Source organism: Myripristis murdjan, chromosome 3, assembly GCF_902150065.1.
Source record: "Myripristis murdjan chromosome 3, fMyrMur1.1, whole genome shotgun sequence".
In the NCBI taxonomy this organism is placed as follows: Eukaryota; Metazoa; Chordata; class Actinopteri; order Holocentriformes; family Holocentridae; genus Myripristis; species Myripristis murdjan.
In genome coordinates, this window is record NC_043982.1 from 22,718,539 (window position 1) to 22,862,717 (window position 144,179).

At 40.8% G+C, this 144,179-nt stretch overlaps 2 protein-coding genes across 5 annotated transcripts; one reads left to right on the forward strand and one right to left on the reverse strand.

Moving 5' to 3' along the window:
• Positions 1 to 195: 195 nt before the first annotated feature.
• On the reverse strand, positions 196 to 8,429 carry ubl7b (ubiquitin-like 7b (bone marrow stromal cell-derived)). 2 transcript variants are annotated; one of them, XM_030080847.1, is made up of 11 exons: positions 8,288 to 8,429; positions 7,663 to 7,843; positions 6,758 to 6,877; positions 6,567 to 6,652; positions 5,009 to 5,093; positions 2,930 to 2,987; positions 2,430 to 2,563; positions 1,998 to 2,047; positions 1,731 to 1,907; positions 1,299 to 1,412; positions 196 to 666 (listed from the first exon to the last, which is right to left on the reverse strand). In XM_030080847.1, exons 1-11 carry the CDS (start codon positions 8,288 to 8,290, stop codon positions 526 to 528), a joined length of 1,149 nt encoding a protein of 382 aa, XP_029936707.1. In that variant the 5' UTR covers positions 8,291 to 8,429; the 3' UTR covers positions 196 to 525. The 2 variants fall into 2 exon arrangements, with proteins under 2 accessions (XP_029936707.1, XP_029936715.1); XM_030080855.1 differs by lacking the exon at positions 8,288 to 8,429 and adding an exon at positions 7,992 to 8,138.
• Positions 8,430 to 15,104: 6,675 nt separating this feature from the next.
• cd276 (CD276 molecule) lies at positions 15,105 to 99,286 on the forward strand. Of its 3 annotated transcripts, XM_030048639.1 has the most exons (9): positions 15,105 to 15,369; positions 22,629 to 22,724; positions 39,771 to 40,121; positions 42,213 to 42,509; positions 67,995 to 68,132; positions 79,442 to 79,483; positions 84,513 to 84,542; positions 93,677 to 93,684; positions 98,405 to 99,286. In XM_030048639.1, the coding sequence occupies exons 2-7, from the start codon at positions 22,679 to 22,681 to the stop codon at positions 84,533 to 84,535; spliced, it is 897 nt and encodes a 298-aa protein (XP_029904499.1). In that variant the 5' UTR covers positions 15,105 to 15,369; positions 22,629 to 22,678; the 3' UTR covers positions 84,536 to 84,542; positions 93,677 to 93,684; positions 98,405 to 99,286. The 3 variants fall into 3 exon arrangements, with proteins under 3 accessions (XP_029904499.1, XP_029904498.1, XP_029904496.1); XM_030048638.1 differs by lacking the exon at positions 93,677 to 93,684 and having other exon boundaries at positions 84,513 to 84,556; positions 98,408 to 99,286; XM_030048636.1 differs by lacking the exons at positions 79,442 to 79,483; positions 84,513 to 84,542; positions 93,677 to 93,684; positions 98,405 to 99,286 and adding an exon at positions 71,721 to 72,282.
• The last annotated feature ends 44,893 nt before the right edge of the window (positions 99,287 to 144,179 follow it).

Consider the following 144,179-nt stretch of genomic DNA (forward strand, 5'->3'; position numbering starts at 1 on the left):
AACTAATGAGAAAAAAAAAAGAGCAATTACTGACAATTACTATAACTTATTGAACAATAAAAAGGAAAAATTACACATTTTCTACATTATGTAATGATGGCACATATGCTGTATATTTCACAGGCTTCATCTTGATAAAAGCAATGTAGCAGAGATTTTGGTGTGTTAATAAATGTCACAGCATGTGGAGACAGCAAAATTTTACTTTTTTTATTTAAATAAATCAAAACTGAAAAACTTAACATTCCTCAAGAAATTAGTTCACAATAATGAGCCATTGCCATCTATCAAACACATTGGTAGATATCCTGAAGTACTGATAACGTTGGTATGGTCACTGTGATAGAGCTTTTAAAATTGTATATGTACAGGTATGTGAGGCGATAATGACAGGTCTTCATGTGTCTAAAGCCATAATTTACATATACAGTAAGCACTGGGCAGCAGAATGACCAAACTTCCACTGAGCCAAAGGGCTTCTCTTGCTCTCTTCTCTGCAAAAGCCTGTGTCCCTGGACCGTGGGCTCAGAGGCCTGGGCCTCCAGCAAATATGAGCTCCAGGGCAGCCTGGATGTCACCATCTGTGGCCTGCAGCGCCCTCAGCATCAGCTCCTCATCCTGGATCCCCATGTCCCTGAGCTGCTGCATTTGGGATTGCCAGCGGCCCTGGTAAAACAAAAACAGTCAAAGCAGACCTTTTAATCCAAATGGCTCTAAACTTCACCAGAGTCTCAATTTAGAAACCTTAACTGTCAGACCAGCTGAACTCCAGCTCTGCCATAAACAAACAACTTTACAGTTACATATACATACAGTTACATGTATACATGACACTGACAATTCACATAATGTCCAGTACAGCTGTTTTCAAAGTGAGGTCAGGAGACAGCCATATAATTCAAATTGTTAGAGACTGCTATGACACACAATATTATTATTATTTTAACATTGTTCCAATCTCACCACTTGGAATCTATTTGTCAGTGTTCATGTATGGCATCTAAATGATTTAATACTTAATGCAAACCAAAATAGCATTTCATATCAGGGTCCCTACAGCAAAATAACCTGAAAAGGGTCTGCGGCTTAATGAAGGTCAACTTGAGAGTTTGGAACATGAAAATGATTGAGAACCCCTGTTCTGTTATACTATGTATTCTTGTCCTTTATTGTCCTAGTTGGACAATAAACAAGGCAAAAAAAAAAAAAAAACATAGAGAGGCCTATACCCTGCATCAGTTGGGTAAGTGGGTGAGTCAAGTCAAGTTATTTCTAACCAGGTCAGATCATAGCCTCACCTGTAGAGCAGACATGTTGGTAGCTTGCAGAGCTTGCTGGAGTGCCTGGCTGAAGAGGTCGTTACTGACTGGGGTCCCAGCTGGCATGGGGGCTACACCAGTGGAGGGGTCCGCCTAAATGAAATACAAATACTACAGAATGACTGAAGAAAACGGGAAGGAAAAAAAAAACTTTGCATTCGTATGTGTCAGGCAGTGGGGTAGAGATGATAATTTCTATATCCTTTAATTTTTTTTCAAATCCTATTGAACCTGTTTAATATTTGTGTACATATTAATTTGATTCAGTGGAAAGTGCCCAATGCAAAATTAAGGGATGAAGGGATGAGCCATGTCTGTGGGGTTCCCCCTTCATTGCAGTTTTACATATTACACCTTCAAAATATGTGTGCTTATGTCCTTGAGTCTTCTGAAGAAGTGAATAGACCTCACCTGACTTGCTGTTGTAGGAGTGACAGCACTGCTGTCAGGGGTGCTGGCGAGAGCCAAGGCAGTGGCCAGCTCACTCTGTGTTATTGGCCGAGGACCTGTGGCTCCACTGTGGCTCAGAGACACTGGACGTGCTCCTGCCGAGGCCCCTGCTCTATTGGAGGGGCCTGCTTGGCTCCCCTGTCACACACAAATTAGAAACACAAATTTGACAACAGCAAATAGCTTTGTCAAGTTTCAGTGTCTGATGCTTCAAGCAGATTGACTCACAGACTGGAACTCCTCCTCATCATCAGACATGCCCTCAAACATGAACCCTCCTGTAGGAATAAAAGAAAAATAAGCTTTATTTGTTGAGCTCTTCCAAAAACAAATTTATAAAGTGCAACAATACATAAAAAAGCAACTAAGGTAAATCCTGAAATTCCAGGTATCCATTTAAATCTATCTTAGACAGATAAAACAGATACAAGCAACAGCAACAATAATGCAGATCTAACTATTTAAGTAAAAGCGTGTCTGTGAAAACTAATTTTAAGTCAAAGAAAGATAAAATGCTGACATTTGGAGCATAACAGTGGTACATGTGCAGTGTCAGGACTACATTAGAAACAGAAGTAATTGAGTCCAGTCAATAACTGACACAATTAGGAAGCCTCCCTAGCCTGCCATCCTTTTTACAGCACCATCTTCATTGCTCACCTGGCATATCGCTGTAGGAACTGGAAGAGACATTGCGAGAGGAGCTGGTGCTGGACTGAGCCGGCATACTACCAGCCACAGAGTGCAGAACCAGGATGATGGCATTGACCAGCGCTGGGTGAGAACTAATCAAACTATGAGGTTGGAAAAACAGAATAGTACAGATAAAGAGTTAATGCATCATGACAATGTGTATGCGTTAAAATAAATACAGGAAATAGAGCTAACTCAGTCATGCTGGTAGCGGTTTCTCTTTATGCCTGGGACAAAGTTTTTCATTCTTACCATTTTGCAGTCTCCTCATAAGTGGGAGACTTTACTATGTGAAAGCCAATATGGTTTATGACAGTGTAAAAATATGTGAGCAGGGTGACAATCCACAAGTAGGGGGCAAGTGTATTCACCCCAAAAGTAATTTTCTGTTTATGCTTGTCTTTATTGTACTCATTTATGATGTGGTGTATGTGAGCCAAAAACCACCAAGGCAACGCCACACTCACACATCCAGCATGTTGGGATCCGTGAACTGCACAAAGAGATCTTTGTCTTGGAGCACCCCTGCACAGAATGGAACGGTATTATTAGGCAAGGCAAGGCAAGGCAAGGCAAGTTTATTTATATAGCACAATTCAACACAAGGTAATTCAAAGTGCTTTACAGAAACATTAAAAGCAACAAGACACAATTTAAAACAATAAAAACAGTCAATAAAAAAGGGAAATAGAAATTTAGAAATTTAGAATGATAGCGATAATAAAATACAGTAACATAAAATAACAACAGGCTCAGTACACTGCCTGAGCTAGACGGCCAAGGGCCCAGGGCGTGATAGGCCTTATCACCCCTGCAGCTCCTTGCCACCAAAAAGTGAACTAGACAAAATTTGAGTTTAAATTCAAACCGGCTCTGTCAGAGATTTCAGCTAGGATCTCTTGTCCCTGGCTCTGAACCATCTTGAATTTGGTTGGTTGGGTCTGTTTTTTATTTTTTATTTTTTTTGTATAGGACGTCACCCTTAATAATACACCCAATGCGTGCACACTATTTGCTCTTGAGTCCTTCACTCAGAGTCTTACAGTCCCGCCGGACACAGGTTCCACACACTGGTCTTATTCAGATCATAATGAACTCTCAAGATCCATCACAGGACATCTCCCTTCTAGATCTGAAGTCACAGCCTGCTCCCCAGTGTCGAGTCACAGCAGTAGCTGACTCAGACTTCCTGGCCACCCCCCGCAGGGATGCCGACAGCCCAACCTCTTAATTCCTTAGACTCTGAAACCTCTCCTATTGGAGATTTCAGCCCGGTCTCAGTCCTTAGCCCTGGAATCTCTGACATTTGCAGCCGATTTAACAATAAACCCAAATAGAGCGGGCAGTAGGGATGGGCGATATGTTATCGTTTGCGATATATCGTCAAAAAAATTCCCCACGGTAAGAATGTCATCTCGCGATAATAACGATAAACTCCTGTTGATGACGTAATTACGTGCGCAACGCACTCGCCGCTGGCAGCCGGCAGCTCACACGTGTAGCACAATAACAAGCATGGCGGAAGGCGGGGCTGATAGCGAAGAGCTCGTTGCTAAACGAGGCTCCAGCTCGATTATCTGGAACTGGTTTGGCTACAGTAAGTCTGACGTGGAGCAAACATCTGTCATATGCAAAGTTTGCAAAAAAGCGGTGATTACAAAGGATGCAGTACAGGTGTACTACTTAAACTTAATTGGTATAGTTTAGTAGCGTATTTGACTACAGTAAGTATTATTTTTGAGCAGTATTTGTGGGGTTCTCAAGACTGAATGCGGTGATAGATTTGTAGTCAAAAAGATGGAGTTGAATTGTTTTATATTTTTTATCGTCACTTTTATCGTTATCGCAATAAATGCCAGAAATTGTCGTGATAAAATTTTTAGTCCATATCGCCCCTCACTAGCGGTCAGGATAAAAAATAAAAGGCATAAATCAAGAGTGTGTAGTTTAGAAGTATGGGAGTCCTTGGAGTGCGGAGGAGGCATAAATCAACAGTGTGTAGGTAAAAGTACAGGCAATACAACAGGCAAGTATTTAATCTAACAGTACGCCTCGGTGAACAAAAGTGTTTTTAGCCCTGATTTAAAGGAGCTGACAGTTTGAGCAGACCTCAGATCTACAGGAAGTTTGTTCCACAGGTGAGGAGCATAATAACTGAAGGCTGCCTCACCTTGCTTGGTTCTTGTTCTTGGAACACACAACAAACCAGTTCCAGATGACCTAAGGGGTCTAGATGCATCGTAGGGAATCAGTAGATCAAGGATGTATTTTGGTCCAAGACCATTCAGGGCTTTGTAGACCAGCAGTAGGATTTTAAAATCTATCCTTTGACTCACAGGAAGCCAGTGTAGCAATTTAATGACCGGTGTAATGTGGTCCAGTTTCCTGGTGTTTGTAAGGACTCTGGCGGCAGCGTTCTGAATCAGCTGCAGCTGTCTGATTGATTTTTTGTTAATGTAGTTATTAGATTAAATGTAAATAATTTCATGGCACAGAGGATGTCATGGGTGAATTTATCAAACTAAGGAAGAAGGATCAGGTCTTACCTAGTGCCACTGGGTCTGACCTGAGCCCTGGTGTAGCCACAATGATCTGATCCAGAGACTCCTTATTTGTCAGCATTTTATACACCTAGATAGACCAGACAGAGAGTGATATTTGTAGTAGTCACAGTAGTGGCAATCATAGCAGTTCTTTGATGCCACAGTGGAGGGACATGTAAGCTAATTCTCAGAAAACTTCCATTTTCCCATCTTGGGGCCTTGGACAGTGTGGTGCAACAAGTGCCAGCATTGATTTGTGCACTGTAATATGGACAGGTGTTTGAATCGCTTTGCCCTGCCCACTCAGTGGAGAAAATAATCAGCTGGCTGCTCAAAATGTAACCAAAATCAAAACATGCTGCTTGTCTGATTAATTTATCAGTGCAATTTCTGAATTATGTTTTTTTTTTCTTTTTTCTTTTTTTTTTTTTTTTTAGAAAACTGTTTTTACAAGTAATACAAGCAATAGTCTGGAAATTCCAATATTTGTTTCCATACTTTTCCATACTCTCTTTTCTCTGTACTTACCCACACCTAGAAATGATCAACATCATATTCCATACTTTTCCAGACAGTGTAGTAACCCTGCATGGAGGGTTTGGTGTACATGTGGATGGGACACAAGGCTACTGTGATAGCTAATGTGACTTCTTGACATTTCAGAAGAGCCTTGCTAACCCTTTGGCTAACCTTCAACCATCACAGTCAATATATCATTCCTTAAATTAGTAATTCAGTATTACGCTAGTGGGGAAATGATTGCAATTTCCTTGATACAGTGACACTGAAATTCTGTAAAATCAATGAGACTCGTCAGTCTAGTGTAACACTGGACAGCTGACGTTAAAACTTGTGCATAATCCACCATGGTCACATTGTAAAACTGATTTCTGTGGTTGTTGTGCCGCAGAAAAGTCTCAGCCAATAATAGCTGATCTCATCCACATAGAGAATAATCCTAGCTGTTTACATATTTGAAATGCACAGTAAGTCTTGTGGGGAAGGGAAATCATGATCAAGGAAGGTAGAAAGAAGAAATTTTCAAAAACATCACATTTGAGTTCAAGGTTACACCCCAAGACCTTGACACAAGGCATGAAACCAAAACTGGCCTCAACAACTACAACACTTGGTAGTGAATAAACACTCTTTTGATGCAGGCCACTGACAGAGTGGTACTGTCAAGGTGGGACGGACCACACAACACAGTAGGAGCAAAAAGCCAAGATAGACCAAGGGGTTTCAATCATGGTGGAGTAGTGTATGAGAGGCCAAACACCAAAAATAAAAACAAAAACAAACAAACAAATAAATAAAACATTACTTTAGAAATTAAAGAAGTAAATTTAGTTTATAAGATGATCAAGGTGAATATTATTACAACTTGGAAAAATGCTACTTTCTCAAAATAAGTCAGCGGGTGTTATTAAATATAATCTAAATAGATCATACAGAGCAGAATAATTTACGCTCCTTGGAAGAGTTTGCAGGGAGGATACATTTTGTGGGGGTTGCCTCTTTGGCCAGTGCTCTGCCAAGCTATGTGATATTCTCTACTCACTGAGTCTCTGTAGGCGGAGTTGAGAGAGTGAAGTGCAGCATGAAACACCCTGAACTCCCTCGCTGCAGTTGCTCTGTTCACAGGCTCTGAAGGAGAAAGGGATAAAGATATTATACATCATATGTCCATGTTCAGGATCAGAGAGCACTTACAGTTTGAACAAGCTTTCAGGGCTGAAATGCAACACACACCTGGACTGATCTCCGGTTCTGGCCACGTTTTTTTGAGGATGTGCAAAGTGGATCCAGGCTGAATCCCACAGGCGTCCAGCGTTAGGTCATCCTTCAGTTTCCGCCCACAGTGGACCAGCTCTGAAAACAACAACAATAATAATAATATTAACACATTAACGTACAAAAAAATTCTTTTACAAAGAAAAATCGCTACCATACACAGTAATGATGTTGGTGAGGGTAATATACACATTTACTGCTGAATGTGCCTCACAGTTCGCAAAAGTTCTTCATAAGGCAATCTAAAGAAATAATTTATTGTGCCAGCGACAAAACTTACAACAATTTTACTATACACAAACTTAACAAATTTGCCTTAAGAAAAGTTTGTTTACTTTCTCACTGGTAAATAACATGCAGATTTACCAGTAAGAAAGTACATAACATTTACCATATTTACCGTTTCCTCAAATTTACAGCATCCTAACAACTAGAAAAAAGTAATCACCTTCCTGACTTTTTGCACATTTTCTTCTGCAAGAAAATGAGTTCAAAACACATATTCTGAATTTGTGCTCCACCATTATTTCTCAAAAGTAGCAAAAAATCTAATAAAACATTGATTATATATTCACATCATTTACACAATTACGCCAAAGTTTCAATTGCAAAAACAATTCATAATATGAATGAATTGATATTTTCTTGTGAATGCTGCTCAACAATTATCAATATTTACCTCTCTTGGTAAAAGGTTCATTCAGTGCACAAGAAAATGTGCAAAAGATTAAAGGGGGTGAATATTTTTTGCAGCCATTGTCTTAAGAGTAGAATGGAAGAGAACAGAGAGTCAGGAGTGCACAACAGCAGACACAACTCTCTGGGCGCTCATTCATCAAATGAATCAAATAACAGGGTCAGACCTATGAGCTCGGGGTCTGGGATGGAGTCTGGGAGCTGTGCTGCCACCAGCTGCTTCAGGGTGGCGACCCTGTATCCTCCAGGTGGCACATCGCCTGGCATCATCTCTGGGAAGTGGAAGATGGATTTGGGCTGATCCACCAGCTTCAGAGACAGGTGCCAGTCTGAAGAAGCCATCTCTGCCTTTTTTGCACAAACAAGACACGAAGTCACCTCAGAGAAATGTCAAGTGCTCACCAAACCAAGACAGTCTCTAGTTAGGAAGATAATGGACAGTGTAGTTGTTGCGCTGTACAATAGCAGGCGATACTATTCTTTCTTTCAGATATACCTTTTAGGATAGGACACCGAAAGACGAAAACAAGAATGAAAACGCAGAAAAATCTCTCTGCAGAGCTTTTCCACTTATGTTACAAACTTTGGTGACACAAAGAAAGGATTACTATCCTGCCAACATGCTGGTGTTAATGGTAGCTGCTTCGCGATAACAGAGAAATGTTAATTTGATCAACGTCGGCTGCCTTTGTAACATGAACAGCCTTGTAGCAACAGCTTTATGACTTCAACCTAAAAGCCATTCAGAAAAGCCGTGATAACTGCACATTAGGAGGAATCTCGCACACTCACCATCGCTTTGTTGACACTACCTTCCCTTCCTGGTTGGAGTCACGTGCTTTGCAATACGTAAAGACGTCAGCAACGTTTCACCAACGACAAAACCTCACACTGTATACCATTCGTGCATCAGTGTTGTTTTAACCAGTGTAATTTTCAATGCAACGTAAGGCTAAAACAAACAAACAAACAAACAAACAAATAAAGACTACTGGGATGTTGGACGAACATTACTCTCTCTCGCTCTCATTAATGCGTGCTCACACACATGTACACGCACACACAAATCGAAAAAAAATCCGTGGGCACCCCTGCTAGAAAAACCAGCATAGACCAGCAAGGCTGGTCACCAGCAAAACCAGCATGGGGTATGCTGGTTATACCAGCAAAACCAGCATATGTTGTGTTTTGGTGCTGGTGACCAGCATCCCATGCTGGTTATGCTGGTCACCAGCATTCCATGCTGGTTATGCTGGTCCAGCATCCCATGCTGGTGACCAGCATAACCAGCATGGAATGCAGGTCCCCTGAGAATTTGCTCATTGGCAAAATGTTGGCCCCTCAGTGCTGGTCCCACATGGGCAGTCCTCATTAACCCCTAAGGAAGCCTGCACTGGCCCACTTAGGGCTGGCGAGAGGGCGCCCTCGCTAGGCCCACACTGATTTTGCAGTTAAATCCCCCTAATAATCTAAAACAATAAATCAGTTCCACACATAAATGTATTTCAGCTAGTAGTGTAGTTTCTTTTGGGAGTTCCATACATCTGAAATGGATGTGGTCATTGATGTATGCATTGTCAAAAATGTACAATAGTCAAAAGGATTCCAATCAATTCATTTATTAAATACAAACACATTACACTGAATGAAAAATGCTCTACTCTGCACATTGCAGCCTTATTCATTTAAGACAGGGTTGTCAAACTGGTGCCATGGAGGGCCAAGAGGCTGCAGGTTTTCATTCCAACCGAAACCTCCACCAGGTGATTTCACTGATTGGTTCCTCCTTTCTGATACAAGGTGAGGTAATCAGTGAAATCACCTGGTGATCTATTGATATCTATTGTTCGTGACCCCCTAGCTCTTCCTACTAAACATGGTCAACGGAACATGAGAGGAACTGCAGTCAAAATTCAAATATGAATGATTCAAATTCAGTTACTAGTGACACATTTTTCAGCCCATACTTCAAACAAAGAAAAAGCAAAAACTGCAAAAACTCTGACCTCTGATGCTGAAAATATATTCTTGTGTGCTGCTAACATGTCCATACTTCAATTGAGGTGATGTATTGATTGGCAAAGCTCACTCTTCCCCCAAAGTCTCTTGCTAGCGCTCCATTCGTCCACCCGCTGTCTCTTGAATTCCGTAGCCACACCTTAATCTCATCCTCAACTTCAGACTCCTGAGGACTTGGCTGGAGGGAGCATTTTCTTACAGCCTCTGAAACATAAAAGTAAAGGGGCCTATATAAAATAATGTGTAGTGAGCAGTATCTATATGCTATTTCTAATACCAGTGTTACCAAACAGTCATTTATTTTTGGCGGGCCGCCACAATATCAACACTGTCCTCCACATATTAATTTTCTATTTCCAGAGTTGCGCACCATGTTCAATCACTTAGACAGCGTAGCAGTGAATATCATGTTAAATATGCTGACAGAGTGGATGTATTCCTTCTTTGTGTGTGTGTGCTTGAGTGAGAGAGAGATATACCTTAATCTCTCTACTCTGTGTCACAAACCAGGAAGTCAAGATCAACTCCTCTTCTGTCTGTACTTCTTGGTTTTCTGTCTCTGTTCTGGAAGAGAGAGTAGGGTGGGAACAAAGAGGGAGAGAAACAGAGGGATGGAGTGAGAGAGAAGGAGAGTAGAGAAAGAAGGCCAAGACGTGGGTAATTTTCCTTGTGAAAGACAATAAAAGCACGTTACAGTATCTGTTTATTCTAGAATTCACATTGTTTGTGTGAAGATAACATTTGACATTATGAGCATATTTGGGTGTGTCATTTGTTGTCATTTGTTGTACAGGGCTCCAGACTGCGACCAAATGGTCGCTTTTTGCAGCGACCCTTGAGACAGCGCAAGCATATTTGGCAACCACTTGCACGTGTGCAACTTGTAAATTTGCCGACATTTTTTTTATGTCTAAAAATGTCCAGGAACTAGCGGTTATGAAGGGAAGGAGTTTTAGGGAGGTGTCGTTCGGACCTGATCACATCTGGATCAGCTGTCAGTCAGTTCAATAGCTGTTTGTGTCTGAGCACATCAGTGCTGTAATATTAGGCTCACAGCCATCTGAGTTTCTCTCTCTGTACTGTTACCTGATCAACAAACATCTGCACTGAATAAAAACCTGCATGCAGTATTTAAACTGTGCACTGTGTCAGGCAGAGGCACACAAATAAGTTTTACTGAAAAGAAACGTTCATATTTTTGATTATTAGTATTGTCTGTTTTCACTGATGTCCTGATTTTAAAGTCACGGTTTAATAACCCATAATTTTATAAAAGTGTCTTTTGTTCATCACACTTTATTGAGGCTAAATGCTTCAGGAAATTTTTTCTTTTATCACTTTTATCAGCGCTCAATGGTCAGCCTGAGAAGTGTTTTTTTTCCCCCTAGCAAACAGACTCATCTACTCTCTCTGACTTAAGTCCATAAAAATAATCCAAATCCATAACAGTTCACATGGGAAGTAGCTACTGATGAAAAGAAAACTATTTCTGATTAATGCAGTCATTTAAAAACTGACTGGTAGTTCTGGAAAAAAAACAGCTGCTTGGTAATATTATCTCTGCTAATACTGACCACAATGCTGCCCATTACAAGTCACTTACACGCATCAGACACCGGCCTCCAAGTATCACTTCATTTTTAGCCAGAAAAAAAGCTGTGTACGTTAAGCCCTGACTTCTAATAGTCTATTTTAACGTACAGTAGCCTTTAACGTACAGTAGCCTACTTGGTACACAATACATTTCTCTCGCTGAGTTTCTCCACTGTGCTTGCCTCCTCACTCTTACACGTACTGAACTCCGTTTTACACTGTGGACCCTCCACGACTAGCATGAGTAAACCGTGAAGTGCCGTGAGGATGCGCAAACCGGCGCAAACAAAGTGGACTTGAGTAAGTAGAGGATGTAAGGCCATGTTTAACAAATGCCCCCTGTCTCCTATCCGCAGAAACATAGTACATACGGAGAGACTGTGACGTTAGCTGAAAAAGGCACAGACCCACACCGAGGAGTGTAGGTGGTGTGACCCACGCAGCTGACAAATCATTCCCGGACCCTCAGCCTTCCTCACGCACACACTCAGACAGGTGAACTCTCTCCCCCTCAACATGGATTATTAAAATTATAGTAAAAGAAAAACGTCGGCAAATTCCACGCACAACGACGCGCGTGCTTTGCGAGAGAAGCTGTGAAAATATTGGCGCTGTCTCAAAAACGGCAAAATGCCACGATCTGGTCGCAGTTTGGAGCCCCGACTGTTGTCAGAAAATTAAATACTCTCGCAGGCCACTGTGGTAATCGGACATGAGGAATATGAGAAACAGGATGATAGGGACCACTAGCCCAACCTTATATTTATTTTTCGCTGAGTGAAGCTTAAGCTAAGCCAACCGTCAACGTCAAGGTTTGCTAGCTGACAAAGATAGCTAACATTCGTCAACGTTCGAAAAAATGGCTAATGGTCTGAATTAACGAAAACCATACTCAAATACAATCCCAGGAGAACACACACTATGACAATATTTGCTGTAACATTAAACTTTAAGATGAAACATTACAATTAAAACTCACCTCGGCAAAATACCACCTTCAGCCAGAAGAAGTAACGGTCGCGTTCTGTTCCGGTGGGGATGTGAAGAGGCTCAAGTGCGTAGTGATATATGGCACCTCTTCAGCAGAAAATAGTTCCAAGCACGGACGTAATTTGGGGAGGGGGCAGGGAGGACATGTCCCCTCCACTTTTTCAAAAGGCAGTTTTGGTCCCCTGCAGTTTTTACTGTCCAAAAACAATGTTACGCTATATTAAATGGAGACAGGTCAAGCACTGGGACCCAGCGGAAAACGGCCGCTCAAGCTGAAGCCTGTTTCCCTTGAGACCGCCCACAAGCTCTTCGATTGGCTCTGCCGTTTCTTGCTAATGTGTGATTAGCCGTTCCCGCTGCCACTCACTGGTTGTAAACAGCGCCTGGACTTGCTCTCCGGTGAAAAAAGGGGAAAAAAGCGATGCGCATCACCGGTGTTTAGCTCGTTAGCCAGGAGTCCGTCTTCATCTGCCACTGTAAGTCCAATGATCGACGACACTATGTGTTTGGAAGCTTTGGCTAAATTGATTATGTTAAATGTTAATAGTTAACTATTCTGTGGTCTTTGAGTCAAACTGACCCGTGTTCACTTTTCTTTTATATTTAAAATTATATTTTCTTCCATATAACTGCCTGAAAATGGCAGATGGTTCTCTGTTACACTCACTTCAAATAAAATTGATGATCACTACTTGCATTGAATTATGGATATATATATATATAATTTATTTATATATATTTTTTTTTCAGTTTCTCCCCTCCTGTGATATTCCCTGGTCAATTTGATCTGCCCATCACTGGGTGGTGCTGGGTGGTGGTCCAAACACTTGAAATGATTTCATTTCATTTTCACATATACCAGTCTGCGATAATCCATCCATTTATATGCCTGAGTTTAACTATTGTCAAAATAATTCAGAATTTCTGCTTTTTTTTTTTTTTTTTTTTTACTAAAAAATGAGGTATAATTTTATGTAAATGAGGTCTATTGACCAAAAAAATGGTAAACTGTTAATTTTGAACCCTGCTAAACCTTTTAAAACATCTATTATCTATTATATTATCTATTAAAAATTATAGGCTTTTCTTGTTAAAAACAAAAAATAATATTTGTTGATGAGTTTTTAAGTGATCATGTGTAGACACAATCCAATTCAAATAATGGATTTTTTATGCATTCTGTGCAGAGGCTATAAATGCAGTCTCTCTCTGAATTTCAAATTGCATTTAAAAAAAAAAAAAAAAAAAGCCGCCAAAGCGTGGGAAATGACTTTGGGCTGCCTGCACAAAACCAGCATGGGCCCAAAGGTACAAAACTTGCTCTGGACCCAAATGGGCTGGCCCACACTGGGCCAACATGGGCTTTCTGTGGGCAATCCACTATTATGGGCTGCTTACGGAGAGCCCGTGGTGAACTCAGAGCTCTGGGCCTTGCCTGGGCAAGCCAGCACTGGGCCGGTGTAGGTTTGGTCTGGGCTGGCCCTAGCCCACAGTGCCCACAAAAAGCCTGCGTGGGCCCCACTGGGGCATGTTTGCTGGGGGATGCTGGTCACCAGCATGGGATGCTGGTCCAACAACATCCCATGCTGGTCCAACAACATCCCATGCTGGTCACCAGCATGGGATGCTGGTCCAACAACATCCCATGCTGGTCCACCAGCATCCACCAGCATTTCCATGCTGGTCCACCAGCTACACCAGCATCAGACCAGCACTAACCAGCATTAACCAGCATAGACCAGCAAAGAATCCATGCTGGTCTATGCTGGTTTTTTTAGCAGGGACAAAATAGAAATTATTATTATTATTATTATTATTATTATTAGAAGTAGTAGTAGTAGTAGTAGTAGTAGTAGTAGTATTGTTGTTGTTGATAATTTATTTTTGTCAGTTAAACCTGGTACTACCAAAATAGAGGGAACAGTTAAGAGTAAAACCTCTTTTTCCGGCAGCTGGCACACGGCAGCTCACACCCGAAGAGGAGGGCAGGAAACTTGCACGGTCTAAAATAGCCAGATTGATTTTCCTGCTGCATGCGTTGGTCCAGGATATTCCAGCGCAGCTGCATCACGTCTGGGAAGAGAAGCTGCTGCTGATCCCAGACTGCGGTTTCTCAGCTCCTGGACATCGCGCTCTCACTGCATGCCCTCAAATCCATGTTCAAACTTTGATATCACAGCCCTATTTATATTGCTCCAGGCCTTTGGCTACAGTCATCATCATCATCATCATCATCATCATCATCATCATCATCATCATCACAACAACAACAACAACAACAACAACAACAACAACAACAACAACAACAACAACAACAACAACACCAACAACAAGTATTCCGTTCTAATAAATAACAAAATGAACAGCACATGAATTTATCTATAAATGGAAAAAGGTGTGTGTTTAGGGATGGGGTGCTTTCACGTTTTGAATGCCTTTACAGAAATGAAAATGGACAAAAAGGAGAATATATTAACCCGACCCTAGTTTCAATGCCACACAATTATCACATGAAAACTATTCACGATGTAATAAGTTACATTAAGTACCTCATACTGTAGGCCTATGCACCATATATTGCTATAGGACTATTATGAGGGCTATTATGAGATAAAAGAGGACCACAAAGTAGGCTCTGACAAGTTCATTACGCACTGAGGCGCCGCCGCAGGTCCCTACAGGTTATTTATGACTATCATAGTATATCATAGGAGATTAACAAAGACTGTAGCCCATATAAAATACATGCGATAATATGGCTGTTATCACTGCTGAGTTGTACAGACATAGTAAAAGTCCCTGTGAAAACATCAGTGGATTATAAAGGATGTTTCTAGCAAACTTCTGGCACAAACAACAATAACAACAACAACAACCATGCCACAGGATAATTAGAGTATACACTGAATAGGGTTTGCTCAGGAAATGGTTAATTCTAGGGGGTCGGGACTTCTCCGGAGACGCTCTCCCTCCTCTGTATGACATCACGACTGGACAAAGCAGCAAGGAGTGGTTTCTGTGCAGGGAAGCGTCCCAAATCAATGGAGCATAAGCGCACACTCTGAAAAAAAAAAACAAAACAAAACAAAAACAAATCAGCTATCCTGTCGATTCATCTCACATCTAAACAAGCGGTTAAGCGCGTCGGTCCAAGTAGTTATGACAGGAATGAACATTTGGCTGTAACGACAGTAAGATCGCCTGGTGTACTGAGAAAAAGACTCACCGCCGCTGGATGGTTGGTGATTTATAAGTTTCTTTCTCCTAACATGGTAAGCCCTTAGACATTTGTTTGGAAAGTAACACTGAGTTAAATGGCAGAATATCATAGTACTGGATTAAATAGCCATATAAGGGTGTTTTCAAAGACAAGCAACAGCTGGGGAACAGAGGAACCCCATGAACTAACGGGGGAAACTGTGTGGCAGAGTTTGCTCACCACTTTAACTGGTTCAGGATCGTGTCTGTGGCAGCTGCTGGTTTAGTTTCAAAGCAAATTATAGGCTTAATAAGAGTATATTTTTCATTAGTTTTATTCTCACCGATGGAGCTGCGTGTAACAGTTATGAATGAAGTGGAGTGCGCCCCCCCTTGACAAAAGTGAGCACACCACTTTGTCTATGTGTAACTTTGATAATTCTCAAAATGGTGATGAAAAAGTACCCAGAAAGTCCACGTTTACTCTTGGCAAATGTTCCATCCTCAGTGTTTCTTTTGGGTCATTTGATAACCACCCTGTCAGGTTAGTGAAGAGTTTACCATATCTTCTCATCCAACATTACCTTCATTTTGTTATATTGAGGATATAATGCTTTGATTATGGATTTGTTATTTGCTTATTCTTTGTGCTCTGTGTTGCAGTGAGGATTTGGGGGAATACTGACCCCATTTTGCCCCCATCACATGATAGTGTGTGTAGCTGCAGGTACAGCTTCCTGTAGGATGCAATAGTTTCTCAAATAGTGCCTGAGAGGAAATGATAACAGATTAGTAAAGACAAGTAGTAAAGACAAATGGGTTATTTTACATGGATTTTTACAGATATTTGACTCGATTATTCTTTAGTTAATGCTCACAGGTGTGATACAAGACAATTTATGTTTTTAATTTCTGTCAACTGCTGCTGCCACTGTCGATATGTCTTCTGTAGTCTTAAGTATTAATGTTGCAAGACCTTTCGAGGGGGGTTGAAATGTTTTATCTTGCTCTGCAATGAGAGTTTGTGGCAATATCTCCCATACTGGATTTGTTACTGCTGATCTATAGTACTGCTAGGCATGAAAGAGACATCTGCCTTAGAGCTCTCACCCCCACTAATTCACTTGCTGATTTAAAAAAAAAAAAAAAAAAAAGTAAATGCCCATGCTGAAACCTTTCCAATACTGATATTATGTTATTTCTTACTGTAGTGAATGTGATCCAGTACACTTGTGAAATACAAATTTGATTTTCAGTGCTGTCAAAGAAAGTTGAATAATAAAATTGTTATGAGACTTCTTAGTCAAGGAGTTTAAGCCATAGACTTAAAAAAAAAAAAAAAAAAAAAAAAAAGAAAAGTTTAACCTAACCTAATATGTCTCAGCTGACCAAAATAATGGAAACTCCAGCACCACGTCCCATTTCAGTGGCTCTGGTGAATCCGTACTAATGTGGGCCACATTTCCTGTATGGAAATAATCAGGGGATGACTGGAATAAATCCAGTCATCCCTAAGAAGGCTAGGTAAATTGTAATCACCGCTGCCATAATGACTCTAAATGCTCGCTTTCATCCCATGATGTGCCACTTCCTTGATGGGACTGGTGTCTTCCAGGATGGAAATGTCCCCATCATTAAGGCATGAGTGGCCACCCAGTGGTTCGAGGAGCTTTACAGTGATGTTAGCCATATGCCAATGAGAGTTTTAGGGCCCAGTGCGGATCAGTCAAACTCATTATGTTAATAGTGATCCACAGTGACCTTCTCCTCCAGCAAATGAGTGAACTAAAGCACAGTGGTGTTTGATAAATGACACCCTGTCATTACAGAGCCATTGTCACTAAGGCAAAGCTTCATGATTGGTGCTGCAAATTGCCACACCTTTTCTAAAAGAATAGTGTGATAGTCTGATGACCATGGTAAAACTAAAAATGTTAATGTACTGTGAGCCACTTCTCCAGTGTCTTGCTTATCACCTTTTTTTTCCATTTTACTTCTGTAAGAAAAAACTCAATAATCCTTAGCAAAATCAAAAAGTCAAAATTTTAAATGAATTCCATTAGTGATTATGGCTTAGAAACTAAGGAGCAATCACCAAATGAAATTCAAGACCATTCAGATTGTCGAAACAGTAGCTGAGTAAACTTTTTTTTCCATTTTATAATGGCTTTCATTTTAGAGAACTGCATTATTAATTACATGAGCAGTCTTGAAATCTGAATGATGAGATCACAGTTAGTTTGCATCATGACTTTTGTCTTGTGTGGGGCTGAAAACTGAACCCATTGTCTTTGCGTTCAGTCCACTGAAATATGTAGTCTTGTAGTCATATATTTTTTAGATTGCAGCTGTGCTCAGCTTGTGTTGACTTTTGACAATGAGCTGAATAATAAAATGTCAGTAAATGAAAGGGGAAAAGGGGATTTACTTACTGGCATGGGGTTGGGAAAGTACTTTGAGTCATTCAATGAAAAGCCTTTGATGGCTTCCTGGTGTCTGGACAAGAGCGTCAGACAGTGGTTTAGTATGGGCATGTTGGCTTACCTCAGTTCATGCTATTCTGAGGACAACAGTGCAAACCAAGAATTTACAAATATATTCAAGATAATATTGTCCTCCTGAAGATGACTGTTGTATCATGTGTCAAAGGTTTCCAGCTGCCTTCCTACTGTATGTCTCTGCTTCACTTAATCTTTATTCAGCTTTTTTGATAAACTGTACAGTGTGTAGTGAATGGCCAGTAATCTGTTGATAGCACGGCAGATTCGGAAAGTGTCCCAAGCATGCTGAATTGGTCTCTGGCAGGCTAATGCCTTCTGAAAGACATACAGAGAGCAAGTGGTGAGCAGCGCTGTTATGGAGGCTTTGTGATGAAGTTGCATGACTGCCCACTTCCCCTCTGCTGAGCCCATAAATGGAGTCTCATGAAAAGACCTTTGGTAAAGTGAAGAGCAGAGGTAGAGCTCAAGGTTAGACCAACATTGTACTGACTCAGTTAATGCCAAAAGCGCAAATAGTTGGCAAAGGAATCTGTTTGATGCTCTCTCTAGCTTAAAAGAGCATTTAACCCTTTAGGGCCCTTACAGATTGGCAGTCAGCAGCTGATATGTTTGTTATAGATACATCTTGTGCTGCATGAGAACATAACACTGGTATGGGGAAAAAAATGTGGCACATTAAGATGCAGTCATTACAGTTGGACAACAGGAAATCTAATGCACACTGACATTATGTTTCAAGAGTGGCATGCAGAACATGTGCCAGAATGTGAAGCAATACCTTTAATACATTGCTTTACATTTCACTTCATCTGTATCCCAAAAAACATTGAGTGGGGATTTGCTTTTAAAAGAACAAAATGTCTTGTTATATCTTGTTTTAGTGAAAAACTTTTCTTGTTGTAATGACAACTTTTTCTTGCTGTAACAAGATATTTTCATACCAAAACTTTTTTGTCTTTATTATGACACAAGTCATCTTGTCTCTCATTATAACAGCAACATGTTATAGCACGTTTTAATGAGAAACAAGTCTTGTATTTAATTTTTATCATTAACGTATCTTGTTTTACCATGAAACATTTCTCATTACAATGAAATCAGCTGTCTCATCCTAACATTAAACATCTCTTGTTATAATGAGAAAACATCTTGTTTTAAGAAGAAACTCATGTTTATACAAGAAAAATGTTTCATAGCCTAATGAGATATAACAGAAGGAGAAATAATGAATTGAGAATTTGGCTTTTTCACTATTTGATCTAGTTTTATTTCATGCCTGGGTTGAGACATAGTAAGAATCTGCTGTTATTGAGCATAAATACGACAGCGTCCTTCTGCCATCCATGGTTTGGGCCGTGGTGTTGCCTCGCTCCTTTCTGAAATGCTGAGTGCCAGCTCATGGGGAATCCATCAGTGACTAAGACTTATCTTATTATAATTAGAAACATGTTGGCCCCATAACCTCAGCCACACCCCTAATTCGGTCAAAAACTGTGACTGGACAGTGATTACACAGCATCTTGCCTTGACTATGTCATTGATTTGATTGAGAGGCAGGGAAGAATCCCATGTCATTTAGAGAAATATAATGATATGCTGAGCATTTTGTTGTGTCACAAGCATCACACAGTGGAAAGAAATATAGTCTAGAAGAATGCATTTCAAGGTAGCTTGAATTAATTACTGACACAATTTAAGGATTTGATAAACCTTTAAAAGCAAATTGCCACTTGGTGTTCCTCAGGACAGAGATGAAGCAATACAATGTAGGCCAATAGTTCTGTTTCTCATTTTGGCATGATTTCCGCACATCACCGATGAAAGTAATGCTGTGTGTGCACTGCATTTCCCATTGTTCTGCTCTAATGGTTGCATTCCAATGTTGCACAAATTCCTCCATATAATTGGTGATATGATCTGGGATCACTTGGTGTTTCGGGTCATTCAACATCAGACACCTACACACTGTAAAGGCCCAGCACATTCTTGCTTGCGTGCAAGCATGTGTAGTCCACAAAACACACCACTAGATCCATGGCAACCTTGAGAATCACTGTGCAGCCTCTTGGCTGATTTTGTTAGCACCCCTTCCAGAAAATATGGTAGCAGGTGCAATTGTTGCTTGTACTTTCTGAAATGTGCCGTTACATCTTTCATGCCAGCATTAGCAATGCCTGCTGTCTACCTGTCATCCGTTTTTGTCCTCCCTGGGTATTTTGTTTACAGCTAGCTGATCCCATTCTGCCATAGTGACCCCTGTCAGGGATTACCCATAATAGTCCTTATCCAGCTCTCACAGACTCACAGACATTTGCCTCCAGGGTATGCCTGGGAAGGAAGGAATAGAGAGTCAAACAGAAGGACATGGATAACTCCTCAGACAGAAATTAGTGTACAATAACTGAGAGGAAACAGACCTCCACGGGCTTTCCTTTTTGTGTTAACGTTAACAATGTAAATCTTTCATTGCTGTGAAAGCAAATGGTGAGATCATTGGTTACAGATTGTTGCTCCTCTCTTGCAGTGTAAGAAAGGATGTGCCTCTTTTCAAAAACATCTCTTTCAAACCCAACACAGAACACTGAACAGAAACACTACCCAATTTATTGCAGTGCAGCACCCTGAAAGACAATGTAACACACCACAACTCAGTACATCACAATGCAGAGCAGTGCTACACATGGCGATGCTACATGATTAACTGAAACAGCACATGCGACACAACACAGTACATAGCGAACTGACACAAAAGAATACAATGCAAACATCACAATGCAACCCAAAACAGTGTTGGAAATGACACATCCAATAAGTGTGGCTCAGTTTAGAACTGTCCCTTCTGTTTTTATGGATCTTGAGTTTTGAGATTAAGTTCAAAATTTTATGTCATCAAATTCCATTGCTTTATTTGATGGTTATGCCTTTCTTTTCTTTCCCCTCCCTTCTTCATCTTCCTTCACTCAGTTTTCTTCTTTTCTCTTCTTTTAAATTGGTCCAGTCTAGTATGAAAAATTTCCTAAAGTTATCTCTCTCAGACAAGACAATATGATGATGTTATAGGCCTGCATTTTCCTTGACCTTTGGGTTGCTTAACTCAAAACATGGAAAAAAAAGTATTGGGAAAATGTGTTTTCATATGAGCTGCACCAGTGGTAGTCAAACCTCCAGCTCCTACCTTTTAAAAACAGTAAAAATATCAAGTAGAAACATAAAGAAAACAAATCAGCAAATAAATACAACCATCAGCACATGGTGTCTGTGTCACTAAAGTACTGTTTAGACATTTTCTAACTTCATGTATATGATGCCCTTTAGACTGGTTCCCCTAAAAGCAGCTTGACCATGTGATGTGATCACACTTGTTCTATTTTTATGTTTATTCCCAAAATTCTGAGCCCACAAAATGCTGAATATGTTAGTTCTATAATAAAATCCTGACCTCAGCCTCTCTCTCTTGCTCTCTCTCTCTTTCTCTCTCTCTCCCTCTCTCTCTCACTCGCTCGCTGTCTATATCAATGAAATTATTTAGTTATGGTAGCTGGCAGAGGGTTTTGTCTGGCTGTAGTCACTCCAAATGTTAGATGTCTTCACTGGTAAGGCGACAGTAAAGGCCACAGGAAGAATGACTCGGCTGTCTCCTGTCCTCCTTGGAAATCCCCCCTTAGTCATCTTAGCTCTACTCTTTCTAAAAAAAAAAAAAAAAAAAAAATGTACGATGCTGTACAATACTGAAGTAGTCAGCCCAAAAATCCACAATGTCACATAAGATTTTAGTCACAAAAAAAATTGTACTTGACATTCAAATCTTTCCATTGCATTGTCTTATGTGGCAAACCACACCCACCTGGGATGTCTAGCAGGTTGAAATAAAGGGGAAAAAAATGGTTGCTCACTTAACTCTCCCTGTCTGTGGTTATATGTATCTTATCTGATACTGCCACCTCAGGTTTCTGCATCGGCAAGGAAAATGTGAGTGGGGAAAGTGAACAAGAAACATTCTCCTCTCTTTTGAGCAAGGCACTAAACCTTGAGTTGCTCCAGTGGCGCTGCTCAGGGGCCAGCAGTAGGAGACTGTGGTTGGGCGGCTCTATGAGTGTGTGGAAGTTTATGACTTAGAAACAGGGTGTTGCAGCAAAAAAACATGCTTACTTGGTATTCTTTTCCTCGATAAACTGGCGTAAAAATGTCTTAAAGGAACAAGCAAGATATTTTACCTTTTACTGCAGGCTTTCCACCCAAATACTAGTTTCTGGGTGATTTGGTGAGGTTTCCAGTTTGCTGTAGTTTTCCCTGCCTACTGATACTCCAGCACAATGGGGCAGGATGGGTATTATTTTGCTGTACATCTGAAAAACTCACCACCTCTTTTCAAAAACAATGGCACCTATACCTGACATAGCCTGTATCCCTCAGCCTTATTTATTTTATTTTTTTTTTTTTTTTTTGGAAAAGGCTGTTGCTGTTTGTCACAGGTAAATTTTTGAAAGTTTTAGTACTGGGGTGCTGGAAGACGGGGGTCATCACAGCAAACTGGGATCCTTGCCAAATCTCACAGAAATTATCTGGACGGAGAAATTTGTTCTAGCTTGAATCAACCTTTTTATTTACTGATCAGAATTGAGCTATATTTTATGGGTTCAAACATATGGAAATTTGTTTTGACACCAATGGTCCAGTAATTTATGACATACATAACAAAGATACACATAACAAACACTATTTACTGTGCTGTCTTTTAACCTTCCTACAACTTTATGTTACAGTACTCTTGTATCTTTGATCATACCGGTCTGTGTTGAGTCTCCTCAGATGTCTGTGTTTTGTCCCTGCAGTGCTGTGTCTGAAGAGGTCAACCCACGCTTTGAATCCCCCCTGGAAGACCATGCTGTCCCTCCTGCTGCCCGCAGTGCTGGTTGTCCAAGCTTTAGGTGGGTGTTGTCCCTGCCCAGGCCCTGCCATTATCCCTAGATCACAGTCATCGCTGTGGGAAATGCCACCACCGGTTTAACAATACGCCCTGCAGGGTCTATTAGTCTTCCCCCTTCAAAGGCTTCACTGGGCAAAACAACGGTTCAAATGAGGCTACTCCCAAAAGTAATATGCCAAGAGTTGGAAGGCTATAAACCCTCCATGTTTAAACTCTTATTTATTCAGACTGGTTGACGAAGAACACATTCTTATTTATACAAACGGCCTGCCTTGGGGAGCAAAAACACATTTTTCTAAGTAATTCCAGTGAGTTTGATTTTTAGAGGGTCGTGACTCTATGATACAGCAGTATGTTTTTTTTCTGTTATTCTTATTATTCAGCTTGTAAAGCAGAATAGCTTTGCCCTTCTCCAGACAGGTGAAGAGTAGTGCCTGGGGCTAGGATAAGGCCTTGACAAAAATTTGCTAGAGGTGCACTTTTTTCTGCTGTGACTCAGAAAATGTGGTGTGGGAGTCCTCCTCTCATATTTATAACACAGGGAAGCAGGGTGTTGGCTGATGTTGCAATTGAGGATACATAACTCATGCTCAAAGTTTCACTTCAGTAGGAAACGCGCTCGAGGCAAAATCTGTGTCATCATAAAAAAGAAACAAATGGCCAGCACTTGCTCAATATCGTCTCACGACACGGTAAATAAAAGAAGGGAATTGGGTATGTCAAGGAAAGGATCAACACTGCATATATTTTAGCACTATATTTCCACCAGTCTCTGTGAGGCTGACTCAAAGATTAAATTCAAATTCCATTGTGGGTGATATTCCTTTATATGAGTTTATAGCCTGAGACACTATACACTCTATACATGCACCTGGAGACCCACCTGGAGACCCACCTGGAGACCCACCTGGAGACCCACCTGGAGACCCACCTGGAGACACACCTGGAGACCCACCTGGTCACCAGGGATGGAGAAGGAGAAATTCATTTCTGATGGGTTTCTATTACAACCAAAATAATAAATTTTCTAACAAAAGGCTAAACCTGTGGTGTTCCTTAAATAGATAACTGTCTGTTCTATGATTAACGTTGCCCCATAAATTTAAAACTAAAAACATTATAGCTTGCTGCTGAGCCATAAAAGTAACTGGTGACCTGGTTTGCTAACGACAATGTCTTTTTCTTTGATCTGTTATCTGATAGGAGGACAAGAGGGGGAAGAATCACAAGAATCGCTATAATTCCAGATGTGTGTCACAGATGATCATGTGCGGCTAGCCTCTTAAAAATTAAAATGGTTAAAATGTGTGAAAAGTGTTTTTCATTCAGACAAACGTCCATTATTTTGAAGGAATAAGGAAAATAACATAGATTTCTTCCGTACACAATCTATTTCCCCTCCTGCTGCACTGTGCAAATTGTGGTCACACACTCATGGACCACCTGCAAGAGATGTTTAGTTGGTTGCATGTGCAGTGTGAGTCCAGGCTGCAGCCTGTTAAGGTTGACGCTGCCTGTGTACAACAAGGAAATGCCAAAGCAACACTCATCAAAGTTGTAGTGTAGTTGATAATCTCTCCATGTAAAAATAAATAAATAAATAAATGAATAATCAGGTAATCTTTTAGTTACACCACTACTGTTCATGTGAAGTGGCCATTCTGAGTTGGTTTTCTTTATTCTTGGGAAGTAAGGGATGCATGCAGGTGTGCCATCGGTCTGGATGGTTTGGTGCTTGTTTGATCCCAAAGTCAAACAAATGACAACATGACAACATGCCTCTAGTCACACATTTCAGTCTTGACTCAGTGGACTTAAGTACCTTCAGCAGGTGATTAGAGTTGTATTCTGTTTCAGTTCTAATGGGAGTCCGGCCTGCTCATTACTGCCTATGTGGCATCCACTGCCTTTACAGGGGCGAGGGGGGGGTTACTGATGGAGCCACTTAATTTGCTGGTAGTGGGCTATTGTAGCTCACGCAATGATCTCCTTTCTCTCTCCCAACTGGAGCACCAAGTGAATTAGTTAGAGTCATTTGCTATTATGCCTGGACATGTAACATTACTGTGGGAAAAAAAAATCGCTCTTTGCATTGTGAAGCTGCCAGTGTTATATTATATACATAGCTATATACAGTACATAACGTGTGAGTAATTATAACTATATGGATTTCACATTTTATGAAGAGTCCTTATTGTAATCCTACTTTTTTTATTCTGTGTTTAATAATTTATTTTGAGCACAGCTATAGCATGCAGTTGTAGCATTTTTCAGCAGTATAATTATTGTCTGGGAAATGAGTTCAGAGTCAAGTTGGTTGCTTTTGATTTATAAACAAACTTCTTGGGCTGGCGTTGGCCATAAAAACAGATAAACACATACATGCATAGGAGGATTTATATGAGTAAGTGGGTGTGTCCTTGTGTATCTCTCTCTCTCTCTCTCTCTCTCTGTGTGTGTGTGTGTGTGTGTGTGTGTGAGTGTGTGTGTGGGTGTGTGTGGGTGTGTGTGTTGATGTGATCCAGGGTCTCCTGGGCCTCTGGTCTCCAGGTCTCCGGTTAGGATTACTGGCTGTAATCTTCCTTGTCTTCAGCAGTGTCACTGCTCTGTAACACCAGCCAATGCCCATATCTGCAGACAAGATTACATTCTGGGGTTTCTGCCGCAGACTTCCCCTCGTGAGAGCCCTATTTGTGGAGGAAAAACACAAGCAGAATACATGCCAACGCTGTCATTCCAGTGCAATAGCATTGTGTCTGTAGCTCCCAGCTCTCTCCTGACTCAGAGGAGTCAGATGATGGATCATTCCTGGTGAAACCACTCCCTGATGTTGCTCATACAGCATAGCACAGCTGTTGTGTCAATGCAGCCATGGAGAGGGCTGTCTGTAATGAGTATTTTATTAATTAATTAATTTATTGCATATTTTGATAACACGCTATGGGAGAGTGTTAAGTGCATTCTTACTGGAAAAAATTTCTCTATTATAGCCTACAGGAATATTGGTTGTCTGAGGTACTTTTTAGGACTGGGCAATTTATTGATGTTATATTGATATCATGATTTGACAGTAGATGTTGTGTGGGATTTTGGATGTTGTTATATCGTGGTCAATATAGCCTGGTTGGTCAGTATATTTTACATTATTAATGATGTTTATCAAGATTCTTTTATGTAGTATGAAAGCACGAACAGTCATCCAGACAATAATGTCACCTTATTGATACTGGGGTATTTGGTTAAACATATCATGATATGTGATTTTGTCCAAATGACCCCCTGCCCTTGGCAATGTGGCTTTGACCCTTGACCTTACGGATTGCTTATAATATTGGTTACCAGGCAGTTAAAGATTATATTTCTCTTGCACTCACTGAGAGTCATTCCAGACACCAGTGTCAGCGAAATGCGTAAAATGTCAGTGTACAGTAATGGCTGAACAACAACACCAGCACAGTACAGTAACACCCTTGGCTGGCTCCAACACTGCACACAGCAGTGTCAGCCAGTGGCAGAGCTAACAGGAGGCTGTCTAGCTAATTGCTTGTTGTTGTCATGCTCTCTGTTCAGTTAGCACAGCCACCAGGCTGCCAGAGCTCACCGTGTGCAGCTCTTAGCACCCAAACAATGAAAGCAAAACTGTATTCATGCAAATGCAGAAATGGCAAGCTGACCTGATTTCACTCTCAATGATGGGAGTAGTGAGGTAATTCAAATTAATTAGCATAATTGGATAGATTGCATCTAGTGGGGCAGTCGGTGGGTAGACATTATGGCAGGGCCCTGGAGCGTGAAAATAGCCCGCTCGTGCCCGCATCTCTGGTGTACTTTTTAAAGGTCTGCTAACTGTGAATGCCCTCTTCCTGTCCTCCTTTTCTCTTCACAGCAATTGATTCTGCAGAGAGGGGACGCTTTAGCCTGTGCAGAAATTCAATTTAGGGTTATTACCCCGTATCAGTGATGTTCTTGCTAATTTGATTGCGTCCAGTGAAGTATCCTTTTAAAAACAATCGAGGACAGGCTAGACAAAGATTGCTTTCGCCGCAATGCATACATAATGACCAGTCTCTGTTGGCTTGCTTCTGCTGCTCCCCCCCCTTCCCCACTGCTTTCCAGCTCTTCTTTCCTCACAGTACGCTCATTGAAACAGAGTGCATTACCCAACAAGCACCTCATGATTATTTCAACAAGTCCTAAAAATGCTGCCTTGTGGGATCGCTTAAAAATTGATATGGGTAATACGTTGAGATTGCAGTTCTGGAGGGGAAGAGGGGCCTGGAGCCATATGTGGGTCTGCTACGTGTCTAGTGAGCTGTGATGTACGGGATGAATGGATGCTGATCTGTGCTTGGAAAGCATCAGTGTTAGTGACTTGCTGAGGTTGCAGCCTGGCAGCTGACACAGGGAGACACTTACCTCCAGGGTGATGCTTTGGTGACGTGGCGGTGCTGATATCAGTCACGGTGCCCATAACCTGACCCCTCCTGATGGCGACATCACTCCTCATGCATAAAACAGTGAATCAGCAGGGGATTGGGGAGGAGCTAAACAATTTACAGCAGGCTTTGGCCTCCCTGACTCATCACTGGTTCTTACAGAATTAAAAACAAACAGTTTGCCATCTCATGAGAACATCAGCTTTGACTCCTGTGTATTTTATAGGGACCAGACATAACCTCTCATCATTTGAAATTAGCTGCTCTCAACTCAAACCTGACCCCACAACCCTCCCGCCTCCTGTCCACCACACCGCCTCCTGCTCATCACAGCTTCTCTGTCTCTGGTTAGTGAGCCAGAGGCTTGCCCTTATCTGACCACTCTGCTTCAACTTGCCCTTTTATCTGGCTGCTGGAGCCCATTAACAGGTTACGGACAAGATATGAGACTAGCGCACATCTGTGGAGCAAGGAAGATGGAGGAAGTGTGAGAAAGAGAGCAGGAAAGAAAAGAGCACAGAAGTGAGTCCCATCTTGATTTATGATGCTGCTGAAAATAAGCAAGTCAAAGTCCTTGTCTTCTCTGCCTGCTATCACCTGTATCTCTCCCAGAGCGAGGGTATTCTTGCTTCATGATGACTCCCTGGAGTAAGGATGGGATGGGAAGAGATTATGTTCAGAGCTGAATGTTGAAAGTGACCCCTTTACACTGCAGCAGGCTTTAAGAGGGACTTAATCTCATCCACATTGTGCCTTCTTCACTAATAGGCCATTTGAAAACCACTGCTAAGGAAACGGGCCTCTTTTCCACAGTGCTAATTCTGAACCATATCATGCATACGCTGCACACACGGCCATTATTGCCCTTAATGTTTTCCAGATGCGTATGTTTTATGTGTTAAGATGGGAGTACTATGGACATCTACATCTGCTCTGGATAGCATAAAATCAAAAGCTAGCTTTTCCCTTCAGACTTTCATATGAATTGGTTACATCATAAGAATAACCAGTATGAAAGGGCTCCCAGATCCTTTGAGTGAAACCCTTTGATATTCAGATGGTGCAAAATGTCCACAATCAAAATCTGTTGTGCTGTAGTTACATTCAGCATCAGATGGGGGCAGTATTGTAAAAGCATTTTTCACCAGCCAGATTCAGACCTCCATTGCAGCCTTTGAGTACTGCACCTGTTTCCTTGCTGTGTTAGTATTACCCCTGCAATTTGCCTTCCAGTGTTGTTGCTTGATTTTCCTTGTGCTTGGACTCTTATTAACGCAGTTCCCCTATGCCATATGTTCCTCCAGGGAGGTCTTTAAATATACCCTTTAAACATGTGTACCTATATGTTTAATGAATGACTCCAGTGACTGTGTAAGCAGTTCTACCCACTATTATTGAGCAGTGTCCATTATTACATCTGTGAAGGTGAGAGCAGGAGATGCTAATCTTTGTGTGGTTGAATGGTATTGAGCTGAGGCAATTTGAAGTGGAGTGATATTGTGTTTGTTCATTGATTAAGCTGATATGAGGCACAGCGTTATTGAGCGAGAAGCCCCTGGGTTGGTATTGAATCACATGTTAAAGTCTGTGTGTACTAGACGCTGAACAGAATACAAACTGAATCTGAAGATTGTGGATATTATCCCACGTCATTGCAGATAACTGTAGAAAATATCAAGTTGCACAATGAAGTTGTGCCTGCTTGTTTGTGGTGCATGCATGTGTGTTTGTATGTGCGGCATCAGTACACCCTGTGTACATGTGTGTGTTTGTGTGTGTGGCACTCAGGTCATTGCTGACGGGAACCTCGCTGCTCCAGAGCGGCTGTGTAACAGCATCTACATTGTAGTGTCAGAATACCTTGTGTCCAATTCCTCAGACAGTAGTGTTGCTGTGGATCTGTCAAAAGCCAGACGGGAGTGGAATTTCAATGTTACCTATGGCCGGTATTTGTGTGTGTCTGTATGAAATTGTGCTTGTGTGTGTGTGTGTGTGTGTGCGTGCGTGCGTGCGTGCGTGCGTGGTGTGTGGTGGTGTTCCATTAAGACATTTATCAGTATGGATACCATTATCCACCAGTACTCAACGAATACAATTACTTAACTGATACTTATTGATATTCAATATTTGGTTCCACTGATGTAATGGAATTTGACTGTAAGGTAGCATTGCTATAAAATGCTTTTTTTGGTACTGTGATTAGAAGACGGTGAGCTAGTAATTTGAGGATTTGTACACACTGCAGGTACTTTGTTCAAGTAGTCAAAAGCTAAATTGCATCTTTTATAAAGCTGACCCACATTATTGATGTTTACCTCTCAGTCACTATATCACTGCAAGGGCTTGTTAGAAAGTAGCAGATTAACATGAACCAATTAATTTGTCCAAGACATCATAGCTGTTTCAGTTCTGACCAATCAGGATCTGCTACCTAATCTAGCATCACTTCTTGATACTCCACCCTTGTTGCATGTACATATGTGTCTGGCTTTGTATGAAACTGTGTATGCATGCACATGCCTGGACGGGCCATCTGGCTATTCTGGCTAAATCCAGATGGGCTGACTCACTTTTGAGCCACAGGACCAGGTGTTTTAAAAATTAAATAAAATGAAAAAAGGCCACAATGCTGTATCTTTTTGTGTTGGCCGCTCTGCTGTGCATTTGTGCTGTGCTTGTTTGGGTGTGTCAGTAAACACATTACAGGACAAGAATGAGAGAGGGGGTTGTTTCAAATAAATATTCTACCCATGACTGTTATTTTCCAAAACCTTAGTGATCATCATATTGCATGAATTGCCCGCAACTACATCATTTTTGGCTTATTATTTTGTGTGTGGCTTGATCTATAAGTGTGCTGATTGTTTGGATGCTGGCCTCTGTGTAGCTTATTTATTGATTATTTTGGAAAAGGCTGTGAGTGTGCTTTTGAAAAGTTTTCCTGCATAGTCAATTTATTACCTGATCATGTTTTTTTCTGGTAGCCTGTAAAACAACCCTTGCTAATGTCTGCTGTAGGCTGTAACTTGGAAGCAATTCTTGGAAATATTTAGACTTTAAACCATATCTTTCTCAGTTAAAGCCCAAATTGCATTCCCCTGCATTGTAAGTTTTTCTACATAGTACAGTAGCTTGTAAAATCATCCATTAAAATTGTCTATATTTTGCTTTCTTTATTTGTAAAACAGACAAAGACATGCTCAATTTTATTTTGGATATTCACATTAGAAGTTCAGTTGTACTGTGATGAACACACTGTTCTGTGTACTGGCCTCATGAATGGCAAAAATAAAGCCTATACATATGTCTATGCTACAAAGGGTCAGGTTTGTTGAACAAATGGTTCAGTATCAAAGGAAACAGAAGGCTCCTGTACACTGTCATAGTTACAAGATTTTTATTTATTTTTAATTAGTAAACCTTTAGCCTAATGAAGGTCTAAGAACCAAGATAGGTTAGAATCTGTTTTTAACTTGATGAAGGTCAAATGACTGAAACAGCGTTTTCTAATGAAAAAAAAAAAAAAAAAAAATCCTTGTAAGTAAGACAACAGTGTGCGGGAGCCTTCTGTTTCCTTGTAGATGCTTTATGCCCATTGCCTATCTGGGGTCAAAGGAATACGTCATTACATTGATAGATGGATGGACTAAAATTTGTTCCCAGTCCACTCCTGTACTGTTTTTTGAGTGCACGTGATTCTGTACACATACCTCAGAGTGTATTTGTGTGTGTATGTGCACTCACCTGTCTTTATCTGCTAGGGTGAGGTGAGTGCCGCTGTTGGTGTGGCACAGGAATTTATTTACCAACAACCACGCATTGCACCCTGTCAGCGCCCTGCCAATGAAGGCTGTGATCCTCCTACCCACTGTCTGCCTGCCTGCCACATTGTCTCTCAGTTTCGCACTCAGCCCCCAAACTCACCTCATAATGCCTAACTAGAATCCCCATATGAGAAACACTTGGTGGAAGCAACTCCAGTGACATGCATGCCTGGTAAACTTGAGGGAGGGATGATGAAGGAGGTGTAGACGGGCAACAGGATGACAGGGAGTCTTGAAAGTAGAGTAGAAAGTAATATGAGTATCACTCACAGCCTTTGCTAGCCGGCCCTGTGTGGTGCTGCTCAGTGGGGCCCATTGCCAGCACTCGCGAGGGCTGTAATGAGTTTATTTCATGTCGGCTGTGAAAGTGCCCGGCTCTGTCTTGCAAGCACTCAAACAGAGCCAAGGCCCATAAACACAAAGTGCAGTGTGTAAATCCCCGCAGCCTGCTGTCTCACAGCATATCCTCTATGGGTTCTGAGCATCTTCCTATTGGGAGGCTCCCTGGCTCCCAGGGTCCTGTGAGGAGACACCAAGGGCCTGGCTAGAGACCACTGTCCAGCCACCTGAACAAAAAAAAAAATGCTGCTTCTGAACCTGTAGGCCGTACACTCTATAAAACTTACAGAATGTTTTTTTTTATGCAGAGCCCAAGCCTGAAAAAGGCTGATCAAACAGTCAGCTACTGTACAGAATACTCTGTTTGGTCTAAACATCGGCAGATCAAAAACAAGCCCAAGCTAAGTGCATAGTGATTCGCTTTGGCTCCTGGTATTTTCAGTTCTTACAAATAGGACATCAGATGTGCCACTTCCGTGACGTCAACTAGCTTGCCAAGCATCCCCGCCTCTCCTATCCCCTCCCCTTTGAAGCGATGCAAAATGCTCTCACTGTGTTCTCTCTCCAAGCGTAGGTCGGTGTGTTAATGCACGGTTCCTGTATAGTGCTGCATCCTCCAAGGGCCTTGGAGCTCATGGTAGGTCACTGGTTAAAGAAGCAGTGAGACAGAGAGAGAGGAGGAGGAGCAAGGCGGAAATGTTGACAGAGAGAAGGGAGTATCTATCTCTTTCTCCTCTTTGACATGGCTTTGGTCCGTGTTGAGGGATTAGTTTGTGAGGCTCCACCACCATCCCACCCCCTCCCCTGGCTTGTTTCCAGATATTATCTTTAAGTGTGAGCTCAAACCTCGTGGCTCTCTCTCTCACTCTCTCTCTTGCTCTCTCTCCTTCTCTCTCTCCCTCTCTCACTCCTCCCTTGCTGTATGAACTCAGTGGTGTGAGTCATCCCAGGATGCTCAGGGAGTGATTTAATTGCTCTCTCTCCTCCTTCTTCCACATGCATGTCTCGGAGAGGGCTGTCAGTGACACTCTACTCCTACAAAAACACCAGCTACCTATTCATTACTGCATAGGCTGGGCCACCTCCAAAGACAGCAAAAATACACACTCCAGAAATCTGCGTTGTTATCCCCATTGATGGCGGCACAATACTGCCTGCTCCTGCCATGCTTTGCCCTGATAACTCTGCTGTATTGTTTGCTGTGCTCTAGTCCCACTGAGTAAGTGTGGGCACAGTATGGGGTGATAGAAAACCCCCACAGCACTAGAAGAGCTTTTGTAATCACAGTAAAGGGGGGAAAAAAAAAGCTGCTCTGCCATTTTCTCCATGGGGGTCAGAGAATTGTTGTGTCACCCACAATGGAACTTTGTTGAGGCTGGTATTTGCAGAGGCTTGTTCTTTGGTCTGCCCCAGGTCGGCCTTGTGTAGTGCAGCGTTTTCATCTCCTGACCCATTCAAAATGCAGCAATGCCAACTCATGACGTGAGACAGCTATGTAAGAACGGGCAGTTTTATTTAACCTTTTTCAAGGCATTACATTTTGTAGGATGTTGGACAAAGTTTAGGATTAAACAATTATTTCATTAGATAAAAAAGTGTATTATAAAAATTATATAATATTTCTCATAATCACCTCAGAACCCCTTTATGCAACAAACATAATCAATCCATCATTCTCACTCTCTTTCTCTCTCTCCCCCCAAACCCAGTATCATCTCACAACTTCCTTAGGGGCCTTCCTTGACACCCAGGTTGAGAACCACAAACGCAGTGCATGAGAGATTTGTTTGCTCTGCTTTTCCAACTTGCCTGCACTTGTGATGTTAGGCAATAGGTGGCAGTGTTCCTACAGATGGGTAAGCGGGTAGGGATGTGATGCGGACAGAGTAACTTGCAGGGATTGGCTATGCAAGTCTACAAAAATAGCTCTGCCTTGACTTAGCAATACCAGTCCATATATTAATCCTCAGATGAAAGATTTGTTTGTTGTTCATAGAGGAAGCAATTATTGCACCTCTGCAGCAGTCAAATCTACTTCACACCAGTGTTACACTGATGTTTGCTGTTCTGCATGATAGACATGCATCAATAAGGTTTGAGGAGGGTAAAATGGCACTGTGATTAGAACACTTACAAAGGCTGAGTAGAGTGTATTGCTCTAGAGGATGGCTGGCTTTTTTTCTCCACTGTGATGCTGATGAGTGTCTCAAAGTTGTATAAGAGCAGACAGGGATCAATGGAGAATGCTGACTCTTGAGAATACTATACTGTAGGTGTACTCTGGACTGCCTGAGATGGCTATTCAGCCAGAATGATAATGCAGTCCAGCTACTATGTGCTCTTTGCCTAGCCCAGACAAGCAGTACAGACACACATACACACCAATGAATCAAAAAACATCAATACACAGGATATGATGTTACTATCCCTTGTGCCATATTCCAAGATGAGCCTTCCTGTAGAGGCCCATTTCAGAGTTTCAGATAATGCTGAACTACCATGAATACAAGACCCATAGAAAATATCAGGCTATGCCATTATAAATCTACTGGGCCATAAGACAGACATTCACCACCTACGTGCTCTATCTTCTGTTGAATCGGGCCCACAACACATCAAGAAAGCTTCATAGTATAATTCAGCGTCTTAGAAACACGCCCCTCTCTTTGCCCAGTCTCATCAAACCCAAGCCCAAAACACTGCTGTTTCTTCCCAGACAGCTCACATAGGTTACATCGGCTCAGCGCTTGCCTGCTAAGTCTGAAATGGGCATTCTGTCTATTCTGTCATCATCTATAAACTTTTACTAGGGAGGCCCAACTTTAAAACAGTTTCCAGACCACATCTGAACGACATAGAGAACTCATCAAAAAGGGATACACTTCCACAGGTTGTACTTTCACATTATCAAGTTGCACATTAGATCTGAACTCTATCCTTGCCCAAGCAGAGAGCAGATAACTTGGCCAACACAACAGTCATATCCATCATATCCATTACCATCATTTATTTGCAAGACTACTACTAAACTAATATACAAACAAAAAATGTATGAGGATGCTGAAAGGGTAATGCTAACACCAGGCTATTCCCAAAATGTGAATGTTAAAGCATGCCATCAACCTAAAGCTAAGGCTAATTCCACAGAAACTGAATTGAGTACATGGAAGTATGGTGGCAGATCCAACATGCAGAGGTAGTGCCAACTGGTACATCTTGGTTAGCTGTCCTTTTTAACAGTCATTTGAAGAAGCTCAAGTGAAACAGGGTGAATTTATAGCAGATGTGCATATTTTTGTATGAGAGGTTTAATTCCAATATTTATCACATCTAAACACTGCTGCACAGGACTGTGTAAGTTATATTAACTCTCCCATGAATCGTCTGTCCAGTTCATTGATGAGGGTATCCAGCACAGGGATACAGGTGCTGCTGAAATCCAGGTGTCTCACTCTGTGACATTTGTGTGCCAATTTCATCAGTTCTCTTTGGCCCAAAGTTGGTGGTTGTTGGCTGTTGCTGGCTGGTAAGCTCAGGAGGCTCTTGTGTAATTGTTGTTGAAGCTTTACTTGAAACTGGGTGTTTTAGAAATCGCCTAATGCTCATTACATGACAGAGAGCTAGCTAGCTGAATCACTGAATGCACAAAGGAATTCACATCCAACATTGCACCCTACTTACTTCACCATGGCAAATAACTGTAATCACCATTTTGTTCCGTGCAAATTGAATGACCATGGCAAACAGTACAATGACTGTGAAGGTCTGCAGCTAAAAGACTTTCCTTCCTCATCATTCACAACCACTCACAAGCTTCCGTGGTTGCTTCAGACATGGCCTAAACTATCTGTTTTAAGCTCCATCGACAAATGCCTAATTCACCTAACAGAGCTAATAAGGACGTGCATACAAATCCTCTGCATGCGCCTACTTGCACAGGAAGAGAACAGGCTTGGCCTTAATTTTGAGCTCACTATTTCCCCAGGAATTACCAACTGCTTTCCTAAATCTTCTGCCATACTGGTTGTGCTCTGCCCTATGATTTGCCTCCTTAAACTTCCTTCCCCCCTGCATCTTTTGTCCCTCACCTATAAACTTAATCATAATTGTAATTGTGATCTCCATAGCCCTCTGATTTTTTTTCCCTCTCTATATTTCTCATTTCATCAACTGGCCCTGCTGAGACACTCCCTCAGCACACCTTGCTGCCTTCTTGTGTCAATGTATTTCATCCAAATTATATTTTCTTTGCTGATGAAGCAGCTTCACTCCATAGACATTGTTCTACTTTAAGTCCCTGTACTTCTTGCTGCATACTGTTGAACAATACACCTGTTGAACTGCAACTCTTGGGTTCCACTTCCACCCTGTTTATACAGTAGGAGTTGCATCCTGACTCTGAATTGTTAGATATGGTCAGTGTTGGGACTAGTTACTCAAAAAAGTAATACATTACATATTACATATTACTCTCAAAAATAGTAATGCCTTACTTTACTTTATTACTCCCTGGAGAAAGTAACTAGTTATATTACTAGTTACATTTTTTTCTTAATTACTCTATAATTGCCTGAGATGCATAAGATGGAGGGAGAACAGACAAAGGAGGAGTGTTCTTTAGAGTCTTTATTACGCCAACAACAGACTGGCCTTGCCAATACTGGATAGGTATGCATGCAACAAGTGTACCTGTGCAATCAAGTACAAACAAATATTTAATTCCTTTTTGATGTTGTTGTTTGATTTTGATGTTGGTGGTAGTACCTTATGTTCAAATGAAAGTTTTTGCTGCTTGCGGGGCTGCTCGTCCAAGTCACTTCGTCGCTTCGCAACGAGCTGTGTGTGTCCGTGCTGTCGCTCCAGGTGCTTCTTTAAGTTGGAGGTAGAGTTACAAGCGGTGGAGAGCAGCTTCCTCCCCGGGCAAAGTGTGCACTTCACCGTCAAGTTATTTTCTTTCCGTTGAACATATTCAAAATAATGACTGAATTTCCACCCGTCGAAACTGGCTTTCTGCTGCTGGGAAGCTATTTCTGAAAAAGTGCTTGCCGTAGCATGTTCTTGTGTTGCTAACGCTTCCGTTTTTTTCCCATTTGATTTGCGGGTGCCGCTCTGCCGCCGGCTGCCGGGTGTCGACCAATCGGTGATGGTAAATGATACCTCGTGCCAAACCCAGACCAATCACTGTTCACGCCCTCCTCCCCCTCCCTTCTGTTCTGTGTGTTGTGTGTGTTGTGTGTGATGAAGGATGTGTATGACTGGCAAATGTAACGCAAGTAACGCAAGTAACTAGCTCGGGAAAACTGTAATAATATTACCATTTTCAGACGAGTAATGCCTTACACTACTACTAGTTACTGAAAAAAGTAATATTATTACAGTAACGCGTTACTTTGTAACGCGTTACACCCAACACTGGATATGGTTACATACAAAGCTACAACACTAAGATATTGTGGGACTCCAAGCCCCTTCCTGACATATAAACTAATCAACCTGTCCACTTTTGATAGTGCATTGTGTCTCATATACTGCCAAGGGCCACATTAGCCGAGGTGGCAGGTCAAACTGCCAACACAACAACTTTAGCTTGTCCGGTAACTGTGGTCTCACTACATCCTTTGCACTGCTAACTAGCTGCTGACTTCTTCTTCTCCTGAACCTTCTCCTTCCTCTTAGGCTTTACAGACATCTCTACTACTGATGTTGCCTCCTTTTGCCTATCTGTCTAGAACAACCTCAAAAACTGATATGCCCATTGTTTTAATAGGTTTACCTTTCATGCTCGCCCAGTTGAGATTATCATTTGATGTATTCAACAACACCTTTGTACAAAGACTGTTGGTAGTCATATCATTTTATGTATGTTCTAACGGGGCAGTGGGGCCACAGCCCTTCCTGCTGCTTCCCTCTCCTACTTTGAAGCCCTAATGATTACCTCGTTCTAAGAACTGGTATTCTCTTTTTGCGCCGTTGTCTTAGTTGGTCTCTTCTTTTCCAAGTAATTTGTCAGCCTCTGTGCAGTCCCAGTAAAGAAAATTGTCCCTTCTACATAAGGAGTCAAATAGGTCAAAACTGATTTATATGTGTAGAATTCCTCTCTTTTGGAACTGTAATCCCTCTTACTCCATCTGCCATGATTTAGGAATAAATCGCTACTTGCACACTGTCTTTATTAGCTTCCATAGAAATATCAATACATGCAGTGTACTTTTATATACTCAAAAGGTACATCATTAAGCCTTAGGGTTGATGAAACCCACAGATTACTACATTTTGCACCTCACTCCACTGTTGGGTGAGATATCTGAGGGCAGCTTTAACTCCCTACTCCTCTCTCTATCTGTGTGTACTTTTTTTAAGGTATCTTTTCAACTCCTGCCTTGTTGCTTTCAGCTTGGTGAATAGGGCCTGAACAAATTTATATGGATCTTTTTTATACTATCCTAGATTATTATTTCTTCATTTTTTTCCCAAGTCTTTCTGCTTCCCTTGAATGTACTAACTGATTCCTCAGTAACAACGCCCTTTTTCTCGATATGTCTAGCCCTCCTCACCGCCCCCTATAAGCTGCCGCCTTTCTTGGATAAGTATATTAATTTCCTTTATGTCACCTACACTTGACAGGGCCTGAAACTACTTTATTCTTCTCACAAATACAAAACCGTTCTACCCTGTAATCATAAATATCCCCCATGGTTCTCTAGCTTCCTTCTGTAATCAACGAGTTCTTTTGAGCCATATCAAAAAGTGTAAAAATCAGTGTCACCCTAAAAGCTGCTGTAGGCGAGTTTGGTGAACATTTAGGTGAGATTTTAGACAGCAACAAATACCTCCTTCTGGAAATGTAATATGTGTACATATATGGCCCTATATCAAGATGGATTTGTCATATATGTTACATGTGATACATTATTGTCATATACATACATCCTCTGGATATATGAAGATATAGGTTTATAACACATGAAATAACCACAGTAAAATTTATATATTTAACATATATGAAAAATACCCATGGGATGATTTGTTATATGGTATTCTATGTTGACACCATATATGTTAAAACAGCATATTTACAAAATTATATATGCTTATTTGTTTCCAATTAATTCTGAACATAAATATGTATATTTTATATGAACATTTATAATAACTTGCTAATAGCCAAGCAGTCGACACTGAATGAGCAGCCTAGCCCAGCGGGGAGCAGCTCAGAGCGCTCATCATGTGTGAAGCAGTGTTTTCCTGCTGGTCCCAGACCTGAGAACAGCCTACCGCTCATCATTACATCTTCCCCTTCAATTTACATCTTTAAGTCCTGTTTTAACACTAGTTTTACATATTTGTGTAATTTATATCCTATAACAATGCAAAAGATGTCATCCGCTCTCTGTCTCTCTCCTTCTCCTCCACCTGTCCTGTCTCTCTCTACTCTTACTGTCAAATAAAGCAAAAGTGCCAAAAAAGAATATATAGCACATATAGATTTAATAATATAGGTTACATGCATAAATAATCATATGTGTGATGTATATGAAGTGTTTTGTTTATTTATTTATTTATATTTGGTCCTTTTTGGAATGGTGGAACAAGGAATTCCTCACTGTTTAATGGCCTTTTTTTTTTTTTTTTTTTTTTTTTTTTTTTAATACCTTACATTTACTTTATGAAAGAAAATGTATTGAAAGAAACATGCCTACAGCTTTAATTCCCAGATAAACACAAACTTGGGTTTTGTTGCAGTTGTTTCTTCTCCACCAGATTTAACTAAAGCTATACAGATGATGTTGCCTCCGTTGTTCAGTGTCAGTACACAGAGCCATCGGAAGGAGGCAAAGCCTATATCAACGCAAACAAAGTCTTAATGCTTACCTGAAGATCCCTCCTGTGGTTTTCTCTCACCTTCATCCTATCTTACCTTCTCTCTACTACGACAGTACACAAGCAAAGTGGATGTTTTTTTTGGTTACAACCAGAGCCAACACTTCAAAATCCTGCATTGATTTTTTGATTGATTGATTGATTGATTCATTTATTTTTACATATCAAAGAAATTCAAATACAAATAGGTGTCAGTCTGTCTTATTTGAACACAACATGCTGAATTAATGCTTTAACTGTGATTCAGTATTTCCCTATATTGCTTATAGTTTATTTTAGACTGCATACACAAAACACTTTCTGCATACCAAATGTATAAAGATAACACAATCAGGGCCATTAATTTGGCATTTTCAAAGGAAAGCTTTGGCAAGTTAGTTGAATTTACTCTTCTGAGACTGCTTACGTGACACTCTAAAATACAGAAAACCACAGCCTTGTAATACTCTTACTCTTACTTAGATTAAAATAAATGCTTACAATTATAAATTTTGTTTTTATTCCATTTTTATTTTATATTGCTGTATTGATTTACACTTCCTATGTGCTCTGTCTCCTCTCATGCAGCTGTGATGGAAGTGCATGTCCCTGAGCTTCCAGTGGTGGCACTGCATGGTAGTGATGCAACACTCAACTGCTCCTTCAGTTTTACCAGCCCCTTCGACCTGTCTGAGCTGAGTGTCTTCTGGCAGCTGACGGATACCAAACGCAGTGTGCATGAATATTGGAATGGCCGTGACCAACTGGCCGACCAGGCAGAGAAGTTTGCCAACCGTACCAGCCTGTTCCCCACCCAGCTGGGCATGGGCAACGCCTCACTCCTGCTGCACCAGGTGAAGGTGACTGATGAAGGCAGTTATACCTGCTTCGTCAGGGTGCAGAACTACAGCAGTGCTGCCCTGCTTCTGCAGGTGGCTGGTAAGTTATAAGCTGCAACTCCCTGACACATTGGTAGTCCAACAGATGATCATGTACATGAATGACAGACATACATTAGGTGCACACATACATAAACACCACATATGGGTTTGCGATTTGATGATAATACAAGGGGCATATATGCCACAACAGCTTGTTGCACAGGTGTCATCTCTCTGAGTGCATTTATAGTTTATTCCTGTAGGGAAATTACTTTTTTTGAGTGTCCTCCCTCAACACAGCAACAATTAGATTGAAGGTTTATCTGCTTCAGAGCTGCTCCCCTGGCACAGATTGGTGTCTGGTTCGAGTCCTGTCCCATCCATTACCCTGCCTGAAACTGAAAACATATTTTCTTTACTTAATAGACTGTCAAATATGATAATAATTAATATATACTTTATTATTAGCCAATATGTGAATAGTAGTTTCACTTTACACTTTGAATTGATTGTTTTGAAAAGGATTTAGCCCTAACACTGATACACATACACACAGCCACATACATACACACACATACACACCAGTATGCAATTCAATGTGTTGATTGCACTCTTACCTGTGTAGTACATGACTCTGGATAATTAATTCACACAATAAACTGGTGATAAAACAGTTTCATCATGGTCACCCAGCACTGTTGATCAATATACCCTGATTGTGGTCATGGTCAATATCTGCTGACTTTAATTATTAGCTGTAGTTACGGTCAATCAAACATCGGTAGCATGTTTTCTGTTGTGTGACTACAACAACAGAGACAAGAAGAACACACACCTGAATTGGTGTGCTGGCTTACTGGGAAGCCACTCACCCATTCATTCATAACTGGAATGCAACATTGTTTATTAGCTGACAGTCAACGTTACGGCATATATCACCTTCTTCAAGATAGAAGCATCTCATCAGCTCAGTGACATATACTGTATGTGAATGTTGATGAGATGCTTTTATCCTGAAGAAAGCAAAATGTGCCGAAACAAGTGTGTGACTTTGCTCCCAACTTGACTGCTTCTCATGTGACTACAACACACATCTTCACAACTGATATTCTTTTTATTTATTTTTAATGATGCTGAATGGCTTTATACACTTTATAAAACATGAACTAGTCCTTTCTTTCTCACATTTCCATATCTGTCGTTAGATTGCTCCTGTACTCTCAAAGGATGGATGTGCATTATGGAATGTTAATGAATAACATTTTTTCCTCTTGGCTGGGGAATGGCAAAGCAATGTCTCCAACAGTGACAAATTGTTTCCATTTTATGTATTAGATTTATAGATGTTCTATTTTTAGCCAGCATTTACAGTTAACATTGTAGACTTCCTTCCTTCTGTGCTCAGAGAAAATGAAAGGTGGCCTCAATGGAAATCTGCCTGTCAGTCAAATGGATAGATGGGGAAGTTAGTGTGTACCACACTAAATCTGTCTTTGTGTTGAGAGTCCACTTTTCAAAAGGCAGCTCAGACAAACTTATTTCATCTCCCCCTCCGCCCCACCTCATTGTTTGCTGTGCTATGATTGGGTCTGGGAATACAGCAGCCTCTCTCTCCACCATCTCTCCTCTCGTGTTCTAACTCAAGGGATTGGAGAACTATGATTCCAATTGAGGCTGACGATTTACCCCTCACCTCCACCCCTCTCAGCTCTCTTTCATGCCAAAGGCTGAGTCGTCCCAAATTTCTGAGACTGCCAATTTCCACCCAGGCCCGCCCACCTCCACCCTCTTGGAATAGACCATATTTCCTCCTCGGGGGTGGCTCAGTGCTGTGGCTCTCTTGGGGGAGCAGGGTAAGATTGCAGGGAAACAGCATCAGGATGTGCCACAGACCCTGTCTGTGGGATCTTAAGCTCGAGTTAATGCTAAGCTCACTAAATATAATTAAGAATTTAATGGGAATCATGTCACATAGGTCCCAGCGTGTCTCTCACTGCTGAGAATCTAAGTAAACTCTGTGTGTGTCTACTGCTCCCTCTTCCTCTGCTCATCCTCACCCACCCCTTGCCTCTTGTGCTCCTCCCTCCTTGCTTAATCCCCATCCCCATCTTATTCTCAACTCATCATTTACACCTCGTCATGCCCTCAGCTCCCTATTCAAAGCCTGTGGTGACTCTGGAGCCAGATACCAACCTGCGGCCAGGTGATGAGGTGGCCCTGACTTGTGTGGCCTACGGTGGCTACCCAGAGGCTGATGTACTGTGGCAGGACGGGGCTGGGCGCAACCTGACTCAAAATATCAGCAATTCCCTGGTGGCCAATGAGAAAGGGCTGTTCAGTATGACGAGTGTACTGACAGTTGTCCTGGAACCCAACAGCACCTACAGCTGCCGAGTGACCAACCAGCTATTGGCTGTAGAGGGCCTTGCCTCTGTCACCATCTCAGGTGGGTGTGTCTTGATAGCTGTCTTTCTCACTGTCTGAATAGGTTTCAGGTGTGACAGTCAGTGCTTCCACCTCCATCCTGTTGCAGTGTAAACAAGCTGATATTCACAGGCTTCCTGCAGTGTTTCAATGTTACTTGCTCAGACTAATCTTGTTTTCAGTCACGGAGACGCAGAGTCTCTTATTAAAGTCTTGTATGCTTTCGTAAATCAATCTGTCAGTCAAATTTCATGCTGTGAAGACTCAATTTTTTTTTTCTTTTCTCTTTTAATTTGTGCTCCCTCTCACTGAGAGCAACAGTTCAGCTCCACAGAAACGAATGGGAAATAATGAAATGTCCAATTATGGTCCAATAAGCATAACCCATCAGTTCTTGCGCATCGTTAAATTAGATCAGTGGGTGATTATTTCCCCGATGAGACTCAAATAGCTATTCATCACATATTTGAAAATGCAATACAGTAATAACAGATTGCACTAGATGGAATGATTGGTCTCTCAGCCTCTCAGTTGGCTTCACACTCAGAGGCAGTGTTTGCTAACCAGGAAGTAGATTGATATGTATAACTTACTCTGATTGGGTGATGTATTTTTGGATTGTGTGTGTGACTGTTATCTATGTGATGGGCCCAAGGGTCTAACAAGTTGACCCTTCGTCCCTCAACATATCTCCACTTGCCCTGCTGGTGTACACAGTGTTAAGTGCTGTGTATGGCAGGCCAAAGCTGGGTCTCTAATGGGTGCAGAACTGTGTGAAATGGCTCATAAATAAGTAGAAGTGGTCCAAAACTGGGTTTGAGTTAGAGCTGAATCTGGACTTGAGGAGGGGGGTCGAGGTCAGGGATTGCTGCTCCACTGGGCTGGGAAATGACTCCACTGTATGGAAACAGGATGACCAATTGGCAGAGCAGTATGGTTGCAAAGCTGAGAGGAGTGGCCTTTCAAACAGTTTAGTTTCAAAACAACACACATCACTAGTGAGATGGGCCACTGGGATTTGTGTAAGGGTATTAAACACATGGTGAGAATGTATATACGTATAGTATGGAGACAATACAGAAAGGCAACAGTAACAAAACAGTCTGCAGCTCATGTTACCCTTCTCTATCTGCTAGAGCGATTCACTATTTCATGTCCTGTTGAAATAAATACAATCATTTTATTGCCTCTTCTCTATCTCCCTCCTGCAAATGACATACTGGGTGCTCTCTCCTTGAAACAATCTGTTTATAGAGAGCGTGATCTGGATCATGATTTTATTTGGATAGTCGTATTTTTGCCTTGACAGGGGAGGTTGGTCCACAGAGCACAGGGTGAATAATCGTCCCCATTTTTTTTTTTTTTTTTTTTTTTTTTTTACTTTGTTTTATTTCTTATTTTTTTTAAGTGTGTTAATATTGAGCACTGCAGACTTTATAGTCATATATTTTTAGATGTACCTCTCCTGCCCTTCTCAGTTTTTTTAGACACTAGCCTCCACTGTTTGTGGAGGATTGTGTTTATGACAACACACATACAAACATGTTGGTGCTCTCATGGTAGAAATCCTGACATTTCCAGATTGGTAGATGATTGACAGTGGCCTGATCAGATTAAGCATATTAGAATGTTTTTTTTTTTGTTTTTTGTTTTTTTTTAATTTGGCTTTGATTCTTATTTCCTTTTGTCAGAGTGTCAAGGTTCCCTTGTTTCCCAAACTCAAAAAAAAGAAAAGAAAAAAAAATCTCCATAGCAAGACATTGTAGAGTCAATGCAAAGAATGTTCTCATGATGAAAGGTGATCCATTCAGCACAGTGGAAATAAAGGAGTCACTCTGAAACCAGCCGTTTTAAGAAAGGAGCTAGGAGCAAAACAGACATCCTTTGAAAAAGAGGTTTCCAGCCAAAATCTAAAGCAATAGAGCTATAGAGGTGTGCAGAGGAAAAGGTTGTTAGAGGGGCAGCAAAAATAGCACAGACACAGGCGAAGCGGGGAAAGCCCTTAATTAAAACCAGCGTGGTCATGATTCTCTGTGCTTGAATGTACACAGATAAAATTAATTTCTCTTTAGAAGCACCAGCACAGCTTGACGATGGCCCAAGTTGTTAGTAAACACGCTGCAGATTTACAGTATTTTGTGTGCTGTGATACAAGGAGGCTTGTTTGAAATGAAAATGTTCTTGCATTTGTTTACAACAGCTGGTGTGTGCTTAACAGCTTCTGTAATTAATTTTGACCTAGCAGAACTCTTCTGCTAAAGTAGCAGAGTGTGGAGTGTGGAGAACTTGAGTTGATATAGTGAATACACTGTTGTATACACTTACAAACAGAGCACACTGCACAGCACACTCAGGCAGCGGAGAATCCTATTATAAGAAGGGGTGAAATCTGCTTAAAATTCTAAATGGACTGTGAGAGCAAAAAAAAAGAAAAAAATGAGAGAGAGAGAGAGAGAGAGAGAGAGCAAAAGAATGGCAGTGAGAATAAGAGAGAGAGAGAGAGAGAGAGAGAGAGAGAGAGAGAGAGAGAGAGGAAGGGGGGTAGAGAGTGAACAGCACGTTAAAATTTCACACTCTCCCCAATCTCTGATTGAAAAATTACAATAGTAATACAAATCTCCCCCCAGGCAGAAAAGGAGTTTGACAAGGTTAATTTTGAGAAAATGAACCCTTTACCCACACTGAGCTGAACACCATGTGGGCTGGCATGAGCTACACACTGAGAGTCTGTGTTAAGTCATCCATGTTAATCTTACCTCTTTTGTAGTCACCACCAATTTTAATATCTCACTATACACACTCTATCTGTTAGCCACAAATGCACATGGCACAGACGCAGCACCATCAAGCATCTCACACACTGATATCAATGTGAACACACCCAGTGAAGTGTTGGAAGATTCCCTGAAATAGGCAATTTTTTGCGTTGCTGGGATATTGGCAGATTTTGCAGGATATGGCAATCTTCAGCTGCTGGAAGACCCAAAGGAATGACTGGTATTACTGAACAGTCCAATGATGAGAAACAGCAGCTTCGGTCCTCAAATGAACCCTGGCCTGCCTGCCTACCCAGCCAGCCTCTCTACCCACCCCATTGCCTCCCCCCTCCTCCTGCTCTTCTCTTGACCGCCTGGCATAAAGCAGCTGTTTAAACTACCCAGACAGACTAAATTACACCTCTTGCACTGTCCCACTCTCCCAGCCTATTCTAACCACTTTGTTCCCCTCAAAAAGAATAATGCCTTTGGAGTTTTTCAGGATCAAGAGTCTATATCCTATCATTTTTTTTTTTTTACCAATCCTTTTCTGAATGCGGAGCTTTAGATATGTATCCCATCTGTTGGGGCTATGTGATGGCTGCAGTGTGTTGTGTAATGGCTCGGCTTTAGGGCCTGTCACTGAGCCTCTCCTTGCGCCCGCTCTCTCAATAAGCATGGCACCATCTCCCTGGCATTGCTATGCTGGCACAGTGTTTACAGTGAGCAGTGTCTGGATTAGAGATGGATAGAGAGGGGAAAGAAAGGAGCTAGAGCGATGGAGGCAGGGAGATAGAGAGAGGGAGCTCGCGAGAGGCAAGCAGACAGAGGGAAGCGGGGTCGAGGGAGGTGGGAAGTTGATGTCAGAGAACAAGATGGAGATGAGAGTGTTTGCTGAGCTCTGACCCATGGAACTGTGCCCTAACAGGAAGGGGAGGGACTCACTGATGGAGAGGGAGATACAGGCACATCACCCTTCTAGATCAAGAAGACATTCCACTTAATTATGCCATTTTATGGCACACTGGATTTCACTGGGCAGCTTAGTGGTCAAAACTGTTGCTATGTTGAGTTTATATGCTCTCCCCTTTTTTGCATGGGTTTCTTTCCATGACGTGGTATGGCAAGCTAATGCTAGCTCCATACAAAAAGCACAGTACAAACAAAATACAGGTAATATGAGTACATTATCATGTAACCACAATAAGTCAAATTTAGAGACTAAAACCAGTAAATAACTAAGGAACTAACAAACGTATTCAAGTGGCTTTGCCAAAGTAGAAATGTGATGACCAATGATAAAGACAATGATAAAATGAAATGCTAAAATATTCTGAGTTGACATTTGAAGGCACTTAGAAGTGAGAGGTTAGACTCCAACACCAGTGTGTTTTGTGTGTTATTCCTTTGTTTGCTCCTTTACTTTTTGAGGGGTTCTGAGAACATTAAAACATGATTTCTAAATCCTTCAATATGCAACAGGCACTCCAAAGGGAGACACGGACAAAAACTTAAACAGTTGTAATCTTGTCAGCTATGAAAATCAATAACCTTCACAGCATGGAGAATTGACAAAACATTTTTCCAAGGTGTTGGAGTATATGCTTATGTAGATCAGCTCATTGCAATCCTTCATTACAAAACGTTACACTCAGCAAGATGTACACTTGGTTGACTCTCTCTGGGGGACTGACCAGCTCAATCAGCTTCATGAAAGGTCCATGTACTTGGACATGACTGGTCCCTTCGAATTACACTGTGCTCCCACTCTCTTGCTCCCACTTTCTGCTTCTATGTGTCCCCCTCCTTATGTTTTCTGACATTTCCCTTGTTATCTCTCAGATTCCCATTGGGCCTCATTCACTACCATGTGCACGGAAATGTTTTTACTTTGTGTGCAGAATAATTGCACATGCAAGCCAGATTCATAGCATGTGTGTACCAGCCAATTTTGTTCTTACACCCATGTATATTTTAGTGAATCAGGAGCATTCTAAATTTAGAGGCATGTGCTGCAAACTGTAATTACGACTACTAACAATTACTAATTACTAATTACTATACTACCACTCTGGTTGTAGCATCTCTACAACCACAGACAGAGGGTCGATGTGAGGATGTTCCAAGGACTTGTTTTGACAAAATATAATGGTATATGGGTACAGGAAATCAATCACAAACCAAAATTACTACTGCTACTGTTAAATTACTACTTAATACTGTTGGTTTGAAACCATGTACACATGTGAAAAATGTGTTGTGTATGATCAATCCAAGAACTAGCACACTTCCGTGAAGGGATATTGCCATTACATATTGCAACAGTACATTTAGGAAGACCAGACACTCTACCACTGTGGTGAGCTTGGTGAAGTAGTGAATGAAACCCACTTACTTGTGTACTGCCCATTTTATTATGATTTAAGACAAAATCTTTTTCACAAGGTTTGCATGTCCTATTAGGCCTGAGATAGTCATGTAATTAAATTGCTGTTTGATCACCATACATTCGCAATATCCAACAAGGAAACAAGTAACTTATGAACAGTAACGAAAAGGAATCTCTCTCTCTCTCTCTCTCTCTCTCTCTCTCTTATAATAAGATAAACCGGGGAATGGTTTATCTTATTATTATTATTATTATTATTATTATTATTATTATTATTATTATTATTATATACTTTTTTAAACTTACAAATCTATGTTATTATTGTTATTGTTTGTGTCTTTTTTCATATTTTGTGTGTCAGTTTGTTGGTACCATGATTTGATTTGAATTTTAATTTTATTGATACAAATTCAAACGCACATATATGTTGGAATAATACTGTAAGGGACAGGCCAAGTGAAGGCTCGTCAGACACAAACACACCAAAGACACAAGGACATGAAAATAAACAGTCATTCATTCATTCAACACATCTCATTTCTCAATATAATCTCTTATAGAGAGGTGCAGCAGTGGAGAAAGCAGTCTACTCACTCAAAAAAGTATAGAGACATGTCCCGTGAAGGTCAAAAGTAGATAAACACTGACTAATGCTAGAATCCAAACAATAGTTTTAGAAGTAGAAGCTAGAAAAGGCATATTTTCTGTATATCTAGTAAATATACTTTTGCCATTGTGAATCCCGTGTATAGCCTGAAGATCTATTAGCAGGTAGGGTTTCCCATTAATGTATTAGCAACATCCTCTGCCACAATCACATGTTGCTGAGAAAAAAAAAAAAATATACTGGTATTATTGGTATTATTGGCTAAATATTGGTTGACATAGATCTGTGTCAGGTGCACAAAATGCTACCTTCTCTGTCTGAACTAATTGTGGTTCTATTATAGTGTTCAGATTGGGTAAAGTTTGATTATATCTTTCTCTAAGACTCTGAAACTATGATGATTTGTACGTACACATGGTCTCAGGCAGTTCTAAATTTGTTCGAGGAGTAACGCCATATTGATGAATCACAGAATTTTGCTTGAAACGTTTGTATGAATGGTTTAAACCTGAACTGTGTGCCCTTGAGCAAGGCAGCTGTTCAAACAAAGGTGCTGAGTGGCCTGAAATAGAGACTGTATGGTTGTACTGTACTGGCCATTTCCTGAATGCAAATGTATGTAAATGTATGAATGCAAAGCAGTTTATTGAAAAAGCACATGCATGTTTAAACAACCTTCAGTCTATAAATAAAGGATTAAAAAAAACACCATCTCCCAAGTAGTGTACTTCCTATAGACGTTAATCTTTATTGTCAAGATAGAGTCTAACAGAGGTGCTAATAGGTGGTCTGTGCCAGAGCATTTGGGACTGCATAACACTTAGCAGTGTTTTTTTTTTTTTTTTCTTCATTAGATGTCTGCCAGCTCGCTTCTTCCCTTTTTCCCTGACCGTATTATTATCTTTTCCAGAGTTCGATCCTGATATCACGCTGCCATCTAAATTGGTACCTGCCAGTGCTTGCCAAGCTGACTCAAGCTGTAAAGCCCCGATTCTCTATTGTTTTCGAGAAGTCCCTCAATGAGTGTTTTCTCTGATTACTGCCCTTAAATTTGATTGATATTTTTATATACGTTTTTTTTTTTTGAATCTCTGAAAATATTGTGCAGCATTCTCTGTGTGAAATAGGGCTAAAGGCATTGCCATGCAAGCGCTACCAAAAATCATTAAGCAGATAGTTTAGACACAACGATCTAATGTTTCAGGGGTGTTTTCCTTAGACTATTTATTCTATTAAAATTGCAGTCATTTGTGACATTTTTACAGGGGTGTTTGGTATTTTCTCTAGTAGGATCAAAAGCTCCAACAATCAACTTTGCATATTTCCCAGATCCATGCTTCTGCTTCCCAGGTCAATAAACAAAGCACTGTGCTGGTCCTTGTTCTTACTGAACCCTTTTACAGGCCTAATTTAAATGCAATTAACAGAGCCTTTGGAGAAGTAGAAAACAGCAGTATAAATGACTCCGTTGTCAGCAGAGCAGCAAGCAGGCAACTTCCCCGATGGAGCACTGTATTAATTAGTGTCCAATGCACAAACAGGCCTTCTTCTTCTCACAGAATGCATGCTCTGTCTTATCAGGACCCCAGCCAGGGAAAACAACCAAATAGAGAGATTAAGTAATGTGGGCAATCTAAAATAAATTCAGGTAGGCAGCAATAGCAGCGCTGTAAGCACATTATTTCCTATCAGGATTATTAACTCAGGCCACTTGCTGCTGTCACTGCTCTAAGATGTTTGAATGTACTCCTCTGGGCCTTCAGTATGGGAAATTTTATCCCTGTATTATGGCCCAGGCAATATTATTTGTCATGCTCTCAGTCTTACCCTTAGCAGCTCTGAGGGATTTTTGGGTTGAAGGAAGGATTAAGTCATGGCCAGTTTCTGCTCGATGCATTGCTCTTTTAGAATGGTACAATCAGAGAGATAAAATGAGCTCCTCTCTTTTGTATTGGGATTTACTTCCCTCTTATTCTAGCCACCCTCTGCCATCTTGACTTTTTTTTTTTTCTTTTGGCATTAAAGGTTTTTTGCACTGGTTCTGTGTCAAAATATCTTTTGTGCCACAGTGTAAAGCAGCATTACCAAAGTATTTTTTTTCTACCTGTACCATGAATATCCATCTTTCTGTCTAGCATTTGTTACATAAGGGAGAGAAAGTGCATGTGTGAGGGTGGCTGAAGGTGTGGGTGTGGGTGTGTGTGTGTGTAGAGTGATGTACATAGACATTCATATGTGTATGTGTGAATATATGTTTGTATTTTTGTGTTTGTATCGATATTTATGGGATTTGTGCTTTTCCCATTTACTGCATGTTCACTGGTTGAAACTTATCTAAGTCAAGACCTATGGCTGAACCCCTAGTGCTGCAGACCACCGTGACTGGGCACCGATGTCTGGCTCACCCCTTGTCCCCATCTCCACATCCAGCAGTTTGACATCTTTATGCCTGTCCCTGGCCTGGTGGGATCCTGTCTCTTTCTGTCCTCCCGTGCTTTCCTTTTGAGGACACTGTATTTATGATGGCAGTAAAAACACAAAAGCCCTCTTTTGTTATTGATCGTGTTCATTTTGATTTGGACTCACAGCAAGGACTACCATCGGGCCAAAGGGGGCCTGCAGTGTACATTTCACACAGCTCCCGCTAAATCCTGTAAGAGGGATTGGTTTCGGAGGGTCTGGTGTCAGTCTTGGCTCTATGATATGAAATCATATTAGTTGCAGCCTTTCAGAGTCATTGGGAGAATAGCCACCAACAAATGGCTGGGCATACCTTCAAAGCCTGGTTAATTAATTATTCATATCTGTTTTTTTGATGTTTAAACTCTGCACCTGATAAGACCATGAATTGTTCTCCCACAAGGAGTGGTTTCAGCCTCTGCACATGGCTTTGTTCTGGCTGTCAAAACAGTCTAAAACAATGGCTCACTATACATAAAGAGCATTATCTAGCCATATAATGCCTTTTCAATTAGGAGGCACTAAGAGATTTAGCTTGTTCTTGGGATAGGTAGTGCTTTCTTCAATAGCTCTGGAGACCAGTAATTGATTACCAAGTGTGAAATGGAAGTTCAGTATGGACTTTGTGTGGCTATGTCCCAAAGGAGAGGAGTTCCAAGCAGGCCTGCTGCTCCACTCCCTTCCCGTTTTCTGTAGTGGCCAATGATTACTCGCCCACTGACTCACCACATGATAAGCAATGTAACTATTACAGAGCCCTTTATTTTGACCTCTGTGTCAAATATCACAGGGCTAAATGTGATGGCTGTGATTAAGCGGTGCTGTGGCCGTGCTCCTTATGTGGCCAGTTTGACAGCAGCTTGTGATGACTCACATCTCCTTCAGGTTGCATTAATTCCTTCTTGCTGGCTTGGACTCTTTAGCCACGCCTGTCTCCTGAAAGCCTGACACCCTGCAGCTCATTACAGGCAAACTGCCCATGAGGAAATACACTCACCCCTCTCACCTTATTAATTTTGTCAACTGCATTTAATTTCATCAGCTGCCCTCCTCGTGTGTGTTGCCACAGTAAGTGTAACTCTCTGTCAACTGCAGAGACAGCTTGGTGACCCGCACTTAAAGATCCTGTCATATCTATAATGTATCTGTCTCGATGCTTTCAGCCGCTTACTCCACAGTATGAAGAGCGATGCCATTTGTAATGCTGCATTGTTTTCCTGATGTGGCTGTTAGTGGAGCTGAGCCATCCAAACAAGGTACTGCTGCTAAAAGAGGGTTTCAGAATACCACATTGTATTTTAAAAACCCAAGGAATTCAGTTCTGCTAAGCTGAAAAGTGATGCTTGCAAAGGGAGTGGAAAGTGAACAAATTTGCAGATTCGGTGATAAACTAAATATGATTTAACAGCCAGATTCAGAGAAACATCAAACAAATCTTGGAGAGTCTGAATTTTGGTGTTTGTTGAAAGACGATGTTATCTTGTTTAAGCTTCAAAAGAATCTTGTCATGGAAAAGGGAGGCTGATGTAAGAAATAGTGACGCGGTGTTCACGAATTACACACATCTATACACAGTGTACTCCAAAACTACACATATGGATTTGTTGAGGGTCTCAGTCCAGACTATTGTATACATTTAGACTCAGTGGCCACTCTATTAGGTCCACCTGCACACTTTAATACAATCCAATACAACTGTTCTGCCATACAGTTTACTTTTATGATGCCTATAATGCTCAGGTTTTCTTTTTGTCACAGTAATAGAGGTGTTCATTCAATTTCAGTTTGGCATTGAGCTCATAGTGCTGCTGTTGTACTGGACTGCATTTTATTAAGAGCTGTTTCTAATATTCTGGCCCCTCATGTATATAAATAGGGAGGACAAAAAGATAGAAACACATCTCAGTATAATGTCGTCCAATACAAGACCTCTGAAAACTACAACCTCAGCAATAAACATATAATTCAATTCAATTCAATTTCATTAAATTTCTCCACAGCGCCAACAAAAATGAACACTGTAAACATTCTTAAAAGGCACTGAACTTCTTTATACTGTACAGGTGAACCTGATAAAGTGGCCACTGAGTGTGTGTGTGTGTGTGTGTATTTATATATACATACACCTTCTAACTGGTTTATGCTCTAGGGAGGGGGACGATTGATGCCCATGGCGCTCTATATTTTATCGCATGACAATGATGCCACAAAATACAATGTGATGCCATTTTGGTCCTGGTGACTGGCTATGAGGTTGAAATATGTTCTGCTTCAGGAGACTGATGACTTACACCCAGAAATGAAAGTAAGCTTGTACTGTCTCGTATTATGTACCACCAAAAGAATTAGTGCCGGTACACTATACCAAGAAAAGAAACTCTCAAGGTTACAGAGTAAAATAGGATTCAAGTTGTAATCCTGTACATTGTAAATCTGCCATTGATTCAAAGGGAATGTCTTGATTTTTTTTTTTTTTTTCCTCCAGTATTTCCCTGTTATTTATCATATATTTTGCGGCAGACAACTTCAAAGGCAGCAGTAGTGTACAAAATGGTAGTGTCAAAAAGTAAAATAAATATGATAAAAAGGGAGAAAAAGAGGACAAACATCTTTGCATTTCCTTCACAGCCTCCTAATCACTTTGATGTACTGGAGGCTGTGTGGGTCTATTGTGTAACCTAAAAAAGAAAACAACAACAACAACCACGTCAGGAACTAATTGCTGGGGGAGTTGGACCCCTGTAGTTCAAAGTCTCTGTGCCTGAAGCACCTTAAATTGCATTTTTAGAAGCAATTCACATATTCTGAAGTATTAGCTGTCAGGTAGTCGGTTGTGATTGATTCATCACTGCACAGTGGTTTGGATAATGACGTTGGTAGTATTCTGTGTAGTCTGTGTTATACTGATAATGTTGATGAAGTCTCTGTATGTAGCTTATGAAAATTTGTTGATTTTTCTGTAACTATAATTAAACTCTTTATCCGTGTTAAAGGATAATTCTAATTATTATAAACCTGGGCTTATGGTACACATTCTGTTTGATTATTAGTGACTTTGGATTCAGGGGGATTTTGTGATGCCCTCTGAAGGCATGCATGCTATGTCCTTCTGTATGGTAGTGAAATATTGCATAGAGCACTGAACCAGTTCAGTAGATGGAAAGCATTAAAAAGTTCACCTGGAGGTTGATGTTGACAGCACATGAACATAAAAGCACATTTTATTACATTTTTTTAACACAGTTTTTTAACACAGTTCCCCTAACTCTTTGGGGAGGAGAGGGCATTGTTAATTCTCTCTTGCAGCACAGATTTTCCCTGATAGTCTGGCAAATCAAACTGTGACCCTCGCCTGCATCTCTTTGGCTGCTCAATAGCTCTAGAAAGGTTTAGACCTGCAACTCCATGCTGATTGTTTTCTGCCATGTCCACACATTAGAAGAAGACTCCAAACTGCTCTTATTGCACAGAACTTAGAGGCCTAAGTTTCAGAAGCATGTGGCAGACTCAAACATCTCAACAATCTCTTACTCCCCTCTTCTCTTGACTGATGTGTGAGAAACATTTCAGAAGACTAGAACGCATGCGTGAGAGATTCAGAGCCATTCATACATCTGTTTATGTTTAAGCAATTTGTGCATTTATATGTCTGTCTCCTACACTCTTCCCTCCATCTTGTTTTCTCTGTTTATGTATTGCCTGCTTGGAGCCATTAGAGTGTTAGTGGAATTAGATGAGTTCTATATATCAAGTAAAACCACTTAAGGAGATTTAGAGGTGTATTACTTGATTTGTCTGTATATGTGATGACATCATCATTATCATAAAAAGATATTTATCACGGTTGATACCTTTCCTGTGAAGTTTGCCAAAACCTTACTATGCCCGTGTGGACCCAAGCCATCAGTATGGACATGTAGTGTTAAAGATTGAGATCAGTGTATTTAATATGAATAAATGAATGTGTGAGCTAGCTCTGTTTAAAATGCAGTGTATAGGTTTTCTGGAAAATGCCATCTCTGTGGGACACTGATACAGGGATATTTTTTTCTGATATTGTTGCCAGCCACCAACTGAGCATCTTTCGCCTAAATAAATTAGCTTCAGACAAGTTGTTAGGCGATGATTAACTATATTCCACTGAGAGAGAGATTTGCAAGGCATTTTTTCAGTGTGTCCAAGAGATCATCTTTTAAAAGTGCTGGAGGGAGCAAAAGTGTACTTAAGCAATAAACCACAAGAGGTTGCCTTTCAGAGTGATTTTAGAACAGCTTAGAGCCGATTGTGAAGCACTCCTCTAAAATCACTGTAAAGCACAGCCATAAGTGGCTTATTGCTTTTACGAAGCAACTATAATAAGAAGGCAAATCTGCAGCAAATTTTATTTCAATCAATAACAATTAAATGATAATAATTAAATGTTTACTCCTTCACCAAGCAGTATAGTTGTAGTATTATTATGAAGGGTGATTTTCAGTTTCATGTTATTTTACAGCAGCTTCTAACTTAGACTAACAACTGAGGACAGACATTATCTTTTTAAAAAGAATTTTGTACAGTATTGTGTTTGTACTTTGTACTCGATCATGACTGGATTTTCTTAGATAAGCTTCATTTATTTGGCATGGTGGACATGTAAGGGATTTTTTCAGTGCTTATAATCTTTAGGTATTTGAAATGTCCAATGTTAATAATTGCCAATAGCAAGGGATGGACACATTATGAGCATATTAGCAGAAATAAAGGACTAGGTTGTAAACCCAGCACCAGCTTCAAAACTACAAACTTCAGCTAAACGAATATGGAATGAAATTTTACCTGTGGTCTACATGTGAGATGTCCAATGTCTAGTCATGGCAAATATAAAACTTTGCAAGGCCAATTAAAAGCAAAAAAAAAAAAAAAAAGAGACCTGAGGATGTTATTACTATGGTTCTCTAAATAGGACAGTATGGCATGAACCATAGTCGTGATTTGTTTTAGACTCATTACTGTAACAATGCATCCATAAGCATACCATATTCTAAATAGTGCACTCAAAATCGATTGAAACTTTGTTGGGCAGCAGTGTGATGTAGTGAATAGGGAGACTGCCCTTCACCTCACCCAGAGGATCCTAGTTAAAAGCCTCCTTTCAGCATGCATCCACCCTGCTGAAGTGTCCTTGAGCAAGACACTGCATCTGGTTCTATAACTGACCCTGACTTGTGGAGAAGCAAAGATAATTTACCTACAGGGATCACCCACATAATGCTACTTTTATCATCATCAAACCTGAATTTCTAATTTGTGTTATCCATGAACTTTGTAGGATTAACAATGTTCCTATTTACCTGCATCCCCGCTGAGAACATGCATGGCTGTGCAATGAAGTGTGGAAGGTTGTTTTTGTTCGTGAGATGAGCAGCAAACAGGTATGAGCTGACCTGCTCCAAAGTCAAAGGCAGGCCGAGCTCTTGAGTGCTTTACGAATTTTCATCTGTCTCTCCAGTAACCACCAAAGACTGCAGCACAGGAAAATGAGAAATGCTGTTTCATAATGAAAGCCCTAGGCAAAGACATACAGAGGCATGTCTTTTAAAGAAATTCTGTCATTATATATTCTCGTAGTAATACTGCAGTGGGAGAGGCATACTAAGAACTTACACTCTCAGCCTTGGCTTTGGAGGGATCCAAGCACTTCTTTCATGTTTTGGATAGAACTTGTAAGGCTTTATGATATAGGGTTAAGCTTACAACCTCCTTTTTGTGTTCACAGATATTATCATATAAGTGGCTGAGTGCAACTGTTGCTGTGCTTTGGAGCATTGGCCTTTTCTCTTGATAAACAAACACTGTCACAATGTGAATGTGTTTTCAAATAAGTGGATTAATTTCAAAGAATACACAAGAGACATTGGGCAGATTTGCTGATGACTGCACTAAGTTTGGATTTTCTTATTCTTTGTCAAAAGGCAATATGAAAAGTGTTTTTACAGCATACTAGAAACAAGGAGGGACAAGGATTCGCTGTAGCTGCTTTGTAACTTTGTCCTACAGGATAGTATTAATCTAAAGATACAAACAACAAGCTGGGAAAGACTATCAAAAAAGCCAGAGCATCTATTGGGTGCAGTCTTGAATCACTGAGCAGACGGTTCAATAAGTGTCATGTCTAAAGTTAATATCCTCACTCACTTCACAACATTGCTCACTCACTTCACAGTATACTGATGCAACTCAGGAGTTGTTTCAGCAATAGGTGTATTCTCCCCAGAATGTCTGCAGAGACTTCTAAGCAATCGTTTGTTCCTCGTGCAATGAAGCATCAGAATGAACACAGTGGAGATGCCCCATTTAGTGTTGCTTTCCAGTAGTATAGAAACTGATTGTTATTAACTGTATTTTTCTGTTTGTCAGTGATGTATTCTCTCCTGTCTGTGTGGGCTGAATCCTGATTGTGCTTTGATCGGCACAGTTTATTTCTTACAAAAAGGAATTTCCCACTGTGGCATAAATGACATAATATTTCTGCTTCTCCTTTTAACATCAATACTACGGCCAGTACAACTACTTAAAGGAACATGCCACTTTTTTTTTTTTTTTTTTTTTTCAGAGATTAGCCTTTTGTCTGTTGTGTGCACAGTAAGATGAGCAGAAGTCATCCAGTCCAGAGTCCAGTATGGGGAAAGCTACGGGTTGCCTGCTAACCATGCGAATACAGTGAATGGCTGTGGGTAGAAACAGCTTGTCTAGACCCTGTGAAATCTGCAAAAAAACACTTTCTGTTGTCACCAAAACATTTATACATTTGCATATGTATGACAACCAAAAATAAAGAAACAAGAAAATAACCCAACGTTTGGAATTACTGTATGTTGTGACTTTGTTTACAAGAGTAACTTATTCCATCAACCACCTGCTATTGGGTTTAGCAGGTTGGACAGGTTTTTTCCAGTTGATTTTTGGAAAATGGAAAAATGTCCCCACCACTTAAGGAGTGATCAGCTCTTCCTTGAATGTGCATTGTCTTCGTACATTGCCCTCTGCGATGGACATATTGAGGCTCTGCATCAATGGCAATGTAGAATCCCATTCAGTGCATCAGAAACACTGAATTGTCACTTGGTATCAGCTGGCATTAGCGTGTTAGTTCTGGCTCTCACTTTGAACTCAGTTTGACTGATTGGCTCAGCTGATTCTCTCGTTGTCCGTTCAGCGTCCAGTAACAGAAGTTCCCCATCCGTGCATTCATGCTCACACAAATACAGCTCCGGATCTGTGTCTGTAATGTCTGTGACACTAGAGAGACTTTTTTTTTGCAGATTTCACAGGGTCTAGGCCAGCTGTTTCCATCTGCTGCCATTCATTTTGTTAGCATGGTTAGCATGCAGTCCATAGTTTTCTGCATCCTGGATGCACAGGGATAAGTTAAGTATTGTTCTACTGACTGCAGTGTGTTTCTTTTATATATTCATAGTAAAAACAATGCTAAAAGCCAAGCAAGCTACTTCTATTACCAGACGATGAGGAAACATTTACCCATAACATAACATTTACATTTATGGCTCAGGTGGAGAAGCATGTTTGGATTTGTTTGTCAGGATCCATGCATCTTGTCTATACCACATAGCTTTTTAGTGTCTTCCCAGCAATTTAGCCTTGTCACTATGCTCTCAGGTTCTCCACTCAGCATCAGCTCAATCAGCCAGTCAGATAGTGTACTTTGGTGCTGATAGCTGTCACTAGCGATTCACTCCAACACACGCCCTGAACATCTCACAGCTCTTGTTTTAAAGCTAATTAAAAATTTAGAGAACACAACTTTTTAAGCTGATTACTGCTCCCAAATTTTGCTTGAGTTCTTACATCAGACAGAAAAAAAAAAAAAAAATCAATAGTCCACTCTGTCTCTAACATCTTAATGCCACTCTCAGTAGAGCGAGGTGTGTGGAAGTGATGGAGTCTGTCAGTTATCAGACATCAGAGGAGTTTTTAATTGAGACCCCAGTGGGGCTGGGAGGGACCTGGAGCTGGTGCTGGTGAGAGAGAGCAAGTGTGGCTATTGCTAGATGAGGTCGGCAGACAGGGGGTGTAAGTCGCGGCCTCAGCATTCTCAACTACATTCATTACCCCCTGGCCAGTGTGTATACTGCACCATACAGCCACTACTGCATGCTCACATCCCTCTATCTGCAACGTGGTGCTTGCTTTGCTAACAAGGCTGCCATGTGGTTTGCTTTGAACTGTATGCTCAGTTAATTAGCCAGCCTACTGGGTATGGGATTACCTTCAACTGTAAAGATGAGAAAATTCACTCTAACCTTGCCCCTGGCATGTCTGAATAAGACTTGAAATCATCCTTTTGAATGTACCTGTGGGTTAGATTCCATGTGTCTCCCTCTCAGACAAAATATCGCAGACACAGTGTCTACCTTTTTCAGTCTCTGGTGCTTCTCCAAGATATGCTCATAGTGTGTGTAGGTGCGTGTGTGTGTACTCGTCTTTGTTAGCCCTGTGAAAGCTTAGCAACCCAGTCCAGGATGTTTTTCTTCTGCCCAATGCATGCTGGGATAGGATTCAAAATATCTTCATTGTCTTATCTGTAACCTGTAAAACAGGGTTGGGCAATCAATCAAATTTTCATTTCAGTTACGATTTTGGCTTTGGCTGATTATAAAAACAAGATAATTGAGATACAGCGATTATTGTGGCACATCCCATTTTGCAATGACGCTCTCTTTTTGTCATATGTTGTAAATCTGGCGCACCCATTTCTTCTACTGCACCCAAACTCATTCTCCAGGCTGCAGTGTGTTTAGTTCAGCTCAGGCCAAGATGACAGAAAGAGGCTGACAAGGCTGTGGCTGACATGAAAGATAAAACCAATTCAGCTTTTTGGAAACCCTTTGGTTTCAAGGAGTCCGACAGAGAACAGCAGGAATTACTAGGCAAGATTTGTAGTGTTGGGGAATAGCGATGCCACAGGTGCAGCTACAGTTTTCAGTAGCCTTACCGTAACTTCGCTACTTTAAAGACAATAAAGTTCTGTGTGCAGCAAGCTTCTTTTTCCACCAAGTAGTGGTGTAGAGCGACCACACGCTGCATTTGTCAGAGCCTGAGGATGATGGAATCTGACAAGGAAGACACAACTCCTGACTCATGAACTCATACTTCTTTGCTTTGTTGCTTTCTGCAACCACGTGTTAGTCTCAGTGTCTATTAATGGTCCATTATTTATTGGAATAAATATGTGTGTCTTTCCAAAGCACAGGACAACCAAGTGGCCCAGAAGAGTATTGTAGGCTCATAATATGCTGAGGGAAACCCTGGAAATTGAGAGTGGAGCCAACACTGAGTGATCTGAAATCACTGGGGCTTGCCCAGCCTGTTTTATGGTAGGAGAAACACTGGCTCATATGGCTGAGAGCAAAAATGAGGTTGTTCTGAGTATATACTACAACCCAGCTGTAGTGGGTGGTAGAATGTTCATTACTAGCGTTCATTGATTTTTTTTTTTTTTTTTTTTTAGGTTTAAGAAATGTGTGCATACAAATAATGCACATAAAAGTAGATTATATAAATAATGGGTTACTCAGCATGCATGGATGTCTTAAACAAAACTTGCATGCTCTTTACAAAACAGAATTTAGATTCCATAATGTTTCTCAACTACAGAGTATTGCATTAACTGAAATGGAGAATAACTTGGGAAATATCACCATGTGGAAGGAGGAAAAGCAATGAATGAGCCTGTAAAGACAGTGCAGGTACTCTTCCTGATTTAACCTGACCTTCATTTGTTTTATTGCTATAAAGCTCATTATGTTTCCAACAGACACGCTGTGTGAGCTTGTACAAGCAAACTACCTAAGTCCAAATCTGGCGCAGGTCTTCCAAACTCAACCTCGGTCCCTCAGTGAAGCCTCTCTCAGCAGTACGTGACTATTGGGCTGCAGGGAGTATTCACCTCAGGATCAATCAGATTAGTCTAACCCATTTTATAGAGGAGATAAACTCACCATACCAACACAACATCCCAAATCCATAGCCCTGCACTGTAGGGAGAGCACACTCTGGTCCCTGTGCCAACTTTCCACAGGAGAAAGGTCACTAGCAGCTTGACATGTCTGAGAGACAGCTTAGGACTTGAAAGAAGGCTAATACCAGAAAACGTAGTTCTGATTCCAGCCCAGTCGCACATTCACAGTCGCCGGCTCAACGCTCACTTACTTGCTGACCCACACACTTGTTCATCCACTTGATTTTTCACCTACTCAGGTCACTTGATTGCTCACTCACTCACTCCATCCCACCAACCCTCACTTAATCACTAACTCATCTAACTCATTCACTGTATCCACCACCTCTCCACCCGCCTCCACCAGATGGCCTTTATATTTCCCCCGCTGAGAAAAAAGGGGGCTGTTAAAAACTTTATTCCAATGAATGCAAAGCCATTACTCTGTTTTAATGTGCACGTCTGCACATCATACACTCATGTTTGCCATGAGCCCATGGCGTCAAGGGAATGACAATAATGTCAGACAAATTGTGTAAGTAAATGGGCACTGGGTCGTCCCAGAGAAGCACGCATTCCCTCCCTGCATGCCAATAAGACAGTGAAGTAGCATCTCACTGGAAGAAAGCAGTTTATTGAAATGCAAAAAGAGGGGAGAAGACTCAGAGCAGAAGATGCTGACAGGACAAAAATCTGTCGCCATCTATCTCAGTTTGCCAAGTTTTTCCTCTCCCAGTGAGCTTCTTGTCCGCTCCCAGAGAGAAGAGCTGTTCTCAGAAATATTCAAAGAACGGTCGGGTGTGCCATTTTAAGCCTTTAATTCTGGAGCTGAATGGAGAGGGTTTGGAAGTTTTGATGAGCACCTTACTGGACCATAATAAAGGCTAGTTTAAACTGAAGTTGAAACAAATTCAAAGTAATTTGCTCATTTTAATTCTAATATTCATTCTCTTTTCATCCTGGCTAATCAACATTCTTTTACACCTTTGAACCTTTGACATCTTTCCACTATTCCCATATTTCCACATATCCATGTTCTTTCCATTATGATTGTTTTATTGGTTGTGGGAGTCCCTATTCTATGAGATGGCAGTGCTAAACAGAGGAGAGTAAATAAAGAAGTTTAAATCACCAAGTTTGTTTCTGAGGTGGTGTGCATTAGTCACCTTGCCAGGTTTGGGTGAATATGATTTAAGTGTGAGCCGTTGTTTTGTCTCACTGAGTTTCACTTTAATGTCTCTTCTCAGCCTCACTGTATTTTACCACAATGAATGAAAGTCTTCTACTGTGCCTTGTCAGACAGACTCAGAGAGACAGATGTAAGCCTATCTCCAGCCCTTGCTATGGTTGTGCCTCTGTGGTCTCCAAAGCTGTGTAGGCCCTCCAGCAGGGCTGGGCCTTGTTGCTTCTCAACCCTAGGGCTAGCCTCTAGTCCAGCTTGCTCTTCTATGATCAACACTGTATGACCACAGGTCCCCGCTCTCGCTTTCTCTATCTTCCTCAACTTGGCAGCAGTTCTAAAGGCCAGGGTCTTTCGTTCATCCTCCAAATGAAAGTAAAACCTAATTGACTATTACTTTACTCTTCCTCATCCCCCCAGCTTGTCTGCAATGAGCCTTGGGGCTCTTTTTAGCCTGAAGCCCTCCATCTGTCAAGGGACATTATTCTCCTTTGGTCACAGCTTAAGAGGCAAGGTTTCATCCAAGCAGGTAAAACTGGGCTGACAGTTGGAGAGAAAGTAGCTTTGATCTCTAGTGTCTTCACGTTGCTGAACCAAAATGACAGGCAAGGGGGTTGTACTAGCACTTTATTCTACCAAAGGTGCTGCAGAGAAAACACTCAGGCTTGTAAAATGCCTGCAGATCTGGGCTTTCACATTCAGCTAGGCCCAAACAATACTTTTGCTGGCCCCTTGCGAGCCCCTATAGTGTCTTCCAGAGACTAAGGGAACCTCATTTCTCACTGGTGATGCGCCCGATGTGTTCGAGGCTCCGTATGGAGGTAGTGTTTTATCATACTCCTGCCTGCCCCCATTAAATATCTATTTTTACCTTAGCAGTCTGTTGTGGCCCCCTATGATACACAGAACCCCTATAATACTGTGAACCACCACCTCATATTAGGTATATGCTCCAGGTGTGGTCCATATAACCTGTAAACTTTGCAAACAATAATTTTGCAGTAAAAGCTGCATTATGTAACTTTTCATGATAACATGCTGTCATATTTCCAGACCATGTTTTGTGCTGGGGCTCAATAACAGAAAATCTGCTCATCAGCAGAGTGTGAGACCCCCATGCGAACACTACTTCTTCAGACAGCTGTGGATGTAGAGCTCATCCTGGGCCCCCACACTGGTGCTGTTCTGAAGCAAGGGTGGTTGTTTATTGATAAAATAAACCAACAAAAAGAATATCTGATCATGTAGCCTGTCGTAAGCAAGGGAAGCTGAATCTTAGCAACATGCAGACTGCTCAAGGTGTTTCACTGTGTCTCGACAACTGGCACGGCCTCATGTACCATACTGCACCCACCAAGTAAAGTCCCCAAGTGCAGTACACTGCAATAGCGCCAGTGTAACAGTAATTGAACATTAATTTGCCCTTGAAACTGCTTAGCATGCACGTAAGGCAGCAACACGTTCCATCCTGTTTATAGATTTGCTATAATTTGTTGGGTGTCATTTTAAACATTTTTTTTTTGTCTATTGTTTTATATATATATATATATATATATATATATATATATATATATATATATATATATATATATATATATACATATACATATATATATATATATATATATATATATATACATATATATATACATATATATATATATATATATATATATATATACATACACTATATTACCAAAAGTATTCGCTCACCCATTCAAATTATCAGAATCAGGTGTCCTAATCACTTGGCCTGGCCACAGGTGTATAAAATCAAGCACTCAGGCATGCAGAATGTGAAACAAGACATTTGTGAAAGAATGGGCCGCTCTCAGGAGCTCAGTGAATTCCAGCGTGGAACTGTCATAGGATGCCACCTGTGCAACAAATCCAGTCGTGAAATTTCCTCGCTCCTAAATATTCCACAGTCAACTGTCAGCTCTATTATAACAAAATGGAAGCGTTTGGGAACAACAGCAACTCAGCCACGAAGTGGTAGGCCACGTAAAGTGACGGAGAGGGGTCAGCGGATGCTGAAGCGCATAGTGCAAAGAGGTCGCCGACTTTCTGCACAGTCAATTGCTACAGAGCTACAAACTTCATGTGACCTTCAGATTAGCCCAAGTACAGTACGCAGAGAGCTTCATGGAATGGGTTTCCATGGCCGAGCAGCTGCAGCCAAGCCACACATCACCAAGTGCAATGCAAAGCGTCGGATGCAATGGTGTAAAGCACGCCGCCACTGGCCTCTAGAGCAGTGGAGACGCGTTCTCTGGAGTGATGAATCACGCTTTTCCATCTGGCAATCTGATGGACGAGTCTGGGTTTGGAGGTTGCCAGGAGAACGGTACATTTCAGACTGCATTGTGCCGACTGTGAAATTTGGTGGAGGAGGAATTATGGTGTGGGGTTGTTTTTCAGGAGCTGGGCTTGGCCCCTTAGTTCCAGTGAAAGGAACTTTGAATGCTTCAGGATACCAAAACATTTTGGACAATTCCATGCTCCCAACCTTGTGGGAACAGTTTGGAGCGGGCCCCTTCCTCTTCCAACATGACTCTGCACCAGTGCACAAAGCAAGGTCCATAAAGACATGGATGACAGAGTCTGGTGTGGATGAACTTGACTGGCCTGCACAGAGTCCTGACCTGAACCCGATAGAACACCTTTGGGATGAATTAGAGCGGAGACTGAGAGCCAGGCCTTCTCGACCAACATCAGTGTGTGACCTCACCAATGCGCTTTTGGAAGAATGGTCAAAAATTCCTATAAACACTCTCCTCAACCTTGTGGACAGTCTTCCCAGAAGAGTTGAAGCTGTAATAGCTGCAAAAGGTGGACCGACATCATATTGAACTCTATGGGTTAGGAATGGGATGGCACTTCAGTTCATAGTATGAGTAAAGGCAGGTGAGCGAATACTTTTGGTAATATAGTGTATATATATATATATATATATATATATATTTTTTTTTTTTTTTTTTTTTTTTAATTTAAACAGATAGTTGTCATTGATCCAAAATAATAAACTGTAGCTTATACACATGGTTATAGTTTAAATACATTCTCATCATATCTTCTTTGCTGTTCAAATCCATATCCTTCAACATGGAACATGAGCAACTGGGAAAATATTTCAAAAGTATTGCAAAGTCATCCTGCCAAAAAGCAACAGACGTGGGCACAAATATTGCATCCTACAGCTATAAAGCTATGTTGCTCCTGAGTCATTGGGCTTTACTGAATCAGGTTTGCATGACTTTGTGGCAGATTGACTGAATAGTTACCACTCTCAGCCACAGATGCCACAAAATGCATTTAATAAATCCTTAATATATGCATGGAAAATAAAATGTAAAAATACTCTGTGCAGGTCCTAATGGTGCTGTAATGTCCTGAAATATGTTGTATGTTATGACTCAAGGCTTTCACATTGTAGCAAAAACATCTCATAGAGAAAATCAAATAAAACAACCTTCTTGTGTTGTCAGTTTACTTGTGACACTGGCAAATGTGGGGTGATACAAATACAGACAGGCACCCTGCCTAGTGTGCGGCATATTGATTTTTCTGATGATCTTTTTGAATTATTTATGATATCGTATCATAACTTATCATAGGCCTATGTCTTTTTTCCTTTGCAAACAGGGTTGATGATCAAGTTGTTGTTGTTTTTTTCTCCAATATTATTAATTAATCAAACTAGCAGATCTGTGCTTTATACATTTACAACTCCTAAGAAATGCCAAGCCTGTGCTCCAGTATAGAGTGAAGTATGGCCTCTTTGGTGCAGCTCTGCAGTCTGCAGACTCTAGGTAATGTGACAGTGCAGCCCAAAGCACTCCATCCTCACCCCAACGCAGGGAATAGGGAAAAGGGGAAAGAGAGGATAGGTAAACAGAGCCATTAGAGACAAATCTATTTCTGAAGAAAACAAAATCACATCATCAAACAAGAGAAAAAGAAAAATATGATCCTGCAGCCCTTTGGGCCTTGGCGTAGAAATGATAGCCGACTATGGCATTTGTCTTTATCAGTCTGCCTTGAGGGAGGGAGAGGTTGGTGGGAGGGAGTAAGAATAAAAAGAAAGTGAGAAGGAGAATGGAAACAAAGAGCGCCACGTCTTCTATACTCTGTCACATAGAGCCAGACACTTTCATTACTTTTCTGACTTAGTGTTTGTTAGATATGGACAGGTAATATATGATTACTCCTCCTGCATACATGTGTTTTGTTTTTTTTTTGTTTTTTTTTTTTTCTGTTAGTATGAGCCTGCTTTCAGATGGTCATTCTTTAAATAGAGCAGAGTGAAGGGCTCGGTGGACAGCAAGCCACAGCATCATCAGTCATGTCTAGCCTGGGGAGGCATACGCAACTTCATCAAAATGACAAGATTGACTTTACAGATTTTCTCCTTTCTCGCTGACATTTGGTTGTTTATCCTGGTTTGCAGTAGCAGATAGAGCTTTGTGCACTTGGCCACTTTCTAGATATAGATATTTATGCTGAGCTGACGGTGAATCTAAAATTAGGTTGGCATATTTATGCGTATGTAATGTATATTGTAGACAAATCAGCTTCAGCAACAATTGCTGCTTTAAATATGCCACAATTCATGCCAGAGATGCTGCCGTTCATTCTTTAAAGCCAGTTACTGCCATTCCATATAATGTCACCAAGCAACAATAGATATACGAACAAAAATTACAAAGCACCGATAACATCAAGGACACAGCTGAATGTGGGTTTATTAAAAATAATAATAATAAAATAAAACCTCCCTGCAATTGATAATGAGTCTTTGCTGTCACTGGTGAGTACATGCTCTCCCCACTCTTTGGCTTTTCATTAACTCAGTTTCATGAAACAATCTGGCACATTTTCTTTCTTTTTTTTTCCCCTCTTCCGCATCACATGGATTGGATTTCCATCTGAGAATTGTTTGCCTCCAAAAGTCCAAAGGATGTCTCTATTTGACCTCCATCTTGGCTGGGTAATGTTATAGTGTGTCTGCCTGTCCTCACAGCCTATGCCAAGTTCTTACAGATGCTTCATCATTTCCTCTTTCCAAAGCCAGTCAATTTTCAGCCCTTTCTATTTATTTATTTATTTTTTTCAATTATTTGCCCAGAGCGGGTACTCTCAGAAGGAGGCCTGTTTGTGTTACAGCCAGACTCACAGCTATTTAGTGGCTCTGCTGTTTTCTTTTCTTCTCTCTCTGTTCTGTTAAAATACCCCAGGGAAATTTGGCCGTGTCTCTGATATTTTTTTTTGTCCTGCTGACCAGTTTTGTTTTGTTTTTGTTTTTTTTTTCATTGGTTTTCAGTTTGCCAAGATGCTGTCACTCACTTTGATGTCTAATTGTCTCCAGAGTGAGTTTAGTCCAGAGCTGTCTGAAGGATGTCTGTTATCTTTGTACTTGTTAAAAAAAAGTGCAGATGTATATTATCATACTTTTTTAAAATTTGAACTTTTTCCCCACTTAAAACATGGATTGCCTTAAATATTCACAGTTTATGCACTGCCAGAGTGATAATGAAATCATGACTCAGAATACATATTTTTAATAATAAAGAGAAAGCGTCACAACTTAAGACATCCGAGCTAAGTGCACCAGAAGGTGGGGGGTGGGGTAGTTAGCGCCCACATCCTCTTACTGCTGTGCCAGCGCTGTTTGAGTGAAATGACAACACAATCCTCTGCAACTGGTAAGCTGTCTGCCATCTGGACTCAATTGGGAGAGTTGAGTGCCTTAATTGGACACCAGTAAAGCTTTTACTCAGTTCACATAAAGCAAAGGTTGCTCACTTTAATCCACAGCTTTTGAAAGCCGTATTTCATATGGAAGAGTGAGGATGGTAAGGACAATGATGATGGTGATTACAATAATGATGACGATTATTGTCACGATAAATATGTATGCTTTGGTTGTAATGCAGTCATGCTTATTCAGTATTTTTATTACAACAAAGACTAACAGTGAAGTGTCAGTGTTTGATGGTGAAATAATGGTAATGCTATAATGGTGACAGGCGTGGTTTTATTTTAGCTCCAGAAGAGTGAATAATGATTTTCTCCTCTCTCCCCTCTCTCTGTCTTCCTCTGTCCTTTGCTTCAGGTCAGAACATTGCGTTCCCCCCGGTGGCTTTGTGGGTAACTATTGGTCTGGCCGTGTGTCTGCTGGGTCTGCTCATCGCCCTGGCTGCTGTCTGCCGCAGGAAGATCAAGGAGAGCTGTGAGGAGGCCAGGAGAGAAGGTTGGGAGAAAAAGAAAGAGAGAGAGAGAAAGAGAGAGGCTCTCAACACAAGTATATATACTCAGAAATAAGGAGTACAATACATCAGTGATGAATCTGTTTCCTCTTAAAATCTTGTCAAAATCCATATTTGAGCTTCAGAGATGAGATGAATTGATGTTTTGGGGGGCTGTCTTTCCTTCATTAGGAGCAGTATAAAAAATGACTTCAGACCAGTGGCAAATTTGGATTTAAGCAAAAAAAAAAAAAAAAACAGTAATGAAATGATTTCTTTTTTTTTTTTTCTTTTTTTTCTTAAACTGGGTTGGACTATTGCATATACAGTTTGAGGGCTTGCTGAATAATGGATACTAACCTGTCTTGTTCTTAGGCCTTCTCAACCCTTTCCAGGGCCCTTGTTAAAATGCAGAATGACTTCCCCCTCCTTGAACTCTTTACAGAGGCGGCCACTAGATGATGCGCAATTACGACGTGTTGCCTAGATCATGTGGGATCGAGGAGAAGTCAGTGATGAGACGTTAACAGCTTGAGGACCTTGAAGAATCCACAGGGGGTTCTGGTTTATGTGTATAGAGGCAGGATCTGTAATGGTGGAACACATATCTTAGAAGGAGAGGAACATCATTACCCAGGTCCAATAATTAGCGTTGCGGAATAGCTGAGGATCACTGCAAGTGCAAACAGAAAAAAAAAAAAAAAAAGTTTTGAAATGAGATGGATAGTGCAAAGCCACCAGCTCTGCAGTAATGAGATCCGCTCAGAGTGGAAGAGACATTTAAATAAAGGTCAGCCAGTGTCTGCACCAGGGCCCAGGGGTTTAAAAATAAATATGGAAGTGACACAGACTCAGAGGAAAGAGTAAATAGCTCCATGGAACATATGAAATCAAATGAAATGGAAAGAGAGAGATATAATGCAGTTCCTCCCGTGGGCAAAGGTCTCCGAGGGTTGTTGTGGGGCCTTTTCTTCAGTGGGCAGGAGTTACCTTCCTGCCTGCGGCCCTAACACTGGGAGGCGGGATTGATTATGTGGTCATCCATCAGCCGTCTTATTGAAATGTTAAGTCTTATTCTGTCCCCTGTCTTCGGTGTTTCTGCGGTCTTTCGTGTTTTCTAAGCACGAACGTGAAGAGCAGGAGTGCTGATTTATTCATATATCATGCAGACTTTCATGCCTCTGATAGAATGATACTATATGAATACAGATGTGGAGGGGCTTAAAATAGGATTGCGATGCACATATCCAAAGCTGTGGGGAGGGCAGGAAGCAGGGAAGTGCAACCTAATTGTGGTTGTCTTATCTTTTAATAGTGTTCTTGGGTATGGCCAGATTGAAGTTGACTCTCTCTTCCCCGAGTCTGGGTAGTGAGGGTGGAAGGGTCAGAACAAGTGGAGAAGCGAGTAAGTCATTTTTCTTCCCTGTCATAATGTATGTGGAACACCGAAATGTGTATCCTAACAGAGCAGAGCAGCTAGTGGGATTGCAGTTGGAAGTGAAAGCTCAATTTATAGGATAGTGTTGCATCTCAGTACCAGCAGCGCTCTGATTTCTGCTGTACTTTCTTTTTCTTTCTTTCTTTCTTTTACATTTACTTTGATATTTCGTTCATCCTTTCCTTATCCTCCCTCCCTTCCTTCCTTCCTTCCTATCTTTCTTTCTTTCTTTCTTTCTTCCTGTTATCCTTCCTTTCTCATTTCCTCCTTCCTTCCTTCCTTCCTTCCTTCCGTCTTTCCATCCTTACATAGCGGCTGTGACTACATGTCTGTTGTATTCTCTCGCTGACCTATTCGGGCCCAGTGTTCCACTCTTCCAAAGCTCATTTTACATTTAAATAAGCACATGATTTAATCAGACCTACCTTTGGAGGTCATATGTAGGTGTCCTGGGACAGATCTCCTGTGTGTGACAAATGAAAGTCATTTGGGAAACACTGTTTCCCTTAGGATTTTTTTTTTCCTTCAGCAGCAGAGCACATGGGTTTCATAGGGCATCTCAGGTTTACTTGTGACTGGGTTCTCTGATTGAACCCATGAATATCACGTGCACACACACACACACACACACACACACACACACACACACACACATATACACACACACACACACGCACACACACACACACACACACACCCACGTAGTCCCCAATATCATTAGCCAGTGAACTACCTCTGGCTTCATAACATTTTGGAACTTGACTTTATGCATAATTTATTTTTACAAAGCAAATGATTTCACCTTTCATATTAGTCTGTTGGAAAGAGCTGATATTTTCCCAGGATGGATGGGAGTCTGCTATGCTGTGCATTTGTAAAACACATAGAGACACAAATTCAAAATCTTGTATTCAAACACGTTTTCTCACAGTAAACAGCAACAATATCTGACGTTAAAAATAATAGAAATGTTTCATGTGGAGGGAAATGGATTATATGCATTTAATGTTCAGCATCCAAAACAAACAGACCTCAATGGGAGACTGAATTGACAGCACCATAATTAAATACTGTTTAAAAGACACTTAGAAACAGTAAGGAATTTAGCTAACCCTAACCTCAATCTAACCACAAAACTATGAGCCAGTCCACGACTCTATCAGCGATGGTTGCATTTGGATAATTAATCACTCATTTAATCAAACCGAGCTCATATCCTGCCTACAAAAGGTGAAGATCATTATAGCCTGTCATGTGTTTTCCTGACATTGTTTTTGCCGCCTCTTAGGTACACCCAGGAATGACTGTGTTCAGCCCAAATTATAGCCTCATACGAAATACACCAACAGGCATGAAATGCCAAGCATAGACAGGCAAGCACAATATGTGCTCTGGTATCTACCTTGACACACCCAAAGTCTTATTGGAAAGCTGACTCGTGTAAAATACAGTAATGAGGTGGCTGTGGTTACCAAACTGAACTTACATGACACTCTTGCAGAGCAAATCTGTGTAGGCGATGTCACATATCTCATGATTGAGCAAGGATAGTGATAGAAAGCTTGAACTATGTAAAACTTGACTTACATTTTAATTTGTGTTTCCAGATCAAAAATGTTCAGGGCTAATCTAAAAAAAAGCTGGCGCTTATGTCTCAGAAGATAAGGCCTTAGCAAAGCCACTGGTTTGATGTCTTTTTTAACTGAGCAAAAATATCCCATTTTGCTGGCAGGAGGTGATGTTCAAAGTGAAAGAAATGAAACCTGGGCAGCACAAACACAGCTGAGATTCAGCTTGAGCTGTGATTGTATGTCCTGATATGCACAATGGTTTTTAAAAGTAGAATTTTTGCTATTTCTAGGGTAGAATACTTCTTTAAATGGGCTTACTAATAGGTGTGGACTGGTAGTAATATTGGTTTTAAACACATTTAGGTGAAATAATGATCTGCTTGCCTCTCAGTAACCTATGTTTGTAAAACGGAAACTCTCATAGCAGCAGTGCAGGAGATTCAGTAGCACCACTGTGCTACTTCTGCCTCTATTTAGGGGAAACACTCAGAGGTGAGGATGATTGAGATCATAGCACTTTCCTGGCTTCAGTGAATAGCTGTCATCTGTCCCCTGAGTCTCGTTCCTCTTGGTGTTTTGTACAGCTGCTGCTCTTAACCCTCACCCAGCCATCCTCCTAGCCCCCACACATCTGGGATCCAAGGAACAGCCATAAAGGGCACAAAACTGTCACACAGTCTCAGTGTGCAAGGGAACAGACAAAAATAGTCTGCTTTTGGTCGACAGCAGCCCTTTCGTCTCAGCTCTGAAAATCCCATTTCCTGTACGATGACCGCTCAGTCTTGGTCAAATGCAGCCGGGGCACCTAGTCAGCAGTTCTCACTTATTGACCTGTGGATGCCCTCATCTTCCCCCTGACATCGAGGTTCCTTTAAAAAGCCTCCTCCATCCTTTCAGTAGCCCGGTCCCTCAAGGTCATTTCTACTGCTGCCACAGTGGTGGGACTGTTGGTCAATATGGAGATGTTCAATAGAGTAATTAAGCTCTCTCACACCATTGAGTTAGAGTGTCACACACTGGGATGTATGAACCACTATTTTGGATTTATATTGCCCTATAATGATGTTAGCTATGTATATTTTACATGCTTGGCTTCCACGACTGACAACAAACTTTATAGCAGTAAGAAATGCTAACTTTATAATGTAAAGACAATAAGACAAAATTCTTTCAGATTTTGTTTGGCAAAATATAAAGGCAAGATAAGTTATAAAAAGCTACAAAGTTGTAAAAGGAATGGGTGTTTAAATCTTCTTAATTTGCAATGTTGTTACTGGGCAACACAACTCTAAACAGTAATGTCATGGACAGTTTTGTAATCCCATTACATGTTCCTGCTGCTGTTCTGAAATTCAGTAATCACACAACAGTTACTATGTTGTTACTTGTGTTATAAAAGTTCCTCAATTATCTATATAATGGGGGACATAAAGAGCATAAAGAGCATAAAGAGTGGTTTACAACTTTTGAAGGGTGGAGACAAGTATGTTACTTCCAATTTGCTACATGAAAAGACAAAAATGTGACAGTAAAATGGAAACCATGTCCAGGCTGGAAGTCTCCACTGAAGTAAGCACAACCCCAAATCTCTCCAAGCCTCTGCAAAGGCAACATGATAACACAAATCTAAAAGACCCCCAGACCCAGTTTGATGCTCAAACTGAGTGTATGCCAACCCCGACCAAGCAGCAAAAGCTTGATTTTCAACAGGTAACAAAAACAGAGATCAGGTTTGTTTCATGATATACAGTAGAGGAAATGTTCACAACATCAAAATGAAATTGAAAAAGAATGAATGAAAGGGAATGAAAAGAAAAAGAAAACATGGAAAATATGGTGAAAATAAGGAATTTGCTAAGGATTTCAAACTCAATATCAAGAGCTGCCAAAATTTACATAAACCCTGAATTTCATCCGTACAGCATTGATAATAGCTTCAAGAAATGGATGGTCAGATGACTGGTGTATATTTGCCAACTATTTATTGAGCAAATACTAAAATCAATTCAACAGCTCACTCAAGAAATTAACTTACCTGCCCAGGATTCTAAATTTTTACAAGTCAGACATTATCTTCAGAAAAAAAAAAAAATAAATATGAAATGGGAATACATACTGTGTTAAGAGAACCTTCTTATACAGCTTCTTACAAGATGTGAGCAAAGAAAAAGCTGATGAAAGGAATTATTTCAAGATTTCATAGAGCATTGTAACATGATTTTAAGAATAAAGATTCAGATTAAAAAATGGATTTGAACACAGTGCAGTAATTCCTTAAAACAACATGGGAAGAATCTTGCTTGTCTAATCATAAAGTAACAAATAGCCCAAATTGAGGGAGTTTGACTGACAGGTCAGAAACAGGTATTTTAAACCTCCAGTCATAATGGCTAAATATGGAAAATCTTCAAGATGTTGGAGGGGTTGTGGCCAACAAATCTCTAATCTCTCACATACATTATGAGCCTGTCCAAATCCCCCAGGGTACTGGGAGGATGTTAAAAAGGAAATATAAGTAATCTTGGATACAAAATTAAACTTTGATCCAGAGTTATTTGTTTTAGGTATCCACTCAGGAAATCAAATGGTGAAAAAGAAAATGTCCGTATTCAGAAAAAAAAAAAAAAAAACTATTACATGCATGGTTGTAGCCACAAGCCACAAACAGCCTCCACTCTCCCCTAAGCAAAAATTCAGATTCAGTTTTATTTGTCACAGATGTGCAGTGAAATGCCTTAGGAGGAGCTGGAACATGAGGCTCGTGTTCCTTCAGTCCAGGCCTTCATCCATACCGGCGAACCTGGATGCAGGCGTGCCCCACTCTCCTGCGTTCCTCTGACCATTGTCAGCGTAGTGCCTACAGTCCCATACACTCCACGACAGAATGTGTGGCTCTCCGTTAGTGACCCACCCCTTGATGTGTAGAGCAGGAGGCTTGAGAATGAGACCATTCCGCATCTTCAAGGACATCAGTCCCGTGGTGGTCCGCCTTCACCTTCCCTAGTCTATGAGGATCCACCATATACTCTACATCTCTCAGCTCAAGCCTGTCAAGGAGAGTCTGCCAGTTTGATCCCCGGTCTGTCACTTTTTTCTCTGAATTCTAAGTAAACTTAGAGCATTTCAGATACTTACTGAACATGCAAGCATGCATGTCATTATGCAGTTTATACCAGAGGATGTCAACATTATGAGTATCTCGTGTTTAATGTCATGTATGTGACAGTGCCAATGCTAATGGATGCCTATGTTAATGTTCATGCCAGTGTTTGGAAGTTTGTGTTTTTGGAAGCAGCTTGACCATAAATATCATTTGAGATCAGATAATGCATTTTTAAGTATAACAGAGGTATTCTCCCTTTTAATTTGAGGGAATATAGAATTTAGGGGATGTGGGTCTGTCAGAACTATGACAACAAAAATGAGAACCCAATCGCACGACTCACGAGAGTACAACTTAAATCTTTTAATGCCAAAGTAACAACTCAAATCTCAAATACAAAGTAACAACAGAAATATCTTATGACAAAAGTATCAAAACAACATGAAACTTAACTATGACAAAACAAAGTAACAAAGGAAATACAAAACCTGACTTGGTAAAACTTGACGTGACGAGGAACATGGACGTGGAAGGCAAAGCAGGACCAGACAAGACGAAGCAGGACATAGCAGGACGAACTCGCACAGGACAAGGGGAAACACGGACTATATATACACACAAGGTAATGGGGAACAGGTGGAAACAATCAGGGTGTGGCAGACAATCAGACTAGAGGGAAACACACAAGGGGAAGGGCAAGTGACCTGACACAAGAGGAGAGTGGGATATCAAAATAAAACAGGAAGTCACGAGACAAGACACAAGAACAAAACCTAACAAAACAAAATTTCAACAACATGATAGTACCCCCCCCTCTAGGGACGGCTCCTGACGTCCCAAACAGTCTTTAGAGCACGTGGATGGACGGCCGTCGTAAGACGGGGGGAGGAGGAGGCCAAAACAAACAAAAAAAAACTCCGGGCAGAAGTCTATGGACGAGGCGGTGCTCTGGCGGACGGCCAGGGCGCTGGGAACCATGGACGAGGCGGTGCTCTGGCGGACGGCCAGGGCGCTGGGAACCATGGACGAGGCGGTGCTCTGGCGGACGGCCAGGGCGCTGGGAACCATGGACGAGGCGGTGCTCTGGCGGACGGCCAGGGCGCAGGGAACCATGGACGAGGCGCTGCTCTGGCGGTCGGCCAGGGCGCAGGGAACCATGGACGAGGCGGTGCTCTGGCGGTCGGCCAGGGCGCAGGGAACCATGGACGAGGCGGTGCTCTGGCGGACGGCCAGGGCGCTGGGAACCATGGACGAGGCGGTGCTCTGGCGGACGGCCAGGGCGCTGGGAACCATGGACGGGACGACGCTCTGGCGGACGGCCAGAGCGCTGGGAACCATGGACGGGACGACGCTCTGGCGGACGGCCAGAGTGCTGGCGGTCAAGGCGGACCCACCCTGGATGGCTGCAGTGTGGGTGGGACCACACTGCAGAGCGACCATAACGTCCTGCAGTGCAGACTTGGGACCGCCAGGCAGCGGAAGCAGCAGGGTTAACTCTGGACCGCCGGACAGCGGCGACTTGGACTCTGGACCGCCGGACAGCGGCGACGTGGACTCGGGGCCGCCGGGCAGCGGCGACGTGGACTCGGGGCCGCCGGGCAGCGGCGACGTGGACTCGGGGCCGCCGGGCAGCGGCGACGTGGACTCGGGGCCGCCGGGCAGCGGCGACGTGGACTCGGGGCCGCCGGGCAGCGGCGACGTGGACTCGGGGCCGCCGGGCAGCGGCGGCAGAAACGTGGACTCGGGGCCGCCGGGCAGCGGCGGCAGAAACGTGGACTCGGGACCGCCGGGCAGCGGCGGCAGAAACGTGGACTCGGGACCGCCGGGCAGCGGCGGCAGAAACGTGGACTCGGGACCGCCGGGCAGCGGCGGCGGCAATGTGGACTCGGGACCGCCGGGCAGCGGCAACGTCCACTCCGGGCCGCCGGGCAGCGGCAACGTCCACTCCGGGCCGCCGGGCAGCGGCAACGTCCACTCCGGGCCACCGGGCAGCGGCAACGTCCACTCCGGGCCGCCGGGCAGCGGCAACGTCCACTCCAGGAACTTGAACAGGGACTGGGGTCTGGGCCGCCAGTCGGGCTTGGGGAACTGTGACATGGACTGGGGCCGGGACAGCCAGTCGGACTCGAGGTCCTGTGACTGTGACATGGACTGGGGCAGTGGGTCCGGCTTGGGGAACTGTGACAGGAACCTGGGCAGCCAGTCTGGTACGGGGAACTGGGACAAGGGCAGTGGCTAGAACACCCAGTCTGGCTCGGGGCACTGGGACAGGCGCAGCCAGTCCGGTTCGGGGTACTGGGGCAGGAACCCAGACCGGGTCCGGAACAGCCGGTCGGGCTTGGCAAACTGTGACATGGACTGGAGCAGCCAGTCTGGACCTGGGAACTGGGACCGGGGCCGCCACTTGGGTTCGAGGTACTGTGACAGTGACATGGACCGGAGCAACCTGTCTGACCCTGGGAACTGGGACTGGGGCAGCCAATCTGGTTCTGGGAACTGGGACAGGTACTGCTCGGCTGCTAAGGCTAGTAGCTGGGCCTGCTAGGCCGCAGAGGCTAGTAGCTGGGCCTGCTAGGCTAGCAGCTTGGCTGCTATGGCTAGTAGCTTGGCTGCTGGGACTGGCAGCTAGGCTAGCTAGGCTGCTTGGACTACTGGGACTGGTAGCTGGGTTAGCTAGGCTGCTGGGAGTAGTAGCTGGGCTAGCTAGGTTGCTAGGGCTGCTATGGCTGGTAGCTGGGCTAGCTAGGCTGCTAGGGCTGCTATGGCTGGTAGCTGGGCTGCTTGGACTGGTAGCTAGGCTACTGGGACTGGTAACTGGGCTAGCTAGGCTGCTAGGACTGCTATGGCAGGTAGCTGGGCTGCTAGGACTGGTGGCTTGACTCACTTGGCTGCTGGGGCTCGTGGCTTGAGACTGTGATGCAGGCTGGGAGGAAACTGGAGACTCTGACAAGGCGTTCTGCAGGACCTCGTCAAGTCTTTCAAAAACATCTCCTAAGCAGGGAGCAACTAGTCCCGCCCAAGGCCTCTCCCTGAACCATACCAGTTGTTTAGTGATCCTTTTCACGCGATCAGCCACCTGGTGGGGCTGAGCCTCCCTGAGGCTCTCAACAGACACATCCAAATTGACAATATTGATATATAGTTGGCCTCGATCAGCTGGATCCATGTTAAAACTGATCTGAGTCGGCTGGGTTCTGGCTGGCGAGTTCGTTCTGTCAGAACTATGACAACAAAAATGAGAACCCAATCGCACGACTCACGAGAGTACAACTTAAATCTTTTAATGCCAAAGTAACAACTCAAATCTCAAATACAAAGTAACAACAGAAATATCTTATGACAAAAGTATCAAAACAACATGAAACTTAACTATGACAAAACAAAGTAACAAAGGAAATACAAAACCTGACTTGGTAAAACTTGACGTGACGAGGAACATGGACGTGGAAGGCAAAGCAGGACCAGACAAGACGAAGCAGGACATAGCAGGACGAACTCGCACAGGACAAGGGGAAACACGGACTATATATACACACAAGGTAATGGGGAACAGGTGGAAACAATCAGGGTGTGGCAGACAATCAGACTAGAGGGAAACACACAAGGGGAAGGGCAAGTGACCTGACACAAGAGGAGAGTGGGATATCAAAATAAAACAGGAAGTCACGAGACAAGACACAAGAACAAAACCTAACAAAACAAAATTTCAACAACATGATAGGGTCATCGGTTAAATGTAGATTAAAAAAAAAAAAAAATCCCATTGCTTGACTATAAGGCCTGGGAACAGAGCGCCCTGGTAACATAGGGTCAATCCCAATAGCATGGCTAGCCAGTTAACTTGAGTGGAAATGAGCTGTGTTTATTTGTAGTAGGCTACTGTTTTGACAGTTAACAGTAAGGGTTATGTAGTTGTCACACACCGAGCCCTTAACAGACACCAGTTGGGATATTCTTAGTCTTGATCTTTTGCCAACCTTTATTTTTCAGAGTTCTTCCCTTCGACTGAGTGCAGTGACAATCTAGTTAGTTGTATTGTATGAAATGTACTATAAAAGCCCACACAGTAGTTTATTCTCTAACAAAAATATATTTTTCCACCAGTCTGCTGAGGAAAGCTTCTGCTCAAATGTGACCTTCTAAATCGAATCCTTCCCAAAGAAAAAAAAAAAAAAAAAAAAATCTACCAAAGGATCATTTTGAGTGTGCTGCCATAAATAGACAGGCATGCCATGTGAAGAAAGGCAAAAGCTAGAGCCTGGAATGAATCACTCTGAAAAATGATAACCTCTGGGCATATTCATAGTACTGTATATGAGTGTGTGTGTGTGTGTGTGTTTGAAAATTTTGAATATGAGATCCAACATAAAACAGGAGTTACAGAAACTGAAGACAGGCTTGTGGGCAGACTTATAAGAACCTATAGATTATCTGAAATCCAATCTTGAAATTCTGCACATGCTGCTGAAATAATAAGGATTTTTGTTTAATTTCCCCAGAGGATTATATTCTGTTCTGTTGAAGTCAAGGAAAATTGGGCAGACGCATGGGAACATTCACAAAGGCATTGTGTTGTTGTGGCATTTAATTTTGTTCAATTATCAGTTTAATCAATGCAAACCTTAAGTGTCAGACACTAAATAGTGACTCTCAAGCCCAGTTCCAGTGAAGATGGTGTCATAAAATTAAAATCAGCCACTTCTTTACCCTGGTGCTTGTCTATTTTTAGCCACTTCACGCGCCTGTGTGTGTGTGTGTGTGTGTGTGTCTGTGTGCGTGCATGGTTGCGTGTGGCCACATGTGTGTGTAAGTGTGACAGCTATCACTGTGGGCTGTCTCCCTAGCTCTGTTGACAGTGGGTTTTCAGAGAGCCAGCAGCTATAGCCTAATGTGATTACTGTCTTTATGAGAGGCCCAGAGAGGGGGTTGGGAGGTGGCGGACAGGGTGGTGGCGGTGGGGTGGGAGTGTGTGTGTGTGTGTGTGTGTGTGTGTGGTGGTGGTGGTGGGGTTCTGTGGTACAGAGCCTCATCGTCATCCAGGCTCTCACATCACAGACTGTCCTTTGACAGAGCTGTGAAGGATGAGCACACCATAGGCTTATAATGAAGTGGCCCTGAACAAGCCGGAGAGAGGACTGCATTGCGTGTCATTTTTTGGATTGTGGCTCCTTCTGATAATGGCTCTTCTCTCTCTCCCCACAGCTGAGGAGGCCAAAGAGTTGGAGGAAGAGGAGTCAAAGACAGGTCAGCAAATCCACATCTGGTCAATCCTCAGCCTCTGTGCCCATCAGGGTTCTTTCTTTCTGGTAGATACACCAATCATGTTTATGGAAACTGTTGTTCAGGGCTACTGTTGTTGCTATGCAACCACTGAAAGTCTGAAACTTTGTCAACAGTTGAAATATTTGTAACTGCGCTCTGAGCAATGTAAACATAGTTGGCTCTCAGCGCTGCCAGGAACATACAGCCGTGTGTCCCATCCATTGAAAGCAAGAGGGAGATGAAGCTAGCACTTAGCCCCTAGGCCTCTTCCACACTCGGCACCACCCTGATACAGGCCAATTAATTCTTGATGTGTGCACGTTGTCATTTGAATTTGAATTAAATTATAAACAAGTTAGGTCTTGCATAAATTTTCTCTTTGCTTTTCAAGTACTCCATTGAATCATGACGAATATTTCCTTTTTCCTGATGTGAGCAATATGATATTTTGCTTATCAGTACTGTATGTCTTTATGAGTCCAGAATTAATTTTGCTCTTAGCAAGCAGACCAAGATTTTTTTTTTCTGCCTGCCCAGCCATGGTTACTAGCCCTCACAGTCCTGAACAGCACTCCCTCAAGCATTAACGTCATTAGAGTTATTCATTTGACTCCGTCTTTAGTCTGATTGAATTATTTAGCCTCTCTGTGAACGGCAAAGTTAATACCATGCGATTTTAATAAGCCAAGAGGTGAAGGAGGGTCTCTGAGTGGAGGGGGACAATGACTTTCATTCTCGATTGCCTTTCTCATGAATGTTTAAGAGAGATCTGTGCAGCTAGCAGCAGGGTCAGACCCCCCACACCTTGGCACACTTAACAGTACAGCATTAGCTAAAGGGGTGGGAAAAGGAGACTAGAGCTGGGAGAGGAAAGGGTACACTCAATTTATAAGATGGCCTCTCCCAGCTACCCTCGCTCTCCCTCTCTCTCTTGTCATCATCTACACACCTGGTTCAGCCAGGTGGACATTGTGGGTGTTGAGCTGGTGAAGTTAAGCTTCTGGCTCTGCCTTCGGAGAAAACTCTTTAAGCTCTCCAGACAGGCAGCTTTGTTTTGCCATCTGGCTCCAATTGCGCTCGTAACGGCTAAGGTTCCTGCATAAGACAAAGAGCTGAAATGAGGCTCACTTTAATAAACCCAGTATGATGGGGAGCCACGTCTATATGTTATCTTAATGAGCTGTCCAAAGGAGAGCGCGCCTCCTCTTTCAAAGCAAGTCTGATTGGAACAATAACCAGTGATAACTAAGGACCTGGGCTCATTCATTTGGAACGGAGGAGGCTCCTTTTGTTGCCTTTAAAGCAGAGGGCTGCAAATATTGTTGAACAAACACTGCAGCTCAAATTCAGGATTCACTTTAAATCAGAAAAGCCAACAGCACCTCAGTCCCCTTGCACACACAAACAGACACACGCATACAGAAACTGGATCACACATGTGCACATGCATCTAAATGAGCATGCAATCACAGGTGAGCATATTCAAACACACACACATACACACACACACACACACACACACACACTGAAACACCACTGCAAAAAAATATCCCATCTTAACAAGTCATTTTGTCTCATTTTCAGTCTTAAAATCTTGTTCTCCTTCAAACAGCTGACTGAATCTGCCAATGTGATGAGATAATCCCATTTGTTTCCATGTAGTTTCACTTATTAAAGCAGATCAGCCCTTTAATAGCAACAAAATTCTAGATTTCAAGATTCAGATTTAGATTTATTTTGCAGTGAAACACATTCATGAACTCATGCGCACGCATACTGACACACAAGTTATTCCTGACTTCAGCTCCACACCTCCCCTCATCCACTCTGAAATGAGTTTAGTAATCTGAGCATGCTGTGCTGTTTAGAGATGGTGGCAGTAATCCGAGTGCAGCTCTCACCTTCAATAGCTGGCCTCACTCTGTGTGCATTAGTTCCTGTCTCTCTAACTCCTGGACCCTAAGGATTCAGGGCTTAGCAACAAGCCCCTTGAAGAGTGCAGCTGATGACCCAGTTGTTTGACGGAGGAAGCATCATCGGAAAGAACAATTTCAAACAGCCTCTGAACGGAGTGCCATGTGAAAAAGTCTCTCTGCTGTGTGTTGAATTAACCCCTCATAAGTGAGGTAAGGTTGTGTGAAGGTGAAAAACTTGTGAATATCACGCTTCATAATGCTGGTAGTATAGAGCCCCCCCTCCAAACGCACGCACGCACGCACACACACACACACACACACACACACACACACATGCATACACACACTTACTCCCACCCTCTGCTGCCTCCCGACTCTTCCATGCCAAGGCCACTGCTGAAGGATGGATGACAATTGCTTGAATCGTATTAAAGCCTCAAGCTCAGTAGCTCATCACCCTAAATGTCTTGTTGATTTTAAGGAGCGAGCTAGCTGAGGCAGTATAAAGGTGACTCTTTAGTAGATAGACAAAAACAAGGACAGCTGTACCAGACTCAAAGTCACCTCTGTGCTGATTATATTCCCCCTCAGCCCTGTCTATTGGATTATTCACATAGCTATGGGAATACAAACCTTATGTGCGCTAGTACCAAAATATCAGTGTTTCCCACAGGTTGATAATTTAATTGTGGCGGTGCTGTTTATTATATTACGGCCTGTCAAGGATTATGAATTAATTATCGCCAATGAGAACTGTGTGTCCAGTGGAATCCAATGGCGAATGGGGACAATATGTGAGTGTTAGCCCTGCACTCATGCTAACTTCCTGTCTGTGTGCAGGACAGATTTACACATTTCTGATTAAAATGCATCAAGGGAATGTGTACTTCACTGCAAATGATTGGAGTGAAATCTATCACTTATGTTTTGTGAGTGGAAGAATCACAGTGGTCGCAATGGTACTGGCCCACTGGTCTGTGTATCCCGAAATGACACACAGCCAGATCTCTATAATGTGGAGTGAATTTGACAAACCTGACACTGAAATTAAAGAGAAACATTTAAAAAATCTTCCTGGGTGGGAGAAAATCTTCCTGGGAGGCCCGCTGATGTAAGACTTCTGTTTTCCAACCTGAATCTAAATGTTATGTTTCTCATGGGAAGTCTAACCTTCCGGGAGAATGAGCCAAAGCGCTTAAGGAGTTGGTCTGTAGGTTCCCTGGAGTTAAATCCTATTTTATTACCTTGGAGAATATAACCCAAGATATTTTACAAAAGCTAGAAAATGATGTGTAAGTGAAATGTTTTAAATATGTGCTCATTTAACCCCAAAAGAGCTGACTTCAGATAACTGCAAGCAATCAGAAAAGCTAAGCTGTCATCTGTCTAAGAATTGGTAATTATTCTCCAACATTAATTGCTACTAAATTCTCATCATGAAACTGGTTTGCTTTGTATATTTATTGATGTAGAGTAGTCTATACTCATTTGGATTACAGGCTTTATAACCTGGGCTCCTAACCTGGGCTCCTATATCCGGAATTATCAGTCCAAGCCTTATTTTCAGTGTTTATCATATTTCGAAGATGCAATTCAGTTTTACAAGCCTACATATCACTGGCATACAGTCAACATAACCTCCTTTCTCTCTGGTACCACAAACTGCCTCAGAGCTTTCCCAGTGGTCACACATTACTGCCTTAAGATATGTAAATAGAACACGCATGACACCTTCATTACTAAATATGGGACACAGGAAAACTTCAAGAGATCTAATTAAAAGAATTCCCTGCGCACCATTTTTACACTAATTCTGCTCTGATGGTCCATGGTTCAGCATCATACAGTAAGCTGCATGTTTAGTATGGTGTTTCCCACAACTGACGCAAATGGGAGATGCTGCTCTTATGCTGCGCTCTCGTAGGTCAAGCAACTCAAGGCGAATAATGATTAAGAATTACAAACTTGTTATCACGCGCATGGTACTGGGCACAGTCTGTATGGAGTCGTCTAATTATATCCCCATGGATGTTATGCATACGTGCTCATTATTTCTATAGGTTACATACCTTCTACATGAGGATGCCTTATGTTTCAAGGAGAGAAAGCCAATTTGTTGGAGAACTTTTTCCTCATCCTTTCCCTCCCCTCCTCCCTCCCGGTTTCACGCCAAACTTATCAAGGATGTGTTGCACGCCAAGCTACATCTTCAGCCACTGAGAGGTTATCTAATAGTCCATGAAGAAAAGGCCAGCAGATCATTGTCAGAGTGGAAGAGATAGCAGAGCAATAGCAGCTCCTAAATCATTTGGAATAATGAGTGTTGTCACAGCTAATAAAAGCAGTCAAACCACTCAGCGCTGTGCATTACAACAACAGGCCAGTCCCATTCCATCCATGTCTGATTTGAATATTAGATTAAGCAACTGCGAAAAGAGCACCTTTGTGAGGGGTCAGGGATGCAGGCGCGAAGCGGGGAAAGACATTCCAGGAGTGAGGGGAGATCCATTCCCTGGTATGAGTCCCGAGCACAGACGCCTTCTCCACCCCCCCGCCCCCCTCCTGTCATGTAATCTCGGCTCGTCTGATGGCACAGCCAAGGCCCAGTGGGAGAGTGTCTATCCATCTCACTACCCCAATCTGCCTCCCCTGTTTGTGTTCCTAGGCGCGCCTTGGTTCCACATGAGCACTCAGCTGCTGTGACTAATTAAATAAAGCGCTGTGCCCTCTGCTTCCTGTTAGCCATGGCAAGGTTGGTGCACAGAGACAGAGCAGAGGAGAAGGGAGGAGGGGCCGGGCTGGGGATCGAAGAAGGAGGGGGCATGATGATAACCACGAAGGCTGTGATGATACCTCAGTCCATGAGATTCAACACCAGCAACACTGGGCCTTTAAAAAATGTTTCGAGACAAAAAGCTTGGTGCTGCATGTTTCACGGGGACATTGTTATGTGTTTCTCTGAGGCAACATTGGCCACACTCTAGGCAGACAATACCAGTGAGTTATTGCTGCTGACATGACGACAGTATGATGGTTGCATTGTTGACAGCTGTTTGAATAATACATTGAACTTCATCTTTTTCTTTTTCCTTCAGCCATGACACCACTGAAAAGCTAAGGCCAAAGTGAAAAAAAAAAGGTAAGCATAATTTGAATATGTGTGTGTATGCATGTGCAAATACACATGTACAGCATGTGTGTGTCTTTGTGTGTTCCAGCATTCAGCTGTGTTCACACTTTATTTATCCTCCTCACAATTGCCTAGTGTTTTCATCAGTAATATTCTTGAGGACACAAGGTCTCCAGAGTCTCTGGGTAAGTGGTGCTGTAATGAGGCGAGACTGCATTAATTCAGCGGACAATAAGCAGTATGAGGTGTCTTGACATTTGATTTCAGGAATCACAGGGTCAGCGGTTGCCATGACAAAACTATTTTATGTTATCCAGTGTGCCACCATGAACACCCTGGTCTGCTCATAGCCCCAGTAAATTATAATCAATGGTAAACATTTAAGGTGTGAGTCATGAAGTTGTTTGTGTGTTAGTACGCATCTTCCACATATGCCTTGTGTTTTGTTTTGTTTTGTTTCAGTGCATTAAACTACAACTCCAGCGAGCAAGAAGGTGTCACAGACTATTACAATACTGACAAAAGGCTTGACAGCATAAAGATTTGATTTACAGTATCTTTTAATCTTCACCTCTTTTAAGCCGTTTGTAAATGACTGTCATGTGTAAACTCCTTTCATAATTGAAGCCGAATGATTTTAAGCAGAGCACCGGATTAGATTTACAAAGCCACCCAACACTGCCCAACCATTATTGCTGCATTATGCATAAGGCACTGTGGGATATACCAGACACTCGTTTGGCATACTTTGAATTGGTCACTGCACAAGCTGACAGAGCTCTTGTTTTTTTGATTTTGTTTGTTTGTGTGTGTGTGTGTGTGTGTGTGTGTGTGTGTGTGTGTGTGTGTGTGTGTGTGTGTGTGTGTGTGTGTGTGTGTTTTCATCTTATCTGTATTGTCCGTTATACTTCATCCCCCAGTATCGCATTTAGATGCACCCGGTGTGACATGACTGTATGGTTGTGCTCCCTCTTTTTGGTGACTCCACTGTAGCAGCAGGGGTGACCTGAACCAGGGACAGCGGCTGTAATACAGTGGTAGGCAGTGAGGCTTCATCTATCTCCTGTCGTGATGGGAGCCTGGGTGCTGTCAGTGTTGGACCCCGTGGCCCTTGGGGAGAGAAATAGGATGCTTCCAGGGCTGGCCCTTACGCTCGCTCAAGCATAGTCAGGCTGTGACAACCTCCATCTCCTTCGCTGGGCCCAGCAGAGGGACTTCTACAACGCACAGGCCAGGAAAGCCTAGAGCCTCAGAGCTATTTTGGGAAAGCTACAGTACAGTACTGTAACAACAGAGGGCACATTTTTTGATGTCATCGCTTTTTCTGGGGGAGGAAAAAAATCTATATTTTCCCTGTTTACTGTGACAAAAATGTTTTGATATTGTTGGTGGATATTTTAGGAGGCATTTTAGAGGCACTCCATCAATTTTGATTTGACAGATATTGAAATTTTTTTTCTTGTCACCATGGTGCTAGAGTGATAGCAGCTCAGTCTGTAGCTGGCCCCTGTTATGTCAGAAAATGAGATACAATTCGATACACACAGGTGTTAGTCAGTGGATGATTGTTTCCCTCTGTTCGGGAGCATTCACAGTTTGGTCTGCTAATAAGAAACCACTGTGCTTTAAGTCCCCACATTCTTAGACTTCACTGCAACTCATAAGCAGAAGGGATTTGAGTATGTCTGTGTCTGTGTGTGTGCATATGTCTGCACTGTATGCACACACATCTTTTCAGGAGTAAGAAGAGAAAGAAAACTGGGTTTAGTCACACTCACCTCATTTCAACATAGCGTATGTGTCTATGCCGTATCTGTATTTCACCGTGCCATTGATTTTCTTACTGCAATAAGCAGCACTTTGGTGTCAGCGGTGTGAATATCTCTTTATTACAGGGTTGGACAGTTACAGCTTGTTTTTATTATATCCTGATTGGACCTTGCCATAAAGCCGTAGCATGCAGAGTGAGTATAAGATGATGGAGGGCGCAGAAAGTAATTTCCTGTAACTAGCCAAAATAAAGTCCAGCCAGTAGGAGTCAAAGGGAGGACATTTGTCATTACTATAGTATCCACTGACCTTCACTGTCACCGTTATTGCTAGCTAATATCCTGCAAGCCCCTAGACCTCTCTGCTGCTGAATCACTCTGGATCAATTATTCTAATATTTGTGTGGCAGTTTTGGTATCGATTAGCTGATTTATGCAGAGTGCAGCTTATCTTATTTAATAACGTAAGGCACTGCATTTCGTTAACCGTTTTAGTGTCATGGAGCATTTTGTTTTCATAAACCTTTGCCTTTATCAATCCATGTGCTCATTTGTGACTTATATTTTTATCTACTGGAAGGTTTTTTTTTTATTATTATTATTTTTTTATTTTTATTTTTTTTTTATTATTATTATTTTTTTCCCCCATCATTAGTGGCCTACCTCAGGTACCACAGCTCTGACCATCTGTAGCACATTCAGTGTGTGGTATACTCTAATGCTCACTGCCTTGTTTCCAGGGTTAGTGGCTCAGCCTTGCTGTTAATTGTTATGACTGTTTTCGGATCATTCTGGCTGATCAGTTGTGAGTGAATCTGGAAACTCGGACAATAGTAAAAGTGTGAAAATGAACGCAAACGTGGGACCTTCATCATGTCATACATCTAGGAAACTGTGATGTCTGTGATCAAGCTGTCAATTGTTGCTGCCTCTGCCCTGTTCTCCTACAGGGATAAGGGGCAGTGCCTCTTGCTTGGAAGGTAGCAAGGTATGTGTTAGAGGAAAGTTTTTCAGAAAGGCATAATTTCGGGGTGCCTTGGTAGCTCACCAGATAGGAGCACATACCACTCGTTAAGGCTGAATCCTGATCACAGCTTCCTGGGTTTGAATGTGACCTCAGGCCATTTGCTGCATGTCGCCCCCTCTCTCTCCCCTGCCTTTCCTGTCTCTCTCTACTGTGACTGTCAAATAAAGCAGAAAAAATAATTAAAATCCATGACTTAAAAAAAAGAAGAAAGGCATAGTTGGACAATTGACATTTGTTTGGGCATGTTTCAGGGCTGGGTTTAATTCTCTATCAGCTCACACAGTTACATCAGCAGCATCTGTCTTTGCAAAATTAATATTTAGAAGGGAAACTTTGCATGAAAAGGTTTTCATATCTAACCCTTCACAAAATAATTGGGAAACTCTTTATTAGCAGCAAATTAATCACAGTTGTTGGTGACATTTTGAATTGAATGAATCTAAAGCGAAGTGATCCTGGCCTCCTGCTTGTTCCTGACTGATCATTTTCTGGCTTAAAGGGGAATTCTAGTTATTAGATCTCCAGGACAAAGTTCGACAGATGCTGTGGGCTTGCAATCATCATGCGTCTGTAGACATTTTTTTTTTTTTTTTTTTTTTTATGAATGCTCTTTGGTACGGACACAGGTTGTGGTTAGGCCACAGCAAATATTGATTTTCATTGCAACAGCAACTCATCCAGGTGATACACCCACGTCACTGTGAGCAACCGAATGTTCCGGTTTTCACTCAGGATCTGATTTTCCTACTTTTTGCCATCAGGATGTTTGATTGTGTTCACAGTTTTTAGATTGAAAATAATCAGAATATACCTATTATTTCACCCTGTGCAAAATTGCAAATTACAACTTGACAATTACAATTTGACACCAAATTTTGCACTCTCCTTTTGAATGCATCACAATAGATACACAAGTTACTTGACACAACTGAAATAAAAAACGAGCATCTCATATGTGAAAATGTGAAACTAAAACCTGACATTTTTGGCGAAAATTCTGCTTCTGATCACCAGACTCGTGTTCACAATTTACATGTATTACTTACTTACTTACTGACTTTTATTTTCATTCATTTCAGTTCATTTTTTATGTGTAGCGAGGCAAAGAATGGCATTGTGAGGTACCTTGGCCTAGCAAGTGATGGCTGTAAATGAGAAGAAAATGAATATTCAAAGGCAGATGTAAGGGGAATAAGGAAAAGTCTATGAAATGAAGACTGACAGACAGTCCCAGTCATCTACCTGGGGACTAGCAATGAATTCCAATGAGAGAGCAGTTGTTAATACGTCTAAAAGGACAGGCCCTATAGCTACGATTAGTGCAAGCTAATGGCCCTTTCCCCACTCAGCCACTAGAATTGTGAAATATTGATTTAATTCTCCCCCACATATTCACTTAAACTCTGGACTGTCACTCCGAGAACATATCTCATTGTAATGTTTTTTTTTTTGTTGTTTTTTTTTTTCCTGTACTGACTTACGGTTAAGTACGTCTTGTTTCAGTAAGTAGAGACAGCATATCACTTTGAGGAACCTTTTCACAAAGGATGGAGAAAAGATAACAAGGTGCAAAATGGAGTGAGATATAAAAATGGAAAACCACTGCAAGTGTATTTTAAAACCCTGCCGCAGCCAGTTCTGGGAGCGAGGATGAGAAGCCGGCATGTGGCATGAGCTTTCCCTGGTGAGGCGCTGACCTTTTGAGTTTATGTGGAGAGGAATGAAGGACTGTGAGAGACAGAGGGGAGCTCCTCAGGTTCCTTACTGCTGCATGTGCAGGGTGAGACCCGGTGGACGTTGATGATGTCAGACAGAACACTTACGCTGGATGCTCTCTGGGGAGGTGTGGGCCGTCGTGCACTGAAGTCTCACTCTGACTCACTGCTCCAGTATCTCTGATCGCTACATTATTTATGCTTTTGTCTCAGCCGTTTATCAGCATTTTTATACCCCGCAGCCTCATACTACAGTACATCTCCTCTTTTGGTGTATAGGCTGCAGCAATGATGGCCAGTGACGAAAGCCAACAACAGAATCTGCTAAAATAGTACCTCATATTGATAGCAGCAAAGTATGGAATGGACAGATGTGCTGCATAGCAATCTTGGCATACTGTTGAGAATCTTGGAAAGTCTCCATATACATCAAAATAGTGCGGTAAAATAAAATAAAATAAAACAAGGAAAATGCTGCGCTGGCTCCAATTTTTTTTCTTTATAATGATTTTTATGACATGAAACTGGTATTATCTGAGCTGTGGCAGGGGGTGCACAGGGACTGAATCACTGATCAATGACAGCTAATGAACACAGCACCAGTTCTGCTCTGTTTGCCTCTCAAAAGAGAGCTGCCTTCTCCAGAGAGCTCTTTTTCTCCTATTTTTTTTTTTTGCCAAAGAAGTACAGGAGTCTTCATTGAAACAAACTTGCCTCTAGGCCCAATTAACTACCATAGATTACTCATAATGCAGATGAGACACAATGTGTTTAGATTGAGATGAGATTAACGGGGTGATGATGTTTAAAAGCAGGCACACACACACACACACACACACACAGAAATACATACATGTACCGTATGAAAACATACCACACACATAACCTTGAGGACAACTGGGATATTGTGATGCTGGGACATGTGGCCAATGTATAGACACTAAAAAGCACAATGACAAACCTAACATAACAAGCGAAACAATGCCCTTTTTCCACTTTTTTTTAAACCGATTATCTTGATAAAAAAAAAAAAAAAAAACAGATATTATCAGCACACAACATACACAAACACACACACACATGCACACACATACACATACGCATAAACATGGGAGCCATGTTGTGCTTCATGCGCTCAAAGTGCAGTATAGGCATCAATTCAAATAGTGCAATAAAAAATTAAATTTAATGAGCAAAAAGCTGCACTGGATCTATGGTCCTCACATTACAGTAAACAACTGGTAATGTTTTTACACACACACACACATGCAGAGATAAGAGCAAGTGAGACACTGCAGCAGGCTTCATGCAGCAAATGCATTTCCTGCTTCAATTTGGCAGTTAACCCTAAAACAACATTTGACCCATTAAACATCTTGACCCAAACAATGTAGATCACCCAGATCCATGACTTAGTCGGGCCCTACTGCACTTTCTAGTAAGTCAGAAGGCCAGAGTGCTGTTATCATCTATTCCTGTCATCAATCTGTCTTAACCAATCAAACATTAGCTTTAACCACTTCCGCTGGCTACTTGGTTAAAGTTAAGAAACAGTGTTTGTTAAGGTGAGGTTGGGAAAGGGCTTGTCAATGTTGATTAAGGTTAAGAAAAGGTAATGGCTAAGGTTAGGAAAACTCTCACTAACATTAAGCTAGATGAAAACAAATATGATTTTTGTTTGAGTTGGGACTTAATCCCATGGCTCTGGAGTGAAGATCTGTGTGATTTACCCATCCAACACCCCAACTACCTCCTACCGTGTCTGACTTTGTTGGTCTTTATACTACTATACATTTGGTTCCTGGGTGCCATTTGACTGGTCACACCATCTATCACACCACCGATGTTCAGTCACTGGTGTGATAACAGTCAAATTGGGTGTTTTGGGTGGTTTTGGTGAACAGGCACCATGTACTTTCCTGCAGAATACGTCCCCTTCATTGTTTGGCCTGTAGTGGGGTGGAGGGTGGAGATGTGTGGACCTGACCGAGCTGTGTAGTGTCACAAGGCATTATTGTTTATTTAGTGTTTATGATTTTGCGACACTAAAACCTGGAATTACAACCAAAATCTTACAAACTAATAAAATAAGATATTTAAAAAAAAAAGTAAATTTACATGAAAATGAAACATGTGAGGTTCCAAAGGCATAGGTTTACCATGCACTTAATGTTTACAGTTCCATGGTAGAGGTCTGCAAGGGGCAGGTCCACCCACAGGACCCACATTAAATATGGGTGGGGCCAGTATTTTATTGAAGACTGCTGGCAGGCACAAACATGCACATTGTAATGCACATGTGTTTTTGCGGGCTAGACGCAAGTTGTTCGTGGGTTGGAAATTGTTCCTGCCTTGCCCCACATCAAGACAAACAGCCTACTTACTTGTCATGCGACCTGTGAAGGCAACATGGAAGGAAGCGACTGTGATCAAAATAATTTCTTTATACAGCCGCGGCTCAAATGTGATATACAGTGGTCCCTCGCTATAATGCGGTTCACCTTTCGCGGCCTCGCAGTTTTGCAGATTTTTTTTTGTGCAATTTTGCATGCTTTTTTTTTTTTATTTTATTTTTTTTACAGCACATTGTGTTCTGCGTCCTGATTGGCTAAGGGAGAGCCCGCGCATTGTGTTCTGCGTCCTGATTGGCTAAGGGACTGTAGATCACTGTCAATCAATCTCCTCCGTGCTGTGTCTCGTGTACAGTACAGAATGCGTTCATTCTATAATACTGGACTTATTTTTCTACGAAGGTTTGAACTTTGAGAGTGTTTAACCAAGAGAGAAAAGTGAGAAAATGTTAAAGCCTGTCTGAGAAAAGTGTATAAAGTGTGTAGTGAGGGGTTTTACAGCCTTAAAACATCTATAATAATTGTAAAAAAGCTGACTACTTCGAGGATTTCGCTTATTGCGGGTTATTTTTAGAACGTAACTCCCGCGATAAACGAGGGACCACTGTATACAGAACTGCCAAAAACAAGCAGAGGAACATTAATTCCTGGATCATCTTGACATGCATAAAATGGGTCAAAAGATCATATATTTTGAAGGATATTTGATGGATCTCATTTTGATGTTCATGGCAAGCTGCATTTTGAATACTCTTTTACAGATATTTCCAGTCGAGGCTGTATTATAACTTATATGATTCAGTGAGGGAGGGATGTGGAGGACAGAATGCAGGCTCATGGTGGGCTTGTTGCACTATTGTGGGCAAGAGAGGTGCAGCGGGAATTTGAGTGGGAGCGGGCAGATAACAGACCCGCACAGACCTTTATTCCATGGTGATGGCATGATTAGACTTGTAGACTTGTGAAGACCTGTGATAATTCCCCTAGCTGCCCAAGTCCAGGAACTTTTAGGACGAGCTAGCAGTGCTGTCATCCTCATTGGCCAAGTATTTGTTAAACAGTGCACAGAAGGCATTCAAGGTTAGCTACTTCATTCTTCCCAGAGTGCTGCTGTTGTCCCAGGGAAGTGTCTCACAGTGGCTACTGCAGCCGCGCTGGCCAGAGGAGGCTGCTTTTCATTGGTAACCAGGTGGCAGAAAAGTGGGTGGTCCACATCACCAGGACAGAAATGCCCATGTGTAAAAAGCCATCGGAGGCTGATACAAATAGCCTGATGCATCACAACTGTTTTGATCAATGGTTTGGTTCGGTTTTTAACTGCTTGATGCTGCTGGTTAGAAATGGAAAAAGTATATGTAAAAATTCACAGTGTGTGGATGTGAAGTACACAGTCAAAAAGTGGAGAAAAGTGAAGCAAGACTACAAACAGATTAATCTGGTGTTTTTTGCTGAAGTAAGAATAATTGCTTATTCTATTGTGGACCAAGTGTTGGTCACTTACTACCCTTCTCTCAAATTCTGCAGTGATACTTTATGCCACACTGCTTGAAAACTTACAGCCAATGAATATCTTGCACAGTACTTTTTTACTTTTATGAATTTGCTGTTCATGTCCTGGTAGCATTTGTCAGCATGTGCTGTAAAACTTGTCAGGTGTCAATACATCTCTCCATCAGTCACCTAGACAAAGTCTTGCACATTTATTGTGATTAGCAATTCTCATATGACATTATGGGCAAAATTTGAAATTAGTTAATGAAAATATCCATGACTCAGCTCTGAATGACATACAGTAAGGTGAGTTGAGCTGAGGGAGCAAACTCCCAGAATTGATGCAACACCATTTGCATTTCCTTAGTCAACCCTATTTTCAGGCTACTACTTTGCTGAGAATTAGATTTAGGGACTGAAGCTAGGCTAAACGTGTGATAGTTGCAGCACAAAAGCCACAAATTATTACTTTCTTGAAACATGGCTTTGTTTCTACACTGCCTCCATTTTTGTGTGCCATTATTCCCATAGCTTGAAGGATGCAGGGATGGATGCAGGATGCAGAAAGATACAGTGTTATATGCATTTCTGTATTAAAATAAGGCCTTAACAACAATAACAATGAAAAAAAAAAAAATTAAACCAAAGGTGATTGCCCATGGCTGAAAAAGAGAGATGCTGCATTCCATCCAAAGTGGGAAGTAATAAATTATAAATTCACAGTTGGTAGTAATTACAGCCTTGTGTGATCCAGAGGTCCTGCTTAATTAAACCAGGGAAGAAACATGGACTCCCTCAAGATTTACTGCCCAGTGTAAAATACCCTCATGCAATGGCCACGCCATATCAATTGTGTTTGTCAACATTAGCTAGCTAGTCAGCACAGAATGTTAGCAGCTATAGAAACAGCCTTACATCTCAAATGTATATGTTTAGCCTTTTACCATACAGTTGTTTTGCACAAGTCATGTAATGGTGAAAATCCTACTTGATGATTGTAAATATGCTGAATGCACTGTTGTGTGGCATTTACAGTGAATGCTACAATACTGATGCAATGCTAGAAAGATCTATCTGGCGTCATGGATTGCGTTGATGCATCTCGGGAAACTCGAGAAATCTTGCCAGAGTTTCCTACTTTGAATTCCGACTTGAAGGGATGTTCCATTGCATTTCACCTAGCAGGAAATCGGAATTTCTGACCTCTGACTTTAATGGAATGCAGTATGAGTCCCTGGAGGTGAAAGCCTTGTTATTCTTCTGGACCACATCCCTAGAGCTAGTCAGCTACAGAGGCAATCATTACACACACCTGCCAGCAATCTATCTGTAACTAACGTGTGCGTGTGTGTGTGTGTGTGTGTGTGTGTGTGCGTGTGTGTGTGTGTGTGAGAGATAGAGAGAGCAACAGCCAGGTACTAGCCAGGGGTGTGACAGTATATATCAGGGGTCTTATGTGAAATGGAGCGTCAAGAGTATGCAGTTCTTCCTTACACTAGGTGATTTCACTGATTAGCACACCTTCACCCGGAGAAGAGCAGCAAATAAGTCATACACCACGCTCACGTCATATGGTATTTACTGTAAACATCAACTTCCAGCTCGAAAATAGCATTTACATCAACATCCAGCTCGTTATTACCACCAGGAATCTCAAATTTTGTCTGAAAGCTCTGACATATTTGCTTAGGAGGTAAATAAAACTATTTTTAGTATCCATGCTTTTTTTTTTTTAACCAGTAAAGCAGCTCTGCCTGTCATAGAACTGGGCATATTTTGTCATTTTTTTTTTTTTTGTCTAATGGTTATCTTGTAGATTTGAAGAACTGTAACATTAGCTTACATTAGTTTCCAGCTGACATGAATACTTAAAGTCGTATTGATCGGAATCCTTCCGACCTCTAGCTTCCCTCCCATATGACATGAAGGCAGCACCCTAAGCTCTGAGTTTTAGCCCTCACAGACTTAAAGTGACGTCACCTGCGTGATTGATGTAAATGAGCGTGTGAGACTTTAAGGGCTTAAAAGGCGTAAATATGAGAAATGTGTCATAGCACACTGTGACATCACATCACCTTGATGCTGACACACGCTGTTGTGACACCATTTCCTAATATAATGATCTAATAACTATAAAAGAAACATTTAATTGAGGGAATCACATAACTTGATAGGAATTTTACTGGGATCGAAATTACTGAAGAAGGAATTCTAAACTACCCATTTTCTCAAAAACCAAAATTATTTTTGGGATGAAATATAGCAATTTTCTTAATCCATTTAACTGATTTCCCATCTTGGTTTAACGTCACAATGCAGTGGATTGTAGGGGATTCCCTCAAGCATTCCCTCAAAATTCCCTCAAGCAAAGGATTGTAGATTTAAGGAAAGTGTTCATAAAGGGCTCAAAAAGTCCACAAGAGAGTCCTCACCGCTTTCACAGAGGGATGGGCCTGAACCCTTTGGGATTTACCAGGAATACAAGTCAAAGTCTGTGAGCATTTAAAAGTGGACGGTGGGATTGGACCATACCCTTACCCATTAGGACACTTGGTTTGGGCCTCCTTCTCTCAATCAATATTTCCATGCACTACTTTTGCCATTTCTCAGCTATGGTCAGATGGACTCATGAGTAGACGGTGACCTCCATACGACATCAGAGGGTAAATGAACAAATCACAACACAGATGGCAGACAGTCACTTGGTGTATGATCATGTGCAACTCTTCTCTAGCCAGATTAAGATACTGAGAGTAGGAGTGGTAAAGAGTGAATGATTTACATGCCTGGCAAGGTGGCCAGCTTCCCAGTGTAAGCGCAGAACAAACTGACTTTTTTTCCCCCTCCCCTGCTGCCCTTCTCCTGGCACTGAGTCACCTCGTCTTTAGGGCTTACCACAGGAGTCTCTTCAAACGATCCTTTGCACTGGAGTGAAGAATCAAGATTAATGCACTTTCACGTCCCGCCCTGGCTCCAGGGAAAAAAGTCTTATAATTAACACCAGGAGGGCTGAGGGATTGTTGGGGGGCTGGCAGGTAATCCAGACCATAGAAAATGTAAAGGTACAAGGCTTCTTGTATATGATGTATGGTGTTGGAGGGAAAAAAAGAAAAAAAAATAACAAAGTACTATATGAGTGCGACCTGCCAGACACCTAACTCTGGCTCATTGGTATTGGCACTGGATAGTGAGGCAGATAGCAAGAATTGTTATGTTTCTGCATCATTAATAGTGATTACTGTTTGATCTACCCCCTGATCTATCTGAATTACAAGTGAGGAACCTTTTTGTTAGCTATTTGTTGAAATGTTAATGTATCCAAGTGAGAGGACCTGCACTGCATACATCTGTGAATAACTCATACTGTAGCTATGCATTTTAGTTATTTTTTTCTGCACTGAGAAATTTTCATGGTGTGCATTTTTGATCATCTGGTAACAATGTTTAAGCATGACAAAGGTTGAATGCTGCCTCATTATCTGGAATACTTCTCCGAGGTTATTCCCAAGCTTTTACTTTCATAGTCCCTCATCGAAGGGTTCTCTTTTATAGTTGCTCTGATTGTTGTCATTTCTGTCAGTGTCAGAAAAACAGCAGGCCTGCAGTTTTCGGTGTGATGCTCTACAAAGATATAATTAAAAAAGGGTAACTTACCGTGTGGGAGAATGAAATATGGCACTTCTATTTCAATGCAAATGAGAAAAGAAATGAGCACAGTGTGGATTTACAGTGGTTCATTAGAATGAATCCACTGTGCCGCTGTATCTTTTAAATGAACAATCTCCTATACACACAAGTAAATTAGTGTGCAATCTCCTGTACCTGCTGTAAATGAATCTGTCTGTCAGCTTGCAGCTCAGGGTGGAAGAGGAGGAATGGTTCTGTCCTGCCAAGGCTGCTTTGGATTCTCAGACCAAAGAGAAGCTGTGTGTTACCACTTAAGTTGGAGTTGACTTGATTACCAGTGCTAACAATCCCAGAAAAAATCCTATCAGGTTCACTATCCATGATATTTTGTGAGATTTCACCCTGCTCTAGATGCTCGTTCAGTGTCTAACATACTGGTGAAGGCATTTGTGTGTCACTTGTGTTCACTGGCCTCAACAGGATGACCCCTCTGTGAAATATGCGTCCTTGCATCTAGAACCTAGAAGTAGATTTGAATCTGGTGAGAGCATGCAGGTGTGAAAATATTGTGTTGTGTTCATTTGGGTGATGGATTAGGAGGCAAGCTGGATTGCCCTCTGAGAGGGAGCAAATGGAAGTCAAAGTGCGACTTGAAACGCAATGCTGCTCTTTAAAACATATATTCTTGCAGTGAGCTTTGAAATATACAGAGATTGCTAGCCTAGAGAATGGCTTTGTTTTTGACTATCAGCTTTATTTTGACATTTTGAAGCAGTTAGTGACTCCCTTAGGGTTTCATTTAGGATTCATCCACATCACACCCTGTCTGTCATGTGGAAAATATAATAGAGGAATAATAATGAGTAATGATTAAGAGGTAAGAGAGGCTCACCAGCAGAACTGTTCTCTGATTTCTAGTGATAAAATGACAGGATAGAGACGGTTTGCACCCCTAACATGAGAATACAACATCTGCTTACTGTGTGCATGGGGTCACAGCACGTCAAGTTAAATCAAAATCAAAAGTAGCTTAATAGGCATGACAGGGGTAGACAAGTACAGCTAAGGCCTTTATGGAACACAGAGGATGAACAGTATTTGCAGATATCATAAAAAAAAAAAAAAAAAAAAAAAATATATATATATATATATATATATATATATATATATATATATAATTATCATTATTTGTTTTGTTTTGTTATCTCACAGCAATTAATCAAACTATCATGAGCGGCAAAGTTATTTTCTCTTAAGTGTCCAGTTGTTTTTAGGTATGGATGAAAGGTTTCATGTATGACATATTTTAATACTACCCCACTTAATTCAACCTGTTTAATGATGCAGGGAGAACAATTTATTTTGCTGTGCAAGCACATGGGTCTACAGGGACCGCTAGTGTGGAGTTGCATTGCAAGTTCAGAGAGGTTCACTTGATACAGAACAGAATACCTGCAAATGGAGGAAGACTTAAAAGCTGCAGCATCCTAATCAAAAGGAACATATCTTTCCCCTGGAATAATTGTCTATTTAATGATGACAAATTAACTTTTAATTCAGTTATCTTGTGTTCACCAAATTTTGTTCATTATTCAAGATTTTGCTCAAGCAGGGTTTCATTGATCTATCTATCTATCTATCTATCTATCTATCTATCTTTATTATTATAAGAAAGCGATCTTATTAGTAAGATTCTAATTCTAATAACCTCTATGTGAGACCAAATTTTATCATCTTTTAATGGATTTTGTTAGCTTTGGTTGTTGGGTTAGCTGTGGCTTACTGTGACTATCCTGCAGCGTTTCATTATTTTTAAATCTAATAGTCTACCACTGTGTAGTCTGACATTATAAGTATTGTGTGTTTGTGTCTTTTTCCAGGAGTCAGGGCCAGACGGTGGGCAGGAGATGAGTCTGGCGGGTAATCCCACTCCACCTATCCATCAACCTGGAGACTATTTCCAGCGTCCCCTACAGAATGTCAAAGCCTCGCTGAGCAGAAGATGAGTCCATCATCTTCTTTCTAAGACTTTCCCCCGGGTTTCTATCAAAACACATGAACACATCATATGCCGTTATTCTATATTGCCCTCCCTCTCTTTCTGTCAATGAAGGAGGACCGTGGCAGTCAATAAATGCAGTTAGGGGGTTGTATTCTATGCAATATGCAAAAGAGAATCTCCACTGAAAGCTACTCAGTTTGACAGGCTCCTTTCACTACACCTGACATCACTCTGTATAGGTTGTGATGGGGTGTGCGCCAGAGATCTCCTGTCTAATAGGAAGTGAGACGCTTAAGAGATGACCCTGCCTAAGCTGCCATCACTGTCTCTTTGCCAGAGAGGGAGCTTGGCTCTCCCATTACTCCTGCACTTGCTAATTAGTGTCTGTCGCAGGAGTAACTTGTACCTGTCACTGTGTGCCGTTCTCCTATATTCAATAACTTGGGGGAATTGAAATTGAATGCCAGCTAAGCTCCAACAAACTGCAAATGGTGCATGGGATACACCCTGATTCTCTCACTGACCTGACAGCCTTATATGTTAGAAATTGTTTTTAATGAACACAGACTATCTCAGCTACTTTCCACTGCTGGTCTAGAATGTTTTATCCATTCAAAGAGGGGGCAAAGAGTTGTATAGGCTTTTTTTACTGTTGTTTTTTTCAGGTACTTGAGCAAGTCCTAGTGCCATATGTCCATGCATGAATGCCAAAGTCATTTCTGTAAGATAACCCAGTGCCTATTTACATTAAAGAGACATGGTGAAACTGCCTTGTCATTGGTAATTATTGGTCCCATTCCCAGGGCCACTTTCTGTTCACTGAGGCAGAACAAGGTCCAGTTTATTACAGATATTTCTTCACCAACGGGATTAGACGCGTGGCTTAAATTCACCCTTCCACTTTTCCATTAGCCGATTTATCTGCAGACTAGACTATTCTACATAATGAGTAAAACATGAATTATGGTCAAATACAAATATTTCATTTACATGCAGATCAACCCTGACGTGTTGAATTGTTCCCAGTTACCCGGTCCTATTTTAGGGCTAATCCCTCTCTGTTTGCAGATGCTCAGTCATCCCAAACATTTTACTTGTTTTGAGTAATGAATTTCCTCTGTGATTGTTTGTTGTTGTCATACACGAAATAGCTACCTTGCAGCATTGGCCCAGCAAGTCTCACTTGTATAAGCAGTACAGAACCATCCCCGACACACACACAGACACACACACGCACTCACTTACACCTACACACAAATACTGCGTCCTCTTCCTAAGCTGGATGAGACTGTTGATCAAACCCGAGGCTGTGCCCAAATGCACAGATCTCTCTGTACAGTAGCCCTTGACCTTGCTGTGTGTCCTCGTGGCCCAGACACCCGCTTGAAATTAAATTACAGATTAGTGGCTTCAGGCACAAGGAGGGGTTTATTTGGTTGGCCCCTCTCTGTGTCGCTCACATTCTCTCATTCAGAGGCTGGGAAGAAATGTCATGGATTTAAGGAAGAAAATGCCGGTCTTGAAGGCATCTTTTACTTCTTCTTCTTGTGACTTAAAAGTGTGCTGGAGCCAGTAGACCCCTAAAATTGAGATGTCTGCAAAGATGTCTAAATCCTACAGGCAAGTAATAAGGGGCAGAGGGTCGGTGGGGATTAGTTTGTGAGTTATGAGTAATGATACTTAGAACTTAAACCACAACTATGTCTTTCACACAAGCACAAAACTTTGGAAATGCACTGAGAAACTATGTTTCTCTGTGAATTTGTTTAAGCAGATCAAACCCATGAATGACATGGAACTTTGATAGAGCACCACCTCTGAAGCGCACACTATGCCTGTTTCTGCCTCTCATCGTTTCTTAAGACGCTGCTGCATGCATACCTTGGAAATTGAAAAAATCATTCTAGTGAGACAAGAGGAGCAAACGGCGAGTCCTTGTTAATCTGGAGGTCTGTCAAGCCTTACACAACTCCCTAATTCAAAATCACTTTTACTTCCTCTCTCTGTAGATTTGATGATTTATTGCAATCAAAAAGCCTTGCGGCTCTACAAAAGACTCAAATTTCATGCACAACAATACAGATTCACAGCACTGCTACAAGTAGACACCTTATTATTCAGAATTATGTTTCTTTTTCTTTTTTTTTTCTTTTTTTTAAGTAAATATGAAGTCTTGGAGTATGACAATGGAGTTGCTACTGTAGAGGCACACTGGCTGTGTTTTTATGCAGGGGACATTCCGTTCTTAACCTGATTGCTAAAATAACTCGGTGATGGTTGCATACAGATATCATAAGTAGGTTGGAATACCTAATTTAAGGTCATACTCTGATTATGAGAAATGTGGTAGGATTCCTGGCAATAGTGACGCATATACACACATCTTATTGATTTCACACTGGGTTTTTGCCATCTCCACAAACTCATACTCTCAACACAGATAGATACATTTTATGTCAGCATAAACCATGGCATTGAGAAACAGTCACTAATAACATAGAGATCACTGGATCTATTTTCGTGAACAGGCACAGGTGCTGGCAGAGGCGCTGGCCTAAGTTCACTTGGGCATGACCACATTTTTTTTTCCTGACCACAAGCAAATGAATATACTTTCTTGAATATACTTTCTTACAAGGACCAAGTCAGTAGGTGTGGTTTGGGCTGGCATCAGCTTTGACCAGTCACATCAGTTTGTTATCGAGTTCAGACTGGCTTCTCTTAAACCAATATTCTTGTCCGGGAAGTGAAGTTGGTGCAGAATGCATGCACCCTAAATATAAACATGCAACACCCTAAATATATCTCCAGAGGCAGATGATATCCCTTTTTAATGTGAGCCCAGTCCCTACATTCCCATGTATAATGATGCTGATGTTATATTGGGGAAAACACTTCACAACAAACTATGCAGTTAGGTAGCATGAAAATGTTTCTGTTAAGTTATTGATTGCACATAGTTCGTTTCCCTTAAGTAATTAAAAACTTGTGTTCAGTTGGTCACATTTGGCTACTCTGAAATACATACAATAATTTCCAGTTATCAATGTTGTGAGTGAACATGATGGTTTGTATACATTGTTTACATGATTGTTTAGAGTTCATAACATATAAGTTCAGAGACTTCCTGCAGGGATCATCCTATCCCGTTTTGAATGGCTCTGCTGTTTGTAGGAGCCTGTCCCCAAATCTTTTGACCAGTAAATACGTAATTTTGCTCAGCAAATCTCTAGTTCTATCTTCAGTTTAGTCTCTCCTGATTTAAATGTCAACTCTCCATAATAATCCCTAACCCTACCCCTGGGGAATACTTTCCCAATCTGGAGATACATACTTTGTAATTTCAGGGATAAATGTGATCCTGATGCCACTGCATCATTTCCAGAGATATGAGGCTACTGAGAAACTCCTTACATTTATCCTTGTTGAAAGAAGTATGTTAAATGTATAAGTTACAGTAAAAAGAATGAAATTCCCTGGTAATTACAACAGATAAGGGCCTGTAAGCTCTAAGTCTTCATCACTTTTGATAGCCATAATATCTGTGAAGCCCTCATCAATATGTAATTTTGGAGCAAGAAGATGACTGGGTCTTTAACCATTAAAATAATAGTTATTCCTTGTTCTATGCATAAAAAACCCCAGCTCTATGTCTTAATAAAGAATCCAGTTCTGTTTTAATAAGTCTAAAATCATGAGCAGTTGTCTGTGTTATAGATTAAGAGGGTTTCCTTCAAACTCTGTAATCTTAGCCAGTCTTGATTTATGATTAAAAAAAAAAACTCTAATAAAACATTTAATTGAATCCTAGATAATATGGAGGTTATCTAAATGAATTACAGTTAAATGATGAAAAATCACCAAGTGTGGAGCGAAAGGCTGAGAAAAAAACTGCTACTGTGTAGAGCTGTGTTAAAGCACCATCTTTTTTGCTTTTTTAAAATCGTTATCAACAAAGTACATAATAAAGACTGCAGAGTCATTTGGAATCCCTTTTGAGTATATATCTGTTGTGGTTATTGGCATAAAAATTGGCAAAAAGAATTTGAGACATCCAGTATGAGTCACGTATGAGACACAAGTCTACTCTAGAGTATGCCTTGTGCCAGTTTGTAAAAAAGTGTAGCCATGACTTGTTTAGAGTTCAGTACATGTCTCTCAAACCCAAATCAGCTATGAGGTTTTGCAGAGCAGTAGTAGCTTGATTTTTAGGCTTGCTCCATATATGGAAGTATAGCCAATTAGTTTATAATAGCAATGGGAATAGGCAAGACAGACTTATTGCTTTTTTTGTTTTTTTGGCAATATTCTGTCGAAGGCCTCCTGATGCAGCCCCCTGAATGAAGGCTACATCAGTGTGTTTCCTTCTCAGATAATATAAGCAGCAAACACGTTTGTTGGAAGAATTTAGACCACTTATATTCCATATCTGAGCCCTGTTATCTTACAACTAAACTGCATTCATAATCATATTTCAGGTGGAACATATTTTTGGATTGGTCAGACAACCAGCTTTGACCTAAGAGAGCTGACTTTGAGTCCTTTCCCTAACTTGAACCAAATACTTTTGCTGGCTAAAGTAACAAAAATTGCTACAAAATGCTGCCCAACATGATATGCAAGATTTGTTGATTAGAACTGTATTTGTGATACATCAGAGACAAATTTAATCCTTGACAAAATACCTTTAATAATACAGTTTAGTTTTATGGGAATGTAATTTTTAGGAGTCATATGTAAGCTTGAAAACCTCCATGATGTTATATTAATTATAGTGTTTTGCATGCAAAGAACCAACTTCAGGGTATATTTAGACACTCCTCTGCCTACCCCTAAAGTCATGTCAAGTGTATTACAAACACCATACTACATCAAATACATACTACATCATATACCAAACTGCATCAACAAACTCATGCCAATGGGCAATATACAGTATAATCTCTGATCACTAGATCTTTATGTTTTTGGACTGTGGGAAGAAATCAAACACGGGAAGAACATGCAAACCACACATGGAGAGGACTAAGGCCTTCTTCCTTCAAGGTGAACCATTTGTGCCGTCCATGCCTTAAGTACACCATCCCAAATGCAAACCCCCATTTATGTTATGCATAAAGTAATAAAAGTTCCAAGGTGAATTTAACCTCGAGTCAGACATAACATCTGGACCAGACAGTAGTAACAGTAAAACCCAAGAAGAGTAATTGAATGAATAACTTGCAGCCTGAGTTTGACAGAGATCTGTAATCGCAGGCCACAGATGAACAGAGCCAAAAGAAAGCAAGGAAACATGTGCTTGTTGTTTGTTGTAGGGGGAGCCATAAAGATGTGCCTCACATCGTGAATCATACAGATTGACTTCCCTCCCTGTACAGCATGTGAAACAAAATGAAAATAACAATAAAAAACACAGAAAGAAATGGCACATTTTGAAGACAAGTATCAAGGAGAAGAAAACAAAATATTCTGCTCCTTCATCTCCAAAATCCCACACAGGTTTTCCATAAATACTGAAAGCCATTGGGAAGCTCAGGAAGTTGTCATTGTGTTGTTGTCACCTTGTTGTTGGTTGTGGTGAGGTTGGTGCATTGAGATTGCTTTAGAGTGTTGGGAAGATCCGGTCGACTCCAAGAAGGTCTGAGCTTCAGCTGCTGAACCAAACTCATGTCACTCAAAGCCTTTAATTCTGTAGGTTTGTTGAACAGCAATGCACAATGCCAGAATGCACAATTCTCCAAACTTTGTCTAAATCACACCACTGTTGTCTGATTTATCATTCTTACAAACAATGGTATACATACATGGTCCCAAGGATCCATGAGGTCTTAGGTTTCAAGTCCACAGCTTATAGCGGTTACACAACATCTTAATATCTCAAATCTGATACCTGCTGAGAGGGAGGACTCATTGGTGAGCCAACATGAAAAAGTTACATAATGTAGCTTTAACTTGAGGCATATTTAAAATAGGTACCAATGAATGTAGAATATTAACGAGAACTAGGAAATTTTATGTTACACTCATTCTGATCTCTGGTCATTCCACATCTGGTTAATCAAGAAAAAAGTCACCAGGCAGCAGAACATTTTCCTACAAACTCCTTATCTCTGGAACTAACTGCCTCTTTTGATTAGGAAAGCTAATTCTTTGGACAGCTTTCAACTCCAAACTGAAGGCCTATTTATTGGCATCATCATGTGACCAACGCTCATGCTGTCTGGAGCAGGAATGTCACAGTATCTTCTTTCTCACCTTGGCTTAGACGGTGTTAACCTGCCCACTGTCAAGTTGTTCCCTGGTTGCCACATCTCCACACTCTGTCTACTGTGTGTACTTAGCTGAATATGTCTGGTATGTGGGTATGTGGGTCATGCTTCGCACAAACATGTGTGTATGTGTGGCTGTACGCTTGCCTTTACCTTTCTGATACTGCAAATGCCACAGTTGCAGGCACTGCCTTCTGTGGAGTGCAGGCCAATGTCCAGTGTTTCTACTTAGCAGTAAATACAGGTGCTACCTTTGCTTCTTACCTGGCAGTAGACATGGGTGCTGCCAAACTTCTTACCTGGCAGTGGCCCTATCCTCTGGATGTTGGCATAATCCCATCTCTCCACTGCATCATGTTTCTCTCGCTGTTTCTTAAGTCACTGTTTTTGCTCATGTCACTGTCCACTTCATTGTTTTATCCCTGAATCTGTTGCATGCTCTGCTGTCCTGCTGAGGGATATGATGTTAATTTTGATCAGTTACCAGAGATACAGGGTAAAGAAAGGCCTCTCAAATCTTCATACAAACTTCCTTTGTCCTTATTTGTGTTCCATATCTCTTTCAAAGTGGTACCTCTATACTAGGATAGCTTCAAGGACAAAGCAGTTGGTTTAGAGGTTAGATTGAAATTCCTGAAGTGAATCATGATGCGAAAAAGAGAGCGAGCAAAACATGAAAGCACCCGAATTCATAGTTCTCCTATCATCCTCCCTGAATGGCAAGCAGTCTTACTGGGCATGAGACGTTGGCATAAGGATTTAAGAGAGTCAAAAAATGGAGGTTTCTTTTCGGAGGGCAGACATGCCAAGTTACACTGAAGAATAAAGAGAACTGAAGTACTAAGAAGCAAAGCACACAATCCAAATTTTTCAAAATCACCCGCTGTGAATATATACACAGTGTTTCTTGAAAGGCATGACTTGCTGAATGGTAATAATCTCTGTGTAGTTTCAGATTCCACTGTAAGTCAGACTACAGGTTTATTTGATATAGCTTTATTGTAAAACTACAATGAACTCTTTACCATTGCAAAAACAGCATTGGAGGAGGAGATGGCACAGGTGAGTGGATAATAGGTGAATAGGTGAGTAGGCTGAAGCAGTCGGAGACGACACCAGCAAAGCGGGGACTGGACATTCCTGACAGAATGGAGGTGCAGGAGACAGGAGCGGAGCTGGCATGCAGGACAGTGCAGGTAGGTACAGCTGAGCAGTTCAACAGACAGGAATATTCAAGATAGTTGTGCAGAATGTACTGAATCCTAGTTCTAGTTAAAGGATCATAACAGTGATTTTGCATGTTCAGTGGAGTATCTACAAAATCTAAATGCTTCACATTTCTGCTAACCTTTTCTCAAAGCAAGCAGTCACAATTTACAACTCCACTGTAATTTTTTTCCTTCCTTTTATCCAGCTATTGGTTTCCACTCATTCTTCTACGATATGAAAAATTTATTCTCCAAGACTTCACACCAGTATTCCATCACTGTAATAAAGCCGTCCACATTCATTTTCCTAAAAGAGGCAGCACTGTTGTGTTTTGATAAGTTGATTGATGATTTTCCGCTGGAAAATAGTCTCTGTGGAAAAGTTTGCTTTACACAGAAAATTATCAGATCCTACTTTGGTAGTGGCAGAAGCAGAACATTATAAGGTTGGTGTTTCAACCAAAATTTTGCATTTGAAAAACGTGAAATTTGATCACATCTGAAATCTTACATACACCCTGCATGATTTGCAAAATGTTTGCTGCAATGTAAAATGTGGGTAAACTGTAGTAAATTGGCCAAAATCACTGGTATGGTCCTTTAATGTGTTTCTGTCTCCATGGCTCTTGATTTTTTTTAATTCTCTAAAATGGGACTGGCCACATGTTGTGTTCCTCATAGGAAAAAAAACAAAACAAAACAAAACAAAAAAAAACACAGTTCATGCACTCATTTTGGTTTGTTGTGAAAGCGGAAATACATCATACAGCTCTATGAAACAAACACAAACAAGACATACACTTTCAAAGTAAAATGCATTCATTCCATTTTGTTAGCAAAGTGCAAACGACTAGCCCGGCGGTGGTAAGTACATTTGTGTAGCTTTGTGGTTCTACAGAAAGTCTGTGCATTCATTCAGTTTCACATAGTTACGAGGTTCTGTGAATGCATTGTGAAAATAATATAGCAATTTGTTGATATTAAAAAAAATCTAGTTTTGAATATGTAGGATAGTATTTTTAAAGCAAGTATTCCAGTGCTTTAACTTAAGCAAAAATCTGACTTCTCAACTCACACTTGTGGAATATTTGACCAGGGGTGTCCACACTTTGATTCATGTAATGGGGTTCTGTAATCTGTCTAACACTGCTGATGTGTAATGTTAGTTCTTGAATCAGTGTGTCTACATGAGTGTTTATGTGCAGGTTATTGCTGCCCTGTCCATTTTCATTGGGAGTCTTACCTTAAAGGAGCAATTTACCAATTTCCAACCCAAACTCTGACATTGCAGCTCTCAAGACATTCATGTGTCTAGCCACAGAGGTTGTGAAGAGAAAAAAAAGAAAAAAATCTTACCTCATGGTTTCAGTCTCTCTGGTCCAAAGCAGTGTGTGTTCATATGAACTGGATACCGTATATTCAACATAAAGCACTGTTTTGTGAAAGAACTTTTCCCTTCTACACAGACTCTGAACTTTGGTACAAAAGGTCATGAATAGACAATGATATTCATAAAAGTGTTCACTGTGGAGTGTATTGTGGTGTTTGTTGGTCAATAATTTTCAGCCTTTCAACAGAGGAAACTGAATTAGGTTGTAACATTTCTTCAATTAATAAGTTTTTCCCTTACACATTTTTACCTTCAGGCTGTCGCCAACTATGAATTAATGTTACTGTTGATGATTGCTGGCCACACACACACACATACACACACAAACACAGCATTGATAGTAAGGGACAATGTATAACCTTAAATATGCAGCTTTGATAAAGACACACACCACAATGAAGGCTCGGATTGTCAGAGACTCCAATCCCAGAAGTTCAAATGCTGAAAATACAGTAAAATCAAATACCATGTTAAGGTTAATGTCCTAGCTCACATCTACCCATGCAGACATATTTTTCTAAAATTTAAAACCCCTCATTTATATTTAAGATATATATAGCTGCATTCAACCAGTTCAGATCTTTATCTTTGTCTGCATGTTTGGCTTCTAATGAAATAAGAGCATTTTCATGTATAATCATAAAACTTTGATTATAGTTTGCATCTTGTATCTGTGTCACATTAGAATTGTGCGAGGACAGAGGGCCGTATTAATTCAGGCTGATATCTCCCACCTTTGGTTCAGTATTAACTTTGCTAACGTAGACAGCAGGGAGGAAGAGCACTCACACTGAGAAGGAGAGCTTTGATGTTTTTGTATCCATTTGTTTAGTTTCTACATGCTATAAAATCACAATTTTACTCATTGTGAAATCAAAGGTGCCAAAACTAAGGTAACTTATGTAAACCATGTGCAGATTGTAACTACACAAGGTAAGATAATTATGGTAATGTGTTGTACAAGAATGCCTGAGATCCTTATCACAGTGCACCGAGGCGCTGTAGATTGAATAAGGGACCGGAACAGCGGTGTGTCGTGATTCAGTAGCAGCTCTAGGAAATAAAGTAGTCCCACCTTTTTGAAAGACTGGGGGTTGTAAAAGAGCGCCAGGAATGAATCCCAGACAAATGTGGGTTTTTTCAGCTTTGGATTGCTGCTCAAAATCATGTTGTTTGCTGGGCTATATCCAATTTATTCATTTTGGAGAGCAGTGCTGGATGTATTGGTGGATGTATTACACTCGAATGGAGCAGCAAAAACCACTGTATGGATAAGAATCCAAACCTTAAGATCTATGAACCATTCTTGTTTTAACTGACTCACTGATTGGACCCTTTTTTATGTGGGAAGATACTGTTGCTTTATTGTTTATGTGCAGCTACTTCATGTGTGGTGTTCGGTACTGTAACTTGTTGTTCTGCTGCTTTCTTGGCCAGATCACACTTGAAAATGAGGTTCTGAATACAGATAAATTATATAGATATGTAGATAGAGATAGATATATTATGTCATTTAAAAGTGAGTTTCTCACTGTAGTGTATATTCTACTCCCAGTAGCCTGTTGCTACTGTGTTTACTGGTTTATTTATGGTGTTCAGCACATGACATATTCTGTTAATACAACATGCAAGGTCGCATCATAGTTTTGCCTCTCATGTGATTCCACTCTGTTTACATCTCCATCAAAATCCTGTCATTCTGAAGTAATAATCAGTCAGTGCAAATACAAACTATGTTCATTTTCTGGTTGAAATTGATTTTAGAATATATACACATTTGATTCTCTAGTTAGACATGCCAAGCACATAGCCCAACACTAAAATTATAACTGTGCTGTAACGATTAATGTCCTTCAGTGAAGATATAAGTAATATATTGGCATATGGTAATGTGGGAATCCATTTTTCATGGCTATTTGTTTTTGTTTTTGTTTCCTTCTGTCATAGCCCCTTCTGTCCTTGCTATGCTTCACAGATAATCTCAAATGAACCAAAGATGTGAATACATGAGGTTACTCACAAATAATGAGTAATAGGGCCCACAATAACAGCTGAAATTTTGACGGGGCTATTTTCACAAGAATACACATTTCCTTTATTTCTTATCATTCTGTCCTATTCCAGGTATAGTATTTGAAATTAATATTGTGCAATGCATACATTTGCTATATTGAAATTTTGTAATGCAAAAATCCTTTTTTTTTTTTTTTTTTTTTTTTGCATGTGTTCACAATTGGGAGATATATATACGATTTGTGTGTTATGTATCACTCAATTGCATCTAATCTAAGCATAAAAATGAATTAAATGAAGTCATGACTGATTACCAGCTGTATTACAACATGAATAAGTAATGATACTGATGTTGGGCCAGTAAAAACTGATGCTTTTACATCACACTGCACAAGCTGAACAGAGGTTACACAGTTGAGTTTTCTCCATACATTCCATTAAAATCTCATTATCTTTACTCATGATGAAATAGTATCATGAAAATTTCACTTCCTTTCTAAAACAACAAGGCGTTGAAGTAAATCAGTGGACCAAACTTAAGGAAACAAAAGACAGTGCATAGGCAGGGGCTTATTTTAGCAGCTGAAACATGTGCTTTTTCAGGCTCATTCAGTTGTGCTGGGCTAGCCCATCCCTAATTAAAGTGTTCCGCTCTATAGAGTCCCAGACTCGTCCTGAGCTTGCAGAAGCTGTCTTATTTTTTCCATCCATCACATCTACTGTAATTACTTTTGTTTACAGTGGAGGAAACGGCAGCTGTCTGATTAGAAGTTATTGAGGAGATAACTCATAGGTAATTTAGAAATGGCGCTCAGCTTCTCTCCTGGATGCAGATGAATCATTTCCTGTGTGAAGTGCTCGGAAGATGCACAGACGCTCATGGAGAACGATCCTGACAAATTACCACAGGGCCATCAAACCTCCACACCAGTTGCCTCTGGGGCCATACATTGTTTCTCTTTTCCTGAGGCAGAGTTTTTTTTTTTTTTTTTTTTTATTCAGTCTTTCTTTTTTGTCATGATACTGGATACGTTTTCAGTCTTTTTTTTTAATTATCTTTTTTTAATGGCAGCCATGAGTCCTAAAACATTTTATTATTTTGTGAGACAGATACAGTATAGTGATCAAAGAAAAGGATATTAATAAATTTTAAGATCCTAATTTAATAAATTGGGGTCTGAATTTGGTACACCTTGGACCAACCAGGACAGCCCTTTGTAGTTTTTATAGTAGTTTATGAGTAACATATTAACTAATATAACATTACAGGACTATTATACAAAACATATACTGGTATAAAAACGGATATTAAGATGTCCATTACTCATATAGAAGATGAATGTTGTGACGGCCCCTCCCTCTATATTGGGTGTGGTGGTTGCTGGCTGGCTGTTGGTTGGTCTGCTCTGTCTTTCAGGGTTTCTTTCAGGCAGAGGTGGGACCGTAATTAGGTGATGCGCTTTAGTTCTTTCTATTTTCAATTGCCAATCAAAAATTAAAAAATGAAAAAGTGACTGGTTATTTTGTTATTTGTTTTTTAATCTAACACCAAAATCCAAAATATGCCTGGTTTTTCATAGTTCAATTTTAGGCTCGGATCAAAAATACAAAATGGAAAAACGGGAATCAGGACTGAATTTGATTTTATTATTTAATTGGTCCGGTTTACGTGACCCGGAAGTTTGATAATGAGCGGTAGCTTGCTAGCATCCATGCTTGCTAGCCACCACGATGGATCACAGCAGCCAGGAGCATTCAGTCCTGCCACCCTGATCACCGCCACCATGGATAGTTATTATGTGTTCTAATTCTTCTAAAAGAAGAGGACATGACAACCGAAAAAATCAGCTGAGCTTCTTAACAATGATGGGTAGTAGCTCCGGAGACCTTCTTAACCGATCTGGGAAACCCGGCCCTTTTCAGTGAAATTGCACAGTGGCGATTCTGCCTGTTGCCGCCCTAGGCGAAATTACTGGCTTGCGCCCTTCCATGTCACTACTCCTACCGCGGCGCCAGTCGGCCGCGGCATCAGGCAGGCCGGCCGCGGCACCGGTCGGCATCAGGCGGGCCGGCCGCAGCACTGGACGGTACCGCGCCCACCCGGTCACGTCTGCCGGATCGTCCGGTGCCGCTCAGCTCAGCTGATTATTTCGGCGGTGATCAGGGTGGCGGGACTGAATGCTCCTGGCTGCTGTGATCAATCGTCAGTGTTGCCAGGTGGGAAATGTAGGATTATCGTACCAGAGGCTCAAAACTATCGTATTTTGAGGGATATTATCGTACACCTGTGATAACCAACATAACAAGCCCAATGATGCACTATTGTCAAATATTGTCACTGTATCACAGTGAGACTGTGTTTCACAGCGTCCTGCAGGCACTCAGTGGCGTCAATATGGAACAGATTAACGGCGCCAACTGCTTCTGTTTTGAATCGCGCCAGAGACCTGACTGTGAGCGTCTCGTGGGGCGGGTGCAGCTCACCATTCAGCCAATCATCCTCGTTGTGCTGCGACAAACGCATAGACGTCATACACGATTGGCTGGAAACATGTCACATGGGGATAGATGCCTTCAGGGTAAAAAAAAAAAAAAAAAAAAAACTCTCCGGCGGACAGTTGCGGCAGGCAATAATATTAAATGGTCAAATTATCGTACATTTGGCCTTTTGGGGGATTATTGATCGTACATCGTACAGAGGGCCAAATTACTGTGTGAACACTGTCGATCGTGGTGGCTAGCAAGCATGGATGCTAGCAAGCTACCGTTCATTACCAAACTTCCGGGTCACGTAAACCGGACCAATTAAATAATAAAATCAAATTCAGTCCTGATTCCCGTTTTTCCATTTCGTATTTTTGATCCGAGCCGGCCCGCCTGATGCCGGCTGCGGTACCGGCCGGTACCTAATAGGCTCTCTAATAGGCCGGCATCAGTGCCCACCCAGTCAGGTCGGGAGGAGTTGTAACATGGAAGGGGGCAAGCCAGTAATTTCGCCTAGGGCAGCAACATAGCCACTGAGTCTTAAGAAGAAAAAACTGACTAAGAGGTGGTCATTAGCAAACATCTGTATTGGTCAGCTCATGTGTCAAAACAACTAGCCTACCTGTAATTCACTCAAATGAGCTCCATAAACATGATTAATTCATTACTGGCTCTTGCTGTTTGATATTAAGGTAAGTTTAATTGAACACAGCTGTAGAAAATGTAATAGTGTCTCTTACCAGGCGACTCAATCAGGTAGTTGTAAATATCTCTGTACGCGACCGGACGCCATTGGGTTGGATCGTCTGTCCAGTCCTTAATAAGATAGGGACAACGATCAATTCCGATTTTGGCCAGCTTTGTCAGGTATCGTTCTTTGTCGGCTGGCAATAAAGAGTTAATGTAAGCCATAGATATTCATTTGAAAATCTATATTTTACTGGAAAATAGGATTCAAAAATCGCGCTAAATGAATGGGAATCAATGAGAGCAAACCAATGTTTTCCACCCAGGTGACTCCGCCCCCCAGCTATGACGCGCTGATGACACTACGCCGTGTGTATCTATACACGGATTCACCTGGGCCCGGTGAAGCGCACACTTATTGTCTCCGCTGGCAGTCACTCATCCCGCTCTCACTCCATCCACGCCGCCTGAAGAGGACGCCACGGCGCGGCTGTGCTCTCTGTTTTCTCCTTTTGTTTTGCACATTCACACACACACATGCACCCACACACGCCTACAACACTGATTACTGATACTGAACTTTTGTTTTTTCTTTTGAATGTAGTAATAAATATGTTTGTTTGTGCGAACCTCGTCTTCCCTCCCGTTCTTGGTTGCAGTCCCCGAGCCGGGCTGTAACAATGTGCAATATCACAATAGGAAATCTATTGCAATGACATATGGAAAATGAGTAGGATGACAATGGATAATGCAATATAAGTTGCAGATATGGAAAATAGTATTACCACATTACTTACACATCTTTTGCCTTTTGCTTGTTGAATGCTTTGAGACAAAGGAAAAGTTCTACAAGCTCCGATTCATGCACTTTTAACTTAAATGCCCAAAAAAATCATTATCTGATGAGATCTTCATGCAGCACTTGAGCAAAGTTTAGCAAATAAGTAGGTCATTATGCAAAATGTCATGAAAACACACAACACTGATGCAGTGAGTTGACACTGTTCAGAAACTTTTCCTCCAGTCCCAGTGGAGGCAGCAGCAGGTTGAGATAGCGGAGAAAATACTGATAACTGAGATAGCTGACAGATAGTAAGACTGGTCTGTGTAGCATGCAACACCACTTTGTCAGTGTTTAGACTGAACAAAAGGCCTAACCAGAGAAGATGAGGCTGATGACTCACAAGTGCTGGGTAGAATAAAAGCTAATCACATTAAATAGTGTTCTGCTAATTCATGGGCTGTTAGGAAAGAGCAATACATGCAAACATGCTTGGTGAAATTATAGAACAAATAATTATTAGGTTGGATACCCACTTTGTGCAACAAGGTTAGTAAACCAGCAAGTTAACCGTGCTTACGAAAAAAAAATGTAAATGCCAAGGCAACGATGGTTTTCCTCACAAATAAATAATTATCCGTATCAGAAAAGCACAATGTGTTGACAGAGCCTGACTGACCTTGCAGGTGTTGGATCTAGGCACTGAGACACAGATTCACATGGGATCAGCCTCTGCTTCAAACATCCAGAACCAGAGAGATTCAGTATCAGAGAGAAATTACTTAGAAATTACTGGTGGTATTTCTTGTAACCTGTTTCAAGTTCAAGGCTGGTAAATTTTTCTGCATCACGGAAACTCATATGAGGTAAATAACATTATTTTGAATTTTCAGATACTTTACTATAATTTTCTTGCCTTTGGTCACTACATTTTCATAACACTAAGTTCACAATACATACTTACCCAAACTTCGAAAGGATATATGCAATTAACACGAAATCCTATACCTGACAAAATAACAACATCAAACACCGCCAAGCATTCATATCCATTTAAATACAGCGATTTCACAAAACAGCTTTTCCACTGTCACCTGATTGATCTCACCCCAGTACTGTCTTTTTGTCACCACCTGAAACTCAGAATTTCATATCTATAGATGATAAATTACTACGATTAGTAAAGTTATATTTATAGAGTACTGCATATAGATGGTGTTCAGTATAGGCAATGAAATTAGGTCTTGGTGGCCATCAAGACTGCTGTTGTGTCCTTGAAGGTAGGGTTGGTTTCATCTGATTAAAGGCTCTAATTGGATTGTTTATAATATCAGCATAGTTACATTGACAGTGATTTAATTTGACATGTTAATCAATCACCAACACAGCTAGAGCAGAAACTAATATATTAACAATGGATATAAATAGCATTTATATTGTATGCAGACAAAGATGTCACGCTCTGCGATACATGTACGATCATAAAAGAACTGCATTTTATTTATTTTCTGTAGTGTTCTGTAGTGTCTGTAGTGCTGAGGGTGTTTGGCCAGCCTAACAAACAGAAGTGTTGAAAACAAGCACGAATCCACCAATTCTATTAAATTAACTACTGTATCGTGTAAATGTCAAGAGTACTTTCAGTTACCTATATGCCCTGTTGTTCCCTGTACCACTAATTTGTTTTTGTTTTTTTTTAGCTGATTCTCTGTGTGTAAATATTGTTCCTACCTCACAACAAGTTTCAATGAACTTGTTTGTACAACAGATGTCCCCCCTTGCCAAGGTGCAAGATTAATTACCAACCATAATGGGGCCCAAAATTGGATAGTGGTAATTAAAAGATAATGATTGATCCTTTTAAATGTTACAAATAAAGATGCACAGACTTGATTGTGATATTCAGGATATTCAATAAAAGATTAGGCTCAGTGTGAGCACGGGGCCTAAAAACTTTTAAGCAGGGTGGGGGTATTAGGGCAGCTTGCTGTCTCTGCCTAATAATCCATGCTTCCCTGTGGTGTATCTATGCTCATGGTGTTTCATACCAGATAAACATCAGATTATCACATTGGATAGGAATAATGAATAAACACAGCTGTCCATTGGCATTCATCTCCATGACCTCCTCCTCTGTGAATAGCTGGAGAAAAATAAAAGGGAGGTCATTTAAGTTTTATATCTGGGGCCCTATCTCTATTTCCTACTTTTTATTGGATGCTGACAGCTGTGCTTGGTGATGAAATTAGTCCAGTCCTCCTCAGGGGAGAACAGTGAAACTCCTCCTGACCCCCTTTGCATGTCTTCAAATACTGACCCGCTGCAAATCGTAGTGAAGCTGCAACTAAAAGAAGCAAGATACTGTGAAAAGTCTGCATTTGGCGAGACAGGGACCATCAGAAAGTCACCTTAATGTTTTCTTCAAGCTGGACAACTGGATCCTGACATGTTAAATGCTGATCCACAGGAGTCCATGCCGTATACTAAATTCAGGTGTCATAGCTGATAATGTTTTCTTTGTGCAAGAGGAGAGTGCAGGGTTTTCATTCATGCAGTAACTATATGCTGAAGACTGTGCACTTTGCAAAATATTATCATGTAGTGGTCAAGGCAGCCCTGCTTTAACAGTTCTGGATGCAGTGCAGCATCAACACTCCAAGGACAATGTGTTTGAATTTGGGGAGTTTTCTGAAATTCAGTGGGTTGTTCTAAGTTCTCGATCCCCCAGCATGCCTGCAATTTCTCAAGGGATCCTGTGTTCAGAAAAAGGTGTCCCCCAACAGCTGCTGTAAGCATCTTGTCTTATACCACCTCCTCGATCCACACGCTAGAAACTCTGCCCACAGTGGCCTTGCCAAGGCTTGCCAAGTTTTGAAAGGTAAAAATCACATTATAAGATGCAACTTGTGTTGTTCTTCTAATCTCTGATGCATACAGCATGGCCTTTGTTCCTTTCATGCCAGTTAATATGATGAACTCAACTGTGTATTTCGCAATCAATTTTTCTCTCCCTCTGGATTTTCGATTAATTCTCCTGCCATCAATCGTCTATTGTCCAGCTTCCAGGCTCTTACGCTAATGACAGAGGCTAAATGTAGAGGATGGGCCTATTTATTTTTCTTCAGTACAGGCAGATTAAAACATCAAATCAGAAAAAAATGATTACCTTTTTATTGTGATGTGCAGATAAATGACTATCATTGTGGTATAGGAAATGGGACTGTGATGCTCATGTCTCTCTAGATAAGCGTGATGGATGACAAGACAGCATTAAAAACTCTGCTTTAGCAGAACAACAACAGTAACAGAGTAAAAATCACCTTGAGGGCTTTTCATTTTGTATAACTGAGACAATAAATCACATTCGTGAATCTGCTGTGCTTCCATAATTTATCGTGCTCTCATGTAATATCCAACACTTACACTTCCATGGCATATCAGCTTAGATAGTTCACATTGGAAAATGAGAGAGAACTTCAGAGAGGGGGAGGATCATGTGATAAATGTTGCTAATGCCATAGTCCTACTAAGCCACCAGTGCATTCACCATTACAGTAAGCCTGAATAAACCTTTGAGAACATTTTGAACATTTCATGTTATATTTCTTGTCTTATCACCCACAATCATCATGGTGAATTTAGAACAAGTTGTTATGCTTTCAGCAGAGCTGTAGTAATATCGTTTGTGGTTTGTCCTCTGGACAGAAAATGCATCCTGATTATTCCCAAGTGACATATAGTGGTTTATGTACAGTATTAGATTTGACATGTTAAGTACTCCATCTACCAAAGGACATCACGACAAGTTTTTCATCATTTGTCAAGCAGCATGAGATGACCAGTGCTTTCAATAAATGAGAAAGAAATTCAATTGCTTGCCCACAGAGCTCATGTGTTTGCAAGATTTCTGACTTATTTCCAAAAACCGGCCTACTAGAGCACAACACTGACAGCTGGCGTAACAATGCCAATAGTGATGAGGGCTGGTCATGTGACCTGCAGCTTCCGGGCTTAAGTAGTGGATTTGGAGAAGAGGAGTCAAGGCTGCTCATATCTTAATAGGCCTGATCCACTGTCACTTGTAAACGGAGAAGTTTTGCAGGGTTTTGGAAGCAGCCGACATGTAAATTAACGCCTGTCACCTTACGCCTCCACATGACAGGCAACATGTTATATGATAAGTCAGCACTCAGCCACTTGCAGTCACATCTCATCAGGGGAAGGCAGAGGAATATACTCCTTAATTCCATGCTTCTTCCTACTGTTTGTCATCACTGGACATACTAGGGACCAAAAAAAAAAAAGAAAATTCAGCCATACACAGCCTCTACCTCTGCAGTGCTGAAATATATTGAGGAATTTTAATTACTTACAAATCTAGCCAATTTTTATTGGCTATTATTTTATTTCTTTTTCAAAAAATGTGTGCTTACAACCAAACCAAAACCAAATGTAAGGATGAAGCTGAATAAGATTTATGTAAATGAACCCCTTGACCTCAAAGGAATATTCCTCCTTCAACCCTCTCGATGCTGCCACTCAATCATTATCATTATCAATCTGTGGTATTCAGTATATTCAAGGAGTTTTTTTTGTCACGAAATGTTGTAATTGTCCATCTATCTATCTATCTATCTATCTATCTATCTATCTATCTATCTATCTATCTAATCCCCAATGAAATTCCATAGTAATGTCATGTTGTCTACATTTCCTTATTGATAGGAATAAGAAAAATACACTTCCAAACACCAAATGAGCCCAGAAATTAAATGTACTAGTATTAAATGTAGTAGTGACGCCACCCATCTAGTGGGTTCGGTAAGACAAATGCTAAACTTTATTTTAAAAAATTAACTGAGAGGCCCCTCATAAATAATTAGCTATTTATAGCCTTATTTTTGTGAGTTTTCATTTTTTTTTCAATGAGAGCCTAGTGTAGGGAGATGTTTGTTTGTTTGTTTTATCTTTTTTTTTTGTTTTGTTTCATAATGTGGACATTGTGAAGCCCTTTGAGACTGTGATGCAGTAGATTGTGAGGCAAATATCACCTCTCTTCCCTGACATTACATATTTTGAAGTAAAGGAAGCATCTTTTCATGTAATGTAAGAATTATTTAGAATCATGACTGACGGTAAACAACAGATATCTTTAGTAGACACTATATTCATCTTGACATAAATTGCCAATCACGATAACAGTGAGATGGAAGGAAAATGGTTGGGTACTATACTGCAAATTTAAAGTGACTGCTGTGTAACGAAAATAGCAAAGCAAATATGAAAATACATGCAGTGCGAGTTAGCGAACTTTGAAGAAGCGGGTGATTGTAGAAAGCTCTTCCTTCACAGTGCCTTCACCGATGTCTTTTGATTTCAACAAGAAGCAACATGAAGGCTCTCCATTTACCATATTTGCGAAGTCAACATCTTTGGAGAGGTAATTATGAACAAGTTTCTTCGGGCAACTACTGCAGCGGTGGCTGAAGGAGTGTGTTTATAATTGTATAGCGAGTGATGGATGGAGGATAGTCGCATGTTACAAGAGGCGTCAGACTCAATGGGCCATGGTAATTAACAGAAACCTTAATGACACGGGGCAAAATGATTCCTCCCTGACTCATATAAAATAAATATTTAATTTTTCATTACAATAATGATGGGAATGCAAAATGCCAAACCACTAACTGTCAAACTTCTGCCTCTGTTGTCTCGTAATTAGAGGAAGCTCTGACAGTCTTAACAATTTCCATATGCAGCCTCTGCCAGCATTTAATGCTCCCATGAAGAATTGGTGACAGGGAAGGGAATTGTATACCACAGAGTTGGACTGCACATTGGAGAGTTTACCATCAATTCAATATTTGGCATCCATTATTAGTGTTTATCTTTTTGACAATTAAAGTGTTACTAATAATGATCCCAGACCAGCGTACAAGGAAATCCATTTTCTGCATAAATTCATTTATATCTCCAGGGCTCTTTTGTTCCAAGATGTCATCTGCAAGTGAGCCAAAGTTTGTTTTTCCCCCTTAAAGGAAAACACTTTTGTAGAACAACTGGAGTATAGCACCGAACACTCTACAGAATTGACTTTTCTGCTGAAGCTGTTCCTAGATGGAGTGGCCATCTTTGTAGAAATGACAAAGAGGGCTGGAGTGAACTTGTATAAACACATTAGTCAAGTAATTTTGACCATCTCACCTCAACCCTCTGCAAGCTTTCTCTCCACCGTTGAGAAATCCCAGTTCAATTTCCTTCCTGGCTGCTTTAACCCACACAGACACCAGAGGGAGTGATGATCAATACACTGTACTTGGCCATCATTATCAAGACATATATCCCCTTCAGTTCAGGGCCCATTAAATCAGTGGACCACATTCTCCCCGCCCAGTGTCTCACCAAGACTCAAGAGTCACATTAGGGTCTGATTTACGCATCTTTAATGGCAGGCTAGCCTTAATTAGCTGATGGCGCGAAAATGCAGCCACCGCTGGAAAGGATGAACATCTAAGGCTCAGGAAGATGTTTGCTTCAGGCCAGTCTCAAGCACTCATTCATAACCTATCAAGCAGCACTCACATTACAAAAACAGCTTCCACTGGTGGCTATACCTCATCCACTGAGAGATGCCACGGGCAATAATGAATTCTCACTGAGATGCGTGATTCCTTTGCATCAATTTACAGCACCATTTGTGTGATGCTCTCGGCCTAAAACAAGGTTTGTAACTTCTCCTTCATGAAGTATTTGCTGTCAAGTAGTGGACTCTGATGAGTTCTTCCCCTCATGTTTGGTCACAATCCATTGGTTCCAGCCTGAGAGGCTCTCTATATCATTAGCAAAAAAATAATTTGGTTAGTTTAATGGAGTGACTTAGACTAACAAGTTGTTGCAACAAGAGTACCCTGAAGTGACTTGAGATGTATTACCACAGTAGCGGTGGTTGCTCATTAGCTCCTTGCAGAGTTATTGCAGTTAGGGACATAAGAAACCTACATAATATCTGAGCATGGCTGTAAAAGACGGCTGATAAATTGCATAATAACCAGATTAGCAATATGTCACACTAAGCCACTGGCAAACGGCAAGGGAATTGGGAAGATTCTCTTCTCCCTCTGAGATGAGAGTGATATAAATAGAAACCTTGAAGCATAATTTGTCTAGTTACATGAGCAGAATTGCATTCTCCATTTCCACCCGACCCTAAATATGTAAGGTTCCTCTAGTAGCAAATTTCATCAAATCATTATTAAAATGGTGGTGTATCTCTACACCCACCGACAAATACCTACTGTAAAGATCACATTTAATGGAAACCGCTGGCTTATAATCTTTATCACGTTGAGCTGGGCCACAGATGAGCAGCGGGTCATGTAAATTCTTTGTCCAATAACATGGCATCTCTGCAAATCCTGACCACCTTAATTCTTCTAATAGAGTTTGTTCTCTCTGACCTAATTGTTATCAGTTAGGAACATTTTGTATGCTTTGATTTTTTTTTTTTTTTCCAAATTCAATTTCCTTTATAAAGAACCTTAATTGCAAAGTCCAAATTGCTTTAACAGAACTGAATGAGACATAAACTTAGATGGTTATTACAAAACAAAATAAATTTGGCCAGGAAAAAAGGGCATAGTCACCAAATGGACAGCTGGCAGGATTAAACACAGTTGAAAGCCATGGTAAACAGATGTTACTTATCAATATGCTGTCAGTGCAAGTGGCTATCACAATGCAATTATGCATTTTTATGCAGTTGTGAATTGTGAGTGGCTTTTTTTTAATTGTGAGTGGCTTTTTTTTAAGGATAATGACAGCTCTTTTGGATCTGTGTTTCATTTGGTCAATTGTAGACAAAAACAAAACATCATCCATTTGACCACTAAACTTTCACCACTGTCAAAGCTGATGATTTAGCTGAATCTGCTGGGCACTTATACATTTGCAGCAGACAAAAAGTGTGCGAAAGGGTATTCACAACATTTCCATTTGACACAAAGATGGTAACACTGCAGTGAGTAAAGTAGTAAATAGTTCCAAAACAGATTTTAATCCCTCTATTTAAAGGCAGAATGAGTAGGATTTGTAGTTGTGATTTGTAAACAACATTCAAAGATGGCATCTCCTCCCTGGATATGCTAACCGAGAGCTGGCATCTACCTGTCCAACAGAAAACAGGCCAACATCGCATTGCTCCTCATCCTCATCCTCTCCCTCAGTGCTCACAAGCAGGAGAAGGCCAATCTCTGATTCACTCTTGTTGTGGAATAAGCATTGTCCACTTGGCTTTTCGCCTCACTGTATTTCCATTTTTCCATGATCCGTGTCTGTGATTTTCGTTGCCTCCTATTGGATGTGGTGCTACCGATCTGGCACTGCACGCTGTTATTGGCTGGGACACCCAGCACAGCTAAACAAGAAAATCCAGGCAGAGGGCAGGACTTTTGTAGATACACACACCACCACACACTTCTAGTGGGTCATAAGTGATAACTGAGAGGGTTTGTTTTTTGTACATCTGAACATTGTTTATTAGGAAAGTCCTACTCATTCTGCCTTTAAGAGAAGTTACTTATTTGGCACTCCTGTAAATAGTGAAAGCACAATGCAAGACTTCTACCCTCTTAAGTGATAGAGCAGAGCGTTCAGAGAGAAGAGTTGGGGACTGATTTTGTTGCATGAAAATTAGCATATTGTTGCTGCCGGATGAAAACCTCATCTCCCGAACATGTCAACTTTTTAGGAACTAAGAAAAACAGCCTCGGTCTTAGCTTGGGGGTTTCATCAGCCAAAGGGTTAGAATTTTCTCAACCCACAGAGGGAGAATGTAATTCTTCAATGAAGTTCAATTGTTAAAATCATTTAAACTGGAGGGATGGCATTCACATGACAACAGCGCTATGGGAGCACTGAAAATATGTCTGACACGTGCATATTCAAATTGCATCCACACTTTGGCTCACAAAATACTACATGCAATACAAGATCAGCAGTTATGTTTGCAGTGTGCTGAGGAGTGTCCTTGTGCTCAAGACACATCCTAGGGAATGCTGATCCATGAAGACAGCACTGCGGGAGGAAATGTGACATGAGCAAACTGTATCATGTTATAGTCTGCTCAGAGGGTATCTTCTTCACAAAAGTATTTATTCAAATCAAATAATCATATGCAAAAAGTGCCCGCATACAGTTTGTCATGGCACCCGCAATTTGCACAACTTCCAACTGGCTGTGTTTACATTTGCATAATCATGGAACTATTGCCAGTACTGCAATAGCCTGATTAAGGCATTACATGATTGTATATAATAATGACAACTACTCATAATAATCCCAACTACATGACTGAAGTGCATTATTTTGAATATTCGGAGAGAATTGTAAAAGTGGATGTGTGTGTGTGTGTGTGTGTGTGTGTGTGTTTTGTTTTGTTTTGCTTAAGAAGTAATTTGTTTCCTGTCCAACCATTATCAAATTTAAGCAATTACAGGACTGATTCTGCTCAACCACATCATGTTGTCCATCACAACCATAAGCCTATCTTTAATGCAGTTCCAAAATCCTGTCCCTCAGACGCTACTTTTGGGAAACCCAATGGAAAGTAGCACGATAAGCATGCAAATAAAACGTAGAAAAATTTGTTCGAGCTACTTTCCCTGCAGCAGCACATACTGCAGGATGTTTTCTGAATTGATCGCTAAAACCAAGTTTACATGACCAAGCCCCAAAGACCCCATTTAGGCAGTAATTATATGCAAAACTCCAATCTACATATGAATAAGGAGTTTTGGCTCAGTGTGCATTTCACTGCTGAGCGTGCAAGGATCGAGTCAACCATGGTGAATAGCAGGAGCTCCTTTCTCTGGCATTGCAGAGGCTTTGCTTGTTCAATTATCCCACTTAGTGGTAAATGCTTAGTGAATAAGGGCCTCTGTGTTTTGACTGTTCATCTTTTGGCTATCAAGATTTCCCCAATTCACTGTCATGGAATTTGGGTTATTTCATCAGCACTGTAGAAAATGATGACAAAATAAAGTTGAGGTTAGAAATAACTAATGCATCCTCAGTGGTCGAGGTCCAAGACCTTTGTCACTTATGTCAGCTCCTTCCTTCACCCCCCTCCGTTTGCGCCTCATCTTATCTTTCTCTCCATTTTCAGCTATTCCATAAAGGCAAACAACACCAAAAGAAGAATCTTTATAAACAGAAAAATGGCCAGAATTATCTTTCAGCACTGTAAAGTAAAAAAACATTAGATGGTAGAGCAGTCCTTAATCTCTCCTCTTCTTACGCTCTGTCCTGATAATGAAGCTCACCACCAGCTGGGCGGTTGGCTCCCAGTTCTCAGGAGAGCTATAACCTTTCTGTGCACTGCCCTGCTTTCCTCAAAAGTGTCATCACAAGGTATTCTTTTTCTGCAGAGCTATGTGCGGCTGTTTCAGAACTATGGTACAGTAGTCTGTACTTCATTTGTTTACTCTCTTTCCTGGTAGTGAAATTGGTTTGGTTCACTCCCCAGCGTCAGTAGCTCTACAGCCTCTCTGTTCTCTACAGGGCGAGGAATGAAAAACGGGGTGTGTTCCAATGACGTTGCAAACAAGCCAAGCCATGAATTTAGAACAGGATATTGGCTAGAGGGGAGCTGTTTGGAAAGTAATTACATCAAAGGCTGTTGTGGGAATATTTGCCGCACAAAAATTGCTGCTGACTATAAGCAAGGCCCTCACAAGGCAGTAATCAGGGAGGCCTGTCTGATGGCCAAGGCGTTGTGGCTCTTTCACACTCTAAACAATTCTTATTACATTATTTGGGTCGGAGTTTATAAACCTGCCACTATGAAGGAGCTGCAGTAAGTGCTGAAGGCTGTTTGTGTCATTGTCTCTTATCTCACTAACAAATGAAAAAAAAAAAAATCTTGTTATTCTGACATTTCTACAGGACCTACTGGATAGAGGCTTGGCATTCTCCACTGTCAAGGTGTACTTAGCCACTATAATGGCATATCACATAGGCTTTGGGGGCAAAACAGCTGGTCAGCATCCTCTTGTCTGTGAGCAAGGGGTGCATTACACACCTATGTTGATAAGACAGCTGGATTCAGAAAATCAGAGTAGCTGTTTGTGTCTTGAGCTTTACCTCTTTTGAGAAAGCATCTCTCGAAGCCACACTGGATCATAGAAGCTATTGACATGGCCTTTAATAATTGCAAGGGGATGTGACCCATGTGTGCAGTTCACTCATGGCATGGCTGTCTTTGGCAATGTTTCATGGTGTTTGTGTTCACCAGATTCTATAAATTGGATGTTACTGTGTCTTATACAGTTCCGAGCGTGGGTTCAGTACCAAATATGTCCAGTTAATTGGCTATGTGTTATGACCAGTCTTCAAGGTAAGCTTGTCCAGCAGTATGGGAGTTGCTATATCCCATAATGAGATAATGAAGCGAATGTTGAGAGAGAACCTTAGGTTAAGAAATTAACCCCGGTTCTCTGAAACATGAGTGGGGTATGTCAGCAGACCACCCTCCTACAAGCAGTACAACAGGGACACACAAGTTTTCACACAGCACTGTTGAGATTGTATTTATTTATTTTTTTAAATCTTTTGTCCTAGCGGATAATAAAATTGATGAATGGTTTTCATTTTTGTTTGACAAAATAAATCAGACTTTTTAGTGTATTGGGACTTATTGGAGTAGTAATATTTAATTTCACAGTTGGCGTACATATGAATAAATAAAAAAAAAAAGAGATATGCATCTGAGTTCTGATTTGAATGTTTTTACACTCTGATGTGAAGGAAATTAAAACGTTTGATTATTTGACAAGAAGAATTTATGTTTATTTGTATTCTGTGTTTTATTCTGTGTGCACATGGGTTTATGAATTTGTGCGTGTGAGTGAGTGTGTGTTTGTGAATGCGCAGGAGCAGATGTTTCCTCAGGGGGTGTGTGTCACACTCAGCGGTGCTTGGAAAGGGACGCATGCTGTGCTCACTGTAATTGGTGCATGCATTAAAGCCAACCCTTGCTGTGGTCCCTCTTGCAGTTTGTTATCCAGCATCTCCACCTTCTTCCCAGTGGATTACAATACAGGTTGTTGCACTGCAGCCGTGGAGGCTCACTGTGACAAGAGGGAGTTGAGAATGACAGATTATAAGACACCCTGTTATATGCAAAGCAGCTGCTGCTGTTGAACCCACCGTCTCTCTGCTCTGTGTCTGTGTAAGTTGATCAGCACCTGATTTTGAGTCTTAATCCACCAAGTTTAGTCAAAGAGGAACCTTGATGAGCATTTCATAGGTGTTGCTAGAGAGAGGAATATTTATACACACAGTTCTACTGATTCTTATAGAGTACAGCATGGACATTTTCCCACAAGCCATAATGTGTCAATTAAAGAAATTTCACATTGATTATAATGTAAAGATGCAGAAAAGAAATGACTCTCAAAATATATTAGAATGGAAATGACAGTACTTAGATATTACTTATTGCCAAAGAAAGTTTTGAGCAAATTTTGTTCATTGTAGAATCTCGTATTGTGGCTTAGTGTGTTTGGGGAGCACTACCTGAACACACATCCAACTGATCACTTTCTCTGTGACTTTCAGTTTGAGACTCCTAAACTAGACGCAGATCAAGCACTTTGTTGAGTCTGCACTTCCAAGGTAAACTTACTTCTTATTTGAAGATGGGACTAAAAGTCAAAGTCAAAGTTGAACTATTTTTGTTATTCTTTCTGAGCCATTTGTCTTTCCTCTTCTCTTCACCATGTGTATGTTGTCTCTGTTTCTCTCCTGTGTGTTACCTTTACTATGAGGACTTTGGAAGCATACAGTTTGTGTCAAGATGCATAGGGCTGGATCGCAGGAAGATTCAACTTGGAGCGTTCTTTATTTAATCCTAAAATTTAACAAAGCGTTTGTTAGGTTTCCGTAACATAGGGTGGTAATAGTCTGCAGTTTGGAATAACTAAATCATGAAAGATGGGTTCAGTTTTTTTTATGAAGCCTACATGTAGCACTCTAGATACACATTATAGGATGTAAGTTTGGATTAGCAGTAAAGGGCAGAAATGTTTGTATTAAAAAAAGTAGAAATAGTAGAAACTGGCATCATTCAATGTAACAGCAGGCTAAACACAAAATAATGATAATATAACCAGGACTTTACATTAACTTTTTCGTTAACCAGCCACTGTGGCTTTTGGTTAATAATTTCACTAGCCACTCAGCTATTTCATCAGCCAAAATCATCTGCCCAACAAAAAGTAAAAAGACTTGGACTGGAGTGTCATAAATCTGACAATCACTGCAGCAGGCTTCATGATTTGAACGCTGGATCATATCCTGTAGCCACCCACGACCTCTCTTCCACTTTTAATTGAAATGCCTGTTCTTCCTCTTTGTGTCCTCTTGGACTTCATTTGATTAGTCTTTATCTTTTTATAGTTTCATAGTTTTACTTTATTTTTCTCCAGTTTGTCTTTGCACCAGGTGCTCTGCTCTCTCTATATACAGTGAATTTTATTTATTTATTTTACCATTTCAAACCACTTATGTATTGTATTTGATTTTAGACCTTTTTTTTTTTTTTTTTTTTTTTTTTGTTTGTTTGTTGTGATTATTACTTTACTTCTTGTATTTATTTCATGCATTTTTAACATTGTACTTATTTTAGTCATTTTTAACTGTACAGCACTTTGGTCAACTTGGGTTGTTTTTAAATGTGCTTTATAAATAAATTTGATTTGATTTGATTTGATATATATATGTATATATTTCTAACAGCCAAGTTGAGATCCAGCTCAATACTGTAAAAAGTAAACAAAAAGTTGAGCCAGATACATCAAAACAGTTGAGAAGTTGGGTATTTAGTCTATCTTAATCCTCACTCACTGATGGATTATATCAGCCAGTGACACTTTTTACAGTGTTGTTTTCTCACACGAAGTGGGTAGCTCTTTCTCTGTTTTACCAGCGGGAGAAAAGGTGCCTCCTCTGACTGCGTCAGTATAGCCGCGATGAGGAGACCAGTGTTTTTTGGTGACGTCCTGGACCAGGATAGCGGAGGCGTTCTGACGTTACTGGTATGTTGCTTGTTAAAATGTGAACAGGAGACATTCAGAGTAGATACTTGATTCTCCCCAAATACTGATCAGATCCAAATACTGATCAGATCAGCACATGTACCCATTAGCACAAGTTGCAGTTTGCATTGTTTTGCCATTTGTTTTATAGAGGTTTTGCCAACTGTATTTAGCTTAGTTAGGCTGTTACTGGCAAGAGAATGACATGGATGGACCAATGGGATGGACAGACAGTAAGCAGGCAGTGCTGATGCGAGAAGTAGCATCATGTAGTATCACACTGAAATGAATTCGTTTTGAAGAAATTGCATGTATTATTTGAAGCCAAAATTCAAGAAAAATGTTGGAAAAGGTCATTTATTTGACCTATGAAGTTATCATTTGTTACATGGCGAACATGGATTCGGATGTGGGTGCATCCCTAGTCCCAACCTTAACTATGAGGTAACATTTCAATTGCACATGGTGACAAATATTGCTAAACTAAACAATTCTGTGTTCAGTTCAGTTCAGAGTTTACACACACACACACACACACACACACACACACACACACACACACACACACACACACACACACACACACACACACTATTTTGGAAAAAATCCTGTAAAGGCTTGTCAGTATTAATAATACTACTAATATCACACATATACACACCAATAATCAGCCATGTGTTCTGAGACAGAAGATGGAAAATAAGCATCAATGGACATCAATGAACAAGTGTAGGTGCAGGCTGTGCAGCTGCTATAGCAAGCCCTGGGTGTTAGAGGTTGCTCAGCCACAATACTCATGTGGAGTGTAGAAACATGGGGAGGAAAGGTGGGAAAAGGAATATAGACACTGTGTGGATGCAAATGAATATAAACTAAAGTGAATCATAAGAAATATTTAATAAAAGCTGTATAGCAACAAGTGACACAAATGAAAATGCACAGCAGTGGCACATTTGGTCACAGCCAGACCCCAAAAATTTTCACTGCAAAACAAACTAAATGGCAAATTAATGTGTACTGAACATTCTCCTTGAAAATACCTGACACCATGAATGCTAACCTATTTGAAGAAGGACAAAATATCTTGATATCCATGCAGCAGTGTTAATGATCAGCAAGCAATCTTTCACAGCAGCAAAGGATGTTCAACAGCATATTTCAAATACGCTGCCCGTATTTCTCGTTATGTTCTTCACTGTGGCTCTGGCACCTGGCTGGAGACTTAATGCTGGTCATGATGCTCCCTCTGCGCTTGTCAGATTACAGGCAGCCTAGACCCTGCAATCAGGAGACTATTTTTAGATTGCTAATAAGAATTCATTTGAGGCGGTGCCTTCAGTTGAAACAATATGTTCAGCAAACAGCACTGCCATGCCAGAAAAATGAGGAGAAAAAGTGAGCAAAATGATTAATTACCACAAAGTTAATGTTGACTTTATAAATTATACTCCAATCACAAAAACTGTGTTACCGCTGCATATGTTATTTATGACCATTTGTGAAGTATTCAGTGTTTGCTGTGGTTTGCAATCATGTAGGGCTTGAGCTACAGGCACTGTAAGTGTCTTCTATTGTATCGAATAAATATTTCAGTCTTTAACATGGTAAGGCCTTCTACTGGGTTGCTTCTACCAGCCACGCATCTGATACCATATTCCTCTTTGCACAGAGAAGTCACTCCATGATCTATCTCTGACCCAAAAGCACCATCTAGATGCATTTCAATTTCACTAGCTGTGGCTCGCTGTCAAATCTAGTCCAGTGAAACAAATCTGGACCATACAATATTTATTTTACACACTATCTACAAAAGCAAATCTGTTGCCAGCTCAGATAAAGAGCCATTATTCTCATGCCTTTTTATTAAAACAGTCTGATGCCCCTCATAGATACAATTGTGATGAGGATGAAAATGAGTGCTTGGCTCACACGTTTTAGGAAAATGCCCGAGCCAATTTCAGCCAATTCATTTTGAACTTAATGAAATATATCAATATTCAAAATACAGTGTAACATAATGGAAAATACAATAATAATTATACAAATATAAAAGTTTGGGCTTGTTTTGGTTTCAATAAAACAACAAGACCAACTTGAATTGAAAGATTTGCTGAAAAAGAAATAATTCCATGGTTAGATTTTGAAATGCAGTACAATATTCATTTATATCACAGGACGGGACTTCTGCCTTCTGTGAACACAGATGTCTGCCACATGAGTGTTTTATTTTTGAAAAGATCAACCAGATCAACTTGAAATATTGTAGTGTAACTAAGAGATTTGTTGATTTGTTTCATGGTTATATTATCAAATATGGCACAGTGTTCATGAGTGATGTGAGATGATACTTCCTCATCCTGTGAACAGAGCTCTGATTCCAAGCCAGTGTGTGAGCAGACAGGGGGCTGAGCAGAGACCATTTGCATATTTATAGATCTGCACATTTTTAATGAGGGCTAGGTTGAGATTACATTTGAGCCATTTTAAGGCACTAAGGGAGGTTCTTTTCATAAAAAAAAATGAATGGATGTTTTTTTCAGAATAAAAAACAAACAAAACTTCTAAATATGTAACAGATGATGAACAGAGATCATTTTTAGGGTCTTAATAAATGGCTTGGATTAATTCTTTTAACTCACATATACCTAGCCAGTCAGGTTAGTAAGGTACTACTGGAGTTTTCAGTTACAAACACAACCTCCCTTCCTGGGCCAAAAACTTGGCTGGATGAGTTGAATTGTAAAGAAAAGTTATGAGAACAGTAAAGTGCTTCAAAATGACAGTAAAGACAAGCTTGTGATAGTCAACAGGCAACAGCTGCTGAGAAAGTAACTGTGAGCTATGTAATTACTGTAATCCTGAACTTAATTGTCCCATTAGACTGTGGCTGTGCTATATCACCTATTACAACAGGATGGTGAAATACACTTGTGCTCTCCAGAAAAGTTTCTAAATCTTTATCGCTGAAAATTTTGTACTATATGAGTGTCAGAGGGTTTCTCATTCACAAAGTAATGATAATCCTATCATACTTTTACTTTTCTCCAAAGGTATTTAGACAGTGACATCTTTTAAGACACAGGATCTGATGTAAGGATCCCCTTTGTTGTTGTTGTTGTTGTTGTTGTTGTTTTTCTTGGTGGGTGGAATACATAGAAACCTATCTTGGATGTCAATTAATTATGGGTTGGAATGTCATTAGGGTTATCACAGCTGTAGCGGGCCCTCGTCACCTGCAGAGAGCTCAACAGTAAGTTCTTGCATCTCAGGAACCAACGCCCTCCACACATGCTCTCAGTGCTCACCAAAGCCACAATCATCATCAAGAGTGCCTTGTAAACCGGTGCAGCCTATATACCAGTGAAATGCAGAGAGAGGTTGGATCTGGATATGGGCACTTTTATAGGTCTGTGGGTTGGATCCAGCATGGACCCAGCAAATGGTACTGTAGGCTAGAACTTGTGCGTGTGTCGTCATGCCCCAGTGCATTCTGGCTGCTCCGGTTACTCCGCCATTATGAGAGAATATAACCTGTAGAAACACAGCTATTGCTGCTGTGGTTAACTAGCTGTTTGCTAGCTGTATCCACAGTATGTGATGAAAGTAACTGCTGGAAACTGGAAACTGCTACACGGGAAGACAGTTTCATGTCAGTGAGAAGTCAGTTTGTGACTGGCAGCAAGGCAAAGCTCAGCTTGAGGTCATGGAAAAACGAAAAGGAGTGAATAAAGGTAGAAGATGTTTGTGGGCAAGGGTGGAGAATATTGTGTCTGATCAGACCAATCAGCAAAGACTGTGTCTTATCACAATTTAAAAAAACAAACAAACAAACAAAAAAACAAACAACCAAAAACAAAACAAAACAAACAAACAAACAAAAAAACATGATTCGCATTAAAGGCTCATATTATAGATACTGATGGAGTCGTCTGTCTGTATTCTGCATTAATTTCATATCACAGGGGCAGTGTATCTAATAGTTCAAGAGACACCGTTCTATGAGTGAGACATGAAGAAGAAATTTTAAAAATAGATAATATTAGAGAAAAGAATTTTGTGTTAGAAACTTCTGACTCTGAGCTGCCCTCTAGTGGATTTAATGCTTAACATCCATGCCAACATACAGGAGGCATGGAAGTATGTGGGCAGTGACGGTTATATCTCTTGAAAAGGACGTACTTACATATGTAAATTTGCACCATGAGCCTTAAGCCGACTGAGATTTGGGCAAGATTAATTTCACTGGTTGTGCTAGCCGATGTGACAGGTTTGAAGAGAAAGGGACTGTCACTTTGCAGAAAAAAACTCACATTTCGCAAAAGATGCTGAGTGACTACAAAGAGAAAATAGTAAAATTCCAGCACTTCGTAATTAAAATGTGTCAGAAGAATTCCTATGAACTTGAACAGATAAGGAACAGGGAAGTTCCAGTGCACTTTGATATGCTGCCCAACCTCACTATTAAAAAAGCAGGAGAGAAAACAGCACAGATTACAATGTCGGGATCTCATTTCACCACAGTCCTCTCATGTTGTGCAGATGGAATAAAACTTTTCAAAAAAAAAAAAACTGTCCCCAAAAAGCACATGCCTGCCGGTGTCTCTGTACGAGTGCATGGAAAGGGTTGGATAGAGAAGAAGGGCATAATTGACTGGATTAAAAGAGTCTGGGGCAGAAGGCCAGGTGGACTTATGAAGAAAAAAGTGATGCTAATGATGGACGACCTGGTGGGCAAACAGCTGAAAAATTTGAAAACATACATGGCCATCATTCCTGGCACCATGACCGGGATTTTGCAGCCTCTGGATGTCGGAGTGAACAAGCCTTTTAAAGACTGGGTTGGGCATAAATGGGTGGACTGGCTTTCAGGTGGTTGCTCTAAAAACATCTCATGGAAATCTGGAGAGACATGTACTGAACACGGTGTGCAGCTGGATCAAAGAGAACTGGGAAGACATTCACACAGAGCGTATTGTGCATGCATTTCTGAAGACCTTCATTTCAAATCTAATGGACAGAACAGAGGACGATGCTCTGTTTACCTCTGGGACTGGGACTGACACAGCACCTAAGGACAGGACGCTTGGGGAGCCCTACAGCGACTTGGGCACAATCTTTACACACAGCGACTGCTCTGATGAAGAGTTTTTGGGATATGAGTGAGCACAAAGCTACACACTGTATCAAACATGTAAACCCCCCTTGTTCTTCTAAAAAGTTTAATGTAAAAGTCTTACCCTAGGCCTAACTGTTAATATATATATACGAGTTAATATATTTGGGGTTTGGTCAGCAAAACATTATAGCCTACACACTGTATGTGCACTTTGGTTTAGCCTTGGCTAGTTTTCCAGTGCTTTTATTTACATTTCATTATAAATGTACTCTGTGTAGCCTACAAGTTTTTGCACATTCAGTTACATGCACTTGACTGGTCATTTCAGCATTGAGCCTGATATTGATGTGACACAGGAGCAGCAACACTCAATGGTGCAATCATAAATGGCTTTGAAATTTTCTGAAAAGGCACATCATTTCTGTTTAAAATAGTAGTTTATACACAGATCTCTGAATATTTGTCCAACCACTACAAAGAATGCAATTCCTAGTCAATAAAAGTTTGGGCCAAGCCAAGACTTAAGCACAAAGTGCTGCAGTTATTTTTTGCAATGTACAATATTGTACATTGCAAAGAATGTATATTTCATTGTTTTCTACTGTTGTTTCCACTTAAATGTATCAACTTTTTAAAGGCATAATAGACAGTAAAAAATGTTTAGATTTTATTTAAGAATGTCACTGTAAAGTATTAGACATTACTGATATACCAGGAACCTTTTTGTTGCCAACTGCTGATTGCAATTGTAAAAGTGTCCATCTCCATCGTGTTCAATCCAATCGACATGACTAAAACAGACCAGAATGGTTGTGATGGGGTTGTCCCTGTGTCACTTTTTTTTTTTTTTTTTTTTTTAGCAACATTTCTGTTAAAGATGTATGCATTATCATAAATATCATGATGATATCCACATGATGTAACAAGGATAGCTGGGCTGAGAAGTCAACTGCAGCAGCTGTTCAACTGCAAGTTAAAAGCTTGTCAAAATCATGTCACTCATTGTAATTGTTATGTGCAGTTCGAACAGTGAGTGCCAGGAATAGAAACAGGGCATTGAGACAAGGAAAGAGACAAGAATTAATTATTTGAGTGAGGAAGATAGATTATTATGAGTTTGAGAGAAGCAGTGTGAGTCTGGATATGAAGGACAATGAATTACTAGTGCCAATCAAAATAAATTTCTGTGGTGGTACGTTCCTTCACATTATAGCATGTATAGTGCCAGGTCACTGCCAAGACATTGTTTAGTGGACTCTTCTGAGGACTCTTTGATGGCCTCACTGGACTGTACTGACTGCACTGACTTTTCTGTGGCCCTGTTGTATTTTAAAATGTGTCACTGTCTACAAATCTGTCTTCACTACATTGGTATGGGGGAGATCAATGTATCCATCATGGTATGGGAAATGAATGTGAAATAATAGCTCATACAAGTTGGCATAATTATTATATTCACAATTTAAAACAACACAAGTAAAATTCACTTATGATTTGTTTCATCCAAAGACCTTTATTATTATTATTTTTTGCAATAACATAATCTGGGATAGGGATGCTGGGGTTGGATGCGGAGAATTGGAATACCTCATAAATAAGCAAACAGCTAAACAAAAACAAAACGGCCAAGGTACAATAATAGTTCCCTCATCTCAAAAGAATAGCTCCAATGCATTATGGTAATTCACTAATGAGATCAGTTCCAAAATGAGTCTAGCACAGCTGTCCTTAATCATTTTCCTCTCATTTTTTATTTCTAAGACAAGAAAAAAAGAAAAAACTATGGCAGTGTGCCACAACAGCACCTTGCAACACTTTAACACCAGCTCTCATAGTTGGATGGCTATCTGTCATGCTTGGAACCAGGCTTCAGGAAATGTAGCTGTGTAGGGGGGAAAAAAAAGTCTTATGACAGGCTGTGAGCAGAGAGTGGTTGCCATGGTGATGCAGTGGCAGACGAGTCGGGAGAGCTGGATGTTGGTTTCTATGGGCCACGGGACGTCAGACGGGGCGTGGAATAGCCAGGGCTGTAATGAACACTGTGAGGTGTGTTGATGAGCCAGCCGATGGGCCTAACTGCTGCACCCAGGCCTGGGAATTTGGGGAAGAGTGAGCCTCAATCCCCACAATCCTAGGATAAAGAGAGCTGTGTTCAAGAACCGGGACAGGATTGCATTCACTGAGCATGGGTTTTACAGGCTGCTCTTCATATGCAGATGAATGTGTTTAATTGTTGCAGCCCCTAATTCCTAATGTATGAGAGGAAAGAGGAAACGCATCAGAAGACGTGTATTCAAATGAAATATTCAAGGCTTCTAATGAAATATTCTGTCAGTTTGGAGTTTCTATGGGCCACTCTGCCAATGCAACTGCTTTTAAGAAGAGAGCCAGGCTGCTTTAATGAGCCTCTAGGCAGCCTCATCCAGTCATCTAGACTCTGTTTGTTTAGTGGCCCTTATTCTCTGTCTGTTGCCGATGTTCAGAGCAGGAAGATGGACCAGGCGCTGCATTAATGGGTTGTTGAAATCCCGTGTGCCCCATTTCTGTCTTTACAACATACAGCACGATCATCTGATATTTTTGTAGACAACTTCCTCGTCTTGATCTGTATCTCTTTCTTTATATACTTTGTCAAAGGATTCTTCCAGCCAACTGTGCCTCCTTTTTTCTCACATGGCAAATACATAAAAAAAAACATCTATACGCAATAAAGGGAAAAGAAAGAAATATAATAGGATGAAAGGAAAACACACACAAACAAATAAGCAGAGTATCCAGTAAGACAGAACAAGATCAAAAAATAAATAAACATTTTCAATGGTCTGCTCTCTGTGAGAAGAGACTGGGAAGGCGCAAAAAGAACCAAACAAATGCAAAGAGCGTGTAAATCTGCCATCCAGCTTTTTATTTACAGTATATCATCCACTGGGTTCAAACAAAAGTTACAGCCATTTCCTGCAATAGCAATAACACAAATTGACTTCTTGTTATTTCTTGCTATTATTATTACTATTTTTTATTTTTATTTTTATTCTCCATAACATATCTGATTATCTGATATTACATCCTTCCATTTACTCAGAGATTACGTGGAGGTCTTCAACTAATTTCTTGTAATTTCCTTCATTTCTGTTACATGCAGTGCTCTAAGTAAATACAAATCATTTTCAGACTTTAATATCTATAGTATATTTATATAGTATATTTTCTGCTGGAAGAAGAAACTGCATGTCAACATTAATGGACATTACTTCTCCGATATCTCTCCAATAGAGCTGAAGTTTACTACAACAAAATAAGATGTGTGCATGATCTGCTGCTTCTTCACCACAGCTCCCCCAGCACTCATGATTTATCCTTGTTAAATTTTGCTTGTATTTTTGGAGTATTAAAAAGCCTAGTCTAAATTTTCATAGCACACTCCCTGCACAATGTGGAATTAATGGTTTTAAATAAAGTTAAGGAACATTTTTCCCTATCCTTTTGATGTTAGCCTTAGCAGTTTTTTCAACCTTTATTTGTGGGTTGCTCATCAGTTTGACTGTTGACAACAGAAAACTGTGTTTTACCTTCACTGATTAATGATGTATTTCAATAATGGGTCAGTAATGGTCTGTGGTGTGTTTTATCTTTTCAGTTTACATATTAAGCAACTTTTTCATTGCCTTCGCCCTATGAGCGCTGGGATAGGCTCCAGCACCCCCCGTGACCCTAGTGAGGATAAGCGGTTTAGAAGATGAATGAATGAATGAATATTAAGCACCTTCTTATTTGTAGGGTACTTGAATAATGGTGAGTTTGGTAGGGAAATAGTTTTTGCTGTCATCAAAAGTGGTTCGGCCTTTCACTTCCATCATTTGACAGGAATATGATTCTTTTTCGTTCTTTTTTTGTGTGCTATCATTGATCATGTTTGAAAACCTGAGTCTGATGATACTGCACACAAATATATTTGCTCTTCATAAAAGTCTTTTATTTTAACAATACTTTTCTATGTTTTTACAGTTTATATGACACAGTAGTTTTTGCTATATTGCTATGTATTAGCATTTTAGAACGTTGTATTTTCCATGGAGATTTTTGTGTTTATCAGTTATTTTTTAGCCTGATGGCTAAAATAGAATTTGATGAATTTGTATTCATCCAAGACAGGATGGTGCAAATTTGCAGCTCGATAATAATATAATAAATTGGGGATAGCCAGGCCACCTTTCTTTTTGGCTATTTTCATTAATTTTATTTCCACTAATGGCCTCTTATCATTCCAGATGTAAATTCAATAATCTATCCCATCTCTTAAATGTAATCATAAGTTGGTATGGTTTATAGAAATAAGAATTTTGTCCCCATTTACGACATTTGAAGCATCTTAATCTTTCAGCCGATCTCCTGTAATCATATTTTCTGTTGTGGTTCATTTAGTTTCTATCCTGAAATTCTACTATACTTGTTAATCTCTTTCATTAAGGCTGATGAGGATGAGAAATATTGGTTAGATACAGGATAATATCATCTGTAAAGAGTGCTATTTTGTGTTCTTTTCTTGAAAAAATCAATTCAAGTGTTTTATCAAACCCAATTTTTAAACATGTTTTAAATGTTGCCATCTTTGTCCTTTATCTGCATAATACTTAATTATTTTGTTTCCTTCATCTCACAGCCCGTAGTTCAAGCCCATTTGAGGTACTATCACAATATCGTTTGCTTTGTCAAAACCAGTGCCTTTTCTATATATTTTTATGCTGTTCAGTTCCTACTGTCCCCCATTTTTTATGTTCATCTTGTAGTTTGTGAATTTAATTTGCTGATTTTGATTTTTTACACCTAATGACAGCTGTAGCAGCCTTCCAGTATCATGAGATTTACTTCTCCATTGTCATTAAATTCAAACTAGTTTTTACTTATTTTCCTCTGTACCTATTTCACTTGATTTTCACTTGATTACACACACTAGACCTACACCCCTATATATATATAAATATGTTGTTACTATCATATTCCATATGTTTATTCTTTGTCTTCTATAATCCTTTAAAATTGTAATAGTTTTTAGATGGAGGCTTCAAATAACAGTTTTTTTTCCTCCTGCTGCACTGTATATCACTTGTTATTGTTGTATTTCTTATATGTATGTATTTTTTAACTTTTAACTAAAAAAAATTAAACCTAAAACCTAAAAAAACGAAAAACCACAGTGTTGTGTGTGGCCCTGCCTGCCTGCTATCTGCAGCACAAAGCCCGACTCTTCAAACCTGTTGAACTAATTACATAATCAGAGCCTGATAGGATTCAGATCAGGAATTATAAACCCTAAAATATAGCACTACCTTAGCCAGTGTGCTAATTCTGTCCCGGGGCAGTGAGCAGGACGAGACAGGAAAAGCCACGGCTGCTGCCTGGAGAAAGGCGCTTCTCCCCGGCAGGAGAAGCTGGCCCCTGTTCCATAGCTTGTCAACAAGTGCTGAGTTAAACAGCCTGGTGCACCACAAGAGTTTTTAGTTTTAATCTGAATGTTTGACCTGGCTGCTAATAAGGACCTGCATTCATTTGTCAAAACATGCAGCCGTACCCAGCCAATAAATGGGAGTCAGCTTTTAATTGAAGTTTTACAGTAGATCAAATAATAATTAGGCTATAGCCTAGCCTAAAACAGTATTGTGAGGTTTACAAAGATAAGATGTGAGGTAATGTGCTGAATAATAGCTTGACAATGCTTTAAGTGCATATCTGAAAAAACAAGCAAAAACAAACAAACAAAAACAGAATTACCTTACTTCAGAACACTTTGGGATTACTTGATTACAACAAGAAAACTATTCAAACAGCATCTGTACAGGTATGATTCTGTCCCAGTCTTTTTGATCACTATAAGCAGTTTCCACTGTACTACGTTTTGTGGAGCAGGGGATTACAGCTTGTGAAAATGCTTGTGACTTTGAAAATCCACCTGCCACAGTGGTTGGTGAGCCAAAAAGTTAATGTCAAGCCCTGGTTATACCCCATCAAATTCAACAAAATATGAGCGTACTCACTAAAGTGTTTTTTTTTTTCCTCACTTTTTTTGTGAATAATGAGCTTATGTAGAATTCTTAATTAGAGAAAAAACATGAAACACATTAATTATGCTGTGAGGAAAAGAGCTGAAGTATTAAATTATAGTTCATCCGCTAAAAACAAGAGACATTTTAAAGGTTGGGAATGAAATCACAAGGGCTCAAAAATAATTTAAATAACAGTGGCCTTGATTGAATCCTGAGGTGAAAATGTGGAGAAGCAGAGTAGTTTTATACTCGGGAGAGGTGTTTATCAATGTTGACTATAAAACATTTCCTGTGGAGAATTGTCTGTAGGCTTGCAAATGAAACAAACCAAATTTTGGTGATGCAGTGGAATCAAAGTTTTTTTTTTTTTCTTTTTCTTAAACAAAAGCACCGATACCACCTTCTTTTCCAAACAATTTAATGCAATAAATCTACATGTAATCACCATTCCGCTCATTTTCATTATAATCACACAGGTGTTTGATTTTGTAGAATCGCTGCAAGAATAGAAATAGGTGTCCCTGAGAGTAAGAAAGTGACAAAGGAGGGTGGTAAGTGTCACAACTTTGTGTTCGCTCCTCGGTTCGTTGCTCAGAAGAAGAAGAAACCTAAAAAAAGCTTTACCTTGTTCTGTTAAGGTCAACTGCCACTGCATTTGTTAAAACAAATAGTGGTCTGCTCAGGGGACGAGCCTGTGTTTTACCCAAGGAGAATGCTGCTCCTCTTACAGAAAAATAAGAGGTTCAAATCTTCAAATACATTCACTCAAGTGTGGAGCAGGAGCATGAATCATACATAAATTACAATAAAATGCCTATATTTTTTGCATAGTTGATTTAACAAAGATTAAGAAAACACCTAGGGCTCTAGTTTCCCGGCGCAGCGCGGGGTGGCGCAGTGAGGCGAACCCCGCGCAGAGCTAGTTTCGACCGGCGAAGCGGGAGAGGCGAAGGCCAAGTTTCGCAGGCGGAGGTTCGCCGAGATGGGAGTGGCGGCGCAGCGGGGGGAGGTGCCGACAGATTCGGCTTGGCGCATTGACAGTTTCGTGCCAAAAGGCTTCGCCAAGGTGCGCCAAAAGCTCGCCATCTGAAACCACGTCGACTTTCAGCGCAAGGCGGAGCGGAGCCGGCGCAGTGGAAGTTTGGCTGGCTGGCGCACATCACCAAAACCTCACAATCAGCACAAACGGTGCCAATCTCCTTTGATCTGACATCAGCTGTGACGGGACAGTTGATATGGAGATATATGTATGTGCTGATTGTGATCGTAGCATTGAATAGTGTTTTTTTCGGTATTTATTGCATCGTTCATGTATCTAACATCCCGGAAGCCTGCCTGTGAGGTTTTGGTGACGTGTCCGCACTGCTCGCCGGTCTCCGCTCCGCGCCTGTCTCCTGAGCTCCGCTCCGCCCGCGGCAATAGACCTCCATGTCAGCTGTGTAAACTTTCATTACGCCTTCGCGCAGCGCATTTTAAAGGCAAGGACAGGGGCTCATTTGATTGGTTACATGTGAATCGGCTGTGTCAAACCCACTCCATGCCTTCTCTCCTCCCCTCCGCCGGTAGGAGGAACGGCGGAGTACTTGCGCCACCGAGAACGGCGTGCCAAACTTGGAAAATCCGCCTGGCCACACCCAGTTGGCGAAGCGCATCTGCGCTACGCCCCCGCCTCGCCTGGTCTGCGAAACTAGAGCCCCTAGTTTCAATGTTCAGAAGTCTTTATTGTGTACCTCATTTGAAACAGTTATACACTGTATAGGGCAAGTGTCAAAATGATTGTGGGTGCACCTGCCTCAGTGGTATAAAATTTGACAAAAAATATTATTCATGAGAAAGCTCTATAATACAACACGGGTATTCTTGTGTCTCCATCAATTGATTTGAAAAAAAAAAAAAAAGAAATGACGCTGACAAAATTGAAGAGACGGGATATCAAATTGCATTGGCACATAGTTCCACTTTCCTATTACTGGATAGAAACTATTATTCCCCTGGTTTGCCTATCGAAAATACATGGCTTTTGTCCAAGAAAACAGAAACTTCAAACGAAACTGAGGTCCATTCCAAATAAATGTTCAATGGATTTTAGACCGTTGCTCATTGAAGAAGGCATGAGACAAAGAGTGGAGTTGAAACTATACATAAAACACAATCCCAGTGCCACAGGTTTGTATCCTTCAACCTATTCAGCTGAATTTAGTTCAAGCTGGTGTTGCGTCCAAAAAACAAAAACAAAACAAAACAAAACAAAACAAACAAACAAAAAAACAAACAAACAAAAACAAACAAACAAACAAACAAACAAACAAACAAACAAACAAAAAAGACTGCAAAAGTTAGTATTTTTCAACAGAAGACCACTTTGGAGTCACTTCTCCCACTTATTACACAGCTTTATATTACGAAAAAGTCAATAATTTGACAGAAAATAATCATTCATTATTTAGGGTATAGTTATTTTATTGGCCCGGAAGCTTCCATTAAGGAAAAAAAAATCCATTACAGTGTTTTTTAGCAGAAAAAAAAAAAAAAAAAAATACAAATAATTTACAATAATGTTGCCAGTCAAATATTGACCAGAGTTCCTTACATGTATGTAGCTAGCTAATATTAGCAGCAACACAACAGGAAGCACATTCATTTGAGATGGACCTGGTATGGAGATGAGTCTGCAGTTTGACATGGCCTCATATTGAGAAATAACTGACCTTAAGTGACCAGAATTAAACTTTTTTTTTTTTTTTTAACATAATGTACATAATGTAAACATAATGTAATTCAGATTTATTTCTGAAAATAATCTTATTTTATTGCATTGCTTAAATGTTTATAGATATGTATACAGGAAAAAAAAAATATTGGACCTATTTTTGACTCAATGTAGTGACACATTTCAGACGCTAGGGGGGGCAATGCCCCCCCCCCGTGCAAACTCCGCCTATGGTCCTATATAAGGGAATAAGTGAAATAACGTCAAATTTTCCAAAATGGGTGAACTATATTTTAAAGGTTATGGTAAATCTGAGGCGACTAAAATAATTTGGTTATGATTGTTGAAGGACTTTTAAAATTAAAATTGCTCATGACAGAAATCTTAATGATGTAAGGCAGGATTCAAACCTGAGTCATGGGAGCTGAAAGTAATCTGTTGTTGCATTTTCTCCTTGTGCCATCTTCACATAATGTTTTCATGGTGGGAACAGATTTCTCATTTTTTTGCACATGTGTTTGCATTTCAAGACATCATGCTTATTTCACAAAATTTAAGGAGATCAGCCTGAGTAAAACAGGGTACCTATTATGTAAATCAGTGTCATGGTTTAGGTGTCATAATTGCCAGCAGCTCAGGCAATATATTTTATTTACTGTACATCTGCACACATTTCAGACAAATTTCCCTGTGGAGTTACTTCCCTTTTGAACTGAACAGCCAAGAATAAGTTGTAAAATTTAAGATAAAATTACTGCAGGGCAGCACAATATGGAAATAAATAAATAAATACAGCACCTCTATAACACCACACTTCTTCTTTCAGAATGTTATTTTTTCACAAATTTTACCTTTTGGAAAATCTTGCAGCTCCTGTTGTTTGGATACTATGAGTACTCTTCCTATTTCATTTCCACTAGAGAGGCTCCCATTTACAAAATATATCTTATTTACCAATAGGTAGAATTTCGAGAATTCAACCTGCCTTTGAGTCCTATGGCATTTTGCTATCGAGAGCTTAGTTGTTGAGCACAAGTCAAAGTAAGCTACTGTGTGTAGTACACAGATACATCAAATTGCTCTCGGGGTGAAGTGCTGTCTTTGTACATCAAACTACCACACACATGATCTGTAATTATGTGGTGGTGCAGCGCAGTGTCTAGACATCTGACACATTTCTGCTTTCATAGTAAGGGCTCTTTTAGATATTTAAGGGAGCTCAGCTTTTCAGTTCAATGATTCAACACAAGACAAGGTTTCAAAACATTTGATGTAGCATCTCAGTGCACCAATTTTATGTCTCAAAACAGCCAGCAAGTGGTGATTTGTTGCAATCTGAATGTAATGGAACTACCAGCATTATAGCATGTTACGGCCAGAGTGTGGAGGTGAAACCAGGGTCTGGAGTGGCTGGCCTCACTACTCACTTTCAGAAGCCCTGGTTTTGGGGGTGGCCATGGTGACCAGAGGTAAATCTGCCCTGCTCCAAACTTGTTTTGCTTCCCTCCTCTGCTGTCACTCTACAACAGGAAAGCTACACATTTGCCATAGTCCCCACAAAGTGTAGCTTTGGTGAGTGAGTTTTCAGTTAATGTTGTGTTTTGAAATAAAACTAGTTACACAACAGATAATGGCAATGTAGGGACTGTAATGAATCTAAATTGCTAGTCTTGTTTACACCGTACAAAAGTACGGTGTAAACAAGCAGAAGTCTTGTTCTGAAATTATGTTAACCTCAAAAGCATGAAGCAAATCATATCTGGCTGTTTCAAATGAAATTTTTCCTAATAAACCTTGGTGTTTATAATTAGCTTATTATTGAACAATCTGCCAGTGTTGTTGCTGCATGACAGTTGTTTTCCACAGCTATGGTGTCAAGACATCACTGCAGCGCCCCAGAAACAGCTCCTGCTTTAAGTCCCTGACAGTGAGGAGATGCAGCAGTGCAGGAGGACCGATGAGTAGAGCTGCTGCTCCTCCACTTTGAGAAGAGCTAGTTTAAATATTTTGGGTACCAGACATGTTGAAGGGCCTACACCTCCCGGCTAGCCTGCGAGTGCCTGGGGATCCTGCGGGAAGACCTGGAGGACGTTGCTGAGAAACACATCGAGGCCGCCGTGCTCACCCTGCTGTCACCTCAACCCTGACAAGCAGAACACGTATGGATGAATGGAAAAGCATTTTTGACTTCTTTCAGTTTGTGACAATTCAGTTGGCATGAGCTTCTGAGACGCTTTGTTTCAAGTCCTCCGACCTAATTTAGGTGAACACAGGCTTTTGTATATTTTCAAACCAAAAGCATCAGCACTGTATTCTATTCTGTGATGAGTTTGCTTTCATGTTAATTTGTTTGGAGTCTGAAAATGTTTAAATCTGTAATACAATACATTGCAATATCAAACCTAATTAATCACTGCAGAAAAGAACCTAAGTCTATTTATAATGTAGTGTAATTAGCCATCTACATACACAGCAAGAATACTTTCATTTGGATTTTAGTGATTAAAGATGATTTATTGTTACACATTTTTAAAAATAGAAATAATAAAAACCAATACAGTGGATTCCCTGTTTCCTGTTTTTGATCCCAGCAAAAATCATTCTTTCTTTCTTTCTTTCTTTCTTTCCTTCGAGTACTGAAAGTTATCTTTGGCTCTATGACACTTATTAACAATTAAGGGAAAAAAGTAAAAAAGTTTTAATACATTAAGTGTCAGTCCCATTTACTTCTCAGTGGAGAGCAATGCCAGTTCCAGTTCTCTTTTAAAGAAAAGTATCATCTTAACAAAAAAAAAAAACAAAAAAAAAAAAAAAAGAAGAAGAATATAGAAGACTCTTCCTACTTGGCACAGTATTTA

What these genes read in the sequence shown, in the direction of transcription:
- cd276 (XM_030048636.1), top strand. Translation starts at nt 22,679, where the DNA reads ATGCTGTCCCTCCTGCTGCCCGCAGTGCTGGTTGTCCAAGCTTTAG. An exon ending in GCTGGTTGTCCAAGCTTTAG is followed by an intron (nt 22,725 to 39,770) that starts GTGGGTGTTGTC and finishes CCTCTCATGCAG; the next exon opens with CTGTGATGGAAGTGCATGTC. An exon ending in TGCCTCTGTCACCATCTCAG is followed by an intron (nt 42,510 to 67,994) that starts GTGGGTGTGTCT and finishes CCTTTGCTTCAG; the next exon opens with GTCAGAACATTGCGTTCCCC.
- ubl7b (XM_030080847.1), bottom strand. An exon ending in ACTCCGCCTACAGAGACTCA is followed by an intron (nt 5,094 to 6,566) that starts GTGAGTAGAGAA and finishes TGGTCTATCTAG; the next exon opens with GTGTATAAAATGCTGACAAA. An exon ending in ATGAGGAGGAGTTCCAGTCT is followed by an intron (nt 1,908 to 1,997) that starts GTGAGTCAATCT and finishes TGTGTGTGACAG; the next exon opens with GGGAGCCAAGCAGGCCCCTC.